The sequence below is a fragment of the Thamnophis elegans genome, chromosome 7, assembly GCF_009769535.1.
Source record: "Thamnophis elegans isolate rThaEle1 chromosome 7, rThaEle1.pri, whole genome shotgun sequence".
In the NCBI taxonomy this organism is placed as follows: domain Eukaryota; kingdom Metazoa; phylum Chordata; class Lepidosauria; order Squamata; family Colubridae; genus Thamnophis; species Thamnophis elegans.
In genome coordinates this window covers 54299584-54406698 of record NC_045547.1, presented here as the reverse complement: position 1 = coordinate 54406698, position 107115 = coordinate 54299584, and the positions used below count along the sequence as shown (strand labels likewise).

The 107115-nt window shown below is 40.1% G+C and overlaps 1 protein-coding gene across 1 annotated transcript; it reads left to right on the top strand.

Annotated features, from left to right (window-relative positions):
• The first annotated feature begins 7756 nt into the window (after nucleotides 1–7756).
• Nucleotides 7757–102991, top strand: TMEM117 (transmembrane protein 117). Its single transcript, XM_032221679.1, has 8 exons — nucleotides 7757–7854; nucleotides 14759–15053; nucleotides 18637–18769; nucleotides 47640–47739; nucleotides 51034–51131; nucleotides 64952–65111; nucleotides 83000–83129; nucleotides 102327–102991. Exons 2-8 carry the CDS (start codon nucleotides 14777–14779, stop codon nucleotides 102971–102973), a joined length of 1545 nt encoding a protein of 514 aa, XP_032077570.1. The 5' UTR covers nucleotides 7757–7854; nucleotides 14759–14776; the 3' UTR covers nucleotides 102974–102991.
• The last annotated feature ends 4124 nt before the right edge of the window (nucleotides 102992–107115 follow it).

Sequence of the window (107115 nt, the reverse complement as noted above, 5' to 3'; positions counted from 1 at the left end):
TTTATATCTTTGATACCCAAAGAAGATCAAGATACTACCCAACCCAAAAATTATAGACCTATCTCACTACTTAATGTAGATTATAAAATTTTTACTAAAATACTAGCAAATAGGTTAATGTTGGTTATTCAACAATTGATACACAACGACCAAACAGGTTTTATACAGGGGAGACAGATGAAGAGTAATGTTAGACTAATTATTAATGCATTAGAATATTTGGGAAAGAACAACCAAATTCCTGCTGCGTTCATATTTCTGGATGCTGAGAAGGCCTTTGATCGAGTTAACTGGCAATTTCTGTTGAAGATATTGCAAAAAATGCAGATAGGAGACAGCTTTTTACAGTCAATTAAAGCAATATACCAACAGCAAACAGCTCAAATTATAGTCAACGGAAGTTTAACAGACCCTTTTCAAATTGGAAAAGGTACAAGACAGGGCTGTCCTTTGTCCCCACTATTGTTCATTATAACTTTGGAAGTATTGTTGAACAAAATACGGGGCTTGGATGGTCTAAAAAGGATCAAGATTAGGCAGCAAGAATACAGAGTCCGCGCTTTTGCGGATGATTTGGTCATAATATTGGAACAACCACAGGAATATAGTATGGTTTTAATGAATACGATTAATCAATATGGTCAAGTGTCTGGTTTTAAAATAAATTTAGGAAAAACAAAAATATTAGCTATAAATATGAATACTAAACAAAAGGAAGAACTAGGAGGGATGCTAGGATGTGAGGTAGTCAAAAAAGTCAAATATCTTGGGGTTAATATTTTAACCTCAAACGGGAAATTATATAAGCACAATTATGAACCACTTTGGCATAGTATACAGATAGAGATGAAAAAATGGGAGAAATTGCACTTATCTTTGCTGGGTAGGATAGCGGCAGTGAAAATGAACATCTTACCAAAATTTTTATTTCTTTTTCAAATGTTACCTATACTTTAAAAAGATGTGAATCTTTTAGAATGGCAGAAGGGTATCAACAAATTTGTATGGGCCGGAAAGAAGCCGAGGGTAAAGATGAAAATAATGCAAGATGTACGCGAGAGAGGAGGCTTGAAATTACCTAACCTAAAATTATATTATGATGCAGTGGCGCTATCTGCAATTAGTGATTGGACTCATTTAACCAACGATAGAATACTGAATATCGAGGGACACGATCTGGTATATGGTTGGCATGCTTACTTGTTACTCAACAAAAAATTGGATAAGAATTTTAAAAGTCATATTTTAAGAAATGCTTTAAATACTGGAAAAAATACCAATATAAACTAAATGACAAGATACCCATGTGGGCAATTCCTAGACAGGCAATTGAAAATATGAATATAGCACAAAAACAGGATAGAACCACCTACAGACAGCTTCTCACTTTGGAAAGGGGGGTTCTACAATTAAAATCTTTAGAGGGATTGAAAGAGGAGAAGGTAGTTCAAACATGGTTCCAGTATGGGCAATTACAGGCCAGGTGGAAAATAGACCAAAAAAGTGGTTTTATCCAAGTTGAGGATAATTTGTTTAAACAAATAAGAGATCAAAGTTTAATGCATATAAAGAGGATATATAATGTACTAATACAGATGGATTCGGAAACAGAATTAGTTAAAGATTGTATGATAAAGTGGGCTCAAAATATTGAAGAACCAATAATGTTGGACACATGGGAAAGAATATGGGTAAGAAATGTGAAATTTACACAAGCTCAAAACTTGAGAGAAAATTTTTACAAGATGTTCTATAGATGGCATTTAGATCCTAAAAAGCTGGCTTCTATGTATCTGAATGTACAGCCTAAATGTTGGAGGTGTGGTTCTCTCAATGCTACATATTTTCATATATGGTGGACCTGTCAAAAGGTTAAGGCATTTTGGATAAAAATGTGGTGGATTATGCAAAATATCTTTAAAAGAAGGATAAAGTTTACTCCTCAGTTATTTTTACTATGTATATGTACTGACTTTACAGTGGTAGAGACTAACTTGGTTCTGCACCTAATAACGGCAGCAAGACTGTTGGTGGCGCAATACTGGAAGAAGGAAGATTTGCCTACAACTCAAGAATGGACATTGAAAGTTACAAACCTAGCCGAGATGGCTAAAATATCGGCATATCTTAAAGATCATTCAAATGAGAGATATAAACGAGACTGGAAAAAATGGATTGACTATATACAAAACAAATACGGGACTAAGAAATTCCAGATTGCCTATGCTTAAGATCAGGAATAATTTAAACTGCTCAAAGTTAGTGCAACAGGAAGAAGCTGAGTTCAATGTAGAGATGTTATTAACTTCTTTTTTTTATTTCTTTTGTCTTAATATATTTTAGACTGTGTTTGTTAAAATCTATACCGTGTACGGGCTCTGGGAAGTCGGGGGGGGAGGGAGGTGGGGTGTTAGGGAGGGGAGGGGGAATATAGTATGTGTTAGATTTTAAAGTAACGCGACTGCACTTGTATGCTGTTGCTCTTTAATTTCACTGTAAAAATAGGACAAGCTGAATATATTAATAGATAGTAGAAATACACCGAAGGGAGGAGTAGCGGGATAGAAGAAAGAGGGGTAGAGAGGGTGGGAGAGAGGATTGGAGGGAGGGTGAGAAGGAAGGGAGGGAATGTACCAGGAGAGAGGAGTGGTAGAGGGGGGGGGAAGTAGGGTAGAGGGGAATGATGGAGGGAAGATGGAAAGTTGGAGGGGGGCGAAAGAAAGAGGTGTATGGAGGGTCGAAGAGGTATATTGGGTTTCTATTTGGGGGGGTATTGTTGACAAGAGGAATGGCTGTGTTTATTGTTTAATGTTATATGGCCCCAGTTATGCACAGTATATATGTGACTGTATGAAAATGGAAAATAAAAACACATTTACATTCAGAAAAAAAAAGAGAAAAAAAATACTAGCTGACAATTGAAGGAGAACACACTGAGGTAACACAAAAACCACGTTTAACTTCTAACAGCAACAGAACTAAGTCAGAACAACTTCAGCACCATCCTCTGCTTGACAGCTATTTATTCTAGAGCTGTCAAGCAGAACAACCAATCAGAGTCCATCAAAAGCCAGGCACGTTTTAGCCAATGGGCGCTGTCCTCTAGTTACCAGGCTGTCAGGTCGTAAGTCAAGGACCTGGCGCCTGGCCATAGGTCAAGGACTTTGTGCTGGTCGCAAGTCAAGGACTTTGCAGTTGTTAACTGAATCACTGCAGTTGTTAAGTTAGTAACATGGTTGTTAAGTGAATCTGGCTTCCCCATTGGGTTTGCTTGTCAGAAGATCACAAAAACTAATCACATGACCCTGAGAAACTGCAATCGTCAATAGTAGATAGGTATTATTAATCTCTCCTTCCTTCAGCCTCAGCCATAAAACTTTGAATAAACGAAGATGCCAAGTATTCCATTGTTATTGTTTGGTTCAGATAAAACCAGAGAGATAGCCAAAATAACAGAATAATTTAAATCGAAGTCTAGTGTTTTGTGGAACTGAGAATTGACAACATTCTTTTTTCCACTTAAACAATAAAAAAAATCTTAAACTTGAAAAATAAGTTTGTCACATCAATGTAATCCTAATTATGTTTCCTCAGAAGTAATTCAATTGTATTTAGATTTATTTTGAAATTTATTGTCTAATTTAGATATTTAAAATTCATATGGCTTTTATGATAGTCAGAAAGAAATATTCTATATAGAGTAGACTCTGACTAAGGTTGCAGGCAGTAAGCAAGTTTGATCACATTTTTCCCCACACACTAATTTTAATGCTATTTTCTTCTAAGTTTCCTGGTTCAGTAAAAGTGAACTCAATGCAACAACTGAACGTTACTACCAGAATCTATTAGAAGGGTACATACAGTCTGCCTACCTTTAAGCACTCAGAGAGGGATACACAAATTACATTAAATCATATATCCCAGTCTCCATACAGAAGGCTTTAAATTATTTCTAATCTCTCCCTTGGAGGAGAAGGAATTCTCTAGTTTGACAGTGTATATCACATGTGTATGTAGTGCAATGCACATATTGACTATAAGGACACAGTACATGTTCAAGCTTGACCTATACACATAGTCCTTGACTTACAACTACCGTACAATTGACCCCAACATTTCTGTTGCTAAGCAAGATATTTGTTAAGTGAATTTTACTCCATTTTACAACCTTTCTTGCCACAGTTAAGTGAATTGCTACAGTTGTTCACTTAGTAACACAGTTCTTAAGTGAATCTGGCTTCTCCATTGACTTTGTTTGTGAGAAGATCACAAAAGGTGATCACATGATCCAGAATACTGCAGCTGTCATAAATATGAATCAGTTGCCTAGCAGCTGAAATTTGATCCTATGACTATGGGAAAGCTGCAATGGTTTTAAGGGTGAAAACTCTTATAAGCTGAGGGCTACTTTACCACAAACATCTGATGACTCTCAGTTTAGAATGACACTGGCTAGGTACTGTCTCCTAGTGGTTTTTATAAATGGATGTCAGTACTCACAGTTAAACCAGAAAACATGATTAGATAAACCTATTCTAACTTTATTGTAAAGCTACAGCAGAACTATTGTAAGGCTGGAAAAGAATCTTGCTAAACTAAAACTACAAATTTCCCACTGTCCGTTCTAACTGCTTGTGCCATTAGGGTGGGTCCTTCCTAAGTTTTTTTCTCTGACCCTTAAGACGCTGGGGACTCCTGCCTCTGTTGTCTATTTCCTAGGCAGCATCTCTTTCTCCCATTCCTCAAAGTCATCCACATATTCCATTACTGTGAATTAATAGAAAAAAATGTACAATATGGCCTTTGAATAAGACATCTTTTTTCTCTGGTCTTGCTGCTCCCAGTTAAATTATACTTCTTGCCCTAAACTAGTTTAGGAAAAGCTAACAGATAATAAGGCTATGTAAACTTCTGGGAGGGGGATGAAAGAGCGAATAACTATTTCAAAGTGGAATAGCTGTCACCAAGATGCCACTTCACAGATCAATACAGCATGAAGGATATCATGATCCCAACTAATGAACTCAAGCAAATCAGAACTCTGAGGCTGAGGTCTTTCTCTAATAACTTCTTTACTGGGTACATCATATTAGCACATTCAAATGGAAATCCAACTCTAAATGTTTCCCTCAGTTTTAGTGTAATTAAAACAGGAAATAATTCAGGTAACATTGGCCAATTAGGTTAATTGGTGGGCTCTCCAGGCACTCCTCCCTGTCTTTATCCACCACCTGTAGAGGTGTCTTTGGTTCTTATGAAGTTCTGTGTTTTGTCTAGCAACGTATTTCATCTACCAAATTTGGCTTAGAAGCTAGTGATGCCCAATGCAGTTCAGCAAGATTGTTGTCATTTTTCTGCATTAATCAAATGAGCAGATGTGAATCACTTACAACTTCTAAATGAACTTCAAGGCACAAAATGGCTGACAGGCCAAGTACTGCTATGTAGTACTAAAACATTTACCAGAAACAAACAAGTTAGATGGCTTCCAGTCAGCCTCTAGGATTGTTTGTCACTTTCTAGTCTTTTACTTTCTCCTAAGAGGTAGAATGCATTTTTCAAACAAGTGTACTAGCATGCATCCCCAAACCAGTTTTATTTTCTAAAAATATGTTCCTGTCAAACATAACCCAGAGACATTAAATAAAGAGGCTGCTGAAGGATGACTTATTGCATTGCAATATTCAGAGTTCCATGTTATTATTTTTAAGCAAAAGAATCTTTTTAAAAGTTTGCAAGTCAAGTCTGGCATAAAGCCTAATAGGAGGCTAGTAGGAGTTAAGGAAAGCTTCAATGGATACTACACTGTATGTTGGCTGGAGAATGCTGGGACTCCAAATCTGCACATCTTCAAGTTGCTGAGGTTTAGAAACACTGAGTACTGAATGCATGGTGAAAATCCCTGATGGTCTCATCATTCTAGAATTCCTTTTCTAGAAAAAGAATATGCCTTCTTCATCACTTTTAAAAGAACACATTGACATTTTTATAGCAAGACAGCTAGTAGTGGCTTAATAACCCTTATTCTAAATAGTTAAGAACCACAGGTAGTTCTCAGTTTAGTGATCATTCAAAGACCCTGAAAAACTTACAACCTAATTTGAAGTTCCAATGGCTTCTTCCCATGGTTACGTGGCTGGATTTAGGGCCCACATTTACAGCCATTTGCAGTTTTCTACAGTCAAATGTCTGCAATTTATGATTTTTTTTGCTGAAAACCAATGTTTATTTTTTGTTTCTGGCAAAAAATATCTAGAAAGACAATAGGTTCACTTTACAATCATGTTTGCTTTTTGACAGCACATTCACTTAAGGACTGCTGCAAAAAAGGTTGCAAAATTTATGACTGTAGAACTTCTGACTGTAACTGTGGGCTCACACTTGTAAGTCAAGGATTACCTTTACATAAAGCATTTTACACTTTGCCACTCATTATCATAGAGATAAAGGCTTGAAGATGTGTGGACTTCAACTCAAAGCTGGTTGTGGAATTCTGGGAGTTGAAGTCTATACTTCTTCAAGTTGCCAAGGTTGAGAATACTGACATATGTGGTGTCAAAAATATGGAAGACATGGGAACACTCTGATCACCAATCAGAGGGGAGAGGGGGCTGCTCAGCAGCTGCAGTCATTTCCCTGCTCTCTTCTACTGGATTTAATCAGTTGCACAATCATAGCAGGAGCAACTCACCATAGCAAACCCGTCTTTATGCTGTCCTAGTATCGTCATTTTTTCTTTGAAATTTATTTTGATTTTAGTGCCCAAAGGGGCAATCTACAAGTTAGTCTGAAGAGAAGACCACTGTCTTCCTGCTGGGGTCCATGGGAGATGGGAAGGCAGCAGAGCTGTGAGAGAAAGCCAGGTACCCTGCCCCTAATGACTGGGACATTTGAAATGTGGCCAGCCAAGGCTAGGAAATATGCCATAAACACACAATGGAACTGCTTAACAGCAAATCTTGCGGTAAAGTTATTTGGTGCCTAAGCCAAAATGGGTGGGGAACCCTATACTTTGTAGTGGAGAAAGATCTAAAATTCACAACCTCACTTATTTAAGAAGCTCCCAATGATATTGGCCCGGATGATAGACATCGTCTTACCTCCTAGGGCTCTCCTGTGATTGAAGGACAGGATTGAAGATTCCAGGGATCGTTCCTTGCCTGAAGGTTTGCGAGATTGGTAGGTGCAAAAGAGAAAAGAAAACCCTTCAGCTTGCAGGGGGAGAAAAGCGACCTTGAAAAATCTGTACCTGTGTCTACTATGGACTCGACATCAGTTATTCTATTTCCCTCCCCCCTTGGACATCAACATCGTAGCTCCTTCCTTCTCCCCACAATTAGTTACTTGCATTGACGGTCGGAAGGGAGAAAGGAGCAGAATTTGCCTTTGGGAGCTATTGATGACAGCCGCAAATCGGCCTCGGCGCAGCTCCTACTCGTCCTTCTCCTCGACAAAAAAACTCCCGGCTGGACCCGGGAGATGCAAGCAGGGGACACCCGCTACGGTCCCTCACGCCACTTTGAGGCTTAGAAAAGGGCGTGGGCTACTCGGGGTTTCGTCTTACATTCAGAAATGGTGAGAAGAACTTTCTGCCTGGCAGTAAATTCTTGCCGGGTACAAACGGCCAGGAGGATCCGCTTCAGTCCGAAAACGTAACACGTTTGGCGACTCGGGAGGGGTAAGTAAAAAACCGCCTCCTTCTCTTTCTCCGCCTCCAGCAGCAAAGGAAGCCCCAGCCAGGCTGTTTGGCCTTAGTCGATTTCCCGGCGTGACTTAGCTTTTTTTTTATTTAGCATTTAAAAGGCAGCGCATGTATCAGTTCAGAGTGCCGGGGACTTGCATCCTCTAAGCCGGGTAAGAGGTTTGGGGGACCAGCGTGAATAGCCGGTGCTGAGAGAAGGCGCTCTGCATATGCTCGCGCGTAAATTGTAGGGCTGAAAGCTGCTGCCTAGTGGAATTCATTTCGGGAATATATAAGCGGGGAAGTAGTTGACGAGGCTTTATTTCCTTAATTTCCGAAGAAATAGTCCCTGACATTGACTAGCCCATGTGTGCCCTGGACCCAGGAAAAATGCGGGGCTATGAGACGTGTTCTAGCTAGGATAGACAGAGAGGGGGGTCTTCTTCCTCCTTGCATCGTTTTCGAAAACCCGTTGTTTTGGCCTTGTGGAGATCAGTTGTACCTTTTAACATGACTAACCTACTTTGTTATATAAGGAAATTGTGAATTCCTCGAGATTGGAGTTAAATAAATGCGTGGGAAAATATGTAATTCTTTCTGCGTTTTTTTTGGTTCCTGTTCTTTTTTTTTTAAAGCCATTCAAATTATGCTTTGTTGGAGTACTTGCGTGTGTATAATGAGTTCCAAAAGTTTTGTGTGCGTTTCTGTATAGAAGTAGAGTTATATTTATAATGCTTAAGAAGCTGCCTTGGATTTCTCTGTTTAAATTTGACATTAGAAGTTATGTTAGTTACTCATCTGCAAAGGTATAATATTGTTTTACTTTACACTTTTTAAAGTTCCACCCAGTAAATGGCATAAAGTATATTATTTAAAAGTCCTATATAGTTCATATTCTGCCTCCTTATTATATTGGGACTTATCATTTTGAGTAATTATAATACTTAATTGAAATGGGTGAAAAGATTCATGTTGATAATATGAGTAGGATTTTCCTGCCACTAAGTATTGATATTTGAAAACTTTTCCTCTTTTAATGATTTAGCTCTTTCTGGCATTAATAAAAACACTGTGTGAAGTAATTCTGTTACACTAACATAAAAGCTAGCCATAAGAATGATATAATATAACTTCTTTAAACACAAGCCTTCAGATGAGCCGTGGCGCTAACACCAGGCATACAAGGTGGTCTTGTGAAAATTCTACTTACCCAAATGCCCAATACATTTTTTTAATGTTCAAAACATTGTATCACTTTTTTTGGCATTTTTTTTTTTTTGCATATGAAAATGCTGTGTGGCTTTTGAATTTTTTTCTGACAAATCAAACTGTAATTATGCAGTGTAATTGTGTCAGAATTGCAATATCTGTAAGAATAAGATTTAAGTGTCTGAATGTTTTAGGCAAATATTTATTTAGTGATAAGTGCCACTTGGAAACATAGCTCTTATAAATCTTTGCAACCGAAATTTGCCATTGTGGGAGCATATGGACAATTTATCACCTTGAAGAAATTACTTTAAAATGGAATCATAAGGTTTCTGAAATAGATCTACAGCTGTTTGTTACTTTATGAGATTATTATATGCATAGAAATAGAAAGATTTGACACTACCTCACTATGGGGAAATGGTGCATGAAGTTGATACATTTTCTGAAATGGATCAGTTGACTTCTTTGATTAGAGAAAAGACATTATCTCTACATTTACTGGTGACCGGAAGTGTTTAATGGACTTTTAATGTAAAAATGAAAAAAATGAACTTGTGATTTATGTTTTTTTGATGGTTAGATAGGATAAGATAGAAAGAAGAGAAATATAACTTTAGAGAGATTAAAATATATTTGTACCTATGTCTGCTGTGAAGAATATTGGAACCAACTTTTTAATATCTTTTTTCTCTTTAATTTCTATTTTTCTTCTATTTTTTCTTTTTCCTTGCACTTTTTGTTTTTTCTTAAATCTATTTGTGTGTGTGTGTTGTTTTTTAATCTTCGTGTTTAAAATTTAGAAATATATATAAAAAAAGATCCATCACAGCTTTCAGAAACTAGTTCTATACAAAAACTATGCTGAACAGATATTCTGGGAATTGTAGCCATACACACAAACTAATGCTGTGATGGTGAACCTATGGCATGCGTGCCACAGGTGGCACATGGAGCCATCTTTGCAGGCGTGCGAACTGTCGCCAAGGTCAGCTCCACTGCGCATGCGTGTGCGCCTCCTGCCAGACAGCTGATTTTCTGGGAGACACTTGCATGCACGGGGAGTGGGGGGGATTGTGTGCGCATGCATGGGGTTGCACCAGGGTGGGATGGGGGGATGCAGCGCCTCATTTTTGGTTCCAGGAGGCTTCAGGGAGGCCTGTTAGCACCATAAAAGAAGGGTGGGGGATTGCATGTGCATGCATGTGGGGCGGGGCCTGCGGGGGGGATTGAATTATGGGTGTTGGCCCACGTGTGCGATTTCGGCACCCAAGGGAAAAAAGTTTGCCATCACTGCCTTAGGTTTTCCAGCAACTGAATTGCTATTTGGTTATACTGTCTTTGTATTTTATAGTGCTTTATGATTTTTTATGATTTTACAATAGCTGTGAGGATTATCTAGGTTGAAATACGTCCTGTATATCTAAGTTAAAGTAGAGTTGAGGTATCAACAAATGTTTGTAGTTGAAAATTTTCATGCAACTGTTCCATCTCATTTTTTATTAACTATTATTGTTGTGCAAAATTGAAAAGAATCACTAGAGAAATAATTACAAATAAAACTAATAAAAAATAAAAAATGGACTGAATAATAATGTCTGAAGAATAAATAAAATACTTAGAATGTTACAAATAAGTACAGATAGAGATAAATATGTGTAATCCGATAAACATTTTAAATATCTATATTCAATATATTTTTATCCTAAATGACAATTATACTAATAAGTGTATCTATTAGCTAACCAGTAGCATAATTAATAACAATCAAATTTGATGAAACTTGTCTTTCATTATCGAGATTATCGAGATTTTCGAAAAGGCTTTATTAACAATAAGAAATGGAATGATTCTTTTATCTTAGTTCTCAGTATTAATTTGAAAATGAAACTTGATTTGATTTGGTTCTCCCAAATCAAACACTATCTTGCAAAACAAGTACTTCTTTTTTCATAGTAAAGTTTTTTGGCTTATAGGCAAGATTGCAAGAATTAATGGAAATCACTTTCAGTGCAGTACATACAACTAAAAATGCATGCCAGCTTAGTGTAGTGTAGTGGTTGTCAGAACTCAACGTTATTTTGAAGCCATCAATATACATAATTGAAACCAGGCCAATTAAGTGTTCTGAAATATTAATTGGTGTTTGATAGAAAATGATAGGAGCAATCTTCCATTCCGTAATAACTAATGTATAATTTTAAAGAGGAATGCCCTTTAACTGTCAGATGGCAAACATTGTTTTAAGAGGCATTTGTTCTCTTTTTTCCTTTCAAACCAGAAAACATATACAAAAATATATGCACAATTTAAGTGGGAAAAATGTTGCTTCAAGATTCCAATATGTATCTGACATGTCAGTTTTATGCAACAAATAAGCTCAGTGTGTGTCATGATATTGCCAACAAAAGGTACAAGCCATTTTTCCTTCCATTTTTATACAGAAGTTCCACATAATTGTACTCAATTTTACTATATTATTACGTTTACCTGAATGTTAGCTCAAATGTAGCAGAAACACTTTTTATTCAATTAAAAAACTTAGTTACACAATATTTTACAGGCCACTAATTCCAATGGTACTTTACCCATATCCATTATGTTGACATTTGGATATAGTTAATGCAGAAGAAAAATAAAAAATGATACAATGGTATTATGAATGAATACTGCATACATCTTATGTTTTTATGTATATATATATGTGTGTGTGTGTTTTATTTGTGCTGATATATATATATATATATATATATATATATATATATATATATATATATATACACACACATACATATACATATATACATACACACACACATTACATACATACACACATTACATACATACATACACACACACACACACACATTTATATTTTAGTAAAAATATTGGGTTTCTGTCTGGATGGTCTCTTGTGACGAGCCGATGGACAGAGAATGGAAGTAGTGAACTTCCTCCCATATTTGGGCATACCGGGGGTTGTAACCCTAAATAGATACCTATCACCCTGGCTTAGCTGATAAGGAGTTGAACTCTGTGGCTTAATGGTTAACACATCTGCCTAAGATGCAATATGGCACAGGTTCGAATCCCAGTAAGGGTATGGCTAGCTGGTGAGAGCTAAATAGCTTGAAATAGATCTATACTAGATCCCTTTATTTATTTATCAGCACAAATACAACACACACACACACATATGTGTGTGTGTGTGTGTGTGTGTTTATTTTTTTATTTGTGCTGATAAATAAATAAATAAATAAATAAATAAATAAATAAATAAATAAATGGAGACTAGTATAGATCTATCTATAGCACAAGTAAAAAAAAACACAAATATAACAAAAGGCAACAGTAAAAATATTGGGTTTCTGTCGTGATGGACTCTTGTGACGAGCCGATTGACAGAGAATGGAAGCAATTAGCTTCCTCCCATAATTGGGGCATACCAGGGGTTGTGACTTTAAATATATATATTTATTTTACAACCCCCAGTATGCCCAAATATGTTATTTATTTATCAGCACAAATATAGCAATAGCAATAGCAGTAGCAATAGCAGTAGACTTATATACCGCTTCATAGGCCTTTCAGGCCTCTCTAAGCGGTTTACAGAGAGTCAGCATATTGCCCCCAACAATCTGGGTCCTCATTTTACCCACCTCGGAAGGATGGAAGGCTGAGTCAACCCTGAGCCGGTGAGATTTGAACCGCTGAACTGCTGATCTAGCAGTAGCCTGCAGTGCTGCATTTAACCACTGCGCCACCTTGGCTCATATAACATACATACATACATACAAATATAACATACATACATACATACAGACAGACAGACACAGACACACACAGACACACACAGACACACACACATATATCTATATCTATATATCTATATCTATATCTATATCTATCTATCTATCTATCTATTATATTTATGCTGATAAATAAATAAAGGGAGACTAGTATAGATCTATTTCAAGCTATTTAGCTCTCATCAGCTAGCCACACCCTTGTTGGGAATCGAACCTGTGCTCTATTGCCTCTTAGGCAGATGTGTTAACCATTGAGCTACAGAGCTCGACTCCTTATCAGCCAGCCAGGGTGAGAGGTATATATTTAAAGTCACAACCCCTATATATATATACCTCTCACCTATACTAGTCTCCCTTTATTTATTTATCAGCATAAATATAACAAATGTAACAAAAAGGCAACAGTAAAAAATATTGGGTTTCTGTCTGGATGGTCTCTTGTGACGAGCCGAAGACAGAGAGTGGAAGTGTGACCTTCCTCCCATATTTGGGCATACCAGGGGTTGTGACTTTAAATAAATAAATAAATATAAATATAAATATAAATATAAATATAAATATAAATATAAATATAAATATAAATATAAATATAAATATAAATATAAATATAAATATAAATATAAATATAAATATAAATAATATAAATATAAATATAAATATAAATATAAATATAAATATAAATATATATATATATATATATATATATATATATATATATATATATACACATATACACATATACACATATACACATATACACATATACACATATATACATATATACATATATATATATATATATATATAAAATTTATATGCCGCCCAATCCCGAAAGACTCCGGGCGGCTTACAAAAAAGAGGAAAACAAAGACACATAACGAACACATAACGAAAAAAAACAGTTTAAAATAGCAACACCTCATACATTCATTCTAATCGGGGCTGGACCTCAACAGTGAGGTCAACAGCCCCAGGCCTGCCGGAACAGCCAGGTTTTTACAGCTTTCCTGAAGGCCATGAGAGTGGGTATGGTCCGGATCTCGGGGGGTAGCTGATTCCAAAGAGTCGGAGCAGCCACAGAGAAGGCTCTCCTCCGGGGGCCCGCCAGCCGACACTGTCTGGCTGATGGCATCTGAAGGAGGCCCAATCTGTGGGATCTTACTGACCGCTGGGAGGTATGTGGCAGTAGGCAGTCTCGAAGGTACGCTGGCCCTAAGTCATGTAGGGCTTTAAAGGTAATAACCAACACCTTGAATTGCGTCCGGAGACGAATTGGTAGCCAGTGCAGCTCGCGGAGGACAGGTGTAACGTGGGTGTGCCTTGGTGCACCCAATATTGCTCACGCGGCCGCATTCTGGACTAACTGCAGTCTCCGAACACTTTTCAAGGGTAGCCCCATGTAGAGTGCATTGCAATAATCCAGCCTTGAGGTGACAAGGGCATGAGTAACCGTTTGAAGTGCCTCCCAATCCAAATAGGGCCGCAATTAGTGCACCAGACGAATCTGGGCAAAGGCCCCCCTGGTCACAGCCGATAGATGATGTTCCAGTTTCAGCTGCGAATCCAGGAGGACTCCCAAATTGTGGACCCTCTCTGAGGGGCGTAAATTTTCAGCCCCCAGGGTTAAGGATGGACTGTCTAAGCTGTCCTTCGGGGGCAGCATCCAAAGACACTCAGTCTTATCGGGATTGAGCACAAGTTTGTTCACCCCCATCCAGATCCTAACAGCCTCCAGGCATCGGCACATCACATCTGCTAAAATTCATACACTTTTTAAAAAATAGGCAAGTATATAGATTAGGTAGATCTTTGTGAAATATTTTTTCTTCAGAATTTCTAATTTCTTTTGTTTAACACATGAAAATGTACATTTATTATCTTGGATTTGTCAACAGTGTGTTTAATAAATCACCTTTTGGGGAGATATCTGGTTGAAACAAATAGCTGTTCCTGAGAGGGCTGCTAAAGGAAAAAGATTTGGAGGAAAAAAGGAAATTAGTGTAGCTTCCTAAGTTTAAGAAACTAACAGAATATTCCCATACTTTGTTTTTGTGTGCAGGGATTGAAGCATTTAAGAATGGAAAAAGACTTCCGCTACTATTTCCAGCATCCATGGTCTCGCTTAATTGTGGCCTACCTAGTGATCTTCTTTAATTTTTTAATATTTGCTGAAGATCCAGTATCTCACAGTCAAACGGAAGCAAATGTCATTGTTGTTGGAAACTGTTTTTCCTTCATTGCAAATAAATATCCTGACGAAGGTGGCTGGAACTTTTTAAAAGTCACTTTGTGGCTACTTGCCATTCTCACAGGACTCATAGCTGGCAAGCTTCTCTTCCACCAGCGTCTATTTGGTAAGTCCCAAAATGTGCTAAAAGCATTGCTACTTAATACTTTTATGTTGAAATAAAATGCAACAGTCCTTGCCAAGTCTCAGTGTAACATATTGCACGATAGTACAGTATTTATCTGCTTGGATTATGTAACTAATATCTAATTAGTAATATTCAGTTTTTCTACCTATATTCAGTGTATTAAAGAACTTTTTTTGTCTTATTATCTACCATCTAAATTCTGTGTTGTGATTGATGATCATCTGATTCCCAAATGTATGGCATTCCCTCGGAATGGGAAAACTCACCAGGGCCAACTTTCTGCGGCCATCCTGCCATGGACATCTTATCACGACCAACCTGATACAGTCATCTCACTGCTGCCATGTTGCCATAGCCAACTTACCATGATTCAACTCGCTGTGGCCAGCTCACTATGGGAAAATTCACTGTGGGACAGTTCCATGCAGTATAACTCAATGCAATAAATATTATCCATCTCTGTTTCTTCAACATTATTTTCATTGACAAAATTGGAAGTAATGTAGAAGAAGCAGTGACAGATAACAGTTATTGTGTTGAGTTATCCCACATGGATTGTCCCGCTGAGAGTTGGCCATGGAAGTTGTCCTATGGTGAATTGTCCTGCAGTGAGTTGGGCTTAACAATATGACCACATTGAGATGATGGGCTGCCCCATTCATCCCCCCCACACACCTACCTACCTCTATTTTATTGAGTTAATATTTCCCTCCAATTCCCTTCACCAAAACTCAGAACTGTCACAATTAAGTCCAGCCACGAGCAGGCCAAAATTAGCCCACAGAGCAATGCCCCAATTGCTCACAAAGCAATTGAAAGTTGCTCAAACAAAATAGCTCCACCAAACAAACTTCAATCCACACATAATGCTCACAATGCAAAAAAAAAAAAAGTCCAGTCTCCAAGGCTGTGGAAACTTCACACTGGACTTCAAACATTTGCAGTGTGTGCCTCTCCATTCTTCCTCCATATTCTGGGTCCTTGGTTTCCAAATGAGATGCAAAAGTTGCTCTCAGCAACAGACCAGGTCTGTTTTTCTTTAGCCCAGCTAAGACACTTCTGATATTGTTTGTTGTTCAGGAGCGGCTTGACAAGAGGAATACAACATTTGAAGCCCATGTCCAGGATCCGTCTGTGTGTGCTGGCCCTTGATGCACTGACTCGTCTCAGTCCACTCCTTGTGAAAATCCCCAACACTTTTGAGTGGACTTTTCCTGACAATTCTTTCCAGGCTGCCGTCATCCCTACTGCTTGTGCACCTTTTTCTTCCACACCTTTCCCTTCCGCATAACTTTCTATTAATGTGCTTTGATACGGCACTTTGGGAACATCCAACTTCTTTTGCAACTACTTTTTGAGGCTTTCCCTCCTTATGTAGGGTGTCAATGATGGTTTTCTGCACAACTGTCAGGTCAGCAGTCTTTCCCATGATTGTGATTCCTACTGAACCAGACTGAGAGACCATTTAAAGGCTCAGGAACCCTTTGCAGGTGTTATGGCTTAATTAGCTGATAAGAGTGGGACACTTTGAGCCTAGAATATTGCACCTTTTTACAATATTCTAATTTTCTGAGATTGTGGATTTGGGGTTTTCATGAGCTGTAAGCCATAATCATCACAATTATGATAAATCACAGCTTGAACTATCTTGCTTTGCATGTAATAAGTGTATCTCTTTATTAGTTTCACCTTTTAAGGTGCATTACTGAAATAAATGAACTTTTGCACGATATTCTAATTTTTCAAGTTTCACCTGTATCATTAGAACGTACATAGTATCACTATATTTCAATCTCTAATCTTTATATCTAGCTACTACTTTTAATATATTATATAAAAATATGCATAATAATATTCCGATTTCTTCTGTCTGCCTCTATTCTATCTCCTAGTAAAGCCAATCTTCTGTACAACATTTCCTCTATCCGTCATATCTTGCTCATTTTAATATTTTGATTCTTATTCATTTTTTGATTTGGAAAGATGGAAAGCTGAATCAACTTTGAGCTGGTGATAATCGAACTGCTGGAAGTCAGAAGAATTGGCCTATAATGCTGCATTCTAACCACTATGCCACCATGGATCATTAGTCTAAAACACAGTTCTGATGTTCCTGAAATATTATCAAAGTAATAACGTGTCCTAACTCTTCAAGTCAAAGAGGTTGATCAAGTGCCCACATGTGTCTATGACCTTATAGGGGGCAGATGAATAGATTTCCAAACAAATGATTGTGCTGCAACATCCCAATTTTTTCCCCTCTGCTTCTATGCTTAAAAACAACCTTTGTGGTCTGTGTGAGACTACCAGTATGGCATTTTGTGGCATATACAGGGTGTACCAAAAGTCAGACCTCATATGCCAATCACATACCTAAAATATGTTCCAAATTTATTAGTAACTTTTTAAGGTAAAATGTTGCTATATTTAGTAATGTTTAAAAGTCATGCATCAAACAAGTAAGAAAATGTTTAAAAGAAAATGGCAACCAGTTCAAAAATGTTATGTAAAAGGTCTAAGTTTGATACATAGTGTATGTAATGTATATACACGAACTTGCACACAGACATAATACACAACAAAAATAAGGTGGATGAGAAGCCTGCACTTACATTCCCATGTGCCACTTTATGAAGCATAGATTTCTGATTGCAATGAGGCTATAAATGGGATAATTTTTAACAAGATGCTCTCAACCTGCTGCCTAAAGTGTGACAGCCAAATAATAGCACCAGGACATTAATCACTTCATCTTACTGCTGCATGGACAGATCTAGACTTAGTCTTACTGCAATCAAATCCTCATTGAAATTCAGCCACTGAATCATGTAATAGTTGCTTTAATAATTTGTGTGCTAAATAGTTTCAAGCAGTAACTTTCAAGAGTCAAAATACTTCAACAAGAACTTTTAAGATTAGCAAATTAAAATGATAAATGATTCTATACTACATACTATATTTTCCTTGTTTTGCTTCCTTAGAAAAATTTCACATTTTGCAGGAACTGTCCTCTCATTAGCCAGGTTTTCCTGACGTCTCATAAATAGTCTAAGGGAAACTAGTATTAATATATTTTTCTCACAGGTGCTTCTAAACCAAGTACAAATAATATGTCAAATAAGATTAAACTGTAAGGTGTTTCTGCATCTGGAATGGAAGCAGTACTGTTCAAGTATCTTCTTCAGATAATAATAATACTTTTGTCAGATTGGCTTCCTAGTGTAGTACATCAACAGGCAATCAAAAAGTACTGAATGTGTTAAAACAGGCTGTAGAGGAAAAGGACTTGGTCAGTGGGAGCCATTTAAAAATAACATTTTTTGTAAAAGAACTATTGTCTAGGAATGTTACATGGACGAAACATGGATTTGATTCATACTTTCCAAGCCTCATTACAAGGAACAGAGAAGTTTACTCTCTGCTTCAGTGTAAGTAGGAATCATTCATGGAACTAAAGCTGAACCTTGGCATGTTTACAAAATCTGTACCATTCTCTATTTTCTAGAATAATAGGAAGTTCTTTGAGAAATCTGAATACATTTTTAATATCTTATTTTTGCAGGTCAGCTACTTCGGTTGAAAATGTTTCGAGAGGATCAGGGGTCTTGGATGACAATGTTTTTCAGCACCATACTTTCTCTCTTCATCTTTTCTCATCTCTACAATCTATGTCTTCTTATGGCAGGTAACATGAGGTAGGCTGTAGCTTTCTGATATTCTTTTTGTTAATTATAACATTGATTAGAATTTTATAAATAGATAAATATGCAAGTTTTATAACAGGGAACTAATTCATTCATATTCTTCCAAGTATAAAATACTAAATAACTATAGAAGAAAAATTCCAACTGCTACTGGTGATTTTAAATATCTGTTAATAGCTGCAGCAGTGAAGGATTGGATAATAAGTAAGAACACAGAGTTATAGCTAATTGGTTAAAAGGGAGTGTGCCACTGCAGGAGGGAATCTGAGCTGTAATTGGTTGCTGTGAGAGTAAAGGGAGGAGTTTCCTTGTTTCCTGCCTTTTTCCTCTGTGTGCCTTGTGTGCTCTCTGATTTAATGCATGATGTTCCTGCTTTGTTGATTTACCTGTCGATGCTCCTGTTTGCTTATCTTATTTGCTGTAAATATATTTATTTATATAAAAGCACTGGTTCATGTCAGTGTCTCTGACTCCATTTCGACACTGGCTACACAATTCCCTGACAGGGTATGGGCCCAGAAGTGCCCTGAAGAGCCAGTAGTATTTTTCTGAGGTAAAATTTTTTTCATGAGCTTGAGGGAGGTTGAGGACTGTTGGCTTGTAAAGACAGCACGATGCAATTTCGAACAGGAATTGGAAAAGGAGTTCCTGTGGCTCTTAATGAAACAACTTATCTCCCTCATTTATCATTTTTATTTATTATATAAAATGCAAAGAAGAAAAGAAAATAGGAAATTAAGGGAGAGAAAGGGAGTGGAGAAAAGGAAACATGGAAACATGGCTAACTGAACACACGCCCGGGGAGAGATCTCCAAAGGATTTTTCCCTGGGCTATTGCTCCTCTGCCTTCTAACTGAAGGAACTGACATCCCATCAGGTTTTGTCACCCACCCGGCCAGAGTATGTCGAAGAACTTCCCCTCGGAACCCTTTATTACAGCTTAATATTTCCTCTTAATATACCTAATAAAAATAATTCTGGTTTTAAATCTATTTGTTGTTTGGTAATTTTCTCTAGCCATTTTCTTACCTTTGTCCAAAATTTCTTTGCTTCTGGGCATGTCCACCGCATGTGGAAATATGTTTCTTGCTTCTGTTTACATTTCCAGCATTCCACGGACATTTTGGGAACATTTTCGCTATTCTTAGTGGTGGCAAGTGCCAATGATAAAACATTTTGTATAAACTTTCTTTATATGCTGCTGACATTGTTAATTTATAATCCCCCCACAATTTTCCCCAGTATTCTAATTCAATGGTGTATCCAAATTTTTTTGCTCAAATTATCATAGTTTCTTTAACTGTTTCTTCTTCCATTTTGTATCTCAATAGATAAGTATATGCTTTTGTTATCATTTTTCCTCTGTCCCCTGTAATATTTGATGAGTTCTTGTAGTTCTCTGCAAAAACCATACTTTTCTACATCTTTTTTGTATATTGACTGAATTTGTAAATACAGCCACCAATCTATATCAATTCCTTGGTTGATTCCTTTTAGTTCTTGATTCATTTTTAAATTTTCTTGGTCATCTAATAAATTTTTGTACCTTACAATTTTGTCTATATCCAATACATTAGGATATATTAATGCCTCCATGGTTGAGAGGTAGACTGGTATTTTACTGTAATGATTCTTCTTTATTTTCTCCCATGTTAGTAATAGGGCTTCTCTAATTTGGTATCTCTGAAAATAGGAATGTGTATTATTTTTTCCTTCCCAAACAAATGCATGCCATCCTAATTGTAGATTATGCCCCTCTATTGTCAATATCCTTTTATTTTTTAGTTTTATCCAATCTTTTATCCATGTTAATGCTGCTGCTTGATAATATAACTCCCAGTCTGATAGTCCAAAACCACCTTTATTTTTTCTACCTTGTAGTAATTTTAGTTTTATTAGTGATTTTTTTCCCTAGTCAAATAAATTTTGTTGTTACTTTGTTTAACTCTTCAAAAAAATTCTTTCCTAATTTTATCGGTATTGTTTGGAATAAAAATAAAAATTTCAGCAATATGTTCATTTTGATTGTCGTTATTCTTCCAGTTAGTGATAATTGTAGTTTTTTCCAATTATCCAGATCTTTTTTAATTTGCTGGAGTAATTTATTATAATTATCCTCTTTATTGATGAGCATTTTGCCGTCAACCAAATTCCCAGATATTTTACTTTCTTAGTTATCTGTATTTCTAATTTCCTCTCTAATTCCATTTTTCTGGCTATTAGTAAGATTTTTTTTTATTATCTTTGTCTTTTCCCAGCCACCTTACCAAATTCTTCTATTTTTTGTACTAATTTAATTCCTGATTCTAGAGACTCCTCTAGAATAAACACTAGATCATCAGCAAATGCTTGTACTTTGTACTCTTCCTTTTTAAGCCTTTTATTTCTTTTTCTTGTCTGATACATCCTAATAGTACTTCTAAAGATAGAATAAATAGTAAGGGTGACATGGGCATCCCTGTCTTACACCTTTAACTATACTTAATTGTTCTGTTGTTTCCCCATTTATTATTATTTTTGCTGTTTGTATGGCGTAAATTGCATTTATCATCCCCACAAATTTTCCCCCAAAGTTCATACTTTTTAATTGTTGTATAATAAATTGCCAGTTTAGCTTCTCAAATGCTTTTTGCACATCTAGAAAAATCAGTGCTGCCTGTTTCTCCGGGTGGACTTCGTAAAACCAGGATGTTTATGATCATTCTGGTATTGTTTCTCAGCTGTCTTTTTGGTAGGAATTCACTTTGATCTGGATGTATAATTTCATTTAATTGCTTTCTGCAATTATGGCAGTGAATATTTTATAATTGGCATTTAATATTGAAATAGGTTGTAATTTTTAATCTGCTAGTGGTCAGTATCTTCTTTGGGTATTAATATAATGTATGCCTCTGTCCATGATTTCAGTACTTTAGCCTCTGCTAATGCTTTGTTGTATAGTTCCAGCATTAGTGTCTCAATTGGTCCTTGTATTGTTTTATATAATTCTGTGGGAAGTCCATCAGGTCCCGGTGATTTTTTTTAACTTCCTCCATTAATTCCATCATGGTTATTTTCTTATTTAGCATCTTTCTCTTTGAACTCTAGTTATACCCCTCTCTATTAAATATTGTTTCATACTTTCTTCCGATATATTTTCTTTACTATACACGTCCTTGAAAATTTTTTGGATTATATTTTTTTTCTTCCATCCGATAGTGTAAACTCCCTTTCTCATCTTGCAATTGTTGTATTAGTTTCTTCTCTTTTTTAAAAAAAATGTATATGCCAACCATCTTCCTGGTTTATTTGCATGCTCAAAAAAAAAATTGTTTCACCAATTTAACCTTCTGTGCCATTTCTTCTTGTGTCATTACATTTATTTTATCTCTTATCAAATCTCTTTTTTCTTTTATTTTCTTATTTTGGGGTTCCTTTTGTAATGCTGATTCCAATTTTTAAGTTCTTCTTGTAATATTTCTTATTGTTTTTTTCTTTTCCTTATTTCTCCTTGCCATATATGCTATCATTAGGCCCCAGACATATGCTTTAGTTGTATACCAAAGATTTTGCAATTATGTTTCTTCTTTCTTGTTTTCTTTAAGAAATAATTCCATTTCTTTTTCCATCATTTTTACATATTCCTTTTCATTCAAAATCCTTTGATTTATTGTCCATCTCCGCCTCTTTTTCTTACCTTTCCAGATCCCTTTTAAGGGATTATGGTCTGCCCATATATTTGTCATTATTTCTACTTCCTTTGTGTCTCTTCTCAATTCCGGGTTCATCCATACCATATCGATTCTTGACCATGAGTTGGGTGTACTTGAGTAAAAAGTATATTAGTTTTTTTTTAATTTAGCTCTCTCCATATATCTTGTAAATTTAATTCTTGTATCATCTTAAAAAATGTGCTTGGCAGAGAGAAGCCAAAAGCATCGCAGAGAGACTGGCTGGAAAAAAGGAGGCTCTACTGAGCCTCGTGGAAATCCAGCTGAACAAACTGCTGTCTGGAAGTCTTCGGACTGAAACCTGGAGGGACATGGGAGAAGAAGGGACAGCTCAGATGACCTAGAGAAACCAGCAGTTCCTTGGAAAGTCAGAGAAAAACCCTTCAAACCGGCAGTGAAGGCAGCAGCTATAACTGAATGACCGCTACAAAGCTTGGGCTCTGGACTAAGTTATTGGGCTGGAGCGGTGTTGGAACAGAGTGTTGAAACCAGGTGAATGATTGACAAACTCACAGAAAAAAAGAAAACACTGATTTTAATCTTAAAAAGGAACTCGAAGCGCAAGTAGCAACTAACTGGTATGTTATTGAATGTTATTGAAAAAAGGTGGCAGAGGAGACTCTTATGGCCCAGCAGAAGCTGTTGGAGCTGCCACCAGTCTCCGACAGCGAGGGGCCCTATGAGTCGGCTTTGGAGGATGTGGAGGACCCTGGACAGGGTTCTGACTCCGAGCAGGGCGCAGAGAGGCTGGTTTGCCACCAGGAGGCACCTGAGCCTTAAACCAGTGAGGAGGAGACAAGGGAGTGTGATCCAGACGTCAGCAGTGAGTTGTTCCTGGATGCCCGGCACCGAAGAGCTAATAGGCATAAAGAACGGCTGTGCAGTTACAGGAGGTAATTGCACTCAGCTGGTGGTAATTAGGCTCCTCTCAAAACTATAAAAGGAATGATTGTGCACACGCCCTTTTGCAGGAGTCAACGTAATTCACTTGAGCTGGAGAACTCTTGGGCTAGCTTGGCAGGCTGGATTGCTGCCAAGGTTAGTCTGTGCTGGATTGCTGGCAATGTCTTGTCTGTGCTGGATTGCTGGCAACGTCTTGTCTGTGCTGGCTTGCTGGATTGCTGGCAATGTCTTGTCTGTGCTGGATTGCTGGCAACGTCTTGTCTGTGCTGGCTTGCTGGCAAGGTCCTGTCTGTGTGTCAATAAATCCTTGCAGTATCTTTGTCTCGGCGTGCTTTGGTATAGGACGAGGGGGGTCAGAACAGGAGACTAAACACCAAAACCTCAGAGGATTTTGTCTTCTGAAATTTGGAAGTGAAGAAAAAATTAACAACTAAAAGGAAGAGCCCAGGGGAAAATCTCCATTCTCCTTATCTTATTCTATCTTTGTGGATTAAAAGCATTTTTGATGGCTATTGACAGCTAACTGTGGGATTGCATTGGGGTCTGGAGAGAGCTATTTACTGGGGAGCAGAAAATTCTATACCGGCTAGTGGAAAAAAATAGTAATAACAGAGGGAAGTCCTTCCCACCCCTTTTTAATTTTATTTTTTGTGGATTTAAAGCACTTTGAAAGAAAGGGGGCGAGTGAGAGTTGCAGCTGCAGTGTGACCTTGGATACAGGAAGAGACTTTGAAAACAAAATCATTGTTTTGACTGTAACTACAGAGAAGAAAAAGGAAACCTTAACTTGGATTGGTCTGGACTAATTTTAAAATTGAACAACAGAATTTGGAAGAACCTAAATTTGTATATAGACAAATTTTCATTTAAATACAGTTACTTAAACGTGTTTTTTTTCCCCTAAGATCATTTGTATTTAAAGACACAACCACCTACTGGCATACTTTCACAATCTCAATAAATCTGCCATAACTTCACATCTTTATATCATATTCTAAAAAAGAGCCAGTTAGGAGAATATCCAACATTCCCTCTCCTTTTCCCCCCCAAAACTCACAAATTAACGTTTCTGTCCATTTTACTTTTACTGGTATCACACACCTGTATGTATCATTAAATAATATCCATTAACATTTCTTTGTTATTATTTTAGTTAACTAAAAATTATTTACTATTTATCTCACCTCTCCTCTCCACAGGCCCAAACGAGGTTATACCTTTATAGCCATCTTTTTCCCTAAGTCCCAGATTAGTTAATTGCTTGTTAACGAGATAAACATTCAAAATCTAAAACAATCTAAGAGATATTAACATTTCTACTTAATAATCATTAAAAGTATACATTAGCATTTCCTTCTTATTATTATGGTTAAAAGAAAAAAAAAGCAATTATTTGCTATTTATATCACGTCTCCTCTCTTCTGACCCAAGTTATTTATACCTTCATAGCAAGATCTAAACAAAAATTTGAAAGGTTTGTACATCTTTTCACCACATCCCACATTACAATTTATGGCCCGGTTATTTATCCTAATTAAGGTTATCATTTCATTATTAATATCATAGTAAGTTATATGTTAACGAATAAACATTCAATGATAATCTAAGACAGTCTACAAAATACTAAAATCCCTACTTATTAATCATCAAAAATTAGCTAACTTTTTACCATCAACTAGCAATATCAACCAGTGTCTTTCCAGTAGCAAAATGGTCTTTTCTCTCTTGCCAGCTGTTGTGTCAATTCTCTTTTCAGGGCCTTTCCGGAGTTTAAGGCTTCACTCTGCACTTTGTAGCTTAGAAGTTCTCTCATGTAGTTTTGTTGCCCTTGAATTATTATTAACGTAAGCTTAACTTTGGTTATCAAACTTATTTCTGGATAGATTTGTCTTATTAACTCCATCCTTTTCACTCTTTTTTTCTCCTGCATCTTGGAATTTGGGATAAAGCTCCGAATTGTCAAAGTCATTTTCCAGCTTCCTTTCTTTCCACTTTCACTGACATTTACTCCATTGATAAGTTCATCTATCATCTTGTCTTTATTTTCTGTATTTTCATTCTCTTCTTTAGTTTCTGGGGCTCCAACCCCATCATCTTTTGATGTAATATCCCATAGTCTGTCCCATTTCTTATGAAATCTCTCAAATCCTTCTAAAATATTTTGAAGTCCATCCAGAATGTTTTGGATTATTATGGTTTCTTCATCTGAATATTGATCCATTTTTCAAAATAAAAAAAGTTTCAAGAAAAAGAAAAGGGGGAATCTAATAATTACTGCCACTCTAGCCTGTCAAAATTTTTTTTGAAGAATATATCTATATTTAAGTCTTAAACACAATTTCTTTTATGGTTTTCAAAGTAGAAGGGTTCTTATCTTTTTCTTGTCTTTTCCTTCTCTTGCCAAAATATTTTCCAAGAGCACCTACAATACACTGTTGGTGCTCTTGAGTCTTTATCAGGCTTTGTAAACAAGTTCCAAACCCTTCTGTTACAAAGTCAGTGAAATCAAATATGAATGAACAAAGGAAACATTGTTTCAAAAAATACTTCAGATTCAGGCTTCCAAATGGCAGATTCAACTATTTTTAATACTTTTTCCTTAAGTGTCTTGAGTATAATTTTATAACAAATAGAAGAAGTTTGTTAAAATAAAAAAAGTTTTAGTTTAAGCCAAAAAAATTAAAGTAGTAAAAAAACTATAAGAAAAAAGATCAGTCCATTCACCTCAAGCGGAGAAACAGGAAACGTTGCAATCACTTCAATCCACAAACATCGTTACAAGCAAGAGCAAAAAACTTTCTAAGGCAGTCCAATAGGGATTAAATTCGCTGCTTTATTCTTTCTTAGAGGACTAATTTATCTTTTTTTAAAAAGGTTTCTTAGGGTAATCTAACCCTCACCAGATGGAACACTTTCACTCTTCTTTCCTTCAGGAGCCGTCTCCGACTATGTCAGCCTAGGGGCTGCCTGTTTTCTGCCGGTTAGAAGTGCTTCCCTTGGGTCGATCAGGGACTTTGTGGTATCCCTGCGACCAGCAAGGTTTTGTCTTCCCAGTCACCATCTCTTCGGGATGGTTTAGGTCCTGCCGGACTGTCCAGGGGCAAAAGTGTCATTGGCGGACTCGGACCGTCGAGCCCGCATGATGTATCATCGCGACACTGGCTCCTCCCTCTCCTCTTCACCATCTCTAAGGGACAGCTTTGGTCTAGAAAGACCCCCCGACAGCCGTGATCTCGACGATCCCAAAAGAAACCCGGAGGTGCACGTTGTACCCCTATGCCACTGGCCATGCCTCACCTCATATTCTTCTTCAAGTTTTAATAGTCACTACGGCCAACCCTTAATATAAGAAGTTTGAAGGAATGAAATCAGATACTTGATTCTTCCAGCTATTTTTATTGAGATGGAATTTGCTTCTGTCTTATGCTTTTATCACATTTTGTAGGCCAGAAAAATCTCAATATACCAGACATAGTACAGAGACATTTTAAAGATGAAATATTATTTGCATAGAACAGGAATGGGCAATTTTTTAAAATCATCTTAATCAGAAATAATGTAGTGGAAATCATGCTTTGGATGAGACCAGAGTCAAAAGTAAGTAGGGAGACCATTGTGTCTGGCATCCTCTTCTCTTTTTCATTTTCCAAGTGAGGAGAAATGATTATCAGTTCCACCATTTTGTTTACATTTTATGTTTTCTATTTTTTTATATATTTGTAATTTTGTTTTTATGGTGTGAACTTCAGAGTCAATATGAAGTTGGGTAGCATGGAAGTTGAAATAAATAAAATTTGCAGGTTTATTAAACATGTATGAAATGAATGACCATATGCTGCCCTAATGTCCTTTCATGGACTGGGAGAATCTTACTTGACAGATAGCAAAGCAGATGAGGATTATTTATTTGAATATAAATGCTGCCTAACCACAGACAACACTGTGACATAATTAAAATCAATAATGACAAATAACAAAAAAGAAAAGAACCAACCTCAATCAGAAAACATACAATGAAACAAAAATAATTAACAACTGATAGGGTCTCAACTCTTGCCCTAGGCCTGGAAGAATAGCCAAGTCTTCAGACTTTTTCAGAATGTCGTAGACTGATGGGGATAGTGTTCTGGATGAGAAGAAGGAGCATTTCTTAGATCCCAACTGATGGCACTGCCTGAGTATTATGAGGAAGTTAAAATGACAAATCAGGAAAGAAGAACATGTGATCATCCAGATGTTAGTAAACCTCAATTACCATCAGCTTCATCAGTAATCACGTAATCATGACAGTTGCAATCCAGCAAATCTGTATCCCTGGAGAAATACATATTGCCACTGTCTGTTGCAGATGGACTGAAGTATGATCATCTATCATCTGTATTTTATGTGTTTTTAATTATTACGTGGGGACTGCTTGAGTGAACAAATGAGTGTGTTTGATTCGGAGGGCCTGTCGGGGAACGCGGGAACCATAGGGGTGGTTGATGGGACTACGGACACGGGAGTGGGCCGGAGCATTACGGTCATAACAGGGAGGGGCAGATATGGTGGGGACTTTAGGGCTGGCCATTACCGGGGAAGGAGGGCTCGCTACGTTACAGAGATCCCTCCTTCCGGCCCTACGAGTCCCACTCCAAAGCCAGGTGGTGTGAGTAATCAGGACCCTGGCCTCAGGCTGCTGGCGCTAAATGCCAGGTCTGTAGTTCAGACAGCTCCTCTCGTCCGGGACTTAATTTTGGACGAGAGGGCAGACCTGGCATATATTACTGAGACCTGGCTGGGCCCGGAGGGAGGAGTCCCCCTCGTAGAGATGTGCCCAGAAGGTTTTCAGGTGCTCCATCAGCCGAGAGCTCAGAGAAGGGGTGGGGGTGTGGCCGTTGTTATCCGAGAGTCTCTAGCACCTCGTAGGATCCCTGCTCCGGAGCTTGTCAGGTGTGAGTCCCTGCTGGTGAAGTTGGACCTCAAGGGTCAAGTGGGTTTGCTGCTAACGTACCTGCCTCCCAACTGCGTTGCAGCAGCCCTCCCCTCGCTCCTCGAGTCGATAGCTGAGCTGGCAGTTGAGTTCCCCAGACTTATGGTTCTAGGGGATTTCAATCTGCCTTCGCTCGGTGGTCACTCTGACGGAGCGCAGGAGTTCATGGCTTCCATGACAACCATGGGCTTGACCCAAGTAATCCGAGGACCGACCCACTCAGCGGGTCACACGCTCGACCTCGTATTCCTCTCGGAGCAGTGGAATTGTGATCTTGGTCTGAGGGGTAGTGAGATCTTGCCCCTGTCATGGTCAGACCACTACCTATTGAGGCTTGACTTTTGGAGACCAAACCCCCACTGTAGGGAGGAGGAGCCGACCAGGTGGTTCCGCCCCAGGCGACTTATGGACCCTTTGGGGTTCCAGATGGAACTTGGGGTTATTCCTGATACTCTCGCCCGCAGTCCAGCAGAGACTCTGGTTGCTGCCTGGCACTTGGCAGCGACGAAGTCTCTTAACCGGATTGCGCCTCTACGGCCGCTCCGAGGCAGTGGATCCCGGAGGGCTCCTTGGTTTACTGAGGAACTCCGGGAGAGGAAGCGCCAAAGGAGATGCCTAGAGCACTTATGGAGGACCAGTAAATCCGAACCGAACCGAGCACGTTTGACAACCTGCACCAGAGAGTACATTCGGGCAATTAGAATGGCTAAGAGAACATACATTGCCTCTCTGGTTGCGTCTGCTGAGTCGCGCCCAGCCGCCCTGTTTAGGATAACCCGTTCCCTTCTAAATAGGAGGGATACGGGCGATCCGCTGCAGGGTAGGGCTGAGGATTACGTCCAGTTCCTCGCAGACAAGGTTGCTCGGTTCCGGGCGGACCTGGACTCCAATTCTGCAGAACCAGCCGAGGCACTAAGGGATGATCTGGTAAGCCATCGCTGGGTTGAGTTTCAGGCTGTTACCCCTGAGGATGTGGACAAGGCGTTGAGAGCTGCAGGAGCCTCCACATGTGTGCTGGACCCGTGCCCCTCCTGGCTGGTTGTCAACAGCAGAGAGGTGACACGAGGCTGGATCCAGGCGGTTGTTACCACCTCTCTTCGGGAGGGGGTCTTTCCCCCTCCTTTAAAGGCGGCGGTGGTGAGACCCCTCCTGAAGAAACCATCCTTGGATCCAGCTGTTTTAAATAACTATCGTCCGGTCTCCAACCTCCCCTTTGTGGGGAAGGTTGTTGAGAAGGTGGTGGCCTTTCAGCTCCAGCAGTCCTTGGAGGAAGCCAGTTATCTCGATCCTTTCCAGTCAGGCTTCAGACCTGGCTGCAGCACAGAAACCGCTTTGGTCGCGTTGACCGATGATCTTTGGAGAGCCAGGGATGGAGGCCATGCCTCCATCCTGGTGCTCCTTGACCTCTCAGCAGCTTTCGATACCATAGACCATGGTATCCTTCTGCGACGACTGCGGGAGGTGGGGGTGGAAGGTGCTGTTCTACAGTGGTTCTCCTCCTACCTCTCGGACAGGTCGCAGTCGGTGTTAGTTGGGGAGCAGAGATCGACCCCTAGGCCCCTAACGTGTGGGGTGCCGCAGGGTTCGGTCCTGTCCCCCTTACTTTTCAACATCTACATGAAACCGCTGGGTGAGATCATTCGACGGCACGGGATAAAATACCACCAATATGCGGACGATACCCAGTTGTATCTGTCCGCCCTGTGCCAACTCAACGAAGCGATGGATGTGATGAGCCAGGGTCTGGAGGCTGTTAAAGACTGGATGGGGGTCAACAAGCTTGTGCTCAATCCAGAAAAGACCGAGTGGCTGCTGTGTTTCCCTCCCGCGAATTGGCCAAGTGTTCCATCTCTCAGGCTAGGGGGTCAAATTATACGCTCCTCAGACAGGGTTCGCAACTTGGGAGTCCTCCTGGACCCACAGCTGACCTTCGAACATCATTTGTCAGCTGTGACCAGGGGGGCATTTGCCCAGGTTCGCCTGGTACACCAGTTGCGTCCCTACCTGAACCGGGAGGCCCTCACAACAGTCACTCGTGCCCTTGTGACCTCTAGGCTGGAATACTGCAATGTGCTCTACATGGGGCTGCCCTTGAAGAGCATTCGGCGACTTCAGCTAGTCCAAAATGTGGCCGCGTGAGCGATTGTGGGTGCACCTCGCTTCACCCACGTTACACCTATCCTCCGCGAGCTGCACTGGCTGCCTGTCGATCTCCGGATGCGCTTCAAGGTGCTACTTATCACCTATAAAGCCCTTCATGGTAGTGGGCCTGGGTATTTGAGAGACCGCCTACTGCCAATTACCTCCACTAGACCGATACGATCGCATCGATTAGGCCTCCTCGAATTCCATCTACTAGCCAGTGCAAACTGGCAACTACCCGGAGGAGAGCCTTCTCGGTGGCTGCTCCGACCCTCTGGAACGAACTCCCCGTGGAGATTCGGACCCTCACCACCCTCCAATCCTTCTGCGCTGCTTTGAAGATCTGGCTGTCCCGGCTGGCCTGGGGTTAAGATTCCAACCCCACCCGAATTGTGTGACTGTTGTGCTCTCTTTTAATATGTTGTATTGTTTCCATATTGGAATACTGTTTGTCTTTCCCCCCCTCCCTTTTTGAATTGTGAGCCACCCTGAGTCCCCCCAGGGAAAAGGGCGGCATACAAATAAAGGAAATGAATGAATGAATGAATGAATCTGTCCATTTATCTATGCTACATGAAAAAGGAACACTTTAAAATTTTTTCTTAAATTAGAAATCCATTCAAAAGTAACTATTAATCTAAACTCTAAAACAGTTTATGAAGGTGTATCAATGACATACATTATCTTTCAGCTGCTTTACTATTTCACAATCAGCTTGGGAAGGATACTTAATCAGGGTTGCCAAACTTTGTTGAGCTGGAAATTTAACTTTAAAACAACAAAATCATGCTTAGAACCCTCTGATTAAAAGGAAATGTCATTGTGATAGAGGGTAGTCTGCATTCAAGTCAAGTGGTTTATTTCTAGTATCCCTATCCCTATATTAAGTAATAAAGATATCATATAAATAGTAAATAGTTGTTAAAATTTGGTAAGCATTGAAAACATTGTCATATGAGCTAGCTCTATTTAATCGTAAGGATATATTAACAAAGTCTTGGAAGCCTAAAAATACATTTTTCTGCCTCATCCCCTTTTGAAGGTCAAGAAACTAGGGAGGATCCTTTCTGAGCCACTTGCCCCCCTGAATTCCTTCTGTAGGCTAAATTGCCATTTATCTGACCATTCCCTTGGTTTCATCTCTTCCTCCTATCTCCCAAGGGCATTCCCACATACCATTATTGTTAAAGGTTGTTAAAGGATCACTCTGTTGTAGGAAAACGACCTTCTTTGAAACTAATGCAGTCTTTGTACCTTCCAAAATACTTAATAGCCATGGAGGCTGGTGAATTCTACATGTTGACATTCACACATTAGATGGATCCCCAGTGTTGGATTGGGTTAAAAGCTCTGTCCATTAATCCAAAATTCTCAGTTATACTACCTATTTGTTTTCCCAAAACACATGAAACAAGGAGTTGAAAAACCAAAACTAAGAGGGAATAACAATACTATGAGTCATTGCTTAATGACTTCGTTCAGTGACTCTTCAAAATTATGATGCCACTGAATGAAGACACTGATCATGAGTGCCCAAAGTTACAACCTTTGCAGCACCTCCATGATTACATGATTGCAACCTGGCCTATTATCAACCTGTTCACATTCAGGTTGGGCTGCCAAAGCCCTGCAATTATGTGATTGCCATTTGCAATCTTCCTTGCTGACTTTCAAAAATGTCAATGGGGAAGCCAACAGGAAGGCCACAAGCCACTGCCCCCAGTGACAGGACTCCCTCTGATTCCTGGAGACTATTGGAACCCATTTTGGGAAAGACCTTTTTCAGCCAGTTGTTTTGAGATCAACAGAGCTGCCTGCCACCTCAATAGACTCTCTGTCAAGCAGCCCTCTTTTCTCTCAAAGATGCTGGCTGACAAAGTCCATGACAAAAGCCAAGTGGATTTTAGCATGGGGCACTTAAAGCATTAGGTGTTTGGAACCAGTCCAGGCCTCTTGGCCTGCAGCAGGTTTCTGCGTGCTGGTAGGTGCTGTGCATTCGAATGTCTATCCCACCATCGGTTGCCTAACCACTGCAGTAGGATTGCAGAGTTGAGCAAAGGGGTCACAGATGCATCTCACTTAAGAGCTGCAATGACTTACAACCCAAATTCCAGACTCAGTTGTGATTGCAAGTCAAGGAGAACCTGCAGCTATTAAATAGAAAAAAGCATGAAGTACAAATAAAATTCCCATTGAACTGTTTAAAGCTAAAGAACTAGTAGTTAAAATTCTAACATCAGATACATAACACAAACATGATAATGGAGAAAAGAGCAGACTACCAAGGTGCTTTCCTTTTACTACATACATTACTGCAATGGGGCTTTTTTGTTGTATAGATCATTCCAGAAGATACGTTCTATTAGAGCTAATGGAGTACCAGTTTACCTGATTATTCCTCTGAAGAAATGTTACAGTAAATACAGTAAAGGAAAAATTCCTGTAAGAACAGGATCTGGATAAACAGTTGTTCAAAATAGGAAGGAGACACAAATGTTGCATGTTGTTCTCTTGTGTGTTCAGTATAGGATGGAAGTAGACTCCAAATAGGCCAACAAAAGTAATTATTTGAGACAGCTCTCCTCATAGCTTTTTCTAATTTTTATTTTTGTACTCTGATATATCGTATATATTTTTTATTGATTGTACCCCATCATCCTTAGGCTGGTCTATGATTATAATTTGATTCCCCCTTTAACTGAAAATAAAGTTAATTTTGAAAATAAACATAGTAAATGAAAAAACTGATTAATATTAAATGTTAAGATAAAACTAATGGCAAAAAGCATACTTGTAATGGACACTGAAGTAAACTGTGGTTTTATTTTCTTGAGATCAAAAATAAAGGTGGTTAGTATTCCGGAGAAGTAATTTTAGGAAAGATACAGTGAAAAAGATAGTGATCATGATTTTAAAGATATTTCTATGACAGAAAAATAGCAATATGGAAGTATATTGGAATAAATTGAAAGAAATATATGTATTGAAAGAAATATATGTATGCCTTCAAATTATACATCTGGAATCAATTACTAAGTACTGTGGAATGCAAGAAAAACCAATCAGTCAGTTCTGTACTAAAGTGAGTCTCCCTTGAACCAATGATCACTGAAGAGAAACTTTATATGTATATGTATATACGTATGAATGAATCAGTGGTGGGATTCAAATAATTTAACAACTGGTTCTCTGTCCTAATGATCATTTCATTTCATTTTTCATTTCATTTTAATTTATTTGTATGCCGCCCTTTTCCCTAAGGGGACTCAGGGCGGCTCACAACTCAAAGGGAGGGAAAAACAAACAAAGTTACAGAAAACATAAAACCATACATAGTTAAAAAAAGCACAACAGTCATACCATTCGAAGTGGGGCAGCGAGTCTTTAGCCCCAGGCCTGTCGGAACAGCCAGGTTTTAAGGGCTGTGCGGAAGGCCTGGAGGGTGGTGAGGGTACGAATCTCCACGGGGAGTCCATTCCAGAGGGTCGGAGCAGCCACAGAGAAGGCCCTCCTCTGGGTAGTCGCCAGTCGACACTGGCCGGCTGATGGAATTCGGAGGAGGCCTAGTCTGTGGGATCTAATTGGTCTAGTGGAGGTAATTGGTAATTGATCAGGTGGGTAGGTGGGGCTTAGTGGTCATTTGACCATGTGGGCGTGGCCAACTCAACATTACTTAGGTTGATGGGCGCTTTGCCTTTGCTGTTACAATGTAATAAGGGTTAACCAGAGAGGCAGATTCTGTAAGCAGGGCAATAAAGATTAAGCTAGAAACAACACCAGAATGTTTCCTTCATGCCTTCCTTACAGGATTAGCCCTGTAAAGCGGAAAAAAACCAAAAAAAGATTTCTTCCAACAACCGGTTCTCTGAACCTCTTAGAAAGTTAAGAACCGGTTCTCCCGAATAGGTGCGAACTGGCTGAATCCCACCACTGGAATGAATCTCTAATATTTTCATTTGTTCCTTTGTTTTTGTTTTTGTCTATTTTTTTCATCAATTTCATTTTGAGAAAGCCACAAGAGGGCAGCAAAGGACTGTACAAATACTTGTGACTGCTAGCCATTGAGTTCACTCTCATAAATAGTAAATGATGGCCAGTGTTAACTATAGTACCAATTGTCATATATGCTAGTTTTAAAAAAAATCCAACACATTTCCATTAATATGAATTTTTTTAACTTCTACTTCTCCCACCTTCTTTATTTAAATGGCTGGTTCCGATTACTTAAAAAAAAGCTTATACAATACCCTTTGAAAATGTCTTCATATTCCTCCCAAAGCCATCCTTAATATACTGATGGTGAAATAAAATTCCGATGCTGTAAAAATCTATACTTCATAGGAACTTGGGATGTAAGATCCATAAATCAAGGCAAGCTGGACGTGGTCAAACAAGAGATGACAAGACTGAACATGAACATTTTGGCGAACTAAAATGGACAAGAATGGGTGAATTTAATTTAGATGACCATCAGGTATACTACTGCAGACAAGAATCCCTAAGAAGAAATGGAGTAGCCTTCATAGTCAATAAAAGTGTAGGAAAAAGCAATACTGGGATACAGTCCCCAAAATGACACAATTGTCAGTGTTCCAAATATCATGCAGAATTAAATCAGAGTCCAAGGCAGAGTTATCCTTAAAGTTCCAATTTAATAAAACAGACATGTTGGCATCAAGCTATGGAATCCCAATTCTGAAACTTCCTGGGATTCCACCCAGTTTAAAGTTCATGATCTTGTCCCCACACCCTCAAATCCATCACATGGTCCATTCTTCTTCCACTTGGCATCTCTACCCAGCTGGTTCTGGTCAGGTGCCAAGATGTGGAGACAAAGAATAACCTTGAGCTTCTAGAAAGGATTTTTTTTATTTTGAAAGCAACACATTCTACCCCTTGCTATTCCCCCCCTTAATGAGAGTGTGGCAGGCCAAAGATTCTTAAAGGAACCGCTGCAGGCCTGACAGGCAGCCTCTCTTCAAAAGGGAAACAGTTTCTGGAAAAGTAAATTAACATTAGAAGTTACCATAATACAATTAACCACCTCTGCCTCCCCCAGGAGGACCCTGTGGCTTATCAGGGAACATCTCATGGAATTGTTTCACTAATTTATCTGCTTTTAGATCCCAACTTTTCACCCATGTAGCTTCAAAGGGTACCCCTTCCAATGCACCAAATATTGTAAGCAACCTATATACAGCCTGGAATCTAAGATTTTTTTTCACCTCATAATGTGTTTCCCCTTCTACCACTACAGGAGGAGGGGGAGCTTGGGTGGATGGCCTTATGCTAGACCCCATTACTGGTTTTAACAAGCTACAATGGAATCCTGGGTAAATTTTCCCTAGAATTGTGGGTAGGCTGAGTCGAACTGTAACTGGGCTAATTATCTTTTCTATTGGGAAAGAACCTAGAAATTTTGGACCCAATTTCTTACTAGGCATCCTTAATCTTATGTATTTCATAGGTACAAAACTTTGTCCCCCATCCCAAAGGGGGGTTGGAGGGAACGATGTTTATCAGCTTGCTTCTTGTAGGCTTCTGCCACATCTGTTCAAGCCTTCTTCGTATTTTCTCATCCCTTCTTTAGTGTGTCCATCCATTCATTCAGAGACATGGAGGAGGGAGGTTCTTTAGGCAGCTCAGGCATGGGAACGAATTCCATGCCACTGGTAGTCCACTGGGAAAGGAGTTAATCCGGTACTGCTGTGGACTGTATTGTTGTATGCCACTTCAGCGAAGGGTAGCAAGTCCGACCAGTTGTCTTGCTGATAGTCCACATAACACCGGAGGTATTGTTCCACCATCACATTGGCCATCTCTGGTGCGCCATTTGTGCTGGGATGAAATGCTGAGCTGAGTCCCTGTGTGGACCCAATTGATCTGAGGAACTCTCTCCAGAACTTGGCAGTGAACTGAACTCCGCAATCTGAAATGATCCTTTTTGACACCCCGTGCAGGCGATAAATGTGTTTCACAAACATTTTCGCTAATTTCTTTGCGGATGGCAGCCCTGAGCAAGCGATGAAATGCCCTTGCTTGGAAAACAAATCAATAACTGTCCAGATTACTCTATTACTGCTGCTGTCTGGAAGCTTGACGATGAAGTCCTTGGTGATCTCTTCCCATGGTCGGCTGGGGCAGGCCACTCGTTGTAGTAGTCCAGGGGGATTTCCTGGCCGGGTTTTCATTGTGAGCACAAGTAGCACAGCTTTTTACATAATCTTCCACCTCCGATTTCATCTTTGGCCACCAAAATTGATGCCTGGTGAGGTGGAACATTTTTAGGAATCCGAAGTGGCCTCCTAGTTTCGCATCATGACTCCGCTGTAGCACTTGCAGCCTCATCCCTGCAGGGACATACAGTTTGGACCCCTTCCAGGCTAAGCCATCGTTCACCATTAGGATTTCCTTGTTGTTGAACCATGGGTCTCTCCGGAGTGCCTCTTTCAGCTTGGTCGTCAGCTTATTTTGGCTTCGAGTGGTGACTTGAGCTGCCTTTTGGTGAGAGGGAGATATGATGGGGTGAATAACTTCTTCCTTCTTACTGTCATATTGCGGTTTTCTTGACAGAGCATCTGCCAACAAGTTCTTTCCTGCGGGGATGTGTTTCATTTTGAATTTGAACCTTTGGAAATATTGTGCCCAGTGAACTTGTTTGGGGGATAACCTCCGATGGGCTAGGAGAGCTTCGAAGTTTTTATGATCAGTCAAGACCTCGAATGGTATGGTCCCCCCCCCGTAGGAGATGTCTCCAGGTGAGCATGCTCCACCTGATCACAAATGGGCCACCTTCTTTCAGTAGCAGTGAGTTTCTTGGAGATGTAAGTGCATACTCTTTTGCAGTGGTACCGCGGCTATCGCTACATCACTGGCATCCATCTGGATTATAAATGGTTGCTCTGGGTCGGGGTGTTGCAATATGGACTCTTGGGCAAAGAGCTATTTTAATTTCTCAAAGGCTTTTTGACAGTCCATTGTCCACTTTAGTGGTTGATTTATTTTTGGCTTTGTTGGGGAAGGGCCCATCTTTAGTAGCTCAGTTAATAGTAGGGCAATTTCAGCAAAAGTCGGAATGAACTGCCTATAAAAATTTGCAAATCCAAGGAAGCTTTGTAGTTGTTTGCAAGTACTTGGAAGTTTCCAATCTAACACCGCTTTCACTTTTCCTGGATCCATTTCTACCCCTTCGTTGGAGATACAGTACCCCAAGTAATATAGCGAGGTCTTGTGGAACTCACAGTTTGACAATTTTGCATACAGTTTGGCAGCTAGAAGTTATTTCAGGACTTGCCGTACCAGTTTCACATGTTCTTCCAGGGTCTCAGAGAAGATCAAGATGTCATCTAAATAAACAAGTACTCTGTGGTTCATTTATGTACTGCATGAAGACTGTGGGTGCTTCTTGTAGTCCAAAGGGCATGACTTTGCACTGGAAGCTGCCCAGGGGAGTGTTAAAAGCAGTCTTCCACTCATCCCCTTTTCAGATTCATATGTGGTAATATGCCTCTCTCAAGTCCAGCTTGGTGAAGATCCTGCCTTTAGACAAGTGATTCAACATATCTTTCATGAGGGAGAGGGGATAGGTGTTCTTTTCGCATACCACATTCAAGGCTCGCAGATCCACACAGAGGCGAACTCCACCATCTTTCTTTTCTCTGAAGAGTACTGCAGCTGCTACTTTCAACTTTGCTGGTTCAATAAAACCCCTTTTCAAATTGGTGTCGATGTACTTCCTCAATTCAATCATCTCCTTGGGAGTCATAGAGTACATTTTTGGCTTTGGTAAGGTTACCCCAGGTTTGAAGTCTATTGCACAATCTGTTGGGCGGTGAGGTGGAAAGTAGTTTCTGTCTTCCTCACTGAACACCTCCGACAAGTCCCAGCAGATCTTTGGGACTCGTTGGATCCCCGGAGATTTGGTGTCTGCTGCGAGGGTGGTTTGAGCTGTTGGGTCTAATCGTTCCTGGGTAGTCTTTAGGCTCCACAGGTGGTAACGGCCCAAAATCAATAATCAATTTTCTAACGCCGTCCTCCCACTTGATAGTAAGTGCCCACTTGTCCGGCCATGCAAGTCCCAAGATAATTGACTCCTGCATTCTAGGGGCCACAATGAATCTGAGGAACTCATAGTGATGGCCTATCGTCAACTTTACTAGTTCGGTGATCTTCGTGGCTGGAGCGCCCCCAATTAGGGTTCCATCTACTTGCTCAAACCAAATAGGATGGGTTAGGGGTCTTGTCGATATACCTAGTTGCTCCACTATTGATATGCTGATTAAGCATCGGGTGCAGCCGGTGTCTATGATCGCCCCAACTTCCCCTTCCACCCCTGTTTCTGGCACTTGGAGTTTGGATTTTATCATAAAGGGGTGGATAGGTGCACTCACCATTGGGTCGTCTTCGGTATTTTCTTCCTCCTCCTCCTCCTCCAAGGTGGCAGGGGCTTCTTCAATGGCAGGGCTCTCCACCTCCATTGGCTGTTGCACCAAGCGACTCTTTTCTTGTGGTTTTCTGGGTTTTTTTCTTCATTGCGCTGGCAGGTGGTTGGTGTGGTTGAGGAACAGGAGCTGGAACCAGGCATTCTGTTGCTCTGTGGCCCAGCTGACCACATCGGTAGCACTTTAAAAAGGGCCCCGAGGAACGAGGGGTTGGTGGAGGCTTTTCAGCTCGCTGCCTCTGCGTACAGTGGGCCAAAGGTTTTTTGGCAGGGGTTCCAGTACCAGGCTTTGGATAGGTGTTAATCTCGTGGTCTAGTATGATTGCAGTGGTGTAGCAATCTTGGAGACGTTCTGGGACCCCCCTCACAGCACAAGCTTCTTTCAGTTTGGGATCTAAGGCTTTTTTGAATGTGTAGACCAAGAGTCTTTCTGGCCAGTAGCATAGTCTCCCAGCTATTCTCCGGAACTCCCAAACTAATTCCTTCACGGGATGACCAGCCTGTTGCAATGCCTGGATATGGTCTTCAGCATCCACATGTTGGGCCACATCGCTAAATCAGGCGCGCATCAGTTGGATGAACCAGTTACATCATCTACCTCAGGAGCCGCTTCCTCATGGAGCTCCGCTATCCATTGCGCAGCCCTTTCATTCATCCCCTCAGCTATTTCTTGGATCAACTCTCGATCAGATGGGTATTGTGGGCTTACTTGATCAACATACGCCCATACTCAATTCAGGAAGTAAGCCAGCTTATCTGGGGTCCCGTCAAATGTTGCACGAAACCGTGAGGGTGTGGGAGGAGGGGGTGCTGGTGGTTGAACAGGGGCATCCTGTTGGCCTGCTGCCTGTGGTGGTAAGCCCCTTTGTTGGGCCACACCCATCAGTTGGGCAAAAGCCTGTGGAGGCATTGCTGGGGAGGCTGGACCCTGTGGCGGTCCCAGTCCCTGGTTTTGCCCAGGAGCAGTTATCTGGAATGGTGCCATCTGCTGGGAGGGAGCAGGCGTCCATTGACATTGAGCCCATCCATGACCTGGGAAGAAAGCCCACCCTGGGTTTGCTTGATTCATGAGTTTGGAGCCACCCCTTTGCAGCTGGGGGGAGGTGAATGTGTTCCAGGCCCCTTTCTGCTGGCTGGATTGAACTCCCCAATTTGGTGGGAGCCCTGGTTGCACTCCAGAAGGAGGGAGGGATGCTGATGTGACTGATGTTGGCTTTACCCCAGCAGCAAGGGTTTGGATTGTTTCGCTGGTTGCTGTGTGGAAGGAGCCAAGATCTCCACTCCACTGTGTAGCAAATTCTCTGCTAGGAAAGGAGAATGTGGGCAGTGCCAGGTTCCACTTAAGTGGTGCTGAAGAGGAGAGGGTTTTTTTTCCACTCACGTTTAGCTGTCCGAATTTGTCTGGGAGGCCCATCAGAGAATGACTGCGTGAGGGTGGCTGAGATCTCCATTCATCAGACCTGGCCATCATCCAGTCATTTGTCGGAACTTCCCTGGTGCCCCCCTCCCCTTCTAGCAGGCATTCTTTAGAAGTCATAAATCCTGAGGCTTCATCTCGCAGGTCTAATTCCGTCTGCAAGGGAAATCTGGGGGTTGGTTCCTTTCACCGGGCTCCCAGCTGGAATTCCTTTTCTCTAGCTTATGCAGCCTCAACTATTTCTTTAGAAGGCACATAGGTAGTCTCGACAAATACAAGCGATCCATTATCTTTGGCCTTCTCTGCTGCATTTTTTTCTTCCTCCATCTTCACTGAAATTTCGTACTGCCCAGGGTTGGGTCAGAACTGGGATTCAGTAAGGGAAAGCACTAGACCACTCAGACTGAGTGGCCCTGGTTTTATAATACAACTGATTGTGTTTGCTGCTAAAATTTACCAGTTGATCCAGTATTAATTGATGACAGTTCCAACTTCTTTTATGAAGGCAGTTTTTGAGGTTTTTTTAAAAAAAGAAATTGTTCCTCAAAATGTCATTTAAAATTTATTTACAATACTTGTATGCTACGGTACTGATGAAGACTGAATAATTCATAATAAAACTACAGCAAACAAAACAGTCAGCAGTTCTTCAGCTCTCACCAGCTTATCATCACAAATTGTGAGCCTCTGCTTTGCTACTGCTTTGGCTGCCATTGAAACGGGGAGGGGGGGGCATGGTATTTGGGAGGGGAATCATTGCTGTGCTGGAGGAAGTTTCTAGACGCTGAACTGGCCACTTTACTGCGCATGTGGAGGAGGGGTGTTTCCCGCCAAGGCCAACGGTCCAGCATTCCATCCTGGTGATGCCTTTCGAAGTTATCTCACACCTGACAATTGGGGAAAATATGATTGGACTGTGCATGGGGATGCCAAGGGGAGGGGAATGAATTATACATTATATTATTAGCTTTCGCACCTAATTAACCAGACTCAGCTTAGCTTTGCAACTGTTCATTTATAATTAGTAAAAGTACACTTGATTTCAATACAAATGGAGTCCAGTGGTTTTCTTTCCTGATTACTGAATGAAGTGATGCTGACAATAAGCTGAGTCTCATTTTTCACCCATCCCAGAGCTAAAACCTACCAAGGGGGGTGCCCTCACAAGAAGAAAAGAAATGTCTTTGCATGTAAGTGAACAGGAGGAAGAGGAGGGGGCCACGGCGGGACCATCTTTAACTGAAAGACTGGCCGGACTAAGAGTGGAAGACCCTGCCATTCGTCCCAGATGGACTTTGGGTGTGGGACAAAAAGAGGAGCCTGAGGAATTGGATGCTGGAGTCACGAGAAGGAGACCAAAGAAAAAATCAGCCGATTGGGCTGACTCTGGGGAAGAGGACTACAAGCTTTCCTACGCCATGAGACTCCTCGAAGAAGCTTGGACTGAACGCAAAAGCTGTGAGAGAGTAGTGGAAAGGGAGCTGGCTGAAGAACTTGAGCAAAGGTACTTGATGCATAGTTTAAGGGAGGGTGAAGAAGCCGAGGGGGGGTTGGCGCAAGAAAACCCAGAACCAGCCTCCCCCCTCCAACTAGAGTTGTTCAAAGAGCAGGGGGGGGGCAGGCGATGCCAAATGGCGAAAGTCCCTCCCTTAACCGTAAAATATGATGGAGACCCTAAAAGTCTTGGGCTTTTTATAATTCAGATCTGGAATTATATGGAAATCTACGGACCTGATTTAGAGACAGATGAAATGAAAGTGAGGATGGTGTTGATGTCTTTAGAGAAGAAGGCAGCCGAATGGATGGTTGGCCTGCACAAATGCAATTCCCCTCTCCTGAGGAATTTTAATGACTTTATGACAGCCATTGAAAGGAGGTTTGATGACCCATTGACCGAGAGACGCGGGCGCCTGAAATTTATGGCTCTGAAGCAGGGAAACAAATCTCTATCAGATTATGTCCAGGAATTTCAAGAGTTGTCAGCTTTTATGAGGGGGTGGTCAGAAGAGGCTTTGCTTGATCAGTTTGCTGAGGGATTGAATGAAAAAATATACCAACAGTGCATAAACAGACGCCTTCCCCGCTGTGTAACTGCTTGGTATGAACATGCGGCAGATGTTGAGTTGGATTTAGCCAGTCTTCAATGCATGAAGGAGGGAGAGGTGGAGAAATCCCCCCCAGCAGCCCCCCAAAACCCCCTCTGCCCCAGGAGTGAGGGAAAAGGGAGTTTCACAGGCAAAGCCAAGCCTTTCACTTGCTTCCGCTGTGGGAAGGAAGGCCATCGTGCTGTGAATTGCTGCGTAAAATTGGCTCAGACTGCCCCACCCCCTCCCCGGAAAGAGGGAAGAGCAATGAAGGCCCCGGGCAAGAAGAGGAAAGCTGCGTTCGCCGCTGAAAATGTTCCCCAGCATTTCCAGCTGGAGGAGGAGGGAGGTGTCAGCCCCAACTCCTCTGACGAATCGGATGAGGAGGAGTCTCATCGCTGGGTAAGTTCCAGAAAGGGCTCCATGCTTATCCCAATTGAACTGAGAGTGCCATCTTCTGGCGCAACTGAAAAACTTTTAGCTCTCCTTGATTCTGGCTGTTCTCGCTGTATGATAAGTCCTGAAATGGTGGAGAAACTTGGCTTAAAATTGAGGACTTTGAAAACCCCTATTGTTTTTTGCCAGATTGATGGTTCTGTTGCAGGAGGTGGCCCTGCTCATTTTTCTACTGAGCCCATAGAGATGAAAATGGGGACCCATCAGGAGTTAATAACTTTTATTGTGGCACCTGGCATGGATCGGCCCCTTATTTTGGGACTCCCCTGGCTTCGTAAATGGAACCCTCGCATTAACTGGAGAAAGGGTTGGTTGCGTATTCGCACAAGCATACCCCCTGAACGGGAGGTTGAGACTCCAGATTCTGCTGCTACTAGCCCCACATTGGCAGCCAGGGGGCAGGAGAGAATTGAAGGGGAGGAGAAAATACCAAAGGAGTACTGGGATCTTAGAGGAGTGTTTAGTGAAAAATCTTCTGATAAACTACCCCCCCACAGACCCACTGATTGCACCATTGATATTTTACCTGGAGTGAAACTTCCAAAGCCCCAAATATATTCAATGTCCCCTAGGGAGATGGAGGAAATGAGAAGATTCATCGATAAGAATTTGGAGAGGGGATTTATTGAACCGGCAAGACCCAAGGTAGCAGTTCCTGTGTTATTCAGGGAGAAGAAAGATGGCTCCCTTAGATTGTGTGTTAATTTTAAAAACCTAAACGGGATATCATCTCAAAACCTCTACCCGTTGCCACTGATGAAGGACATGTTGGCCCAATTGGGGAAGGGCCGCATCTTCACTAAGTTGGACTTAAGGGAAGCGTATCATAGAGTCCGTATTAAAGAGGGAGACGAGTGGAAAACGGCTTTCAACTGCCCCCTTGGCTGTTTCCAATTTCGTGTGATGACGTTTGGCCTACAGAGGGCGCCTGCGGTCTTCATGCAGCTAATTAATGAGGTTTTACATGACCATCTTTACAAGGGTGTTATCATATATTTAGATGATATCATTATTTACACGGAAACACATGAGGAACACGTAAAACTGGTTCGTACCGTCCTGAAGAAACTTCGGGCAGCTGAGCTTTACGCCAAATTGTCCAAGTGTGAATTCCATCAGGAGAAGGTTGACTACCTGGGCTATCGTATCTCCCACGCGGGTGTTGAGATGGACCCCGCTAAAGTAAAAGCAGTCACTGAGTGGGAGGCCCCTTGTACACGCAGGCAATTGCAAAAATTTTTGGGTTTTGCCAATTTCTATTGCCAGTTCATCCCCTCTTTTGCTAAGATAGCTCTTCCCATTACTAACCTTCTGAAGTCCAAAGGTGGGGCGAAACCCAAGCCTAGCAAGCCGTTGGATTGGACCATGGAATGTCAAGCTGCTTTCGAGAAGTTAAAGCGGCTTTTTGCAGAGGAACCAGTCCTCAAACACCCGGACATGGACGCACCTTTTGTGGTTCAAGCTGACACCAGTGACGTGGCTGTGGGGGCCGTATTGCTTCAAGCTAATAGTCAAGGTAACTTACAGCCCTGCGCATACACCTCTCGCAAACTAACTGACACGGAGAGATGTTTGGTCATTTGGGAGAAAGAAGTGTTTGCTGTTCGTTGGGCTTTGGCTACTTGGTGCCATTTTCTGGGGGGCGCCAAACACCCGTTCGAGGTGTGGACTGACCATAAGAATTTGGAAGTTTTGGGAACTCCCAGAAAACTTTCTCCTAAACAGATGGGCTGGGCTCAGCATTTCAATCGGTTTAATTTCACCCTGAAGTACATTCCAGGGGGGGTGGGAATTTTTTGGCTGATGCTTTATCCAGGCTTCCTCAGTACAACTGCTCTAAACTCAGTATGGTCCAGCCTGTCATTCCCACGACAAGCCTCGCTGCTCCAGTTGTTACTAGGAATCAAGCACGTTTTAAAGTAGAGGTGTCTCAAGACTTTCTTTGCAACCTGAAGAAAGCCCTCCCTGGTGATGATTGGTTCGCAGCACGTGAATGAATGCACTATGAGAGATGAGTTGCCCTGGATTGGGGTGAAACTTTACATTCCTGCATCTCTTCGACTCATTGTTCTTCAGCGGGCTCATGATTCCCGAATGGCTGGGCATTTTGGTTTCATTAAAATGCTCCATCTCGTCAAGAGACAGTTTTGGTGGCCTTCTTTGAAAAAGGACATTGAATGATATGTTGCCAGTTGTCCTGTTTGTGTTGCTGCTAAACGCCCGCTGGGAAACCACAGGGATTGCTCCAGGCTGTAGCTCACCCTGTCGCCCCTTGGAAGGAGATCTCTATGGATTTCATCGTCGAACTCCTGAGAGTCAAGGACACACTGTTATCTGGGTTGTTACCGACTTGTTCTCCAAGCAGGTCCATTTCATCCCTTGCTCCAAGATTCCTTCTGCTAAGACTCTTGCTAAGATGTTCATCTCCCACATTTACCACTTACATGGGGTGCCCGACCGCATCATTTCAGACAGGGGTGTGCAATTCACCTCTGTCTTCTGGAAGGAGTTTCTAAAGCGGATTGGCTCCACCCAGGGCTTAAGCTCCGCCCACCACCCTCAGACTAATGGGGCTTGTGAGAGGACTAATTCTGTACTAGAACAATATTTATGTTGTTTCATCAACTACCAGCAAGATGATTGGGTGGATTTGTTGCCGCACGCAGAGGTGGCTTATAATAATTCTGTGCATAGCAGCACTGGGTTCACCCCTTTCCGTGTGGTGTTTGGCCAGGATTTTGTACCTATTCCTGAAGTTCCTCGTGAGCAGCCCCAAGTGTCGTCACTGTCCGAGTGGAGTAACCGCCTTTGGCGCGTTTGGTCTTTAGCTCTCCAAACTTTGGATGCTGCACATCGCGCTCATAAGAAACAGGCTGATAAGAAGCGGACTAAACCGTGTGATTACAAAGTTGGTGATCAGGTTTATTTGTCCACCAGATTTCTTCAAACTCCACAAAAGTCGAAGAAGTTGGGGCCTAAGTATGTTGGCCCATTTCCCATTATCAAGATCATCAACCCTGTTTCTGTCAAGCTGCAGCTGCCTAAACACCTCCACCGGGTTTACCCTGTTTTTCATGTTAACCTCCTGAAACCTGTCTGCACTTCATCGTTGCGTCCACCTATTCCTCCTCCACCCGCTCAGCTTTTGATTGAGGGTGAGCAACATTTCGAAGTTTGCGAGATTTTGGACTCTCATAAACGCCAGAACCCTGTCCAGTACCTGGTGGCTTGGAAGCATTTCCCCCCTCTCACACCGAATGGGTTGACAGGTCCCATGTTCGGGCCCCTCGGTTACTCCGCAAGTTCTATTCTATTTATCCTGACAAGCCCTGAATTGGCCATTCTCCTAAAAAATTTCTCTCTCTTCTCTCTCTCTCTTCCTCTCTCCTTTTCCCCTTTCATGTCTTGTTGTTCGTCTGTTTGTTTGTGCTTTCTTGTTTCTGCAGGTCTCACCACCCTTTTCTGGAGGAGGGCTGGATGTCAGCCTCTGCTTTGCTACTGCTTTGGCTGCCATTGAAACAGGGAGGGGGGGCATGGTATTTGGAAGGGGAATCATTGCTGTGTTGGAGGAAGTTTCTAGACGCTGAACTGACCACCTTACTGCGCATGTGGAGGAGTGGTGTTTCCCACTAAGGCCAACGGTCCAGCATTCCATCATGGTGATGCCTTTCGAAGTTATCTCACACCTGACAATTGGGGGAAATATGATTGGACTGTGCATGGGGATGCCAAGGGGAGGGGAATGAATTATACAGTATATTATTAGCTTTCGCGCCTAATTAACCAGACTCAGCTTAGCTTTGCAACTGTTCATTTATAATTAGTAAAAGTACACTTGATTTCAATACAAATGGAGTCCAGTGGTTTTCTTTCCTGATTACTGAATGAAGTGATGCTGACAGAAATAGGATTTGGAAAGGTGAACTCCCAACCATTTGGAGAGCCTTTCCCTGCCACATTCTGTATATTTTAAATCTAAAATTGAGATAAGAAGAGCAGCTTGTTAATATTAAACAGGAATCTATCTTGTCAGTGATAGCAGAGCAATGGAATATGGAATAGTGTTATGCAGTGTGTTAGAGTAATATTACAAAAAAGTGCTTTGAAATGTACAGGAACCTGAATATAGGAATGTTAAACACCCATATCCTTTCCTGGGGTAATGGGAAAAGATGCAGCTACTTTAAGTTGTTGGACATATACCTTGCTATAATCATACTTATGCCTATTCAAAGCTTGTTTTGGAGTTTGAATCTGAACGCTGCACAGCTCTGTTACAGAGTTCTCTGTCCATTTTCTTGAACTCATTCACAAAAGACAGACTATAAATGCAGTGAAGAAAGAAAAATATCTAAGCTGCAGAGCAAAAATATAGTTGCTGCTGATAGTTGGACTAACAATGACTAACAATATAAAAGATAAAAATAAGGGTTCCCCTCCACATATGTGCTAGTCGTTCTGGACTCTAGGAGGCAATGCTCATCTCCGTTTCAAAGCCGAAGAGCCAGTGTTGTCTGGAATGCTGTCACCATTCCACCAAAGGTGGTCCCTATTTTTCCACTTGCATTTGTACATGCTTTTGAACTGCTAGGTTGGCAGAAGCTGGGACAAGGTTACCCTATTACGTGGGGCTAGGGATTTGAACTGCTAAACTGCCGACCTGATCGACAAGCTCAGTGTCTTAGCCACTTAGCCACTGTGTCCCAGGACTAACAATATATGTGCTTGTTTTTACAGGCCATACATTGTGACGGACTTCATGGGCATCAGGAATGAAATCTTTATGAAAGTAGCAGCAGTGGGGACCTGGATGGGAGACTTTGTCACAGCTTGGATGGTAAGGGTTTTTGTAAAAACCAAGCCAAAATGTTGAAGAAAAATGCCGTTGGTAATTGAAATCCGAAATAACAGAAAAATCTCAAAAGCATAACTCAAATCAAATAGGCTCCAGGATAAACAGTAGCATGATCAAAAACAACTGGATATGGTTGTGCCTTGCAAACAGAACAGATACGGGGCCTCTTGGTATCAGTCCTGGCTAACCATATTGAAGCTTATTTCGTATTAGTTTTAAAGTTGAATAATAAAGTAGATAAGAAGTGTTTTACTGAGTAAAAACAACAGTAGAGATAGATGAAAGGGAGGCAGTGGGATTTGAAAATTCAAAGCTCCACTTTCTTACGAAACTTTAGAAAGCACAGGTTTTTTTCGATTTAAGAAATTCCAGTGCTCTAATTAAGATTAAATATTTGTATGGAATAGATAAGCCATTCATTTGGGATGGAGACTACAGTTTAATTTTTTATATAAGCTTACTGATTTTTTAAAAGTAAAAATTATACCAGCAAAAAGAAAAAGAATTGAAAAAAGCAAAAAGTAAGTCAGAAAGCAAGATTGATCCCCCCGCCCCCTTCTTGCTGCTTTTCTGGTGGTGCCTTTATAATATAGTAATAAAAAAATTAAAGTTTCTCAAACAATGGGAAAACCCAAGCTTATTCTTTTTTTTTTCTTTCTTTCTTTGTCTTCTTGGGTCCTTAATACTTTCCTCTTAAGTGGCACTCCATAGTTATAGTCTCAAAACCTCTCAATAGTTAGAGCTATCATCATAATCTGATTCATATTACTTTTATCTTTTATTTTGTAAAAACCACCTGCACGCTTTAATAGTAAGCAAAAATAGTAAGCAAAACCTTTTCCTTTATCCATTTTAAACTTTCTTACATTCCTTGTTAAGCTTCTTACCAATTTTTTTAAATCTTTAAAATCTTTTGTTTCTTTCTTCCTTTGTAATAAATAAATAATAATTCACCTAATGAAATTTTCTGCCACTCGCAAAAGCTCTCTTTAGTTTCAATTAGTTATATCCAAAAAATGGTTAAGAACTAAGAATCTTATGTCCATATAGGCTGCATTACAAATGTGATTGAAAATCTTTCACTTTTAAGCACAAAGAGGAGGTTTAGTTTGCTATCAAGCCTCACTGGAAGCAATACATTTAAAATCCAGAATATACTGAGAGACTGTGGGAAACTTCTATATCCTGCAGGGATTTGAACAGGTAGCTGCCAAGAGTCAACATTGAATTGAAAGCACTGAACCAACAACGGGTATTTCGACATTAACGGTATTAAAAACCTTATTATATTTGATTATGTGAATACCAAAATGTTATGTTGCCTCACATACAATGAACAACAAGCCTCTGATTGAAAATAGAGCTGGAAAGTATGTCCAAATGAACAAGGACATTATACATTGGAGAGAGGACGGATTGGGAGAAATTGATAAACTCCGGACAAGATCAGACAGTGGTGGGCCTTAAGCAAAGAATTCTTGTTACAGAATTACAAACACAATGTACCCAGATGTCATTTGGAGCTCAATTGGGGCACACAGATTTAATTTTAAACCAGGATTCCATCTTACCCAATTTACAAATAACAAACTTTGGAAGATCTTTTCATTGTTTTACGATCAACAATGTTGGAGGACAAATACCACAAAATCTTTTATGCCAGAAGACTTTGTCCCTTGAAAGACGGGGGCATGGAGTCCTAGGACCATATGCCATGCTGTCCTTTAATTTTCACCAAGAGATCCCCAAATGAGTTATTAACATATCTTTGTAGCCCACTTTCAGGTCATATAAAATAATTTTGTACTGTATACTGGTTCTTTTGGCAGATAAAGATCCCAGAATGACTGTTGCAAGTTTACAATTGTAATAAGTAGAACTCATGATATTAACAGCAAAGTAAATTATGCGTGACTATAAGCTTTTTTTATCACTGTACTTTGCATTATATACTTTTTAAAAATGAAATCTGGGTCAGTGGCCCATAATAAAATGTGACAAAGCTGATTACATTATGGATGATGTTTCCAGTAAGAAGGCATATCACTTGGTTTACTAGATACTTAAACAGCCTAATTGGATTTTTAAATCAAAGCTTAGGATTTATGAATTAATAATAGATGCTAGATTTCTTAAAGTTGTATCACCTTTTAGCAGTTAAAGATGATATGAATGCACTCCTTTTCCCGTGTTTCTCGCTATCTAGTACATAGGTTAGGCTAAGTCAAGATGAATTCATAGACATCCAAAGGTTTCCATGGGTCAGGGAACACTTGCATCTGGCTCTTTTCATGTACATATTTGCATGACAGTTACCCATGGTGAATGTATTACTTCATTTTCTTAGAACTGCAAAGGCCATGGATCGCAACCAAGTACAAAATATATTTTATGAAAATCATTCCAAAAAATCTAAAAAGGATACTTTTTGTGATTTCTGATTCACTGCATGACATATACATTTTGTCTTTACACTTTGCATTGTAATTAAATCTAAAGTAGCCAGATATGTCTGGCTATATTGCATATGGATATCTTTTTAACCTCTGCACAATTCCTGATAGAATGGAATCACTTTACATTCAGAAGAACAAAGTGGTCCATTCTGTAACCATTCTCACCTGCTGTCCTTCTAGTGAATCCTTCAGAACTGATCTTCAGTCATCTTGTCTGTTAGCATGAATCCGGTTTTTTTTTAAGAAAATGAAAAAGTTTTATAGGATATACTTTTTGAAATTATTCATTTTGACAGTATAGCTTCACTTTGAGGATTTTAAAGAATTTCAGTATATCTTCTAAAATGCTTCATATATAATGGAAATTACTTAGAAACATCTGAAATCTAAGGTCATTGGGTTGGGAAAAGCTGGTATATTTATGCATATGAATATGCTGAACATACATTGGTGGTGATTGGTTTTGTTTAACTTACGTGTAGTCAGTTCTGCAGTCAACTAGATGAATAGTATGTGCAGACCCTGTCAACATACAATTACATGCATATGCAGTATGCAGTATGAAGTATGAGAGAGAGAGAGAGAGAGAAATATGCAATGTCATATTTTTCAGTGAGGCATATGTAGTCCTACTGCTGCATTTAAGTGTGGCATTGTGTCTTTTGTCTGTAGGCATCATGCATGTCATGTATTTAAGACCAAGAATAATCACATGACATATATATATAAGGATTTTTTTCTATACCCCTCAAGCATAATGCAGATTTTTTTTCTTCTTAAAATGAACTACATAGTTTATCTCTCTGTTTCTTCACTTCAGGTGACCGATATGATGCTCCAGGACAAGCCTTACCCTGGCTGGGGAAAATCTGCCAGGGCTTTTTGGAAAAGGGGGAACATTAGGATCATTTTATTCTGGTAGGAAAATCACACTTCTCATTAAAAATATTGATAATTTCTTGCAACTGACCATGAAGGAATTGTTTCCTTAAAAAAATTACAATTGTACCTTATCCTTTAAAACAAAATACCAAACTGTACAGTCTGTCCATAATAAAGGATATTAAACATAAGAAATTCACTGAATTTGGAATTAGTAGTTGACTAATACTACGGTTCTGTTCTGACCTAGGCTTCCTGAGACAGTAAAAAGTACACACTTAGTCCCCAAAACTCTCTTTTTATTTCAATGGCTGTGAATTAAGTTCATTCACAGCCCATAGGGAGTCACAAATAGTTTCCAAAGAATTCGGCAGAAGTCTGCTGTAGTCTTTCGGGATAAGGCTGATAAGCATCCACCTTTATCTCCCTTGAAACGCTGCCAAAGACCTAATTGCCAATTAGCTTTGCAAGGCTAAATGGAGCACAGAGTCAAAATGGAGCTTCAGAGTTTAAACTGACCAGAACGAATAAAGTTGTTTCCTGCAAAGGCTCACATGCCTTTGCTCCTCCTTTATGTCTTATAGGAGGGGCCAATCATCTCCAAGCCTTACTCCAAAGTCGCCCCTTTTGTCTTATCTGTTCTTGCCTTCTGGCAGATCTGCACATGTGCACACTGGGAACAGTCTCCTCCTGTTCCACTGCCTTGCTGATGCCCAACTCTGGAGGCTCCGGAGGCAGCACATAACTCCCAGATGGCCCTGGCCTCCTCTCTGCCTCTGATGCAGAGCCCTCATCTGAGTCTTCCCCAGACTCCAGGACTGGCCCATGTTCCTCCCCAACCTCTTAACTGTCTGACTCTGCTGCAAGCTCCGCAGGCCATTGGTGGACCACAACAGGTTCTCTCAAATATTGCTGAAGTAGAAGTTGCAGCATCTAAGAAGGGCAGCTTTAATAACCCAGTTAAAACTAAGGAGCCATATTCCTTGCAAGGTGATGTTGAAGAGGATCTTATTTGGTAACTGATTCCACAACTGACTGCACATTGTGTCAGGCCTGCAGCAGTTCCTTTAAGAATCCTTGGCCTGCCCCACACTCATTAAGGGGGGGGGGATTTAGCAAGGAGTAGAATGTGTTGTTTTCAAAATAAAAAATTCCTTCCTAGAAGCTCAAGGTCATCTTTTGTCTCCCAAACCTTTGCACCTGATCGGAAGCAGCTGGGTGGAGACGCCAGCATGGAAGAAGAAGATTGGACCATGTGATGGACTGTGGGTGTGGGGACAAGATCATTAACTTTTAACTGGGTGGGATTCTGATGTAACTTCCAGAGTTGGAATCTCACAGCACGATGCCAACATGCCTGCCTTATTAAATTGGAACTTTAAGCATAGTTTTGCCTTTGACTCTGATTTAATTCTGCATGATATTTGGAATGCTGACTTCCAACTCTCCATTAAGATAAGTTATCAGCATCCCAAGCTGGGAAGCTGTCAGGGGGTACTGAATCCCAGTTCTGACCCAACCCTGGGCAGTATGAAAATTCAGTGAAGATGGAGGAAGAAAAACATGCTACTGAGAAAGCTAAAATTGACGGCTCACTTATATTGGCCGAGGCTCAAGATATGCCTCTTAAAGAATTAATAGAAGCTGCAGAGATTAGGGAATCGGGGGCTCAGCGAAAGGAGTTCCGCGAGGAGGCCTCAAGATTTATGACTTCTAAGGAATGCCTGCTAGAAGAAGAGGGGGTTGCCAGGAAAACTTTTACAGATGACTGGATGATTACCAGAAGATCTGATGAATGGAGAACTCAGCCGCCTTCCCGCAGCCCTTCTCTAATGGGCCTTCCAGAGGATTTCCTACAGCTAAACGTGAGTGAAATAAAAACCCTCCCCTCTTCAGAGACCCCTCAGTGGAACCAGGCACCCCCCACATTCTCCTTTCCTTGCAGAGAAATTTCTGCCAAGTGGAGCAGAGATGTGGGCTCCTTCCATACAGTAGCTAATGAATCAACGCACACTCTTGCTGCTGGATTAATGCCTAGAGCAGTCACATCAGCACCCCTCCCTCCTACTGGAGTGCAACCAGACCCCCCCTTCAATTAGGGGAGGTCAATCCAGCCAGCAGAAAGAGGCCTGGAACACATGCACCTCCCCACAGCTGCAAAGGGATGACTCCGAACCCATGAATCAAGCAAACCAAGGGTGGGCTTTCTTCCCGGGTCATGGATGGGCTCAATGTCAATGGATGTCTCCCCACATCCAGCAGATGGCGCCTTCCCAGATAACTGCTCCTGGACAACCCCAGAGAATGGGACCGCCACTGAGTCCAGCCCCCCCCCCCCAGCAATGCCTTCACAGGCTTTTGCCCAATCAATGGGTGTGGGTCAGCAGGGGGCTTACCACCCCCAGCAGCAGAACAACAAGCTGCCCCTGTTCAACCACCAGTGCCCCCTCCTCCCACACCCCCATGGTTCTGTGCAACATTTGATGGGTCCCCAGATAAGGTGGCTTATTTCCTGAATCAAGTAAGGGGTGTACGTTGATCAAGTGGGGCCACGATACCCATCTGATCGAGAGTTGATCCAAGAGATAGCAGAGGAGTGAAATGAAAAGGAGGCTGCGCAGTAGATAGCGGAGCTCCACGAGGAAGCGGCTCCTGAGCTAGATGATATAAATGGGTTCATCCAACTGATGCGCGCCAGGTTTAGCGATGTGGCCTAAAATGTGGATGCTAAACACCAGATCCACAAATTGTGGCAGGCTGGTCGTCCCATGAAGGAATTAGTTTGGGAGTTCTGGAGAATAGCTGGGAGACTATTCTACTGGCGAGAAAGACTTTTGGTCTACACATTCAAAAAAGCCTTAGATCCCAAACTGAAAGAAACTTGTGACATTAGGGGAATCCCGGAACGTCTCCAAGATTGGTATACCACTGCAATCATACTAGACCACGAGATTAACAGCTATCGAAAGCCTGGTACTGGAACCCCTGCCAAAAAACCTTTGGGCCAACCTACACAGAGGCAGCGAGCTGAGAGGTCTCCACCAACCCCTTGTGGGGCCTTTATAAAGTGCTACTGATGTGGTCAGATGGGGCACAGAGCAACATAATGTCTGGCTCCAGCTCCTGTTCCACAACCGCACCAACCACCTGCCAGCGCAATGAAGAAAAAACCCCAAAAGCCACCCGAAAAGAGCCGTTTACTACAGCAGCCAATGGAGGCAGAGAGCCCTGCTATTGAAGAAGCCCCTGGGGCTTTGGAGGAGGAGGAGGAGGAGGAGGAGGAAAATGCTGAAGACGACACAAGGGTGAGTGCACCTATTCCCTCCTTTACCATAAAATCCCAACTCCAAGTGCTCAGAACAGGGGTAGAAGGGGAAGTTGGGGTGATCATAGACACCGGCTGCACCCGATGCTTAATCAGCATGTCAATAGTGGAGCAGCTAGGTATACGCACAAGATCCCTAAATCACCCTATTCGGTTCGAGCAAGTAGATGGAACCCTAATTGGGGGCGCCACGGCCACAAAGATCACTGAATTAGTAAAGTTGAAGATAGGCCGCCACTATGAGTTCATCAGATTCATTGTAGCCCCCAAAATGCAGGAGTCAATTATCTTGGGACTTGCATGGTTGGACAAGTGGGCACCTACTATCAAGTGGGAGGACGGTGTTAGAAAATTGATCATTGATTTTGGGCCGTTACCAACCATGGAGCCTAAAGGCCACCCAGGAACAATTAGAACCAACAGCCCAAACCATCCAGAACCTGCAGCCCACACAACAGACACCAAACCTCCGGGGATCCAACAAGTACCAAAGGTCTACTGGGACTTGGCGGGAGTGTTCAGTGAGGAAGATGGAAACTACCTTCCACCTCACTGCCCCACAGACTGTGCGATAGATTTCAAACCAGGGGTAGCCTTACCAAAACCAAAAATGTACTCTATGATTCCCAAGGAGATGACTGAATTGAGGAAGTACATCAACACCAATTTAAAAAGGGGTTTTATTGAACCAGCAAAGTCAAAAGTAGCAGCCCAGTGCTCTTCAGAGAAAAGAAAGATGGTGGAGTTCGCCTCTGTGTAGATCTGCGAGCCTTGAATGCAGTATGCGAAAAGAACACCTATCCCCTCCCCCTCATGAAGGATATGTTGAACCACTTGGCTAAAGGCAAAATCTTCACCAAGCTGGACTTGAGAGAGGCATACGAATCCGAAAGGGGGATGAGTGGAAAACCGCATTTAACACTCCCCTGGGAAGCTTCCAGTACAAAGTCATGCCTTTTGGACTACAAGGAGCACCCGCAGTCTTCATGCAGTACATAAATGAGGTGTTACATGGCCACCTGTACCGCAGAGTACTCATCTATTTGGATGACATTTTGATTTTCTCTGAGACCCTAGAAGAACATTTAAAACTGGTGCGTCAAGTTCTGAAAAAACTTCTAGCTGCCAAGCTGTACGCCAAATTGTCAAAGTGTGAATTCCACAAGACCTCGCTAGATTACCTGGGGTATTGTATCTCCAACGAAGGAGTAGAAATGGATCCAGGAAAAGTAAAAGCGGTGTTGGATTGGAAACCTCCCAGTACTCGCAAACATCTACAAAGCTTTCTTGGATTTGCGAATTTTTATAGGCAGTTCATCCCAACTTTCACTGAAATTGCCCTACCATTAACTGAGCTACTAAAGACGGGTCCTTCCCCAACAAAGCCAAAAACAAACTAACCACTAAGGTGGACGATGGACTGTCAAAAAGCCTTTGAGAAATTAAAACGGCTCTTTGCCCAAGAGCCCATCTTGCAGCATCCCTACCCAGAATGACCATTTATAATCCAGATGGATGCCAGTGATGTAGCAATAGCCTCAGTACTACTGCAAAAAAGTAAAGAAGGCCACCTCTTGTGCTTATATCTCCAAGAAACTCACCCCTACTGAAAGAAGGTGGCCCATTTGGGAGAAAGAGGCATTCGCAATCAGGTGGACCATGCTCACCTGGAGACATCTCCTAGAAGGGGGGGACATACCATTCGAGGTCTGGACTGATCATAAAAACCTCGAAGCACTTTTAGCTCATCGGAGGTTATCCCCTAAGCAAGTTCGCTGGGCACAATACTTCCAAAGGTTCAAATTCGAAATTGAACACATCCCAGCAGGAAAGAACTTGTTAGCAGATGCTCTGTCAAGAAAACCGCAATATGACAGTAAGAAGGAAGAAGTGTCCACCCCATCATATCTCCCTCTCACCAAAAAGCAGCTCAAGTCACCACTCGGAGCCAAGATAAGTTGACGACCGAGCTGAAGGCAGCTCTCCGGATGGACCCGTGGTTCAACAACAACAAGGACATCCTAACGGTGAGCGATGGCTTAGCCTGGAAGGGGTCCAAGCTATACGTTCCTGCAGGGATGAGGCTGCAAGTGCTATAGCGGAGTCATGATGCGAAACTAGGACGCCATTTTGAATTCCTAAAAACACTCCACCTCACCAGACGTCAATTTTAGTGGCCAAAGATGAAATCGGAAGTGGAAGATTATGTAAAAAGCTGTGCTACTTGTGCCACAATGAAAACCCGGCCGGGAAATCCCCCTGGACTACTACAACGAGTGGCCTGCCCCAGCCGACCATGGGAAGAGATCGCCATGGATTTCATTGTCGAGCTTCCAAACAGCAGCGGTAATAGAGTAATCTGGATAGTTATTGATTTGTTTTCCAAGCAAGCACATTTCATTGTTTGATCAGGGTTGCCATCCGCAAAAAAATTATCGAAAATGTTTGTGAAACACATTTATCGCCTGCACAGGGTGCCTAAAAGGGTCATTTCAGATCATGGAATTCAGTTCACCACTAAGTTCTGGAGAGAGTTCCTCAAATCAATTGGGTCCACGCAGGGACTCAGCTCAGCATTTCATCCCAGCACAAATGGTGTAGCAGAGAGGGGCAATGCGATGGTGGAACAATACCTCCGATGTTATGTGGACTATCAGCAAGACAACTGGGTAGACTTACTACCCTTCACTGAAGTGGCATACAACAATGCAGTCACAGCAGTACCAGTTTAACTCTGTTCCAGATTACCAGTGGCATGGAGTTCATTCCCATGCCTGAACTGCCTAAAGAACCTCCCTCCTCCATGTCTCTGAATGAATGGATGGACACACTAAAGAAGGGATGGGAAAATATGAAGAAGGCTCGAACAGATGCGGCAGAAGCCTACAAGAAGCAAGCTGATAAACGTCGTTCGCTCCAACCCCCCTTTAGGGTGGGGGACAAAGTTTTTTTTATCTATGAAATACATAAGATTGAGGATGCCTAGCAAGAAATTGGGTCCAAAATTCCTAGGACCTTTCCCAATAGAAAAGATAATTAACCCAGTTACAGTTAGACTGAGCCTACCCAGAATCCTAGGGAAAATTTACCCAGGATTCCATTGTAGCTTGTTAAAACCTGTAAGGGGATCTAGCATAAGGCCATCTACCCAAGCTCCCCCTCCTCATGTAGTGGTATAAGGGGAAACATATTATGAAGTGAAAAAAATCTTAGATTCCAGGCTGTGTAGAGGTCACTTACAATATTTTGTGCATTGGTTAGGGGTACCCTTTGTCTGAAGCTACATGGGTGAAAGGTTGGGATTTAAAAGCAGATGAATTAGTGAAACAATTCAATGAGAAGTTCCCTGATAAGCCAAAGGGTCCCCCTGGGGGAAGAAGGGGTGGTTAGATAGATAGATATATATAGTAACCTTTCTTTAATTTTCTTTTCCACAAACTGTTCCTCTTTTGAAGGGAGGCCCCCTGTCAGGCCTGCAGCAGTTCCTTTAAGAATCCTTGGCCTGCCACACTCTCATTAAGGGGGTGATTTAACAAGGGGTAGGATGTGTTGTTTTCAAAATAAAAAATTCCTTCCTAGAAGCTCAAGGTCATCTTTTGTCTCCCAAACCTTTGCACCTGATCGGAAGCAGTTGGGCGTAAGTGCTAGCGTGGAAGAAGAAGATTGGACCATGTGATGGACTGTGGGTGTGGGGACAAGATCATGAACTTTTAACTGGGTGGGATTCTGATGTAACTTCCAGAGTTGGAATCTCACAGCACGATGCCAACATGCCTGCCTTATTAAATTGGAACTTTAAGCATAGTTTTGCCTTTGACTCTGATTTAATTCTGCATGATATTTGGAATGCTGACATTATTCCAACTCTCCATTAAGATAAGTTATCAGCATCCCAAGCTGGGAAGCTGTCAGGGGGTACTGAATCCCAGTTCTGACCCAACCCTGGGCAGTACGAAAATTCAGTGAAGATGGAGGAAGAAAAACATGCTACTCAGAAAGCTAAAATTCTTTTTCTATTTTTTTAAAAATAGAAAGTTTTTATTTTCCATTTTCATAGCATATAATCACATGTATACTATTACATAGTCAATATCATGCTGTGTTATTAAGTACTTACATCAATTCATCTTACCATCAACTACCAAAGAAAAAAAAGAAAAACCCAGTTATTGGCTCTTCTGCTCTCGATACACTATATTTATACCTTATCCGACACTTTCTTCCCCCTCTCTCCTCCCCCTTTCTACATCCTGTCTTTCCTCCATCATTTTCTACTCTACTTCCCCTTCCTTTCTCCTTCTCCTCTCTCCCCTTACCACTCCTCCTTATACACCTCATCTTCCCCCTTCCCCCTCTCTCCTAACCCTCTCTTCCTATCTTTCTTCTCTCCTCTGCTTCCCACTCTTCCTCTAATTCACTTGGTGTATTTCAGCTTCTCAGCAAACTCCCTTTTGTGTTGATGGTATTTATAATTCCATTTCAATATACATAAAAAAAGAAAAAATAGCAGTATACATGTACAATCATCCAACACCCCTCCTCCAACTTAGTAAACGCCACTCCCTCCCACCCTTCCCTCCAACCCCCCCACCCTTCCCCCACCCTGACTTCCTAGAACCAATACAAGGTATAAATCTTTAACAAAAACAGTTTAAAATATACTTAAAGAGAAAGTAGAAAATTAATAACGTCTTTGAATTGAGCTTAGCTCCTCCTTGCTAGGCTAACTATAAACAATTTGTATCATTTCTGATCTTAATCATAAACTATCTGAAATTTCCTAGACCCATATTTATTTTGAATATAGTCAATCCATTTTTCCCAGTCTCGTTTATATCTCTCGTTTGAATTATCCTTGAGATATGCAAATATATTAGCCATCTCTGCTAAGTTTGTGATTTTCTTTTTTTTTTTTAACAGAACTTTTTTATTTTTCTTTAAAAAAAACACAAATATGTCATCATTTGTCAATCATTAAGACATTGAAGTACAATTTTTTTTTTTGATGTGTGTACCCCTCCCTCCCTCCACCCCCCCCCCGACTTCCCAGAACCCGTACACGGTATGGATTTTTAACTAACACAGTCTAAAATCTATTGAGAAAAAAGAAATAAAGAAATTAATGACATTCTAGATTGACCTTAGCTTCTTCTTACTGAACTGATTTTTAACAGTTTAAATCATTTCTGATCTTAAGCATAGGCTAACTGGAATTTCTTAGTCCCGTATTTATTTTGTATATAGTCAATCCATTTTTTCCAGTCTCGTTTATATCTCTCATTTGAATGATCTTTGAGATATGCCGATATTTCAGCCATTTCAGCTAAGTTTGTTACTTTCAATGTCCATTCTTGAATTGTAGGCAAGTCTTCCTTCTTCCAATATTGCGCCACCAACAGTCTTGCTGCAGTTATCAGGTGCAGAATCAAATTGGTCTCTACCACTGTAAAGTCAGTACATATACCTAGTAAAAATAACTGAGGACTAAACTTTATCCTTCTTTTAAAAACATTTTGCATGACCCACCATATTTTTATCCAAAATGCCTTAACCTTTTGGCAGGTCCACCATATATGATAATATGTAGCATCGAGAGAACCACACCTCCAACATTTAGGCTGTACATTCGGATACATAGAAGCCAACTTTTTAGGATCTAAATGCCATCTATAGAACATCTTGTAAAAATTTTCTCTCAGATTTTGAGCTTGTGTAAATTTCACATTTCTTACCCAGATTCTTTCCCATGTATCCAACATTATTGGTTCCTCAATATTTTGAGCCCATTTTATCATACAATCTTTAACTAATTCTGTTTCCGAATCCATCTGTATTAATACATTATATATCCTCTTTATATGCATTAAGCTTTGATCTCTTATTTGTTTAAGCAGATTATCCTCAACTTGAATAAAACCAATTTTTTTATCTATTTTCCACCTAGCCTGTAATTGCCCATACTGGAACCATGTTTGAACTACCTTCTCCTCTTTTAATACCTCTAAAGATTTTAATTGTAATACCCCCCTTTCGGAGGTAAGAAGCTGTCTGTAGGTAATTCTGTCCTGTTTTTGTGCTGTATTCATATTTTCAATTGCGTGTCTAGGAATTGCCCACATGGGTATCTTGTCATTTAATTTATATTGGTATTTCTTCCAGACCCGCAATAAAGCATTTCTTAAAATATGACTTTTAAAGTTCTTATCCAATTTTTTGTTGAATAACAGGTAAGCATGCCAACCAAATACCAGATCATGTCCCTCAATGTTCAATATTCTATCATTGGTTAAGTGAATCCAATCACTAATTACAGATAATACCACTGCATCATAATATAGTTTTAAATTAGGTAGTTTCAATCCTCCTCTCTCACGTACATCTTGCATTATTTTCATCTTTACCCTCGGCTTCTTTCCTGCCCACACAAATTTGTTGATACCCTTCTGCCATTCTAAAAGGTTCGCATCTTTTTTAAGTATAGGTAACATTTGGAAGAGAAATAAAAATTTTGGTAAAATGTTCATTTTCACTGCCGCTATCCTACCCAGCAAAGATAAGTGCAATTTCTCCCATTTTTTCATCTCTGTCTGTATGCTATGCCAAAGTGGTTCATAATTATGCTTATATAATTTCCCATTTGAAGTTAAAATGTTAACTCCAAGATATTTGACTTTTTTAACTACCTCACATCCTAGCATCACTCCTAATTCTTCCTTTTGTTTAATATTCATATTTATAGCTAATATTTTGGTTTTTCCTAAGTTTATTTTAAAGCCCGACACTTGACCATATTGATTAATCATATTCATTAAAACCATACTAGATTCCTGCGGTTGTTCCAATATTATGACCAAATCATCCGCAAAAGCGCGGACTCTATATTCTTGCTGCCTAATCTTGATCCCTTTTAAACCATCCAAGCCCCGTATTTTATTCAACAATACTTCCAAAGTTATAATAAACAATAATGGGGACAAAGGACAGCCCTGTCTTGTACCTTTTCCAATTTGAAGAGTGTCTGTTAGACTTCCATTGACTATGATTTGTGCTGTTTGCTGTTGGTATATTGCTTTAATTGACTGTAAAAAGCTAAGTTTGTGATTTTCAATGTCCATTCTTGGATAGTAGACAAATCTTCCTTCTTCCAGTATTGCGCCACCAATAATCTAGCTGCAGTTATCAAATGCAAAGTCAAGTTAATCTCTACTGCTGTACAGTCAGTAATTATACATAACAAAAAATAGGTGGGGGGTAAACTTTATCCTTTTATTTAGAACATTTTGCATAATCCATATTTTTGTCCAGAATACCTTAACCTTTTTGTAAGTCTTACCATGTCATTTAATTTATATTGATGTTTTTTCCCAACCCACAGTAAGGCATTCCTTAGAATATGACTTTTAAAATTCTTATCCACCTTTTTATATAGCAAATAAGCAACCATATACCAAATCATACCCTTCAATATTGAGTATTCTATCCTCTGTTAAATTGATCCAATTGCTTAACATTCCAAATTAGAGACTTAATTACCATCATTAGCCCCCTGAAACTTTTTAAGAGCCATCTGAACATCTTGGAATTTAACCTTTGGCCTAGCTCCTCCCACTGCTTCTGATGTAACACCTGTATGCTCCTGAACGGTGACTTGTATATGTTGCTTTCTTAATTCCTGTTCCATCTGTCTAGTAACCACGTGGTCTTGTCTTTGTTCTTTAACTTCTTGTACCTCTGAGAGAACAAGTTGATCCCCCTTGTTAATATTTGAGTGGTTTGCTTTCCATCATATCCTTCTTGTTCTCTTTGTCTAGATCTAGAGGAAGGGGGTTGTCCACCCTTCAGTACGTTTGTGTAGAAATCTTGTGCCTTCCATACTGTATTGAGGCGATGTCTTTTTCCAAGGTAGCTAAATGCGATGCCGGCTGGTGCTTCCCATCTAAACTGTATTAGGCGATTTTTAAGCTCTTCAACTAAAAAGGCATAGTCTTTCCTAGATCTCAGCATTTTAGGTGGTATCTCCTTCAAGACAGTCACCCCCCCGACCCCCGATTTGAAGCTTATTTTTGTAGGATTCCTGTAATATTGTGTTTCTCACATCTCTAGTGATGAAATAGACCACCGGATTCTGATGTAACTTCCAGAGTTGGAATCCCACTGCACGATGCCAACATGCCTGCCTTATTAAATTGGAACTTTAAGCATAGTTTTGCCTTTGACTCTGATTTAATTCTGCATGATATTTGGAACGCTGACACATTGTTTATCTCTAAGCCTTCTCCAATGGCATCTTGCAGGGAATAGGTCCATTAAGCATGCTGTCTCTGCCAGCACACTATATGCAGGCAGTTTCTACTTGGAATAGATGATCTCACAGTCAGACATGTACATAGGAGTTATTGCTAATATCTTGAATTGTCACAGATAAACAATGCAGCTTCTGTGCTCCCTATGCGACATATATGCTTACCACAAGTGTTTGGGGTTAACCAAAAGCATAGCCCAGTTCCTACAATCAGCTTCACTTAAAACCTCCCAGTTTGCATTCCACTTTTCTGCCCATCATGCAGAACCAGACTGGACAAATTTATTGTCCTACTTGAAAGGGTTGACACCATAGAAGCACGATTAGCATCCCTTGAAAAAAAAGACATAATACAGAAAACTGAAGCTCCAACAGCCTGAAATCCTATCCCAACCCAACAACCATAGGAAACCATCAACCCTGCGAGTAATATCTCCATCCTCATCAAAGACATGACTGAACATGAACAGAAGCGTCCCAACACTATCTTATTTGGACTTGAGAACACCAATGGATTGGTACCTTCTCTTCACTGGCTGTAATATTGCAGAAAACCATAATAACACTCTTTTGCTCGAAGTCAATAGAGTCATTAAACATACAATCAATAACTCCCAAAGCCCAAAAAAACCAAACAAATTATCCTATGGTAAAAATGCTTCATTAAAAATATCTGGTGGAAAATACAAAACTGACTACATAGCTAACTTTAAAAACTGCTATGCCACCAGATAAAGACAGAATGCAACAATTACCATTGCAAGCAGGAGGAGGAGCTGTTACACTTGAAATCCACCCGAGCCTTCTATAATTTCGTAAAAGCCAAACTTAAAAGACTTCAAAACAATCAAGCTACTCGAAAGATATGAGAGAGTGGGGTATTAGTGGGGAGTTGATAGCAATAGACAAGATACTTTTGGGGACAAATTTACAATTTCTTATTGGAATACAAGATGGAAGAAGAGCAGGTCAAGGAGACAATGGTTGCATGGGTGATAAACTTTGGTTATAATATACATTTGGACAGATGGCAAGAACTATGGGAAAGGAACAGGAAAATAATATTGTCAATATTGTATAAGGAAAACCTATATAAGATGTTTTATAGGTGGCACCTTCCGTGCACAAGAATCACCAAAATGTTTAGAAATTCATTGCCAAACTGCTGAAAATGTGACCAAGGACCAGGCACATACTACCATATGTGGTGATTGTACCAAAAAGCCAAAATATACTGGCAGAATATCCAAAAGTGGTTGATAGAGATAACCAAAGAGGAAATAGAATTCACACCGGAACTATTTCTCTTGGGAATTATAAACAAGAAATACAACAAGGTGGTTATCTTTTTAACTATACATATTATCACGGCAGCAAGAATGGTATTTGCCCAAAATTGGAAAAACAGGGAAACTCTACATGAAGGGGAAATAATTAGGAAAATTTTTGATCTGCACTGAAATGGATAAATTGACGTGGGAATTGAAGAATAAAGATGAATCAGAATATTATAAGATCTGGGATAAATTTTATCAATGGTTGTAATATAAAAGGAAAACCCCAAAATAGGCATGAGCCAAGATTCATAGAGTGGAGACTAAAATTATGCATAAAATGATAAGTAGGAGAATGTACAAGATAAACACAAACCAACATGGCTCAAAATAGGTTACTTTTCTCTTTTTGTAAGTACGGTATGGATCAAAGGTTAAAAAAATAGGGTGGCTACAATGTATGACTGAAAACCTTAGCATGTATGGCATAGATTCTGCCAGGACGGTTTACACTGTGTCCAACGTTTTATTTTACCGTATGTTTAATTTAAAAAAATCTCAATTTTAAAAAAAACAATTGTGTTTCCCACATGCTCCCAGCGGTATTGGTTGGGTCTGGGGTGGGAGAGAAAGGGATGGGACAGGTCACCCCTACAGTATTCTTTTAGTCACTATTGCTCACTTCCACAGTAATGCTCAGTTTTTTGACAGGCTCGTTGGAGTTTATTTGTAGCAGCAGCAAATTTCATCAATGCTAGTTTGGGGACCTGCCTAGGAATGATAGAGTTGTAGCCCAGCACATATAGAACAAATCTAGTTGTAGAAGATTGATTTACAAGAATATCCATGCAATGGTATTTTAAGTATAACAAAGAAAATGTTATTTTCAGATTGTTTTGGAGGTAGCTATAAAGTAATTAGTAATCCTAATTGAATTTTGAATTTTTCTTTTTAGGACAGTTTTATTTACTTTGACCTCAGTGATTGTGCTGATCATCACAACAGACTGGATAAACTGGGACAAGTTGAATCGTGGATTTCTGCCAAGTGATGAAGTTTCGAGAGCTTTCCTGGCTTCCTTCACCTTAGTTTTTGACCTTCTTATTGTCATGCAGGTGTGTTATTCCAGTATTCCTTCCACAGAGTGCTTAAGTAGCTAGAAATCTTCCTATTCTGATGTATTATTTCATATAAGCTCTTGTGGATTTTACAAATAAGGTGTTCTTCTACTCAAAATGGCATGGGGAAAAATAGAAATAGGATAAACATGAGGTTTTCCTTGAAAAACCTCCCTTCTGAAGTTGAAATGAATATTTTAGCAAAGTAAGGTTGTTTCACATTATCACACAAAAAATCAACAACTTGAATTGGTAGGCAGTTTTATTTTCTTTACACCAAGAACTCCTCCACTTATAATCAGTTTTGGTAAGGACTGCCTCGCCCACCCCCCTCAAGAAAGCGTAGAGTCTTGAAAACCGGGTATTTCAAAAGTTATCTTTTTATTGAAAAGGGGTGAAAGCAAGTCAACATTCAAAGCAGGCTCTGAAACCCTCAGGCTATACAATCCATGATAAAGGAATTTAGGAACCACTCCCAACCATCCAATGTGGATTCCCACCAATCCGCAGGTGTGAAAATGTTTTTGTACCGGCCTCTCTGAGAAAAAGATAAGCAGGGATTCTCAGGATCATCTTCCGAAGTTGCAACTCACATGGTTCCCCCCCCCTTGCATCGCCCAAGAGTTGAGGATTTTCCAGACCTCTGAGGCCCCAGGCAATGGTTATAAATCAGGCAAAAGGTTATACAGACAGGCAAGGCAAGACATAGGATAGTAGGATACGTAGAAAGGAGAAAGAACAAAATGCATCAAATCCCCCCCCCCCCCTTCGTCCACTGAAGCATGGCAGATACATGGATTTGTCAGTTTCTTTCTACCAACCACTGTTTCCAAAAAGATGGATTCTTAAAGATGATCTCATTTTTGTTTTTTTTAGACTTACTGCTAAAATAAGAATACACAAACCTGGACACAATTGCTCTGATAACAAAGATGCCTCGATAGCTCTTTTCTAGTATTTGATCTTTTTCTTTTGTTATAAATGAATTAAAGGGTCTATCAAATCAGAGTTTATTTATTTTTAAAAGTTCTAATTTCTTTTGGTTCTGGCTACATTTCCAAGTTTGATTTAGTTTCATGGTGATCTTTTAATAGCTGTTAAATGTCATGAAACTGTTAACAGTGACATTTTCAGGGAAACATCAAATGTTCTATCATTTTGCATGTAAATTAACATAACAACATGTAGCAACATCATTGACTTAATTTCTATATTATTATTGATATAGTCTTGCTTTGCAACATGAAGCCTTACTTTACAAAGTATGGGCTCGATCCATCCGTTTTAATGTCCTTTTTATTTAACTGATCAGATTACACCAAAAGTTAAACATCTTTTGTACAAATTCAGACAAAGTGTTAGCGTTGAATTGCACAAATGAACGAAGATATATTATACACTGATATAGGAGATTATGCTTACTGGTGTTTGAGAATTGAGCCAATTAACTTTAAAAGGAAGGCAAGTGGTTGCAACAGTAATAGGAACTCTCATATAATTATAACTCCCAAGATTTTGCCATTTCATAAAAATGCTGGTTCTTTAGAGCAGTACTGACTTAATTTCCAATAAACTACCAGTTCTGCTCTTCTCAAATCATTTGTGGTTTGATTCTTTTCCATATGGATGAACATTAGCTAGAGTGATGATATGTACACTGAATATTATTCATCTTAGAGAAAGAAGAATGCTTAGGTCTATCTGCGACAATCAGTGGCAGCCAAAATTTAAGGATACTGTCAAATGAGTCACAAATGATAATGAGGATATTTAGCATGAGAGCATCACTCAGCACTACCTGAAGCTGCATGAGAATCAGGTCGTAGCATTCAACATACATGAATGTTTTTTCTTGCGGATTTTAAGTCCTTTGATTTTGAATACACCAGCTTTCCCAACTGGTTTCATAATGTATATGTTGGATCTCTCTTCTATAAATTAATTGTCAATAACCTTCTTGACCTTGGATTTTGGAACTTAGTTCAGTGTATCTAAAGTGCAGGACATAAAGTGATGAAAAATATTTCAGATGATGAGTCATCATCCTATTATTATCTATTATTAATTATTATTGACAGGGGTGTCAAACTCAAGGTCCGTGGCCCACAAGGTGGTTAGATCTCACCCGTGGAGCTACTCTGTTAGCAGGGAAGTATCAGTCCTTGGTGTCTCGGCCCAGCCCAGGCCGGACTGGGTGCTGATTTACAACCTGCTGGCAGCCATCCCGGCTGGAACATGGCCAGCCTTAGATCCACCTGGAGCCCAGGGGGCAGGGCTGAAGTGGCAGGGCAACCCCATGGGTCGGATCTAAGGCGGGGTCCGGAAACAACACCATCAGTGTCAGTGGTAGGTTCCGGATCCCATTGCAACCGGTACACCAGTTGAGGGGCTCTGCAACATGCGCAGCGCAGGTGGGTCTGGGGTGCTGTGACTGCCAGGCTGGCCCTAAGCAATAGGCAGAGGCATAGGGGATGAGGCACATTATCTGGCCTGTTGGAACTGCTGGGCGGTCTCCCACCCTCATGCTCTGTCCCACAGTATGTCTTTGCTTGCCCATGGTCACTGTGGCTGGGATGGGGCAGGCAGCTGGGCAGCCACCCAGCGCATCTGGCGGGCTGGATTGCGTGCCTCCCCCCATGCCTCTACCTTAGCTTACTGCCATTGCTGCTACCACAAGGTGAGGGGAGGCAGGTGGTGGGGTGGGGGTGGAGTCATCCAACTTCATCTTCTAACTGAACTGTACATGCGGGATGAGTCTTATGCCCACTGCCCCACTCACGAAGGCCTCGGCAAATGGGAAAAGCAGGGAGCTCCCATGCCCAAGAGGCAGCTGGGAATCCACAGTCCACGCAGCGCAGGTAAGTCCAAACCTCATGACCGCTGGGCTGATGCTCCAAGCATGTGGAGGCACATGATCAGGCCTGCTTGGGTAGCTACGCAGCCTGCCAGATGCGCAGCTACCTGCTCTGTCCCATCCATGGTGGCTGTGGGCAAAGACAGACTGTGGGGTTGCGGTGAACCAGCCCTGCCGGTCAATGCCATGCTGCAGCCCTTGTGCGTTCGGCTCCCTCCTTCAAACCTCATCTGGAAAGTGAGCATGCCCCCCCTTCCCATTACTGGGGCTGTTGTGGTGGGAGGAGGCAGGTGGCAGAGTGCTGCAGGAAGCTGTCCTCATCCTCCTTCGCCATGACTGAGCATCATTAAAAATTATAAATGTTCCTGACCTTCCCAGCGGCTGCAGGCAGAAAGGAGGAGTTTCTGGAGAAGTCACCCACCAAGGGGAGGCAGGCAGCTGTCCCCCTTTCAGGGGTTCTTGGCAATGGAGGATTGCCCCCAAACCCACCCTCCTCTATGACTGATGAAAGCAGGGCAGACATAGTTTAGGTGTGCTGGGAGAGGGGTGGGGGATGTACTGAGTTCTCATCTGAATATTTTTGAACCAATCAAAATGAAGATGTTCTTTGAAAAAATCACACTTTGAATTTTGCCATGTAGTGTGCCTCTGGGAAATAAAATGGCTGTTAGAAAGGAGGCTGCACAAAACACTGCACATGTGGTGTGTGTGTGTGTGTGGTTAGATAGATAGATAGATAGATAGATAGATAGATAGATAGATAGATAGATAGATAGATAGATAGATAGATAGATAGATAGACAGACAGACAGACAGACAGACAGACAGTTAGTTAGTGGTGGGGAAAGAAGGCTGGCTTATAAAAAGGAGAACTAGGTGCTATAAAGGCTTGTGGTTCATGGCGATCTAATTTTCCAGATACCAGTGCTATTCCAGCTTTGAACATATCACAGGATCAGGGATCCACTTCCTGATACCAATTAAAATGCCTCAAAGTCCACCAAAATCCCTCCAGGCTCTGTGTTGAAAGACTATTAGTTCATCTCTTTGCCCCTCCACTGTCAATTCAACTTTACTTTGCTCTTGAAATTCAGTGCAATGTAGACCTTCTCAAAATCCATCTAAATTTATCAAAGCAAAAATAAACCTACTACAAAGCCTAAGTGATTTGACTCTAACAACTGACAAGAAACACTTGACTTTTCCTTCCATTGCTATCATGACAAAAAATGGATTGTTGCTTGACTTGCTGAATGCAGGATTCAGTGTGGAAGGAAAAGTTTTGCCTGGCAGAGAGCTATCAAAACAAAATGTTTGAGCATGCAAGAAGGGACAGGAAAGGAGAAAGGGAAAAAAGAGAGACAAAATGAAGAAAATATGGGAAGAGAGCAAGGAAGGAAAATTAAGGAAAGAGGGGATGGAAGAAGAAATTAGAATGAAGGAGGAAGAGGAAGGAAGGAGGGAAGGAAAGAGATTATAATGAGACTGAGTGAGAGTCTCAGGGAAGTCCTGCCTTAGCACTTGGCCACCACAGGTGCACCCCTGCCATGAATCCTGTGTCACGCCCACCCTGCCACACCCACCATGACCACACCCCTTCCCTACCCCATGTTTCCCCCCCCAACACAACCCTGATGCAGCCCTCAATGAAATTGAGTTTGACACCCCAGATCTAAGATATGAAAAGTGGTATAAAATGCAGTTGGATTAGCATTTAGATATTTATGTCTTTTTGCTATTCCAACATTCATAATGTTATGTTCCTGTAGTAAAGGGAATATTAAAATAGTTGCTGACCAACCTGACCAAATGACCATTGATCTATTCATCAGCAAAGAATACACAAAGTTTTGGAACTGGTGGAGTTCCCCCTAGCTGTTTGTTTTCCAGCCCATATGTTCATCTACCGTAAACAAAATTCAAGTTCTCTGAAAGCTAGCTACAGGGGATGAAAAAAGTACAATTTAAAAAGCATCTGAATGATTATTAAAGGAGGACCATTTCCCAGGATGGAAGAAACAATATGGAGTGTCTGGGTGTTTGAATGTTTGAATTCCTAAAACAACCCCTTGATTTTATGTGGCATTTAAAAAAAAAAAGGAGACAATATACAAAAACAAGTTGATTTTAGCCAAAAGGCTATCAAACTCTATATAAACGTTATGTTCTAGACTGCATGTTAGATAATGTTGGCAACATCAAGATACTAATTATATTTTGCATAAATAGGATGTATTGTTAGTGTGTTACATTTTTCATATTCCTATGGAGATTGTCTTGCAAATGTTTTGCCACTGCATAAGAAATACAGTTGATGTTCCAAAAATATTGATCAGCCTCCTCAATCTTTGAAATGTCCAGTATCCTTGCTCTGGCTTTTTATTCCCTTTCTGTCAGTACAGCTAAACATGAGATACTCCCGTGTTTATTCTTTCTCATTAACTCTTAAGATTTATTGAACAACTATGAGGAAAATGTTGAAAAAATGGTTTTCTTCTGCTTTTGTTTCTGTTTTGTCAGCACACATACAAGACATTACAACATCTTTCTGTAATATGTCAAATTCTCAGTTATGGCATATCCAGATTGAAAGCATGAGTGGGGGAGGGGGGTCACTGCTCAGATATTTCTATGGAGTAAAACCTTTGGTCTTTCCCAATGCCTTTCCACTGTGATTTAACTATTAGTTATTGAACTAATTTCTATTATAGAAAACAGAAATGTTACAAAAATGTTTTTTTCCTGAACTTTGGTTGAATGAGAAAAAAAGTCCAAAAGCATAAGTGTCATTTTTAAATACTTATATTCCTTGTATTCCCATTCCCTATCTGGGTATAAATTCGTGTATACAAAGTACCTTCTGAGAATCTACTTTGTATAACTGCAATGAGACACAAGATAAAAAATACACATATATTATCCTATGCAACTCTGAATATCATTATACTGAAGGCATAGAATGCTATTGTCTGCTATCACTATAGTTACTAAATCATTCTTTTGACTATGAAAAACGAAGTGACCTTGAAGGTATTGAGCTCAGGGAGAAACTTCATTTGAAAATCTTTGGCTTTGTTGCACTCTCCCTCCCCTATCTCCCTCTCTCTTGTTGTCTTTCTGGGTTCAGTTCAAGAGGGAAAAAAACACTGGAAACATGGAGGTTGCTTGGAAAGATGATTTAATGGTGGCTTGAGCTCCTGAACAGAAAAGGGGATCACATGCTTTAAGATGTTGGGTAAAGAAGAAAGGAGACCAAGATGCTGAAAGTTCCTGGTTTTATGCCTTTGATCTTGAGCTTGTATTCTGATTGGTTGTCAGATTCCCATGGGGCCATGCAGGGGCAACTCTTTAGTCCAAGTTTGGTTGCCTTGCTGGTTGATATAATTTACCCAGGTGTCTTGTGGTGAGTTTCTGTAGAAGGCTAATCCTACCTTATCTCTTATTGCACTTATGTTTAATTGCATTATTGAGTGAAGTTTGTACAGCACAGTTGTTATTCATTTAGATATTTATCCAGGATGTATGACTGAGATGGCTCATCTTATTTACAAGGTGGCTTTGGCATCAGTAAATTGTTATTCCAGTAAAATCAGGTTGACATTGGTTGGTAATAAATTAGAGGTTTAAAGAAATAAAGCAATAAGTCTTCTAACTCAACTAAGCCAGCTTATTTCTGAAAGAAATATAAAATCTTTACTATAGTAAAAGTCGTATTTTCCATGTGAACATTACATAATATGAAGTAAACACACTGAAGAATTCATGTGTGATTTTCTTCCTATTAATTTATTATGTTATTGCAGCCTTCCCCAGCTGGTGTCTTCTAGATACTTTAGAAATCAATCTCCATAATCTCCCAGTCATTGCAGAATACAGAAACTGAAATTCAAAGTACATGCAACGTATAAAGCTTGGGAGAATTGTGTTTCACCTTACATACAGCTACATTTAGCAACAGGAAAATAACAACAACATACTATGCAAAAGTCAGTCAAGATATTACAGGAATCTGCTATAACAATTTTACTAATTTTAAATTAGTACAATTTATTTTTTATTTAGGCCTCGTGTTAGGGATGCTTATTATTGAATGCACTGCTTATTAGAATAGATTAATACATTTTATGATGATAATTGAAGAAGTTAAGGGACAAGAAGACTGAGAATACTGCCAGATCTAATCTGGGTCAGTCATTAGAACCAGCTTTTGGATTTGTGATGGAGCCCATCCTAAGGGAACTTCTCTTTACCAGAATGTGTCCTGGCTATTCTATGCGTCGTATTTATGTGATGCCTGGTTGTGGGTGACTTTTTAATTATTGATTGGGGTGTTGATTTTCGATCATTAAGTCATAAGGCTGTTGTTTCCTTGTGCTGCCAAGTCCTCTGCTGTACCTGATAAGCTGGTGGTAAATCAGCATTCCAGTTGACTGACAAGGGGACCATTTTTCAGGCTTCAATCATTTCCCTGGCTATTTTTGTACCTGCTTGGCCAACAATCATAGTAACTGCAAAATTGAATTACTATGTCCTAGTTCAAGAGGAATATGAGTATGATGAATGAGTATGATGAAGTATGAGGAATTTTTCTCACAAATATTTATTTTATTTCTTTTAAAAAACACAAATATTTCATCATTCGTCAATCATTAAGACATTGAAGTACAATTTTTTGTGTGTGTGCCCCTCCCTCCCTCCGCCCCCCCAACCCCCCTCCTCCTTCCCCCCCGACTTCCCAGAACCCGTACACGATATGGATTTTTAACTAACACAGTCTAAAATCTATTGAGAAAAAAGAAATAAAGAAATTAATGACATTCTACATTGACCTTAGCTTCTTCTTACTGAACTAACTTTTAGCAGTTTAAATCATTTCTGATCTTAAGCATAGGCTAACTGGAATTTCTTGGTCCCGTATTTATTTTGTATATAGTCAATCCATTTTTTCCAGTCTCGTTTATATCTCTCATTTGAATGATCTTTAAGATATGCCGATATTTTAGCCATCTCGGCTAAGTTTGTGACTTTCAATGTCTGATGATCTCTGGAGAGCCAGGGATGGAGGTCATGCCTCCATCCTGGTTCTCCTTGACCTCTCAGCGGCTTTCGATACCATCGACCATGGTATCCTTCTGCGACGACTGCGGGAGGTGGGGGTGGGAGGCACTGTCTTACGGTGGTTCTCCTCTTACCTCTCGGACAGGTCGCAGTTGGTGTTAGTTGGAGGGCAGAGATCGACCCCTAGGCCCCTAACATATGGGGTGCCGCAGGGTTCGGTCCTGTCCCCCCTCCTCTTTAATATCTACATGAAACCGCTGGGTAAGATCATTCGACGGCACGGGATAAAATACCACCAGTATGCGGACGATACACAGTTGTATCTGTCCGCCCCGTGCCAACTCAATGAAGCGATGGACGTGATGAGCCAGGGCCTGGAGGCTGTTAGGGACTGGATGGGGGTCAACAAGCTTGTTCTCAATCCAGAAAAGACCGAGTGGCTGCTGTGTTTCCCTCCCGCGAATTGGCCAAGTGTTCCATCTCTCAGGCTGGGGGGTCAAATTGTACGCCCCTCAGATAGGGTCCGCAACTTGGGAGTCCTCCTGGACCCACAGCTGACTTTTGAACACCATTTGTCAGCTGTGACCAGGGGGGCATTTGCCCAGGTTCGTCTGGTTCACCAGTTGCGCCCCTACCTGAACCGGGAGGCTCTCACAACAGTCACTCGTGCCCTTGTGACCTCTAGGCTGGAGTACTGCAACGTGCTCTACATGGGGCTGCCCTTGAAGAGTATTCGGCGACTTCAGCTTGTCCAGAATGCGGCCACGCGAGCGATCGTGGGTGCGCCTCGTTTCACCCACGTAACACCTATCCTCCGCGAGCTGCACTGGCTGCCTGTTGATCTCCGGATTCGCTTCAAGGTGCTAGTTGTCACCTACAAAGCCCTTCATGGTATTGGATCTGGATACTTGAGAGACCGCCTGCTGCCAATTACCTCCACTAGACCAATAAGATCCCACAGACTAGGCCTCCTCCGAATTCCATCAGCCGCCCAGTGCCGACTGGCGACTACCCGGAGGAGGGCCTTCTCTGTGGCTGCTCCGACCCTGTGGAACGAATTCCCCGTGGAGATTCGTACCCTCACCACCCTTCAGGCCTTCCGCACAGCCCTTAAAACCTGGCTGTTCCGACAGGCTTGGGGCTAAAGACTTGCAGCCCCACTCCGAATGGTATGATTGTTGTGTTTTTAGTAGTGTATGGTCTTTTTGTTCTGTAATTTGTTTGTTTTTCCCCCTCTCTTGAATTGTGAGCCGCCCTGAGTCCCCTCAGGGAAAAGGGCAGCATACAAATAAAGCAAATTCCAATTCCAATTCCAATTCCATTCTTGGATTGTAGGTAAGTCTTCCTTCTTCCAGTATTGCGCCACCAACAGTCTTGCTGCAGTTATTAGGTGCAGAATCAAATTAGTCTCTACCACTGTAAAGTCAGTACATATACCTAGTAAAAATAACTGAGGAGTAAACTTTATCCTTCTTTTAAAAATATTTTGCATAATCCACCATATTTTTATCCAGAATGCCTTAACTTTTTGGCAGGTCCACCATATATGATAATATGTAGCATCGAGAGAACCACACCTCCAACATTTAGGCTGTACATTCGGATACATAGAAGCCAACTTTTTAGGATCTAAATGCCATCTATAGAACATCTTGTAAAAATTTTCTCTCAGATTTTGAGCTTGTGTAAATTTCACATTTCTTACCCAGATTCTTCCCCAGGTATCCAGCATTATTGGTTCTTCAATATTTTGAGCCCATTTTATCATACAATCTTTAACTAATTCTGTTTCCGAATCCATCTGTATTAATACATTATATATCCTCTTTATATGCATTAAGCTTTGATCTCTTATTTGTTTAAACAAGTTATCCTCAACTTGGATAAAACCAATTTTTTTATCTATTTTCCACCTAGCCTGTAATTGCCCATACTGGAACCATGTTTGAACTACCTTCTCCTCTTTTAATACCTCTAAAGATTTTAATTGTAATACCCCCCTTTCCGAGGTAAGAAGCTGTCTGTAAGTAATTCTGTCCTGTTTTTGTGCTGTATTCATATTTTCAATTGCCTGTCTAGGAATTGCCCACATGGGTATCTTGTCATTTAATTTATATTGGTATTTCTTCCAAACCCGCAATAAAGCATTTCTTAAAATATGACTTTTAAAATTCTTATCCAATTTTTTGTTGAATAACAGGTAAGCATGCCAGCAAAATACCAGATCGTGTCCCTCAATATTCAATATTCTATCATTGGTTAAATGAGTCAAATCACTAATTACAGATAATGCCACTGCATCATAATATAGTTTTAAATTAGGTAGTTTCAATCCTCCTCTCTCACGTACATCTTGCATTATTTTCATCTTTACCCTCAGCTTCTTTCCTGCCCATACAAATTTGTTGATACCCTTCTGCCATTCTAAAAGGTTTGCATCTTTTTTAAGTATAGGTAACATTTAGAAAAGAAATAAAAATTTTGGTAAAATGTTCATTTTCACTGCTGCTATCCTACCCAGCAAAGATAAGTGCAATTTCTCCCATTTTTTCATCTCTGTCTGTATACTATGCCAAAGTGGTTCATAATTATGCTTATATAATTTCCCATTTGAAGTTAAAATGTTAACTCCAAGATATTTGACTTTTTTAACTACCTCACATCCTAGCATCACTCCTAATTCTTCCTTTTGTTTAATATTCATATTTATAGCTAATATTTTGGTTTTTCCTAAATTTATTTTAAAGCCAGACACTTGACCATATTGATTAATTGTATTCATTAAAACCATACTGGATTCCTGCGGTTGTTCCAATATTATGACCAAATCATCCGCAAAAGCGCGGACTCTATATTCTTGCTGCCTAATCTTGATCCCTTTTAAACCATCCAAGCTCCGTATTTTATTCAACAATACTTCCAAAGTTATAATAAACAATAATGGGGACAAAGGACAGCCCTGTCTTGTACCTTTTCCAATTTGAAAAGAGTCTGTTAAACTTCCATTGACTATGATTTGTGCTGTTTGCTGTTGGTATATTGCTTTAATTGACTGTAAAAAATTATCTCCTATCTGCATTTTTTGCAATATCTTCAGCAGAAATTGCCAGTTAACTCGATCAAAGGCCTTCTCAGCATCCAAAAATATAAACGCAGCAGGGATCTGGTGGTTCTTTCCCAAATATTCTAATGCATTAATAATTAATCTGACATTACTTTTCATCTGTCTCCCCTGTATAAAACCTGTTTGGTCCATATGTATCAATTGTTGAATAACCAACATTAACCTATTTGCTAATATTTTAGTAAAAATTTCATAATCTACATTCAGTAATGAAATAGGTCTATAATTTTTGGGTTGGGTAGTATCTTGATCTTCTTTGGGTATCAAAGATATAAACGCTGTCTTCCAAGATGGAGGCACTTTACCTTCCGTTTGAATCATATTAAATAATTCTCTAAGAGGTTCTACCATTTCTAACTGTAAGTTTTTATAGTAAACCGCTGTCAAGCCATCTGTACCTGGTGCTTTCCCTGACTTTAATTGCTTAATTACCTGCAAGATTTCTCCCGAGGTTATTGGTTGATTCAATTTTTGCCTGTGCTCTTCTCTAACTGAAGGTATTTTCTCTTTGTCTAAATATTTGTCTATGTCTAAACCATTAATTTTATCCCCTTTATACAGTTCTGTAAAAAATTCCCGAAAAGCCTTTTGAATCTCTTCCTGTTGAAACACCTCCTTCCCTCTGTAAATCAGTTTAGATATATTTCGAGTTTTCCTTTTTTTCCTAATCTGATAAGCTAACCATCTGCCAGGTTTGTTTGCGTTGCAGAAAGTATTGTGTTTTGCATATAATAAATTAGTGGCTACCTGGTCAGAGATCAACATGTCAAATTGAGATTTTAATATGTTAATAGCTTCCTTAACCTTTGTATCATCTGGGTTCATTGTTAACTCCAGCTCTTTTCTCTTAATTTCCTCTTCCAGTTCTGTTCGTTTTAACCCTTGCTTATTTCTATGTGTTTTATTTATATTCATCAAGACTCCTCTCATATACGCTTTGCTTGCATCCCATACAAATTCCATAGATGTACCCTTATTCATATTCAAAACAAAATATTCAGATAGTAATTTTTTACAATCATTAATATACTTTTCATATCTAAATAAGTTTTCATTCAATCTCCAAGACCTTCTTGCCTGCACTACCCTTCCCAACTCCATCCAAACTGGGTTATGGTCCGAAAGGACCCTAGCCGCAATCTTTGTTTTCTTGACCCTAGAAAGCAAATCATTAGTGGTTAGAATAAAATCAATCCTTGAAAGGGATTGATGCCTGTCCGAGAAGAAAGTGAAGTATGAGGAATTAATAGGGTGAATTAGAAATTCAAGTAAATGAGGGCAGATATGATATTGTTGCCATTACTGAAACTTTGTAGGATGAAACCCACAAATGGAACATACAGCTAGAGGGATTTAAATTTATTTAAATCTATTTATGAGTCCCTTTAAAGTGGATATTTCTACTAGAGATTCCTTGCCAGCCATCAGAATTTAGACATTTCCAATAAAGGTTCCTTCATGAAAGCTGCAGGTCCAGAATATACAGGTCCACAAGGAATCATAGCTCTTGATCATGTATTCACAGAGAGTGGCTGAAAATGCTCCTTCTATTTGCAGGAGGAAAAGAGGGGTGGTTGGCTTAAAAAGCAGAGGCTGAACAGCATGAGATAGTTGAAGAAGAAGTTGAAATCTGAGTCTTAAAAGTCTAACATCTCACTAAAGTTTCAGAATAAATTTTGAATTACTAAGAAAAATGAAATCTAAATAAAATGAAGCAACAGCTTTGCTCTGTGGCTTGGAAGCTGCTTGAAGCACCAAGTTATAACATTTCAAGAAGCCTTTGAGGCACAGCATAGTAAGCAGTCCAGAGCCATACAGTCAATAGACCTAATTCATCATCATCACCACCACCATGAATCATGATTTATTTTGGAATAAAGGTTACATCACAAGAGTTCAATTTCAGTAAAAAACCCTTTTTGCATCACAACCCTATTTGCATTTATTTAAATATAAACCCCAGATTAGGATTAGTTCTAGGATACTTCCATAAAAGAGTTCCTAAAGTACCAGTGACATTTTGCTATGCATGTCCTCCAAGATTCAATAAATTAACCACAGTATAGCTGGTCCTTAATTTAAAAATCACAATTGGGACTGGATTTGTGGCGGTAAATCAAGTAGGACATGACTTTACAACAACAGTTTTTACGATGATTGTTAAGCGAATCCATCTTCCTCAATGGACAGGTTTTGCTGGAAATCACAGTGCAGGATACTATACTAATTGTAAATGTAAGCTAACTACCAAGGCCTTAATTATAATCATTTGACCGGGGGTGGTGGTGTGATGATCGTAAGTGCAAGGGCAGATTGTTAGTCACTTTTTCCAAGACTGTTGTAATTTTGAACCATTGCTAAACAAACAGTTATAAATCTATGATTACCTGGAATCCACTAATGGCAATCAATTCTCCCTGTTTCTTTACATGATCTAGTCAAATTTTGATTATACTCTAGTAACTTTTAAATGATGAAAAGCACAGAGATTTTACCTCCATATGTGCCTATACACAAATGTACACACAACCTAAGAAAACTTTGTGCAAATTGGGGTTTTTTTTTCATAACTGGTTTCATTCCAACCATGTTAAATTGGAAAGTGACATTTATTTCTGTGTTGTTTGAATTGTCTGTTGGTTTAGAACTGAGTCAGAATTAGGATGGTTCAAAACATAAATTACAGTTTTTACAACCCTGGAATAAAGAGCCTAGGTACTTATGGTTTTCTTATACATATTGATTACATCCCTGACCTTTCAACATAAATGGGAAAAAAGTTAAGGGAAATTTGATTAGACATTTTTAGAGTCTTCTTTGCAATGCGATGTTTGGCACTAAGATTGACCATATCATGAGGCAGAATGAAGCAATTATCTTGGCAGTTGTCTGAAGGAAGGTTATGTAGTCCTTAAGCCATTTCAATTTTGCTATGGAAGAGAAGGACACCTGAGGTGCTCAGTCCCATAAACTATGTCAAGGAGACAATTCAGTCGCCAGTCCAATAATATTTGGGAATGCTTTCTTTATATTAGGCAGGAAAATATCTTGACCTGCCCCCAATGAACAAAATTTCCAATTGCAGAGGAGATTTTTAAATGTACTTACGTAAGTAATTGAACATACTTAGAACACCCATTCAAAAATAAATAGAAATTTATTTATTTATTAGAAATAAATGTCGAAGAATTTTTTTAAGAGTGACACAAGAAAGTAATGTGGTGAAGATATGATGTCCTTATATGAATTTCCTGATTGTATTGTATGGAGATGCCATACCCAGTTTATGAGAGAATGCACTGAATTCAGCCTTAGTTTTTTCACAAAAAAGTCTCACTTTAAAAGTTGGAAGACTGCATATAATAAGCATGTTATCCATAATAAATCCCAAGTTCTTCAAAATACAAAAGAGGAAACAAAATGCTACCATTCAGTGGTGTACTAACCATTAAGCAGACTAAGCAGGTGCTCAGGGCATCAGGCCCAAAGTGGGCACCACGAAGTTGAGGAAGAAAGAAAAATCAATGAAGATTTGTACAATATGTACAAAGGGGGGGGGGCACCGATATTTGTCAGTGCTTAGGGCACTGGTGACTCTTAATCTGCCACTGCTTCCATTTTAATGATCTACAAGAAAACTTAAGGACACAACTGAATTATTCCCCATGTGTAATGTACTGTGTTACAACTTATTGGTTTTTCTAAGAGCAAAATTAACTACATTTTGTCCATTAACTGAAAAAAGTGCCTGGCAATTCCTCAATTTAGTTGAGACGTAGTCTTTTTTTAAAAAAAATATATCATTCATTAAAAAAATATTCTATCTATTTAGGGTTTGGAGTTGTAAAAAATAAGCTTATTAACAACATGACAAAAATAATAACTGAACAGATTTTGAACAAAGTTAAAAGCCATTACAAGCACTAATGTTACATAGAAATAAAGATGGGTCAAGTAAGTAGCTCAGGGTCTTGACTTTTCTTTGGGGGTTGCATAGATGTTGCACCAATTATGAATACTCGATATGTATATTGTTGTGTCAAATTTGAGGTATAGCTTGGTAAAAAAAATACACAAAAGAACCAGAGATTGCCTTTTAGATTATGTGTTTATTCAGCTGAACAAAGACGGGCCTACTTAACCAAAGTTTTAATTTTCATATCCTGACGGGTTTTAAGCTTTTCAAACTTCCTAATGACACACTCAAGAGGGCCGAGGGCACATGTCTTATTGTTGCTCATTCTGACCTCAACTTTCCCTTGAGTCGAGCACATGTATAAATCACACACACTCTTTCGCAACCTGTTGGACCACAAGAGATCCACCAACTTCCCTTGCAATGTGAGCACCCCTGCTCAACAGCACAATGGCCTAGCAGGGAGCCGCTGGGATCTAAAATCCGTTTGACACCTAGGCCTGGTCAACAGTGGAATTTATTGATATAGAGGCAGTCTCTCACCCAGGCACTCAGTCAATAGACACTCTCAATACGTTGGAGCATGAGAGTACAGGGTGGGCTCCCTTTACGTTCTACACTCCTCCAATGCTGGAAGGGTGGGGGTGGTTGAAGCCCACCTTTCTGCCCAGCTCTGGTCAACGGTGGGATATGATTAGGGGAAACAGCCATGTTCGCTCAGTCACTTACTTGAAACACACCATGATAACAAATACTGTGTTATGCCTTGTCTTCAGCCCTCTGAGTAGGCAAGAACTAAGTAAAGGCAACAAGAAGAAAAATATCTGGTCCATCAAAAAGTTTATGAAAGTCGGCGAAGGCTCAAATAGGGGGTTCATCTCTAGGAAGTCCCAGAGTGCACCTGATGCTTCTCTCTTCCTGAGCCTACCCAGGACTAAGCACCTCATCCTGGCAGAGTCACCAAAAATGTTGTACCAGATTAAAGGTATGGCTTGACAAAAATACACAAAAGAACCATGGATTGCCTTTTAGATTACACGTTTATTCAGCTGAACAAAGACAGGCCCCTCTAACAGAGAGGAAGTCCCAAACATACACAGATTCTTATACCTATTTATACATTTCTTACACTCCACCCAGCAAGCCTGGTACATAAGAGATACAGGAATCACTCAGAAAGTCTGGCACACAGTAGATAAGATGTTAAGATAGTTTATAACTGAGCATATGTAGGTTCTTTAGGGACACTGAGCGTTTAGGGACACTAGGTTATTTAGGAACACTGGGTGTTCCTTGGCATTTCAGGACATTGGGTGTTCCCCTGGGGACTTTCCACAACCCTGCAAGTGTCCAGAGGCAAGGGTACCATCTGCACATACACAACTTCTAGGCTCTCCCCAGAATCAGGGTCAGCATCAAGTCTATCTTGATGGCCCATTCAAGTGCAGATAGATATATTATAAAAGTAAGAGCTAATTGGGATTCTAAAAAAAAGAATAGCATAGATTTAAGCAATCAAAATAGAAGGAAAGTCCCCTAATCTAAACTAATCTGATAAATGGCATCTCAACCCAAATAGTTGATTTCACCATAGTGAACGCAATAAATTAGGGGAGAAATTATTCTTGCAGTTTCCAAGATTCTGTGTATGCCCCTTCATTAAATATACTTCATTGATATCAGTCCTTGAAAATTCATAATTTCTACAAAAGGAATACATGGTTTCATGTTTTGAGTGTAGACCATGGCTATCATAAGGATTCTGGATGGTGGAACAAATTGCTATTTATGATTTAAGATGCCAATGTCTCTTGATTCCTAATTATGTCACAATTTCTTACATGATCTAAAAACAATCTCCATTCAAGCTAAGCCTCAGTCTTATTGAAAAGGCTACAACCAATGTAACGAAGAATGGGTACTCACATCTATTATGTGCATATCCAGGAACTAAGACATTTCAATCTATCACAATACATAACATAAATTTACGAATTTTGTAATCCTTCTGGAACAGACAGATTGTTTAAGATGGTCTAGTAATTTTTTCAGGCTTCATTGGGAATCCCTAGAATATAAAACACAATCTGCATCTCTGAAATACTAAAATACTGCCTTCACAAAAGACAAGAAATGGGAATATGAATAGAAGGAGTCTAATCCAGTGCGCAGAGCAATCATTTTAGAACAATTTTTCTATGTTAACAAAATATTTCTTTTGTCTTCTGCAACAGTTTTACTTTTGCAACAATTTTGTAGCCAACTATTTACCTGCTGAATTTTCTGTTTGTAAACTGACAGTTTAATTATGGTAGCCAGGGCTGTTCCTATAAATGAAAAGAATGAATTCCATTATAGTTTATAATAGAGCAGAGTAGGACCCAATTTTTTGTACTCATTTCTAAAAATATACATTACAATAGAAAAAATATGTATGTCAAAGTTAAACTCTGGAGTCCTTGGTGCTGTTGGAGCATGGTTGTTGGGTTACAGACAGTTCATTACCTGAATAAGTAACATCATCAGTATTAGTGAGTGTGGGATTTGTTCCCTTTTTAGTGAAGATTTACCTACATGTAGATTTCTCCCATTTGTGGGCTTTCTGAAACATTTGATGCCCACAATTATAGTATTATTGTATATCTATATAATAGTATAATATATTATACGGATTAAATAACATCACCATTGCTAATGATATGAGGTTTGCTCCCTATTTACAGTATATACAGTAGTTTTCCCTGCCTGTTTTGGTGGAGGTGTGGTTCCTTGATTAGAGTGTTTGCTTGTCTGGTGTTAATCCCTGCTTATCTGGGTGTCATAGAAAGGTAATCTATAAATCAACTCTGTAGAGTGTATCTGAAGGTGAGAGGAGATATATTTTAAATAAAAATGTTAGAAGGTGAAAGGTTTTCTTTTCTCTTTTTTGGCAGGACTGGGAATTTCCCCATTTTATGGGTGATGTTGATGTGAATCTTCCAGGCTTGCCTGCTGCACATTTTCAGTTCAGACTGCCTTATTTTAAAACTATTTTAAAGGAGGAGTATCACATTCATGTTACAGGTATGTAACATTCTTTGAACTTCTTATTCAAAACAGAATTGGAGGATTCTAAAGGAAAAATTTATCTTTGATTTCCATAATTGGGAAAGAAAATAAAAATACTTTTCTTGGGAAGAACATAACATCAGTATATATTGAAATTTGTCTAGATTAAAATCCGCTCATAAGTGTGATTTCTTAAAAGAGCAATGAGAATTTCAGGAAAAAGATGCTTCGTTAATATGATTATTCACCTAAAATTTGAAATAGTACAGTCCAATGACACTTGTCCTATACAATTTGCCCTTGTATCAAATTTCTTTCAGAAGATCTAACCAATGTGAATCCCAGATTATATCTTTGCCGATTAATTTAGCTTCCATATAACTTTTAGCTCCCCTCCATTCTTTAACTGTAAGAAGTACGGAATAGCAGATGATTTCCAGAAGAATTAAAAATAGACTTGCCTCTTAACAATAAGACTAAATGTTAAGAGAGTATATATTAAAATAGCATGTTATAATGCAGAATTGTACAAATGCAATTAATGTGCTTGTTTTTGTTAGTAAATGGCATACATGGGGAAACCTAATCTTGGGAGTATCCATGACAAATAGAGAAGGAGAGTTATGTTCATATTAATGACAGCTTTCTTTAAGAGGAGATTTTTGTCTAGAATTTGACAAGTCTAGATCCACTATAGTAAAGAATAGGAAAAAATGAATGAAAACCCATTTCAGGTTTATAATTTATTACTCATTAGAAGATTTCTTCTAACTGACTGATACCACTGCATTGCTTTTGATTTAGTAAATTGAAAGTGAATACTATGATCTGAAAAGTTTGGGTAGAAAGGGCTATGTTGTCAGATTAATAAAAGTAATTAGAAATTATTAGAAATCATAAAGCAATAGAAAAATAGAGGCAATTTACTTTAACTCTTTCTGTCTTTTGGATGCAAACTATCAAAATTATAAACTGAACAATTTTGAAAACATCTCCATTGAAAACAAAATAAAGCTTAGAAGATTATATATTTTTAAATGTACTTAGAAAATGGAAAGACATTATATATCCAACAGCCTTCGGGAGATATGAGTCTGGACGAGAATAATCTGTATATTGAAATTTTAAACCAATTAAATAGTTAGCACCAAAATATAGTTAACAGGAAGAGAGAACTCTTCAACACTGTACATTTCAATTAAGAGATACGCACCTACAAACACAAAGCTCAGTGGAGTGGAGAAGCGAAACTAAGTCTGAAAATGAAATATTGTTTTTAAATGTATATCTTTACATTGCAATCTAGAAGATAAGAACAATGCTTTCAATCTTGCCTGACAAGTGTCCATTTGAATATCCTTTATGTATTCTAGGAAGAACAGTACAAAAAGAACAATTTCACATTTCTCACATGAACCCCTTTGATCTCAGAATCATACTGTTGTGTATAGTATCCCTTCACACAAAGGAAATCTAGGAAAAACCAGAATTCTATTTCCTGTAGAGTATACTTGCTCAGATATACACTCATACTTCACAGTGTAAGAGAGACTACTGTCTTTTACTAGAAAGCACAGGCATTGTGTACATATGACGTGAATCTGATTCCTCTCATCCTTTAAATGTTGCATAAATAATGGAATGATCTGTATCTCATGTATAGAAGGATGTGAATAGTAGGTGAATAATAAAAGCTAAAATGTAGCATTTTCAAAATGTATTATTGATTGTGAGGGTCTAGAGCGGGGGTAGTCAACCTTTTTATACCTACCACCCACTTTTGTATCTCTGTTAGTAGTAAAATTTTATAACCGCCCACCGGTTCCACAGTAATGGTGATTTTATGAAAACCTAATGAAAATGTTTTTAAATAATGCTATGAATTTTTTTTAAAAAGTCAATGAAATTTTAAAAAAAGGAACGTGCTTCAATATCAGACAAAACCCCTACCGCCCACCATGAAAGCTGGAATGCCCACTAGTGGGCGGTAGGGACCAGGTTGACTACCACTGGTCTAGAGACAAATGGTTACTTGGAGAAAGATTTTCTATAACGAAGTGAGCAACTTGAAGTGACTTGCCTCCCCCACCCTAGCTCTTTTTAAAAGCAGACTGTCTAGTTGGCCATTGCATTTACATGGCATTTTCCTTCTCTCAGACCCTTTAAAATGACTGAGATGTTTTGTGAAAGGCATAATTTAATTGAAGAATGAACACATGAATAAGGATTGTGAAATCTTTTTTTTCTCCGTTTCCAGCTCAGAATTAATAAGTCCAGTTTATTACAGTTACTAGACAAATTACTCCATTTGAATGCATATCACATCACCAAAGTTGCAAGAAGCTGCTTTATCTCACTTCAGTACCATTTCAGGAGAATTATAAAGAGTATTAAGCCAGCATGAGAAATTCCCCTTGGGTAGGCTGTGCGTGGCCATCTGTTCTTAAATCAGTTCTAGGTTCTGAACTCCATCTTTGGAACTTTTAAAATTGTCCATCTTGCTTCCCAATATTATGGGTACATTATTCAAATCCAAAACTCAGAGGTAAGAAAGAATTCTACAGATTTATCTGATGACACTGTTCAAAAGTTATTTGAAAAATATATTTCTTTTAAATTAAGTGCCTCTGATTATTTTTGTAAGCTATTTGGTGTAAAATTAATTACATGGCAATGCAGTGTACTCTCAGAGAGATGGCCATTTGGCAAACAAATATGAGCAGGGTTCTGCAGTTTAAAAGAAAAACAGGAAAGAATATATTGGACAACTGTCCAATAGATGTCATTAAAAAGTTGGTGGGGAGTCATCATTTTGCTTAAGTTACAGTTTCAATTCATGTCATGATGGATTAGAATATAAATTTCAATCTATTTATGTAGAATTCTGAGAAATCTAATATTGTATGATAAAAGCCCAAAGAGGAGCCGATCTAATCCCTCCCTGACTAATTAGAAGCTTCAATAGATTGGGTACCATTCTATGGCTATGCCAGGAGAAGTTGTGAATTTCTGTGGTTCGCAACCATCTCTTTTGACATACCTACAATATATGGAGACATTTCCTTTCAGTCTGATATAGTTCATTCCTCTCTCATTAGTATCAAGCATAAATGAACAGAATGGATCAAATTATCTTTCTCAGACAAGAGAGAAAGGGAACCTTTACACAACTTCATGTTATGTGCCAGTTGTGGCCTTTCCTGGATCAGGAAATATAGAAGCTACAGCTTGTGCAGAGTGTGGAAATGCAGGCAGTTTTTGGAACCCTAAGAATGGCCCCCATGACATCACTGCTCTATGAGCTGCATTGGTTGCCGGTCTGCTTCCAGGTGCAATTCAAGGTATTGGTGGTCACCTTTAAAGCCCTTAATGGCATTGGGCCAGGTTATTTGTGGGACTGTCTCACCCCACTGGGATTGGCCTGTCCACTCATGGGAGCAGAGGAGGCAGGGTGTTGGTTCCCTCAGTTCAATTATTTCAGTTCGTGACTCCAGGAGGAGGGCCTTCTCTGCTATTGTTTCTGCCCTCCAATGTGAGGTTGGCCTCAATCCTCCTTCCTTTTGTAAGGCCCTAAAGACATGGCTTTGCTAGTCAGCTTGGGGACACAGCACAGTGAAAGTAGTTGATTGAGTAACAACAGATCCCACCTCCCCCCATTCTGCCCCTGTCCTCCCCACATGTCCTTTCATTTATTAATAAATAAATTTTAATGTTTGTTTTTAATTTATTTATGTTTTAATGTATATCTATATATAAAAAAGCAAAATACCACTCACGCATCATCACAAAATCTCCTGAACTGTAGAGCCTACAAACTTCAAATTTGCCACATATGTTCCTCTTGGCTTCTAGGTGCCCACTAAGAAAGGATTTTTCAAAATGACCATCATAACATTAGTATTTCCTATATTATTATTAACACTCTGTGATGCTAAGGAGTTCTACTCCCCCTCCCCACCTGAAAAGAAATCTGTCCCAAATGCAAAACACAAGCAGAGGAGAATCAATTTCAGTTTTACTTTCACAGCAGGAAGCAGCTTTACTGCAGAACAGTTGAGCTAAGCCACACCCAGTCTCCTTCCTGTCTCCTTCTTGCTCACACAGCAAATACTATTTCAGTTTCCAAACACCTCTCAACTCTCTCACATACTGACAGGACACTAGCCAGATGAATATAAATGGATGCTGGTAGGCAGAGGCAGATTTCCACCCCTTATTTTCCTCCTCAGTTCAGACAAATCTGTTCCTTCTACTGTAACACCAATTAAAGGGAAAAAAGGCAAAAAACACAGAAATATTTTTACAGATGCGATTAGGAAAACACGAGTAAAGGAAGCTGCACACAAGTATCGTCAAACTCATCCCCAAGTCAGTAGACAGGCTGTAAAAAAAGTATACATCTAATAACTCGCATGTTAATCAGTCACAAATGAGATCAATGCCTTGGACTAATAAGTATTTGTCTCATTTTAACTATGAACCTCAGATTAATTACTCCAGGGACAAGGGTAACCAGGGTAACCAGGGTCTGTTAATCTCAGACCCCGGTTACCCTGTGCCTGGTGCCGTTCTCTAAAGTGACAGGATGAGAGTCCCGGGATGTGCTGCAGTGGTGGTAAAGTCCACTTCCCTCCCCTTCAGCCCTACCCTGAACCCTTACACAGCCTTCTCACCCACCAGCATCCAACGGCACTTTCTTTCTGCTGTCCAGAAGTACAACGGATGCTTCCAAATGACATATTTTGGAGCCAGAGAAGTGAAGGAAGGATATTTTATGCCAACATTCAAAGTGCAGGGGCAGGTCTACCATAGGATAAGGAGTATCATATACTAGTTGGTGATGATGACAATGAGAGGGACATCTGTTGTGGAATCTACCTAGGTGTTAATCCACAACTGGTTAGCCAACTGCAGAAGTTGCTGAGTGAACACAACAAGTATATTCTGGAACTTAAGGCTGCTGTTGATTCTGTTCCTAAGGACCACAAGGACTTCAAAGTGGTGATTAATGCTGATAGGAAGCCTTCTGGAGAGCACTGAGGTCGTTTCAATGCCCTTATGACCACAGAAGTGGCTGTTCTCATTATCAGCCAGGATCTCTCTTGATATCGTTCTCCACAGCAGAGACAACAGGTTGTTATGAATCAGTGAGACGCCCCATGCCTATGACGCTCTCCAGTACCCTCTGATGTTCTGCCATGGAGAAGATGGCTATTACATCAATATACCTCAGTGCAACACAAACAAGATTTCTCTCAAGAAGACCATGTCTGCTGCTTCCTTTTACAGCTACAGGATAGTGGAACGTGATGGCAAAGAATGCTACCTACGGCTGTTCTGCAACCTTCTCAATCAATTTCTGGTTGATATGTGTCAGCTTCTGCTTTGCTATCGCTTCAGCTGCCATGAAACGGGGAGGGTGGGCATGGTATTTGGGAGGGGTTACTAATTGTGCTGGTGGAAGTTTCTGGAGTCTACCGATTGATTGGACTACGCATGCGTGGGTGTTTCCCGCCATCTCTAACGGCACCGACATTCCATCTTCGTGATGCCTTTTGAAGTTATCTTGCACCTGACATTTGGAAGACTTATGATTGGACTGGGTCTATGATGCCAAGGGGTGGGGAATGGGCTATTCCATATATCAACTGTTTTTGCGCCTAATTAACCAGACTTCGCTATGCATTGCCTTTAACCATTTTTAATTAGTAAAAGTACATTTGATTTCTACGCATGGAGTCTCATGGTCATTCTTTCCTAATTAACTAATGGAGAGGAACTGACAGGTAGCGAAGTCTCAAAACACTTTTCCAGGAGACTATAATCTACCGTGGAAGGTGCAAAAACTTCAAGGAGACAGGAAAAAAAAATGTCTTCACCAGTTAGTGATGGAGAAAAGGACAAAGAAACCACTGATATCTTGTTTCCTGAAGAATTGGCTCAGCTGGAGATATCGAGCCCTGCTAGTCCCCCCCGTTGGTCTATGTCGGTGGGACAAAGAGAGGAGGGGGCAAACTGGGATGCGGCCGTTACCAGAAGAAGACACCAGGAAAGGCCGTTCGAGGCGGGAGCCGAACGAAGACCCCAGGAGAGAGATCAACCTGATTACTTGGAGCGGAGGTACTCTGGGCAAAGATTTGGGGAAGGTGAAGAGGCCGAGAGGGGATGGGAGCAAGAAAACCCATGAGCAGCTTCACCCCCCCCTGCCAGGGGTGCTGCCAGGCCAGGGGCCCCCCTCCCCAGAAGACGCAGAATGGCTAAAGTTCCCCCATTACCTGTGAAATATGATGGAAACCCTAAGAAACTGAGGTCTTTCATCATGCAGGTTTATAATTACATGGAAATCTATGGGCCCGATTTTGAATCAGATACCTTGAGAATACGCATGGTTTTACTTGCATTAGATGGAGAAGCCTCTGACTGGGGAACAGGCTTACACCAATCAAATTCCCCCCTCCTGAGGAATTTCAATGCGTTTATGGGAGCTTTCAAGAGACGTTTTGATGACCCCCTGACTGAGAAACGGGGCAAACTGAAATTTATGACCCTCGCACAGGAGGACAGGCCAGTGTCCGAGTACATTCAGGAGTTTCAACACCTATGTAATTACATGAGGGGTTGGGGTGAAGATATTTATCAACAATGTGTTAATCGCCACCTTCCCAAACGCTTGACTGTTTGGTTTGAAAACGCGGCAGACATTGAACTGGATTTAATGAGACTCAAATGTGCTAGGGAGGAGAGGCAGAAGAGAAAAGAGAAAGCTGTGAAATCTTCCCCCCCAAGCCGCAAAACCCCTTTCGGAAGCAGAGGCGAAGGGAGGGGAGGCCCCTCTGGGAAATCCAGACCATTTGCTTGCTTTTGTTGTGGGAAAATCGGCCATCGCGCCCCTGAATGCCGCGCCCAGCTGCCCACAGCCGCCCTAACCCCTTCCAAACGGGAGGGAAAACCCACCAAGGCCTCAGATAAGAAAAAGAAAGAAGCTGCATTCGCCGTTGATTCCACCCCCCCCCCAATTCGCCCAGGCTTTGGAGGGAGAAGCGGAAGTCTCCACCAGCTCCTCTGATGACTCCGATGACGACGCCTCGCCTCGCTGGGTGAGTTCAAACAAAGGCCCTATGCTAATCCCCGTAGAGTTAAGAGTTCTGCCCGATGGGGGGTCCGAAAGCCTTCCCGCCCTCCTTGACTCAGGCTGTTTCCGCTCAATGACCAATCCTGCTATGGTGGAAAAACTGGGCCTCAAGTTGAAAACTTTGAAAACCCCTATTGTTTTTTGCCAGATAGATGGGTCCATCGCAGGGGGGGGACCCGCCCATTTCTTCACTGAGCCCTTAGAGATGAAAATGGGATCCCACACAGAACTAATCTCTTTTATTGTGGCTCCTGGGATGGACAGACCACTCATTTTGGGCCTCCCGTGGCTTCGAAAATGGAACCCTCGCATAAATTGGAGGGAGGGTTGGTTACGGATTCGCACGGCCACACCTCCGGAAGGGGAGGGCGTTTCTTCAGAGCCTGTTAGCGTTTGGGCCGCCAGAGGGCGGGAGAGGATTGAAGGAGAGGAAAAAATTCCTAAAGTGTATTGGGACCTGAGAGGAGTTTTTAGTGAGAAATCTTCCAACAAACTTCCGCCCCACAGGCCTACTGATTGCTCAATCGACATTTTACCCGGGGTGAAGCTACCAAAACCCCAAATATATTCCATGTCACCTAGGGAAATGGAAGAGATGAGGAAGTTCATCGATAAAAATTTGGAGCAGGGATTCATTGAGCCTGCCCGCCCTAAGGTCGCTGCTCCTGTGCTGTTCCGTGAAAAGAAAGATGGCTCTCTGAGATTGTGTGTTAATTTTAAAAGCCTGAATGCCATATCGGCCCAAAATTTATACCCGCTACCGTTGATGAAGGACATGTTAGCCCAATTGGGGAAGGGCCGCATTTTCACTAAACTGGACCTCAGGGAGGCGTACTACAGGGTCCGTATAAAGGAAGGGGATGAATGGAAAACTGCTTTCAACTGCCCTCTTTGTTGCTTCCAATTCCGGGTCATGCCTTTTGGCCTGCAGGGGGCGCCTGCTGTTTTCATGCAATTAATAAATGAAATCTTGCATGACCACCTTTACAAAGGCGTTATCATATATCTGGAGGATATCCTTATCTATTCTCACAATTATGATGACCACGTCACTCTGGTGTGCACCGTTTTAAAGAAACTCAGGGCCGCTGAACTTTATGCCAAATTGTCTAAGTGTGAGTTTCACCAGGCTAAGATTGACTACCTTGGTTACCGCATCTCTCCTGCTGGCATTGAGATGGACCCTGGAAAAGTGAAAGCGGTCACTGAGTGGGAAGCACCCCGAACACGCAGGCAGTTGCAAAAATTTTTGGGTTTTGCTAACTTCTACCGTCAGTTCATTCCTTCTTTTTCCAAAATTGCACTTCCTATCACAAATTTGTTGAAGTCCAAGGGTGGGCCTAGACCTAAGCCTAGCAAACCACTGGATTGGACCATGGAATGCCAAGCTGCTTTCGAAAGACTAAAATGCCTGTTCGCTGCGGAGCCTGTCCTCAGACATCCCGACATGGACAAGCCTTTCGTCGTCCAAGCTGATGCCAGTGATGTCGCCGTTGGGACCGTCTTGCTGCAAGCCAACGACCACGGTGACTTACAACCATGCGCCTACACCTCTCGCAAGCTCACGGACACTGAGAGACGTTGGGCCGTTTGGGAGAAGGAGGCGTTTGCGGTGCGATGGGCCCTAACCACATGGCGCCATTTTCTGGAGGGCGCTAAGCACCCTTTTGAGGTGTGGACTGACCACAAGAATTTGGAGGCGTTGAGGACCCCGTACCGTCTATCCCCTAAACAAATGCGGTGGGCCCAACATTTCAACCATTTCAATTTCACGCTCAAGTACATCCCTGGAGGGAAAAATTTCATGGCTGACGCTTTGTCCAGACTTCCCCAATACAACTGCTCCAAACTGAGTGTTGTTCAACCTGTTGTTCCCACTTCCAGCCTGGCGGCTCCGGTGGTCACTCGCCAGCAAGCACGTGTGAAAGTGGAGGTGCCTCAAGATTTTCTGTCTGACCTCAAACGCGCCCTTCCCCAGGACGACTGGTTCCAGAAACATCAAGATGAGTGCACTGTGAGGGACGATCTACCATGGATCGGCGCCAAGCTTTATGTGCCTGCCTCTCTTCGTCTCGTTGTTCTCCAACGGGCTCACGATTCCAAGTTGGCGGGTCACTTTGGATTCGTCAAAACCTTACATCTAGTCAAGAGGCAATTCTGGTGGCCCTCTTTGAAAAAGGACATTGAACTTTATGTGGCCAGTTGCCCGGTTTGTGCTGCCGCTAAGAGGCCGCCCGGGAAACCACAGGGGCTGCTCCAGTCCGTGGCACGACCTGTCGCCCCTTGGAAGGAAATTTCGATGGACTTCATTGTCGAGCTTCCTGAGAGCCAGGGGCACACCATCATTTGGGTCGTTACGGACTTATTTTCCAAACAAGTTCATTTTATACCTTGCCACAAGATTCCTTCTGCTAAGGCTCTCGCCAAACTCTTCATCTCCCACGTTTACCGGTTGCATGGAGTGCCTGATCGTATTGTTTCTGATAGAGGGGTCCAATTCACCTCCACCTTCTGGAAGGAGTTTCTTAAACGCATTGGCTCCGCCCAGGGCCTTAGCTCCACCCACCACCCTCAGACTAACGGGGCCTGTGAGAGGACTAATTCTGTTCTAGAACAGTACTTACATTGTTTCATTAATTATCAGCAGGATGATTGGGTGGACTTGTTGCCGCACGCTGAGGTGGCCTACAACAATTCTGTTCATACCAGCACTGGTTTTACCCCTTTCCGGGTTGTTTTTGGTCAGGACTTTGTTCCTATTCCTGAGTTGCCTCGTGACCAGCCGCAAGTTTCTTCCGTCGCTGATTGGAGTGAGCGTCTCAGCCGTGTTTGGCCTTTGACTCTTGCTACGTTGGATGCTGCTCATCGCGCTCATAAGAAACAAGCTGATAAGAAGCGTGCTCAGCCTTATCAGTACAAGGAGGGTGACTTAGTCTACTTGTCCACAAAGTTCCTTCAGACCACTCAAAAATCCAAAAAATTGGGGCCTAAGTATGTTGGTCCTTTCCCCATCCTCAAAATCATCAATCCTGTTTCCGTTCATTTGCAACTGCCTAAGCATCTCAATCGTGTTCACCCCGTGTTCCACGTTAACCTCATTAAGCCTGTTCGTGTTTCAACTTTACGTCCGCCTGATACTCCTCCTCCTCCTCCATTGTTGATTGATGGTGAACAACACTTTGAAGTCCGTGAGATTTTGGACTCCCACAGGCGGCGTAACCGCATCCAGTACTTGGTTGCTTGGAAACATTTTCCCCCCTCCCACACGGAATGGGTTGACAAGTCCCATGTTCGTGCTCCCCGACTACTTCGGAAGTTTTATGCTGCTTATCCTGACAAGCCTTAATTTTCTCTCTACCCCCCCCCCTTTTTTTTCTTCTCTGTTTTGTTGTTCGTCTGTCTGTCTGTGTTTTTTCGTTTTACAGGCCTGATCGCCTTTTTTTCGGGGGACGGCTGGATGTCAGCTTCTGCTTTGCTATCGCTTCAGCTGCCATGAAACGGGGAGGGTGGGCATGGTATTTGGGAGGGGTTACTAATTGTGCTGGTGGAAGTTTCTGGAGTCTACCGATTGATTGGACTACGCATGCATGGGTGTTTCCCGCCAGCTCTAACAGCACCGACATTCCATCTTCATGATGCCTTTTGAAGTTATCTTGCACCTGACATTTGGAAGACTTATGATTGGACTGGGTCTATGATGCCAAGGGGTGGGGAATGGGCTATTCCATATATCAACTGTTTTCGCGCCTAATTAACCAGACTTCGCTATGCATTGCCTTTAACCATTTTTAATTAGTAAAAGTACATTTGATTTCTACGCATGGAGTCTCATGGTCATTCTTTCCTAATTAACTAATGGAGAGGAACTGACAATATGTATGCAAAAATTGAAAGTAAAAAACTCAATTGGATTCGTAGAACCCCCCCCCCAAAAAAACCCTGAGAAGTGAGGAGTATGTGCACCTGAACATACATGACAAGAAATGACACCCACTTATCACAGCTTGACAAGATGGTTGTGTTGCCATCTTCCTTCACTGGAGGACCCCACTACATGCATGAGCGAATTCAAGATGTGATGACGTATGTGCACCATTTCCGAATGACTGGATCTGTTCATTACATTTGCCTGCAATCCGAAATGGCCAGAAATTATACAGATCTTGATACACGGGCAAAAATCTCATGATAGACATGACATAGTAGCAAGGGTTTTTCACATGAAAGTAAAACATATCATGAAGCTCCTCACTAAAAGTTTCATCTTTGGAAATATCAGGTGTCACATGTACTCTGTGGAATGGCAGAAATGTGGACTCCCCCATGTGCATGTTCTTCTGTGTCTAGAAGCGAAGGTAAGACCAGAGTCCATTGCCAAAGTTGTAAGTGCTGAGGTACCTGATCCTGACCTAGACCTAGCCCTCCATGACGTTATCAAGATGACAATGATCCATGGCCCATGTGGACCCCTCAACAGGAACTCACCCTGCATGGTGGATGGCACCTGCAGCAAGAAGTACCCCTGGCCCTTTTTGAAGGAAACTCAAACCAGAGAGGACAGCTATCCTCAGTATCACAGGCAATCCTGGCAGACAGTGGCTTTACAGCCAACATTACTTGGGCTCTTATCTTGACAATTGCTGGGTAGTGCCATCCATTCAACAGGCTGGAGTGGATTGCAGTTCATGGTTGAGGGAAAGAGCTATTCTCACTCCAACAGCATCAACAACTTTCTGCTGGAAAAGTTGTCCACTGAGCATATGAAGTAAGACTCTGGACTCAGTAATGGAGATTGGGGATGCTGTATATTACCCTGTGGGGTTCTTGCACACACTCAACCTAGCAGAATTACCACCTCATATCCTCTACTTCAAGATTGGCACTTCAATCATGCTGTTACACAATCTGAAACTGTGCAATGGCACCAGGCTTCAGGTGAAGACTCTGTACAAACACATAATTGAAGCCACAATTTTCACAGGGATCAATCAGGGAGAAACCATTTTCATACCCCAAATTCCTCTGATCCCATCAGATTACCACTTTGAGTTCAAATGTCTACAATTCCTGTAAAGGTTTGCTATGCCATAACCATCAATAAGGCACAGGGACAAACTTTGAAAGTGGCTAGTGTGCATCTGACAAGTGACTCTTTCTCCCATGGGCAGTTCTATGCAGAATGCTCCAGAGTCAGTTCACCTGACAGCCTGGTCATCCTCCAGCCAGAAAGCAAAACAGAAGTTGCCCTGGTCAACCATTGTGCCCAGCCCATCTTCAACTGTCTTCCTTTGAGAATGAGACCCCCAAAAGAAAGACAATATACCTTCTACTCAAACAGACACTTATCTTAGTCAAGAATAGATATGATGTGGATGACAACAGAATTAATACTCAAAACATTCAAAATAGACATTGACATAAGCACATGGGCTGATCATAATCCAATAATAATGACTTGGAAGGGACAGAGGATAAAGGGGAGATGGACTTTAAACTTAAGAATATTAAATGAAAAAAGTTTCCAGCAATATATGAAAAAGGAACTGACTTATTTCTTCCAGGAAAATAGAAAGGAAGACACATCATTACAGAATGTATGGGACATCTGTAAAGCATATATCAGAAGTCTCGCAATGACATACTTAGGGAGAAAGAATCGGCAGAATAGACAAACTCAAAAGAAATTGGAATTAGAATACAAAAGTTTGGAGATGGAGCGGCAGAGAAACCCACAAAACAAAAAAGTCAGAAATATGTTGGAACTGCAAAAATATAAACTGAACCTGATAGATAATGAAGATTTGGCAAACAAAATAAAATTGGCAAAACAAAACGTTTTTGAACATGCAAATAAACCAGGACGTTGGCTGGCCCACAAGTTGAAAAAGGAAAGAGAAAAAAAACCCTGATAAACCAACTGGTGGATGAAGAAGGGAATTTACAACATTCAAATGGAGAAAAGAAAATAATAATTGAGAACTACTATAACAAGCTGTATCAATATGAGAGGGCACCAGAAGGGGAAAATAAGACAATTCTTAGAGAACCAGAATAATTCAGATACCAGAAAAATTTAAGAAGGCACTAGAAGAAAGAATTACAATGATGGAGGTAATAGAAGGCATTAAAAGGCAAAAGAAAGGGAAACACCAGGACCAGATGGATTACTGGCAGAACTGTACCAAACATTACAAGAAGTAATGTACAATGTACAATGAGAGAATTATTTAATGACTTACTAAGGGAGGCAAAGATACCAGAAACATGGACGGAGACATATATAACGCTGATACCAAAAGATGACTGAGACCTACAACAAGTTAAAACTACAGACCTATTTCATTACTAAATGTAGATTATAAAATTTTTGCATCAATAATGGCAGAAAGAATGAAGAGACTCCTAAACAAACTTATACACACTGACCAAAATGGATTTCTCCCTAAGAGACAGATCAGAGACAATATGCAAATTGTATTAAATACACTAGAATACTATGAAGCCCACTCAGAGAAGCAAATGGCATTGCTATTTCTGGGCACACAAAAGGCCTTTGATAATGTGAACTGGCAATTTATGATAATGCAATTTCAAATGATGGGATTTGGTGAGGGATTTATAAATATGATCAAAACGATATACAATAATCAATCGGCAAATGGTGAGATGACAGGAAAGATAGAGATCATGAAGGGAACTAGACAAGGTTGCCCACTATCGCCATTGTTATTTATACTGACACTAGAGATTTTGAACAGAGATATATGACAAAATAAAGAGGTAAAAGGGATGAGGGTTAAGAAAGAAGAATATAAGCTACAAGCATTTGCAGATGATTTGGTGTTTATTATGGAAGATCCAATAGAAACAGGGCCAAAACTAGTTGAAATAATAGAAGAATATGGAGAAGTAGCGGGCTTGAAGATCAATAAAGATAAAACAAAATTTTTGGTAAAAATATGATAGAAAAACAGAAAAGAGAGTTGATGGGGAAACTGGATATGCAGGGGGTGAAAAAAGTGAAATATTTGGGTATTCAATTGACATCAAGGTGTGTAACACTAAAGGGGGATAACTATTATAAGGTGAGAAAACAAATAGAAATAGATTTGGAAAGATGGAAAAACCTACAATTATCATTGATGGGAAGAATAGCAGTAGTAAAGATGACTATACTACCAAGATTGTTCTATCTATTCCAAACAATAACGATAAAATTGAAGAAAAAAATCGTTGAAAATATGAACAAAATAGTGGGGAAATATATATGGCAGTGGAAAAAAGCAAGAATTAATATAAAAATGTTGCAAGATGCAAGAATTTGAGGTGGATTTGGATTACCAAATTGGGAATTGTATTATCAAGCAGCAGGTCTAGCTTGGATGAAAGAATGGATTCTACTGAGTAATACAAGATTATTGACATTGGAAGGTCACGATTTGCAACTAGGTTGGCATGCTTTTTTATGGTATGGTAAAAGTAAGCTACATGGCTATTTTCAAAGACATTATGTAAGGAATGGATTGTTAACAATATGGGAAAGAGTGAAAGGGAAATACTATTTAGAAATACCAATGTGGCTTTCAACAATGGAAGCATTGAAACATCCAAATATTAGTAGTACGAAAAATATCATTAGATATAAAGATATTTTAACAGAAAGGGGGAATTAAAACAAAAACAAGAATTAGAAAAACAAGGGATTGATATAGGATGGTTTCCACAATTGCAAATACAAGCAAGATATGAAAAAGATAAAAGGGAATACGGTTTTAACTTAGGAACTTCGGAGCTGGATAAGATATTTATGGAAACGGAAGAAAAAATAATTAAGAAATTATATATTAAGAACTAGCTTAGAAGAAGAAGTGGTTAAAGATACAATGTTAACTTGGGCAAAGAATGTTGGCCACACGATTGAGCTAGAAAAGTGGCAACAACTATGGGAAAAGAACTATAAATTAACCACGTCAATGGCCTATAAAGAAAACTTATACAAAATGTTTTATAGATGGCACATGACACCTGGAAAATTAGCAAAGATGTCTAAAGACAAATCAGTGAATTGTTGGAAGTATCAACAAGCAATAGGCTCCTACTATCATATGTGGTGGACATGTGCAGAAGCAAGGCAATATTGGATTAAGATAAGAGTATGGTTAAAGAAAACGTTACAACAAGAAATAGAATTTAGACCAGAAATATTGTTATTAGATATTATCCCAGAGAAATTCAAGAAAGAGGATACCTATTTGATTATACACGTAACTACAGCAGCAAGAATTGTATTTGCCCAAAATTGGAAATCAAATAAGCTACCAACAGATGAAGAGATAATAAAAAAGATATTAGATTGTGCAGAAATGAATAGGTTGACAATGAAAATAAAGGATAAAGAGGAATCGGAGTACTTCAAGACATGGGGAAAATTCTATGATTGGCTAGAGAAAGGAAACTAGAAAAGAAGATAGGGAGAAGATATAGAACCCAGATGAGGCAAATGGAAAAGAGGGGGAAGAAAGGGAAAACAGAAAAGAAAATGCTAAATATATAAGTATACATCCAAAAGCGAGATATATAGGGGAGGAAAATATAGCTAGGATAGATTAGCGAAGGTAAGGGAATAAGAAATGATATCAAATTATATTTGGGTCTGCGGAAATACCATCCCAAGGAAATATAAACTGAGGCCAGAAAGACACCTACAATCATAGAAAGAGAGAGAGAAAGGATGAGAACATGAAAGGAAGATGGGGGAAAGAAGAAAGAGGCAAGGAGAGATGGATGGAAGGGAGAGGAAGAGAAGGAGAGAGGGTAGGAAGGGGAAGAGGAAGAGGAGGAGTGGGAGAAAGGCAAGGGAAGAAGAAAGGGGGAGGAAAAAGGAAGAAAATAAAGAAGAGAGGGAGGGAGAAAAGAAAGGGAAAATGAGGTGCTGTTACAACAGGAAGAAAGGATGGTAAATAAATCAACCCAAATTGTATATTATAACCTATTAAATGAAATAACAAATGTATAAGAATGATAAATGTATAGAAGAATAACAACTATGTGAATGTATACTTAAAATGCTATATAAGGGAATAATTTTTTTTTTAAAGGATTACTTTTGTTAAATACTTTCTTGATTCTGAGCTCCTATCTTAAGTTTGTAGTTATTTGGGCTCTCCTGTTTTTGTTGCTTAGGATGGTTTTCAAATCATTGGCCCATACTGTATATGTATGTAGAATACAAACATTATTATTTTAGATTATGATAACTAATATTGTACATATAAAAGTAATACAGTATGTTCTTTTAATGAGTGTCATCCCATGTTTCCTCTTTAATCTGAACTCTGAAAAATCCATATATTTTCAACTCTACTAGGGATCACTTTTGCAATTCACTTTGTACCAAATCAAAGATTATCTTGGATCCAGATTTCATTTGAAATGGATATAGAACACAACAGAAGATTCCTGTGATAAATGTAAGAGCTTTATTTGGATCCAGTCAAGTTTAGCAACTTCAAAGGACCTTCAAAAGCTTGACCTATTTTTTTCCCTGGAGATTTGAACATTCATATATTGCCTTTCACTTTTTGCCTGCTTGAATTTTTAATATTACATTTCCCTTTATTTTTTAAAATTATTTTAAATTGAATCATTCTGCTTCCATTGTAAAACAACAAGAAAGCCAATGTGTTAAGTTTATATTTACCAGCTAGCCCATGGCTTAGAGGTTAATGCATTGACCTAATATGTAAGTTTCCCAGGGTCAAATCCCTGGGAAGGGCATGGCTGGCTGATGAGAGCTAAATAGCTTGAAATAAAATTAACTTAGTCTCCCTTTATTTCTTTGTCTGTAAATATAAATTTAACACAAAAAATTGTTTGTTGCGAAAGCCTGTGAAGGCTCCTGGATTGGGGCTGAAAGGCAAAAGGGGAAGCAATATTATGCTTCATCCTATATTTAGCAATAGCAATAGCAGTTAGACTTATATACCGCTTCATAGGGCTTTCAGCCCTCTCTAAGCGTTTACAGAGTCAGCATATTGCCCCAAACAACAATCCGGGTCCTCATATTTGGGCAGACCAGGTGGCCCTGATAAAAACCACTTTAAAAAGCCACTGTTTCTTGGAATGAGAAGAAGCTTGTTGCCCTTAATCTGCATTCACAATTTATGGAAAGCATTACCAGGCATTATATAAAAGCATCAGTAAAAAATGGGATGTCCTATTGATGGTGAATATGGCCAGATAAATATCAACATTGATTTGAAGGCAGTCCCCAAAATTCTACTGTGGGAAAGTGCTCATATAATTTCAGTTGCGATATTTCTTAAATCTGATCCATAAGTAGCAATATCTGAATACTCCATACTAAATACTCCATACTTGAAGGAAGGACAAGAAGCAGTAGATGGAAACTAATCAAGGAGAGAACTGTCCTAGAATTTAGAAGAAATTTCCTGACAGAACAATTAATCCAATGGAATGACTTGCTTCCAGAATTGTGGGTCCTCCGTCACTAGAGATTTTTAAGAGCACAATCTTTTGAGTCTAAGCATTTGGCTAGTTTATGTTTGCCCATCCTATCCTTAATCTTAACCCTTTGTATACTGTGGAATCCCTAATGAGTGTTTTACATAGTATTTTCTCATTTCCTTTTTTTTCTTTTATCTGTTTACATAGAGAAAGAGCTGCATTTTTCCATCTGCTAATCTCATCTAGATTTCCTTTGACAGATAGCTCATTGTAGAGCTTGTGCTTTCTTTCCTAGGCAGTAGTTTATGTAAATACACAGGATAGCCTAGTTTCCATGGTATCCAGGGAGCTCTATAGGACTTAAAAGAAAGTTGGTTATCCACTCTCTCCAACTGTTTGCTTGTTAAATTAATTAAGTTGTGAGCCTATTTTTAAATGTAAATGTTTTAACTTAACTATACTGGAAATAAGTAATTCGGACATTCAGAAGTCTGAATGTTTAGAATGGAAAGTTATGCTATGATGTACAGTATATTTACTTAATGGAAAAATATTTAATTAAATATCATTATTATTCTTCCAGATTATTCTGCTCAGGAAGTAGTTATGTGCTTTTTGTTTTTGCTCTAAATTAAGTTTGTAATGTTACCTTATCAAACAGATGTAGCTGTATACTAAGTATACATAAATGTATACTTAGGTAAGAAAACATTATTTGTTTTCTTATATATGGTATTTTGGAAGAAAGGAAGACATATTCATCACAGTTAGATTCACTGTTGCCACCAGGCTAATAACATCATGCTGTGCACTTTTTTGGACTGCTTGTTCATCTTTGGTCCCCATCTGACTCTCAGCAATCACTTGTGCCTTCAAATAGATATAACACACGAAGTGGCCAAACCCCGATAAACCATTTTGGCAGATAGACCAAACCAGGTGAGGGTAGCCAATGGTTCTTCAACTCTCAGTGAGATAGGGGTTTATCTATTCCAGCATGTGAAGACTAGCTCTGGCAGATTGAGTAGAGTGAGTGAATTAGCATAGCATAATTGTCTAATCCTGAGTTTCTCAATCTTAACAGCTTTAAGGTGTGGACTTGAACTCCTGGAATTCCCTAATCAGCTAATCTGTTGCTTGAACATGCAGGTCAACAGTCTTTCATGATTTGAACTTCTGAATTCCATTTTTAAAACAATACATATTATAGTGCTTGATGACTAGTAACAATGCACAAATAAGCTGTAAAGATAATGTATAGGTGTCATACATAGCTTTTATTTTTAGGACCTATTTTAAAATATTAAAAGGCAACTTTTCCATGATGTGATCTGCACTGCAAGACAGAATTACTTAATCTACAGGCCACCTAGTTGTTCTTATAAGAATTTTATTATTTTATTTCTAGGTTCACATTTCCAATGATTAACTACAAGGCTAAATTGTAAAATTTATTCAGTCACAAATCTACTGTTCTGAAGTATTTAAATAAAAGTTCATTGTGAAATTAATTGGAAAGGCTCACATCTTATTTTTCCTACTGACTTTGCATGTACTATGTTGTAGATGTAAACAGGGATTTTCTAATTATTATCCTTTTCTTTCTGCCACAGGCAAATGGTTTAATTATGGGATTATATTTCTTGTTTTAATCTTGGATCTGAATATGTGGAAGAATCAAATATTTTACAAGCCACATGAATATGGTCAATATATTGGTCCTGGACAGAAAATCTATACTGTGGAAGACTTAGAAAGCTTAAAGGACCTCAATAGAACCAAACTTTCTTGGGAGTGGCGGTCAAACAACACAAATCCTTTGACCAACAGAACCTATACCGAAGATGATATGTTTCTACAAAGCCGATACATTGGTGCAAGCCTAGATGTCAAATGCTTGGCCTTCATTCCGTCTTTATTAGCATTTGCTTTGTTTGGATTCTTCATCTGGTTCTTTGGCCGTTTTCAGAAAACTGATCAAGGCATGGAAAATCTTGACAAATCATACACACAAATGAAAAAGAAATCACCATCTGATATGGGAATGACACGAGAGAACACACAAGTTTTAGCAGAGGAGCCTTTAAGCTCTGAAGATCCTCATGTGATATGTATCAAGTCTGACTTGAGTGAGATTGTCTTTAATTCCTCACTCTTAACATCTGAAAATCTTAGCTCCCATCTAGATGATCAGCCAAGTCCCTTGCAACCAATAAGGGAGTCCACCGTACCGAAGAATAATTCTTTACCTAATAAGTAATAACATCCCTCTTGGAAACAGTAAAACAAAGAAATATTGTGAGATTTCACTGAGGTTTTTTTGTAAGTGACAGTTCACAGTCTTTAGAACAGAAGAAATACACCAATGGTGCTCAACACACTTTTTTTTCTACAGCATTGTTTTCTATTTGTATTATAATGTCTGTGCCTCCTGTACTATAGTAAACATTCCTTTATAGATTGCTTCTAGTAATTGCAATAGTGACCTAGATGATTCCTTGTAGTTTTGGTGGTGCCTTCAAAGCTCTAATTCAAGCATATAGAAAAGATATGTGGGTCTCCTTATTATTCAAACATTGTTTCAAACAAAATGATTTAGAACTTGGCCAGAGAATGTTTTATCCTTCAACTGATGATTTCATTCCTAGACATTTTCCCTTATCTTTAGATAAAAAAGACATTGTGCAGCAGCAGAACAGACTCTTTTCTGTAGTGATGGCAAAACCTATGAAAGATGCCATGTATCCAACACACTATAGAAGGTCATTAGATGGGGAGAGGTTTGTAGCATAAAAAGATATATATTTTCAAAAAGGGAACCCAAAAGTGCTTTTTTCAAGAGATAGCTGAAGCTTCTTGGCTGAGAAGCAAAACATCTTCAAAGAAAAATAGTCTAGTTGCCTCTTGAAAAAAGCACCTTTGGGACAATCATGACCTGGATCAGGAGTGGGTTGCTGCCCGTTTGCTTCACGTGTGCATGTGCAGTTGATTATAAATTGTTCTGTGCATGAGCAGAACATGAAAAAATATTGAAAAACACTGGGGAACCAGTTCGGGTGCATAGCCAGCCTGGGTCGCTGCCAGTTCTGCGACCAGGCCAAATAGCAATAGCAATAGCAGTTAGACTTATATACCGCTTCATAGGGCTTTCAGCCCTCTCTAAGCGGTTTACAGAGTCAGCATATCGCCCCCAACAACAATCTGGGTCCTCATTTTACCCACCTCGGAAGGATGGAAGGCTGAGTCAACCTTGAGCCGGTGAGATTTGAACCGCCGAACTGCAGATAACAGTCAGCTGAAGTGGCTGCAGTACAGCACTCTAACCACTGCGCCACCTCGGCTCTTGTTAAATGGCCAAAATACCACTACCGGTTCAGCTGAACCGGGCCGAACCTGTAGCAACCCACCTCTGACCTCGATGACTGAGAATCTCCATAGACTCTTAAAAAGGAAAGGTTTCCAATAAATAACAGCAATGATGGTGACTTTATGCTACTGATTTAGATAGTGATTGACTTTAACAGTTAAATTCTAAACCTAAGAAAGATTCATAATTCTGTAGAATCATAGTGATAAGGTAATATGATTTTTAAACATGTACCTTTCCCTAGTAGTAATCGGAATTAGGTAATGATAACTAATTAGATTTTTATATCTAAAGTCAAAATATTACTTAATTAAAGAAAAATATTTCCCTGTTTAAGAGAAAGAAGATAAAAAGCAATACTTGTGTAACAGCTAGATGTCCAGATGAAATCTATGCAGTGCCAACATTCATAATATTGGGGATATTAAGGATAATAGGACTCTTTGCAGTGTTTGTTACTGCAGTATAAACATGAATTAGAAAGTTAAGCTTCAGTGGTACTTGGGGAATAGGCTATGGAACAAGAGTTGTGAACAGGAGTGAATGCATGAAATCAAACAGGAAGTACCATATTTTTCAGAGCATAAGACACACCTTTTTCCCTCAAAAAGAGGCTGAAAATCTGGGTGTGCTTATACACTGAATACAATATTTTTTGCCTCCTGAAACCCTGCCCCCTTCACCAAAATGGTCGTGCATAGCCTTTAGGAGCCTTATAGAGTACTCCTGGGGGCTGGGGAAGGCAAGAAATAAGTGAAAAACAGGCTGTCCTCCCCCTCCCAGCAGCACTCTATAAGCTTCCTAAAGGCTATACATGCAATTCTTTTGACAAAAAACGGGCCCATTTTCATGAAAAATGGGACATTTTTTGTTTGTTTTTGCCTCCCCAGCTCCCCCAGCCTTCAGGAGCACTCTACAAGCCTCCTAAAGGCTATTCATGCCCCCTTTTTTGACAAAAATTGGCCTTTTTGGGAGGTCTGCGCAGTGCAAAATCTTTTTTAAAAAAATTCTCTCTTCAAAATCTTGGTACATCTTAAACTCCAGTGCGTCTTATACTCCAAAAATACAGTACTTTGTTTTCTTATCTTGAAGAATTAACATTGTATTCACTAATTAAAAAGATCCCAACAGAGACATGGAAACAAATATTGTATTTGTTTTTCTGTTCTTTCCTTTCTCTTGGATTTGGGTTGGTCAGGTGAATTGATGATATGGCCTTCTGCAGTCTTTACACTTAAAATGTCTTAACTGTAAAATTAAAATTGGCTGTAACAATTATTATTTTTAGTCATCTGTTAATAGCAGCATATTTTGTTTGCTTTAAAAAAAATTCCATAGTAAAACCATGGTTGAACTACAAATTTACTGCATCAGTGTTGAGAGTGATATGAGACAATATGGCATATGATTTCATCTGTCACTAATGCCAATAGGGTTTATATTGTGAATCGCTAGATCAGTGTTTCACAATCTCAGCAACTTTAAGATGTGTGAAGCTGAGAAATCTCGCTTTAGATAAAGAATAACTTGGACTGAATCTGCTGATATCAGAAATGGCAACAAGTAATTGAAATAGGAACATTTCAGTTCATACTGAATCCAAATCTGCTTTGAATTAAAAAAAAAATTTTCTGTAAAAGCTTCAGCTTTATTTTTGTTTTATAATCTTCATTGCACTTAACAATTCCTTTCAGATTTATTTTATTGGCATTTTTGATTTTGCTTTTTTTTGTATACTAAATAATGGTTGAAGCACAACTGCTAATGTTATTGTAAGTTTTACATGTCTTGCCAGCATTAGAGCATCTCTAGTTTGTCCACACGGGTCATTAAGAAAAGACCCCTGAAAGCAAGTGATTTCCTTCCTGATATCAGAAAGTTAAGACACATTGGAAATAAAATTGTATGATAAAGGACTATGCAATTTCTCACACACACTTTCTCACACACAAAAAAACCCACAAAAGCCATTGTGTATACAAATATACGAGAGCATTACTGAAATTATCATTTTCTTTGAATAAAATTTCATAAGCAAAATCTGTTCAATTCCCAGAACACTCTAGTCCTGACCTTAAATAAATTTAAATCTCTTCACTATAAAGAAAGAAACTACAGCAATCAGCTTAATCATATAACACCTGAATTATAATTTATTAGGAGATTTAATACTAGTTATGGCTTAAACAGAAACAAAAAAAACATTACACTGTTTTAACCCATCAGAGCAAAAGGTTTTCCATGTTCAACTCTTTTGTGAATTGCCATTATTTTCCTTTGATTGTCATGAACTCTAATCTCTTATTCTACTACTACTGTTTGTTACCTTATTATATTTAACATTAAGGACCTAATAACTTTTAAAAGTTATGTAAGTTGTGTATGTTTGTAGAATCTGAAGTTTCTGGAAAAGGCAGCTCCATCTGGAATTATTGTATTAGTCAATCCTGAGATGCTAAGATGTAACTCCCAACTAAGGTCTGGTCCTCCAGACCACTTTATACAATATAAAGGTACCTTTTATATTGCACATTCTGTATTTATATTATACTATGAATTGGATGCAAAGTTAGAATGTTAGAAAAAAATAGAGCTGGAAAGGACATTGGAGATCTTCTAGTGCTGCCACCAGCTCAAGCAGGTGAACCTATATAAAGAGCCGAGGTGGCGCAGTGGTTAGAGTGCAGCACTGCAGGCTACTTCAGCTGACTGTTAGCTGCAGTTCGGCTGTTCATATCTCACCGGCTCAGGGTTGACTCAGCCTTTCATCCTTCCGAGGTGGGTAAAATGGGGACCCAGATTGTTGGGGGCAATATGCTGACTCTGTAAACTGCTTAGAGAGGGCTGAAAGCCCTATGAAGTGGTATATAAGTCTAACTGCTTTGCTATTGCTATATTATTTCAGATTTGGCTGTCTGGCTTCTTCTTAAAATTTAATAGTGTATAATTGATTTATTTGGAAGGTTTTTTTTTCCAAATCAATCTAATATTTAAGAAGCAGACTAAATATTAAACTGATGAACAACCACACCTGC

What these genes read in the sequence shown, in the direction of transcription:
- TMEM117 (XM_032221679.1), top strand. Translation starts at nt 14,777, where the DNA reads ATGGAAAAAGACTTCCGCTACTATTTCCAGCATCCATGGTCTCGCTTA. An exon ending in CTTCCACCAGCGTCTATTTG is followed by an intron (nt 15,054 to 18,636) that starts GTAAGTCCCAAA and finishes TTATTTTTGCAG; the next exon opens with GTCAGCTACTTCGGTTGAAA. An exon ending in CTTATGGCAGGTAACATGAG is followed by an intron (nt 18,770 to 47,639) that starts GTAGGCTGTAGC and finishes TTGTTTTTACAG; the next exon opens with GCCATACATTGTGACGGACT.